The following is a 144179-nucleotide window of genomic DNA, read 5'->3' as shown; positions in this document are numbered from 1 at the left end:
ACATAATATCTAATATCCTACGTTGTTATATTGTTGTTGGTGTTGTGTCGGAACAATGGCGACCGCGGTGTCTCGCGAAAACGTATAATTATCATTGTTGTACTTATGTATAATATGCAAATGGTCAAATCGTTATCCGGGAAATCACAAGACCGGAAGGTAAGGAGGAGCGTACGTTGTTATTATAAAACATAAAATATATATAAAAAAATACATAAATTAAAGAAAATAATACATGTTTTTTGAGGACACAGGCTAATTAGCAAACCGTTCTGAAACAACAAACGCATTAAAAATGTATAATACACATAACATACAGGGTGGACGGTCTGATGTGAGAGACGCTCATAATATGAATATCTTTTTGGAAATGTATTTTTCCCCTATACTTGTTTCTAACGATACTTTGTGGACCTAGTTTTTAGGAACATGTGTTTTTAATTTTCATCAATCGGTTCGTTTGCAGTAACAATACTCGTTGGAGTTTTTCACAACAGTAGCACAGCAATTCCTCGTTAAATGTTGATAAATGTTGGTAAACTGCGACATTTTATTTTATACAACTACTTTGTAATATATTATACATATTACATACCGAATACCGATACAAATGTTATCTTATAACATGTATTATTATAGGTTTATGGTGTGCACATAGTCAATAAAAGTAAAGGTGTAAAAATTAAAATTAAAAAATAATTTTAATATATGAATTTGAAAAATATTATTATTCAACTAACGTTAATAAATTATTGTACGTCCGATAGGATCATAATGTCTAAGAAAATTAAAAACTGCAATAATAATACAATTATTGCTTACATTTAATCTAAGTTACTTAATTTTTTGTTGTTTATTCTTAAAACATACTTTTTTCAAAAAGTATCCTGTATAGCATCCATATATTATGATTTCTGTACCTATATGAGTATATGTTATCGTACCGGTATGTATTATTGTACATAAGTATAGTATATTATATAGTAGGTATATAAAATAAAATGTCACAATTTGTAGACTGTTTAAAATATGTTTGCCGCAGTTTACATACAGCCATAGCAAACTAAGAGATCAATAATTTAAACTTTAACATATTGTTTGTCCACATAATAATTATGGAAATAAAAACACTTGTTCCAATTGGAACAAAAAAAAACAAGGCCCATATTCGTTTAACGCATAATGGACGAAAGTAAAAATGTTCAAAGAAATGTATTGGGGAAAAATGATTTTGAAAATATGATTGTCTAGCAACAGATGGATCACACTGTACACCGCACACGTCTTTCTTGTAACAATACGCGTTTTTTGTTGTTGTTTTTTTTTTTTTATACATTATTTATAATATACGTTATATATTTTCTATAGCTGCTGTCTGTGACGGTTCCCGGCGGACTTTGGATGCATACACACGAGAGGCTTATCGCTCTCTCAAAGGTCACACTCGGTAGACGTAACCTTCGGACGGGAGAGTGGAGGGGGAGGGGACGTTATCGTGATGAGTATTATCGGTGGCTTTTTTTTTTTTTTGTATCCCAGAATCAAAATTCAACGGTGTTGGCTTTGCCTTTGTTGAAAATGCCAGGTCCACCGAGTGTGCGTTGTTCGAGTTGAAAGGAAATAAAATATATACGTGCAAACTTTTTAACGATAAACCGACCGGACATGCAAATCCGACAACTCGTCCAACATATATACATATATATATATATATATGTTTTGCAGAGGTCCGCCAACACTGCCACACTGCCGTGTTTGTGTACTCGGGGCCGGGGCAAAAGAAACTTAACGGTCCCTTAAGCTCTTAGTCTCGTCGGCCGACCGAAAAACCGCTGTCGGATCGCATTTACATAATACCGTGTGTTCGTTCGACACGTGCCCGGTTCTCTGATCCCCGGCTAGAAGAGCTGATGCCTAATAATAATAATAATAATAATAGGTAGTAAAAAAGATTTTGGGGGGAAGCCGTTTACCCCCGGTGCACCCCCTCCCGCCTTCTCGACTGCGGAGAGTTAGCCGAATAGCTGTTAACGTGAGACATTGGTTTTCTTTGAATATGATTTCAATTTCGCAGTACTTCTTTTTGAAAACATTTTTGTTTATTTGCCGATAACTTTGGTCTACAACCGGTTTTGGATAATCACTTAAAATGTTTAAAATTTCAAGACAGGGGCAAGGTTGGATTGTGGTATTGTTATTATCTGCGCTTAGTAGATTTACAAGTTGCTTTTATCCAAAACTGGTCATCGACCAAAATTATTAGTGAATTATTCTCAATCTAAAAAGTTATTTAAATATATGTATAATACGGTACAATTTAAGTTCTAGAAAATAAAAATAAGAAACACATTTGAATGTTATCCAATATTGTAAAATAACGTAGACTAAAATGTCTCCAAAAAGAAAACCCAACAAAATGATTGTCTTACGTCAAAAAAAAAAAAAACACCATCAAACTGAAAATGTAATACTCCTTCCTAAAGAAAAACGTACCTAATTACTTATTAATTTTTTAATTACTTGGTAATTCAATTTTGTAATTTGTTTTTTGTAATTATTCATTTTAAATCTTGTTCTTTAACTACTTGAAACTAAATGTGTGATTACAAGTAGCTTACCCACAGCTGAAAGCATTGATACATGATAATAGTATTTATTTGATTGTCTATAAATAACGTGAAAGAGTTTGAACTAACAGTTTGATTTTAACATTTGAACTTTTTCTACTGAAAAATGAAAAACTAACAATACATATGAGTTCGAGGGGGGGGGGCACTATTTAGTATTTTTTGAAATTCTTATTGGCATACCAATATGAAACTAGGGTTCGCTAAACGGAGTGACACATTTTCAACTTTTCTTTTGCCATATGTACGTTACACCGGATCTGTCTGATACTCTATTAACACGTGTATCGACAACAGTTGGACAGTTTTGGTGTTAAGTGGTCAACAGTGGGTACACCGTTATCCGGGAAAGGGCATGCGGTTTGTGTTGTCCAACCCATTTCTATTCTATGTACAACATGTGAACTACCGATGTGAACTTTGATAAGAATGTGGGTTATTGTGTGTTATAATAAATAATACTAATTGTACGTGAAAGACACGCAACCGGCTTGTTTAAGGTTTATTGGGAAATCGAGAACTCCAAATGATTTATAGCCGTGGTCTTCGATCGGTGAACCCATTCTGTGTATGATCTTTTCGGCTTTACAATCACACTGTTGCTAACCTAGCCGCGGATAAGATGATTATTTTTTATTATACCTAAGTCGTCCGTTCGAATGTCGTACACCCGCCCGGTACATAATATTATTATTTTGTACTGTTGTGTTGCGGTTTGCCCGTTAATTTATTGTAGTGACCGACACAAAATGATTACACGCTTCTGGATTCATAGCCGGTGTACACAAAATAATAATAATAATAATAATAATAGCATTAATGTTGATATCAATATAATACCCAATATGTCTACAGTTCAAATCAGTGTCGGTCGCGCCGTGAATACAACAATAACGCAAATAACAAACACCGATGGCTAAACATTTTTAAAGGATGTGTGATTTTGTTTTATAACCGCTGGACAGCTTTCTTTGCTTTGTATGTACGAATTTGACTTGATAGATTGTCTCAGCTAAAAATTGGTTTCAATTGAAATCCTTGTGCGCTCACTCTAAAACCGATATTATCCCTAATATGCTTTTTTTTTAATAAAGTTTTGTACATATTGTCATTTGACTTTTCAAAAATTTAAACCCCTCTTTAAAAAAAAAAGACTATTTTTTGGTAGTTTTAATAATATAATAATTTGTTTATTTGAAACTTGTTTGGTCAATGTAATTATTTCATGAGAAAAATGATTGTGTATATTATATCCGAATCTGGCATTAGATTTTCTCTAGCCCGGCTAGTAATTTTTGAAGTCATCCCCAAAGTGGTAAAAACAACATTTTTTTGGCATTATCAGTGTCTGATTATCATTAAATTTGTTTACAAATAACTACTTAAGAGGACGTCTGACCGATGATTTTCAATGGTGAAAACATGTTTACACAAAACAGACAATAGTACTTTTTAAAGTGAATTTAGAAATAAAACACAAAAAAAAAAAAAAAGAAGGCAAGTATTCATAGGGAACCTCATAGTGGTATCTCGTATTAAAAGAAGACAAGCAACTCCAATGAATGCAAAAGGAGAGAATTATTCACTTTAAAAGCTCGAACGACACATTTACTGCGCGCCGGTCGTGCAAAACGGTGTACTTGACAGACAATGTACGACGTGAAACAAAAAGTAAGTATAATGAAAAAAATTAATTTCTCATCCGACTCCGCCTTATGGCTATATGTCCCGGGTCCGGTCAATATGTTATTATAATATACTTACAGCACGAGTCCTGGCACACCGATCGAATCTCTGTCACGTATACTATGATCGTCAGAAGACGGTTTTCGTCCTTGATTGGTTTCAGTTTTTTATTATAATTATTATTATTATTCAAGTTTATATCCTAACTCGTGTGTGTGTGTATTATACATCTATCTATTTCGTTATTCTTGGCCGCTGAACGCGCAAAAGAACAGATACATTTTCGATATAGATAATAATTATAGGTTTCCGTTTGGTATTACCGTCTTGACTCTCCTATACAAATGTCGTGACTGCCGAGATGAACGTTTTTCTCTCTATCTCTCTCCGTATAATGTAGGTACATATAATATATATATATATAATAATAGTAGTAACTATTATCACGAGACGACTCCGGGACAGGCTGATGTCGAACAAGTCCCATACCAAAGTGGTTGAAAACGTGATTTCTCGTCAACTCTATTTTTTTTTCTTTTCTAATTTAGTCATGTATATAGCTGATAACCGCGTGCTCGCCCACAAAAGAGTAATAGATATAATTCACACAAGTCCTCTGTAGGAAGTAAAAAAAAAAAAATTAAAAAAACGGAAGGCCAAGGGCAAATGTCGCCTGCAGGCGTTGCACCGCGAAACATATTATATTATATATAAATATATATAGTGGCCACGCCTAAGTACCAGTATATATGTATATGTGTAATGTACCTCTGACAGTTGAGAAAAAAAAATCGACTGTCCAAGGCGTAGCCGCGTCGAGAAACGAAACGAAAAATAATAATTAAAAAAACAAAAACTGAATAGAATGCAATATTATTGACAAATTTTTTTTTCTCTCCGCACTGACTAATGATGACTTGTATATACCTACGTATACGATACGCGTTGTACATTAATTTGGAAATTTATGTTGGACGATTAAATTTAATATCCTGTCAGGTATGGGAATAAAAAAAAAAAATCAACTACTTGGTCCGGTCCGGGTTGGACTGCGATAAATCAAATCGTCCGGTGCCGACGGTTTTGTTTTTTTAATTTGTTTTTTTAGCGATTTAACTGCTAGACAAACGGAAAATACATACATCGCATCTGATTGATATTTTTTGTGAGTCTTATACAATAATTATAACTATTCATTGTGGTAATATATATTTTCGTAGCTGTACAATTTGTTTTTAGGCGCTGCAAGGCTATTGAACACGCGTTTGAAGGGCCGAAAACTAGTGTTGAGATATTAGGGGATAGAATAAGAAGTGAATACAATATAAGAGGATGTTTGGGACCGGGGTAAATATAAGAAAACAATTTGTATTTCAGTTGGTTGGAAAGTGAAACATTAAAACAAGGTAAAGAGATCAATTCGGTAGAGGAGTTTAAGGTGCCCTGACCTTGTATAGGTATGGACGATAGTGAATTTCCTTGTCTGATGAATTTCAAACTTGTCAACATGATTGACATCCTAGTCTGCCAGTCAAAAAGTGGAAGCAACAGTATGTAATGTTATGCTATGCGGAAACGGAAAAGTGGTGGTAATGATAACTGAAAGTTCTTGATTGGCCGTAAAAGGAAATCATCAAACATATCAATCCGACTGTCAATCTATAAAGACTGTATAGTTGAAGATTGAACGGCCGGCTCAAGAGGCAGAAGTACCTATACCGAAGAACTAAGAAGAAGTGGGTAAATGTGTAACAAACAAAGAAATATAGCAATGGATAGAGTACCGTGGTAGAATAATAGGAAGATTGTAAAACAGTTCAAATGTGATTTAGGTGCAACCATATTATCATAGCCTAATATCTGTCAGACAACTTACAATAGCAAACGTTCTGTGTATGTCCTCCAGCATTGTCTATAGGATCAGAGTAATAAGTAAATCTTGCTCTTCAACCTAAACGCCCGTTTTCCAATATCGAAGAAACCGATTACAATAACAATCAGTATGGTATGATTGCACGTTAAATGAATGCAAACAAGTCGCGGTGTTGCAGTTATGTTTCTGCCATTGGAGCACGACGTCTCAAGAAGCTCCCCATAGTGTTTCTTTTCTGGACGAGCGTTATTTATTATTTTTAATCGCCGGTTTAATTATTATACCAGGCCGAGCAAGACGGTCAATTACAGATTTCCGAGTCGAGCATCTGCTGTGTATGTGTGCATAACGTTTATACTTATATTGTACATATATTATCATGTTGCCGGGGCGGTGGGGTGGTCCTTTAATTACCGTGCGCGGTCCTGTCACGGGCGCTTTTCCCCTCTGTAAATCTCTCTAGCACGCTATTAGTCACCCGGGCTCGCCGGTTTCGCGGACAAGGGCATTTGTCCCCGGGAAAATGCGTTTTTCCTCTTTAATTTTATCGCTTCTCGTTTAACGATAATTCAAACTCTACACGGCCGCGTCAGGTAAAATATAAATTCAACCGCTCGCCCGGCTTGCTTGCAAGCCAGCCAATGCAGTTTAAAACGACTACCTATAGCTATTGGATCCCTATGGCGTAGATGGAGCTAGAAAGCATTCTCCCCCCCCCCAACCGCCTCTTTAGATACTTCTCTAGCTCGAGTTCAGACTCAACTTGGTTCTTAGTCTGTCGAGATAAACCAAGATATTTATTTAAAACCCAAATCCATCTTTTACACTATTTGTACAACTTTTGGTATTTTGGTACCTATGACTTATAAAAGGTAGTTTGTACTGTATATAAACATGTTGTCCGTTCCTTTGGGCACTTGGCGACTATAATAATATATTTTCATTTCGCGAAAAACGGTTTTGAAACTTTAAGAAAACGAAAAATGTTGTGTTTTGTTTTACTCATTCATATCCTGTACAGGGTTTTGTCTAGTTCAAACATTTTCTAGGTTCACTGTGCGCATGCAAAATCACACAGCACACTCGGACGAGATGAATGATAGAAGAGGCTAATAAAAGTGAAGTGTTAAACAAATTATTGTTATTATATTTTTTATTAATTAAAAAAAACAAGACGATTTGTATTACTCTCGTATGGTGTCTTAGTGCTTGAACCTAGCGACAATTTGTGTTTTCCATTCCGGCGGCCCTTTTAAAATATTTGCCTGTAACAAAACCGAAAAAAATCCCCTCCCATCCGCCTCCTCGTGTACCTTTAACATTATTGTTTCAACATATTGGTATACCCATTTAGCGTTATTATATTATTATACTAGCGCACAATGTGCGTAGGCGTACGGTGGAGACCTGTTGATTTTCAACCCCTTTAGCGCGTGTCGTTAACGAAACGTATTTAAAACGACAAACGGTTGACGGCCGCGGTGATATCGTTTGTGTGTGTGTGTGTGTGGTACACTTACAAAACGAAATAACGCCTGCCCTCGTGGGGGGGGTTAAGGGATGACGGGGTAAAGGTTGTCGGCGGTGACAACGGAGCAACAACAACAACAACAACAATAACGGTTGTAGTATTATTGCTGCTGTCCGGACGTCAGCGGCTGAAGGATGAATGATCGACCGGCCGATTGCTGTAGAACCGACGACGACAGAGCTTAATGAGAAACAACCCTTTTTCGGAAAGCCCCCGCCTGAGCGGCGGGTGGGGGGGGGAGGGAGGTTAAGCGAGTGGAAAGACTGGCGACGGCCGAGTATAGGGTGGGGGGGAGGGCGGCGTAAGGGAAGCAACGGAAGGGGAGGTAGTCGTGTGCGTGTGTGTATAAGAAGAAAACAGTGATGTATTTTTTCTTCCCCCCCCTTCTAAAACCGATCGTTTTTGAACCGGGTGTCGCCGACGTCACTAAGCTTAATGACCCGGCCGCCGTCGACGGCCGACGCCCGCCTGCACTTGTACTATACTATCATTGTTATTACTGTAATATATCCTCGCCTATGCACTGTAATACATCCGTAAAAGACTCTGCCGGTGTACAAATACGGTTGTGAACAAAAAAGGGAAATCTGTTTCGACTCGTTTGTCACACGCCGCCACAACACTGTCAAAAATAAGAGGGGGGGGGGGTTGGTTAAAGAGACCCCGCAAACACAACGATAGCATAAGCACAAACGCCGGCTCAACTGCCGTTGTGCTGATTGAGCTTAGGCCTAACTTTTCAAGTTCACAGCGTGATCAACCACACGGGATAACAACACATTAGAGAGAAATGGGGCGAGTGTGGAAAGGTCAACGGTGGTCAAACTATGTCTTGTTGTTACACGCAGCTCTTGAATTATGTACATTTTGGAAAAAGTAAGTAGAACATATTTTGTGCATGAAATATTTTTAAGACACCTGATTTTTTTTTTTTACTGATTACACACAGCCAAGAATATATTTTTAACTAAGTACTAACAAAACAAATTATTTTAGTTCAATAAATATGTAAATACGTTCTATAACGAAATAGGTATATTCGGAAAATGTATTGTTTATATTTAAAACTGGTATACAATAACCAGTTTAAAACAGTTAGTAAAAATTGTACAGTAACTAACTGTAACAATTATTATACTCTGCAATAACCTTGGTATGGAATAAGAACCCAAATACATGCGTACATTGTTTTTCGCTAAATCCCTACCTGGTTTCAGACTTTCTCGAGCAAGCCTAGTTGTTTTTCAAATAGTTGCCTTAAAAATTATGAAAAACACAACAACCGTCGGGTGTCGTCGGCTAATAATCTTTGTAATTGAAGCCTTTCTTAATAAAAATAAAAATAAATTGTTTTTTTTTTTGGTTTTCAACCAACGTTTATACCGCACCAGCCAGGTATATAACTGCGGAATAACTCTGACCGGGCTACGCCGGAAAAACTTTTTAACGTACCTACACTCCCTCGGCGGCGAACCGGCAAAGTCCAATAAATTACCATGGCCGATCGTCCGGGATAAGTCTGGACGGTCCGGGATAGCGTTGAACCGCATTTGTCTATAAAAACGACGCCGGTGAATTTATCTGTTTCGGACTCGGGTAGGTTGGTGGGAGGAAAAATCTACTCGAGTCCCGACCGTATTCCGCCTTCGGTTTCTGTACCTATATATGTGTGTGTATGTACACCGGCTATTATACTACTACTACTAGGTCCGAGTTTAATTCGGGACCAGACAAATGTTGTGGTTAACGGGACCGGACAAGGGATCCGACCGCCGGGCAACACCGACCGCTCTTAACTCATCAATTTCCTACTACAGTAACCTACCTATATAATATACCGTACACCGTCTTGGTCGCACACCGGTAGGTATATATATATTATACATACTATTCTTGCACTCCTCCCCGGCAATTAATCCAATAATTGGGCACCCCCCCCCCTTACTTTCCCAGTGCTGAATGTCCCACGAGGACCGCCGAAACGGTTTCGGGGCTCTCGCGAAATACACATATAATAATTGCTCTCTCTCTCTCTGCCACCGCACCCCGTCGAGACTCCTTCTCCTCTATCCGGGTCTTGGCGGTGTTGTTATTATTAGATATGTCTTGCCGGTCGTATATTTATTAGCCCTACAAGTCCGACCAGCCAGCCAGCCTTTGCCCTTTTAGTCGATCCCTTGCCGAATTCATCCCATACGCGCACGAAGAGGATACAAATTACACAAAACCCGTAGCCGGTACTGCACACCTTCACGGGTTTTCCCCAAAGGGTTGTGTTATATTTCCAAATTATTTTCCTCCTTTTTTTTGGGCAGGGGTTTTATTTCGGTACCGAAAAATAGCCCGGATATTAACGCCGTACATACCAGCTGGCCGATATCCGGATTTTCAACTTTAAATATCAAAAGTGTAAGGCACTCAATATCTAATTGTGTAGTTTTCGATTTGTAGACACGGAAATGGGTAACGCATACATATTTCAATCAACAATATAATTTGCTAAAAATGTCGACTGGTCGATAACCAATTTTGGATAATCGCTTTTTAAGTTATTGGAGGTTACAATTCAGGAAGGGTGGTGGAATTCGGTAGAGCGATGCGCGCAGATATACGCCACAACACTACACCCCACCTTACCCCTCGTCTTAAATTTTAAACTCTACACTGACTTTAAAAGTAGTTATTCAAAACTGATTATCGACCGGTCAAAATGCCGGGCAAATTATTCCTTTCGCACGGCTACAGCTGCCGCTATTGTGCCATCCCTAGTATGGTAGCTTGTAGCTTTGAATATATTATTGTAAAATAACACATTAAACTTATGCGTCGCCAAAACGATAAAATAGCGTCTTTACGTCGTTGTACTTTTGTACAGACAAAATTGTCGAAAAAAAAAAAAAAGACCAGTGTAGCGCTTTTCGACGGACACTAAAAAAATCCGAGACACGCGAATTGTATAACGGCCGAGTACTTGTGTGTGTGTTTTTTTTTTTTTTTGAAAAAACCGCATGACTTGTCGGCGCCGGCGAATTTAAATAAACGTTATTAATGTGCTTCCGGGCCCCGTCTCCTTAATGGTCACAGACACACAGTGCATCGTCACTCCGACGTCAGAAGTCGTCGCCACAACCCTATAACACAAGGAGTAGTCGGTCCGCTGTGTCACTATACGAACGCCGGCGAAAAAGGGTCTGCTCGCCCGCCGTTTGTTTTCCTTTGGTATGGGGGCGCTTTACGCAACATTAGTCATTGTCCGATTGAAGTGGAATAAATAAAAAAAAAAAAAAAGGAAAAAAGCCCATCACTATCAAATCCCAGATATCGACAACGAACTTGCTTGTATATGTATATATACACATTCGCTTCTATCCGAGACGTCACCGACCGAGTCCGTCCAAGAGGAATCGAATCGAACCGGCCCGATAGCATTGTGGTCGGACCCTATTACTATTTGATTTCACACACACACACACACACACACACATAAAAAACATAGAACTAATAGAAATAAAAAGTCACACGAATCGTTTTATCACAAAGCGCCAGTGACAAGCTGCAGCTACACGACAACGGCGAGGAAAAAACGCCTTCGCTAGACTGTAAAAAATCCAACACCTAATCGAATAGCGTTTGTAAAATTAATAAAAAAAAAAAAATATGTGTTATCACTTTTCGACCGGGAAATATTATTTAATTTTTTTTTTTTAAACATTTTATCCGTTCGGACGAAAAAGAACTTGCTTGTTTACCGAATTAAAATTGTCTAAAATATAAATTGAATAATACAAATTTAATTTAACCAAATAATCAACTTGGCAAACGCCAACAACACTTTCATATTGTCATTCAAATCTTGTGATTGAATCGTGTTGATATTTAAATAACTATATGATATATAAATACTATTATTGTTTGTTAATTAATAAGACGTTCACATTGTTAAATAAACACCACAATTTTGTAATTTCATTAATCCTCGAATTATTATTTTAGTACAGTCTTGTAACAAACAAAAATCATTATACATTGGTTACACAGACATTATTTTATTTCTAAATCAATAAAACATGGTTTATTTTGTGTACACTGATAATAGAGCACTAAATTAAAGTACCACCAAAGTGAAGCCAGTTTACTGTAAATTAAAATTGCTATAAACAATATTTCACTAGCGTCATATTTTTTAGTTTTACCAATCTTATATCTTTGGATCTTATTCTGAATAAAACCCTCACGGCAAGTGCTACTGGAAAAAATAAAAACTTCAAACCTGACTACAATATTCTCCTGTCTCGACGGCATGAATTTAAAAACAATAATTTTCAACTGTTGGGCTTAAAACCGCTCCTAAAAAAAATATATATATATATATAAACCTCCCCCAATAGGGAAAGTGTGGTGAGCGGTATAAAGTTGTTGACTTGATTGATTATTTTCGGTGAAGTTGTAAACTTTAAAATTTGCTAGATGACGTTCGGCGTCAAGTGTTTGATCGAGAATGAAGAAAATTACCAATTGCATACAAATTGTATGTTCTATATACACAAACTTGACGTTAACTTATATTACTTATTCGACTAAGTGCAATGTTCTGTTATGATGTATTTGTGTATACATAACGTGCTGGCGGTGTTCAACAAGTTTTGTTCGACCTAACCTTGTGTACAGCTTACAAAAGGAAGAGTTTTTTCTAAACGGCAACAACAGTGAATAAACACACTCTGCGTGTTATACATATAATTATTATATTAGATCGTTGAACTTGCTACAATACTGTGTTTGTACTGGAGTGGGTGTGTGAAACGTTTTGTGTACCCTTGTTAGAACAGCCAAATAGGGTGTTACACACCCCACGAAATCAGCCCCTCTGCAGTACATGTTTACAACAAAAAAAAAAAAAGCCGAAGGTCGTTTGATTTCGATTTTTAGAGTTCACTGTGTTTTTAGGACACTTCCATATAATATAGTCTATATTGTCGGACCGAGCTGGCATTGAGGGCAATTTATTTATATATATATATATGTTGTTGTCCAGACTTGGAAGGTAGGTTAGGCATTTGGCAGTGTCACGAAATGTGTATTACAGCTACTAACGGTCTGACTTCGGTCTAGATAATTTGAATTCGTTTTTCCACGATTACATCCGAGAAGATGGCACGAAACCCCCAGAACGATTCAACCCAGAGGCAGTAACGATTTTTGGCGCGCACGATAATCCATATAATTGTTGTTCCAAAAAAAAAGTATTAGCCGTTTGTAAAATTACTTTTGGAAATCACACTGCGAGTACCGACTTACCTAACCTGAACTGTTTGATCGAATTTGTCGGTAAAGGTCAGAGCGTATATGATTTCAGTAATCCTAAAGTTACAAAACTATATTAAAATAGTAACATTTTTTTGGAATTAAAGAGCAGCTCTGTGCAGCCCATATTTTCCATAAATAATGTTTCACGACAAAAACAAAAACTGATAAAATTGGACTTGTCTGGTTACTTTTGGAATTTTGCGTTGACTATTAGACATCAAATATATTATACAAATAATTTTAGAAATTATTTGGTTTCATCATTGTACATTTTATACATAGATATATATATTATATTAATATATATAAATAACTATAATAATATATTGTATTTCTGTAAAACAAAATGTTAAATTAAGTTTAATACAATTTTGAATTATGTACAAAAAAAAATCAAACAAGCATATTTTTATAACTACCGATAAAATTCCATTACTTTTAAGTAGGTAGTTTATTTTTTCACTTGGCTTTTTTAAACGCAATTTAAGACTTAAAATAGTAAAACGATTAAAATACGCGCGATTATTTTAATGATTGCATAAATAAAATATGCGTTCAGAGGGTATGTTTTAAAAACAGAGCTACATAGTTTATTACATTCACATTGAATATTATTTGTATTTCGTTTGTATTAATTTATTTATTTTTGAAGCATATAGCGATTATTAATTAATCGTGTTCATCTGATTCAAATAAGTTATACTACACAATGTAATAATTTAAAAGAATCCGTGTTTTGAGACTAGACGATGAAAAATGAATAAAAACACCCTTCCCAACTGCGTGCACATAAAACATTGACGGAATTTCAGCCGCTTTGATAATTTAATTAAGAAAAGCGACCAAAGACTTTTTGACGGGCACGTCGACTGTCGTCCTCTGCGAGGGTTTTCTGAGGAGAAACAAAACCAAAGTCTTCCCCAAGGCGAGGCATTGTATATTTAACCGTTTAGCAGAGGCCAGGAAATCTGTGCGGCACAAACTATGTAGGCGAGGAATCTGCATGTACATATGTTTACTCGTGGACGTCTTAGGTCTGACTCGTCTCGGGTCACGATCATGATGTTGTTATGCCCGTCAGACACACAGTAACGGTCCCAAACACACCTTGTATATTGTTATACATATTAAATAATATTCGGTCAAAGTTTGACGACGAAGGGATGGTCGGTTTCACTAGTTTGCAAATCTGACAACAGCAAGGGAAGGGCAGGAAGGAGCCGCATGCCGGTGTGCTCGTCGCGGTCTGTCACAAAATAGCTTAAGGCAGCCAATAACAACGTCTTAGAAATATGTCAGTCGCATGCCATTGCGTGTGTTTGCTTAAGTATAGGTTAGGTATAACATTACACGAACGCGGTGTATGAACAGAACTTATTTGATACGATCAGGTCAGCCGACGTTGGCCAACAATCATTGGATCGTTATTATTTCCGCTAAGGGATAAATGCCTAAGCTGAGCTATGTATAGGTTCAGGACACAGAGCTAAGAAGGAGTCGCAACACTTTGGGTAAGGAAAAAGTATGATTTTCTTTCTGGAGGAGACGGGAAATGTTAAAACTAACCTAACCCTATAGTCGTATACACCCTTATACTAAAAATATATGTTTTATTTTGGTAGTTTTGGCCAAACGTCAACCATCAATATCTTGCCACTATGCCACTGTACTAGCTTTTTCTAAAGTTGTTTTTGTAAAACCTTTTTGAGACCGTTCAACCGACGTGGCGGACATACATAATATTATGTCAAAATATGACCATAACGAGGCGTGGGCTCCTGGCAGCTCCTACTACAACTATATTGCACTATATCTATACAGTGTATTATTGTAGGTCGTGGTTCACACCGGTGACCGTTTTTGCGACAAAACCTGCGCCGTTTCCAAAGGTGCGGGTTGTATAAAACACAGCAATAACAATAATATTATGCTATTCGACTTGGGCCCAGGAGGAGAGGACAGTGCAAACGACGCCATTCGCGGCACGTTTGTTTGGGCAAGCAAGCGGTTGTACTTAAACGGCTTAAGAATCGTTTTGGATCCCTCGTAAATAATTTAAAGAAAGAAAAACGTCGGTCGTTACCGGCAAATGGCAGCACTAAAAAACCGTCATTAAGCCCCCGTCCAAAGACACCGTCAATAAGTGGTCCCTGTCCGCTAATCGCAGGGGTGTGGTGGTTGGCTATAGTGTAGGCAGAAACAACCGCACAGGGAATGTAGCACAAGGGGAAATGTAGGAGAAAAAAAGTTTTTAAGACGACACACATACACACAGGAGCGGTTAAGTGATCGCCTCGGGAAACGGTTATGTGCTATGTAAGACTATAATAATATCGCGGACCTACCGCGGCGGGGAGGCGACACTAAAAAGCATCTCTGCTTCCAATAACGTATACACAAAATGTGTTACATATGTGAGTACACGATGATAATAATAATATACACCACCGTCGGAATGACCTGTTGAATTAGATATGATATCGTTCGGTGCGCGCGTTTGACGGGTCAAAGAGGTCGGCCGCCGCCCATGATTGTTATTATCTACATTAATATTTAGATACTGTAATAGTATACTAAGTAGTCCTACCGAATGACGCCGTTGCAATTGTAATAATCAATAACAATATGATTCTTTACAAGCACACTTAAGGACCTGACCGAGGGGGGGGGGGGTGAGGTTCAAGGTTGACCGTCAGGGCCGGCTCGAAACCAAGAGTGAAGCTGTTTGTTATAACAGGTTGCAACTTATAAGTCAAAAGTTTTTCTTCTTAGTTTGTGAAGAACAAGTCAAATGGCGCCCCTGAACTGTGTGTGTCCGAGGGGGCCAAATGTGTTTGAATATTTGACACTAACGCTCAACGTTAACTTCATTGTTTTATTTTCACTATTGTTACTTGGTGTCTAGCTTTTAGGTCTCACGAAGAACTTCTGACCAACGGTCCCTTCACAGGAATACAAAGTTATCTGTAAATAATACAATCAGTTTACTTCATTTAATAGAGCGTATCATTACTAAAGAAAAACTAGATAATATTAGAACACACTGCAACATACAACTTATATTACGTATACAAAGTTGTTAACAACAAATATTTTAACCTAAAATTTATTTAGTTGTTTGTTTAATTAAACTAAATAATTTTTACAGTTTTTTAGTAGAAAAAATAATTATAGTACAGCTTTAATAAAAAGTAGTAATTCGAAAATACCTTTACACGTCACATATTATTAACAATGTCTTGAGGTTTATGTGTGTTAATAAAAAAATACAGAGTACCTGCTGATGATAACAGCTGATGGTGTGAATGGTTTTACAGTAGTTCATCATTTATTACAGTGAGCGCGTGATACACCCATAAATACATTAAAATGTCAAAATATGGTTTCGGGATAAGATAATATAATAATATTATAGCGTAGACAACAAAATGTAAAAAAATTGTTTAACCTTTGCCATACGCTTGATATGGCATAATATATTTTTTTATTATCTCAACTATACGATGACGTCTGTGCCCTGGACCTCGCTAACCCCGACTACCTAACGTCCTCCTATAATCTCTACAGTAAAATATATAGTATAGACCTTGGCGTTATTTTTTTTTTAAATTTATTGCCATGAATTCGAGACATGACGTTATATGATGATAATATTATAAGTAAACAAACGAGTACTGACAGCTGTGTTAATCTATAATATGACAATATTCTTGTACGGTAGCAACAATCTGAATATATTATACATATTTGTTTTTTTTTTTTTTTTGGAATCGGCCTAACTACACTTGTTTTCAAAATGAAACGATAACAACTGTAAAATTAAAAAACATTTTGAACTCAAAGTTAGTTCACTTTTTGAAATACATTTTTCTAAAAATCAGTGATTTCTGTAAAATCCCAATGACTTTTCCAGACCCGCGTTGTGCCTAAAATTTTACATGCCCAAACTGGGAGTGCAGACATGTTATATGACTTGTATAATAACATGTCAAATTTAAGATTTATTTTTTTTACAAAATATTCTTATTTCGCGTTAATAATACAAAACGTTTGCGGTCAAAGTTTTCGGCCGACAGAAACTCGAGAAGAAGAAAACAAGAAACATAAATATTAGGGTTGCAAAAGTGTTTGGCTCCTCCGGGGCACGTGCATTCCGGGTCTTAGTGACCGTGAATGCTTAACGATATCCGTGCAGTGGTCACAAATCACAGACCGGATATAAATATAGGTATATACATCCGGTATAAATCCTACAGCGGTATTATATGAAATACGGTATGCGTGGTCGCGTGGGACACATTTGTCGACTATGACCGTTCGGCGGGGCGGCGGAAGTGTCATCTACCCCTTGAAACTACACCCCCTCGACCCTTTTTTTTCATATATTTCCATGTTTTTCCAATAGTATCCGAGGCAATAACACGTCTCGGACACATCAGTAACACTCATGTGGATTATAACACATGTACATAAATTACAGTGCCAACCGCCATTATTATATTACATCATAAGTCAATGTTTTTGAATTACACAATAAATATATTATTATAGAAAATATTTGATTGACGGAACACACCTATGAAACGCACTTTGGAGGGGGGAGGGGGAAGAGTTAAGATTAAGGGTTGCTCTTTAAAAGTATACCAAATATACTTACATACCGAAGTTGACCTACACGAAATGTGTATTGCTTTTAGATTCCCATTAAAATCAAAAGACCTGTTGATAAAAAAAAAATCCAGGGGACTTACCAGCTAAATGTGTAAATATATAAAAATCAATACTACTGGTGGAGCTATTATAATAATTTATATTACATGATTTTTTACTGGTACTCGCTTGTTTTTAAACATATAATTATTGAAATATAAACATATACAACATACTCGTAGTACCAAACTATTGATAGTCAGTATACCTTATTCGATTATTTTATTAATTGCCGTAGAATAGTGCAGACCCTCCACTATTATTAAAAAAAAAATTGAGAGTCTCATAACAGACGAACGATTCATTTATGAGTCCCATCAATTAGTTAAATTAACTAATTTAGAAGTTGCATACTTTAGAACAGCGGTTAAGTAAGTAGGAAAGTCGTTACAGAAACTCCAGGACTCTTCAAAACCAGGTCAGTTCAGTAAACATTGAAAAGTCTTATTGGAGAGCTCGGTTGTTAGAGATTCGTGTTGACTATGTAACAAACAATTTTTTTTAAAAAAACCTTACAATTTCTTGACAAAATTCTAGTTTGTTTTTTTCCAAGCCAAAATAGTCACTGATCTTAGATAGACATGATTAGGTCACAAACATGTTTTAAAAAACAATGATTTCTCAGCATTTGCATAGGAGTTGAAATTTTACATTTTGTTTTTTTTTCAAATTTCTAGCATATATAAACAAACTACACTTTACTGTATGATTTTGGAAGTTTAGCCCCTCCCCCCCCCTCTCGAATTTAGCGTTTAACAGATTAATTGTTAATTTTTTTTTATGTCTTTTTAACGTTCCTGCAAACCGTACCTATATATATATACTGAGTAAGTGTAATAAGTATATAGGTGTGTGCGTATAGTGCACGTGCGTCGCCTTTGTTTGTACACAATAATTCTACTATTACTTTTGCTTTAGGGACCTTTTTTTTTTCTCTATAAAAATACACCGTCGCCCTAATCACTGTATATGTATGTGTGTGTGTGTTGTATTGCGTTAAATTGACCGTTGCCGCCTTTTTGGAAAGCCGTCGGTTCGGCCGAACGTTTTATAAAGGTTCATTAAAAGTCCGGGAGAGCCTTTTATATATATTATTTATATATATGTGTGTGTGTGTGTGTATGAAGACAGTTAATTACGACCTTTTGCCCCCGAGATTTTCGACGGTTCTTTCATTTACGGTTTGTCCACTTCTGCGGATGGAAAACGTGATCGCCATACCGCGATGACCGGCTACCCGAGTGCACATATACACAAACGGCATTTGTATACATATATAAGAGTACTTTACTTAGCTCTGGAGATCCGGAAAGCAGAGGGTCGGCGTGTAAGTGCGAGAGCTGTACACGTATAAGAAATATATAGGGGAAATCTTGTCGCTCTTACGTGACGTGGTTCGGTGACTCGGCCACGCGAACTTTGTCATTTCCGGCCGTTTGCCATTTGCCCCTTCTTTTAACGCCTTTTGTTGTGCAGACGGCCAAGGCAAAGGTCCGCAATACCGAGTTAACGATTCCTCATAGAGCTGCGGCGTTCACTGATTAACACACCTGCTACCAGTTTGCAAAAATAGTAGGGGAAAAAAAAACACAAAAATCATCGCACGTATACGCTTTGGACACTCCTCGAAGCAAAAAAAAAAAAATGAATCCCCTCCCCCCTCTCCCAACAGGACCCGCCAAATGGCATACTCGACCAATTCGCGGTGAATTATTTATATTATGTATAACATCTTCTTGTGAGCATAATATATAAAACCAGAGTCGGACGTTATTTGGCTAATTTTTTATCTAAATAATTGCGTTATTTTTTCTATACTATTGAATAGCAAATTAATTAATATTACATTAATCGAAATTATGATGATCCGGATTGATCTCAAGATACAAACCAATTATGAACAAAATAGTTTTTTGTTATTCTCCCGAAAAGTTTACTAATTGTAAAACCATATTTATATTTAAATATTTATAAATAAATGTTTTAATAGTAAACTGCTCGTTATATGATGTGTGTACGCTCATTAAAAAACACACATAGTATTATAATTTATGAATAACATGGTATTATAGTTGATAAAATATAATATTGTGTTATCAATGTGTTTTTAATTGCTATTGTTACAAAAGGTTACACAACAATACATGTAAGTAGCAAATCTTGAAAAATACTACAAACGTCGTGAGTGGTATTTTTTTAGTAGTCATCTATAGTAATACATCTATGGTTTATCTTATGATATGCCTATCTATTACCCGCTCTAAACAAATTCCATTATTTGATTAAATCAGTTCTATTCGGCACCATATATTACTTACTGGTACCAAGTGTGTAGTTAATAATGGCAACGTGTTTTAATTAACTTTTAGCCATTTGAATAGTTGTACACAATATTTTTTATATGTTTATATAAATTACCTGTAAACGAAACGTGACGGTCGTGTCGTTAAAGGATTAACAAAAAGGAAAGCAGCAACCCGTTTTGTAATAAATTGGCAATGAAGTATTATAATGTATTTCAATAAGTACAGAAGCGTTTGCCGAAGCCCGTGGGAGTTCAAATCTAATAAACACCGTCGGCAATAGCTTGAAAAATGTTATCACCAATGATCAAAAAACCAATTATCTTGTTTGTATTTTATACTTAATTACTACTATGAAATATTAACTAAACACACCGTTTTTCGTTAATTATTATTGACCGTATTTTGGTTAGTCCTGTTTGTCGAATGACACAATAAACGCATTGATTTCATCTGTTCGTATCAATATTATAATAGTACGTATATCGAATGCTTGCTTTCAAATAAACGCTTCGTTGCACGTGAGTCACAATAAAGACAATAGGATGTGTTTATTGCGAGCATGGCATTAACACTGTTAAGGTTAGGTTAGAGGTTAGGTTAGGGTTAGGTTGTTGTTGTTTTTTTTTCTAATACCAAGAAAAAAACGTTTGATTAGATATTTTTGAAAATGCCTAGGAATAGTTTTCACAGGAAATCAATTATCAGTTCAACTTTAATATCTTAACTTCAAAAACTAAATATCTATCTAATTTCTTGATTTTCAAAGGGTAGTGATGATCCTTTGGCTTTTTCTAACCGTTTGAGATCTATAGACTTACCCAGCATTCGAATTACATATTTTTTTACCTATTATTATATTATAATCTATGGAATTCTGAGTACATTACAATAGTAATAATAACCGAGTTCCACTAAAACGTTAATGTTACATTTATAGACAACAACTCTCTTCATGTATAATATTTTTTTATTATTTATCAAATTTAAGGGGTAATTTGTTTGTATTATGGTATGAAATATATATTAGGTATAATTTTAGGTATTATTTTTTACGAATTTGATATTTTGTCGTTTCATCGACTATTGTATTGAACGGTGAAGTTAATAATTATTCTAACGATTTATTGTCTAATGATTTTCTCTTGCTATAAAACGAGCCAATCAAAAACAAAATATTTGTTTGCTTAGACACAATTATATAAGCGTATATAAGAAAATATCCTTGTAAAAATAGTAACGCTATAAACAAATATAAATATTAATCTCGACCCAATTGTACAAGCAAAATGTATACCATTGGACTTAGGTGTATGGTACTATTTTCCGTTTCTCTCGACTGAAACAATGAAATTTGTTTTTAAACAAAACCGTATACTTTGCAAAATAACGGACAGTACTGTAACATTGACTTTTAGACTTTCAATTTGATTGAAAACATAAAAAAAAAATAAAAACTACTCATTTGGGGCACAGTGCGCGCGTTGCAGACACGATATTATAACGCTATGCGTATGTCACGTCGTTCACATACTATATATATATATATATTACATAGATAGGTAAGTTTTTATGCTAAACAACAATGCCATGAGGTGTATCCATATTTTATGCGGATCGTTTCACGGCACGACGTACTGTCGCGTTCCACGAGCGGTCATAATAAATTCATAAGCTCTGCCCGCCACCGCTGCCGATGGGATCACAAACAAATTGCCTTTTACCCGTATGCGTGTACAATATAGAAACGTACAACATAGATATACACATATCTAACATATGTGTATACGTCTTGTTCGGCGTTCTTTTTATCTCGTTCGACTGGCGTTTGCACACGTCTCTCCCTCGCTCTGTCACTGTCTCTCTACACAACCCCTTCCCGCTTCCGCCCTCTGTCTCTTGTGAGGGTCTCTCTCTCTCTCTCTCTCTCTAACACCATATAGTTGTTTAAAAGTCGTACAATACAGGTACATGCGTGTATTGTACCTACCTATAGGTACCTGTTGTACGTATATTAAAAGTACGGTACGGCCAAGTCGGTCGTACGCGATCCGGATCAGATGCAAAAATGTCCAAACTAATAAATGCTTAATACTACATATATTAATTACCAGACGGACACGTCAGATGATGTGGTGCAAAAATCGACCAAAACCATAATTATGTCAAGAGTAAAAACAATTGTCCACATTACAAAAATTGCGGATTGAGAAATACCTAGAAAACAAATGTGCTATTTAAATAATTATTTTACAATTTCAAGTACCAATAAAAAAAAAAAAAGTAACAAACTGGTCGTTTGGCTTACTATGATTAAATATCACATACATTTATATTAGTTTAAAAATTATAAACAGTATAGGTTTATTTCTATAGAAACTTTTCGATTAGAATGTATCTTTCTGAAATTGTTTTTTTTTTTTTTTAGACATTTTTGGGTTTAAACTTTTCTTAGCTAGATATTTTTACTATGTCGTGATCGTTTTAACCATCTTCTTAGACCAACAAATTTGTATGTAAGAAATTGCCACACTGACGAAATGTACGATTTAATTGTTTTTATGTTTTATAATTTTGAATTAGAATTTAAAATTTAAATACAAAAATACTTTACGAAAAACATCATTAGTCACAAACATCGTTAGTAAAAAAATTAAAAAAGGAACGGGGGATAATTAATTTAAGGGCTAAAAGATAAGGGCTATTAATTTAGAGGCATAAGGTAGGCAATATTTGACAGTAATTGATCAAAAACCATTTTAACTGTGTGCAAGTTATAAATATTAAAGGAAAACATTTTTTCCAAAGTTGAATCGAATGTTTTATAAAAAATTCAATTTGTTGTACTAACATTCAGAGCTCTTTGTAGTGTAATGTATAAAATGTATTATTTCAAATTAATATGTCAAAGTAGTTATTGTTAGTAATGCCCAAAGGTGAACGTTGGTACAATATAGGAAAACCGTGATACATAATAATATTATACCTTTATTGCAACAATACAAAATATACATAATTTTAATAGTTAGATACCTAATAATATTGTAACACCACTCTAAAAGCTAAGCTTGTACTACTTGGTACACATGGACGTCATTAATAGTTATATTTGATAAATCTGATTGATTGATACTCGTATCAGTTATTACTTTGATATTTTTTTCCAGATACTTGTTGACTACACACTTGGAAATTAGAAAACAAATTTAAAAAAATCTAAACGGAGCGCGTCGTTGCAGCAAAAACAATACCTTGTCAGCTCCGCGTGGAAGTTGAGAACTGTACACCGATTGTGTTGTATCAAAGTAATGAGAGATAAAAAAAAACTCCTACCAAATGCACACATCTTTCAAGAGGATAATAACACGTTAATTGTGTTGGAAATTATTTTAATTTAAACTTTACGTTGTTGTTTCCTTTTGAGAAAAACGTTTCACAGAGTGGAAAAAAATGTCTTCAACGGCAGTTGTCGGCAACGTTGGTCCAAAGTTTTGCCAAGTTTGTATTTCCGGAATGCTTTTGTCGGGCAGCACCATTCGGAGTGAAAAGAGATGGAAAAGGAGAAAAAAAAACAAGGAGGGTAAAATATATACAAGCAAGATTGACGGCAGTCCCCAATTCCAGCGTGTCATTGTTTCCGCATTACTTTGCTCGAATTCCTCTGCTCGAATCTGGCGCAAAAATGGAAATGAAAAACCACCGTCGGTGTTGTACAATATATATATATATATATATATGTAACCAATGTAAAAGAAAACCCGGCTAACAAACCGTGTGGGCCCAATGCGGCTAGTCATCCGTCGTCAAAGGCGCATTAACGACCGTTTTGTGCCGACAAACCGCGGAGAACATTTTTTTTTTTCATTCCCCCACACACACACACACACACACACACAGTGTTTTGATTTCCTTCGAAGGGTCCACCACTAATGTCCAAACTGAAAATAATCCTCCGTCCTATATTCTTTTGTCTCGGTTCATTTTGGCGACTGATTTTGATGATTTCCGCTATGTATGGTGAAAACGCGTTTACACAAAACAGATGCGAATTTAATGAAAAGATAAGACAAATCAATAAAAAAAAAAAAACAGAAGACAAGATTTCCCAAGGAATCCCGTTTGGGTTTTTCAAAATATCAAAGTTACAGAAATTGAGAAAAGTAAAAATAAAAAAAGGAATTTTTGTATTCATCACAATATTGACCTATGCGTTGTAGATAACGCAAACGCACACGAGGAACCCTTTGGAAATCTTGTCCTCTGTCTTTTTTATCATATGTGTTTGTATCTAAAATCACATTGATAGGTCCTTTAATCTGTTTGGATGAAAAAAATGTTTTAAATCGTTGTCAAGGATGCTGTAGGACAGTGCGAAAAATAAATTAAATACCAAAGAAAAGAGTTTAAATTACTGAACTAATAGTTGCACATTACAGATGAACCTTAGAGTTAGGATTTTGTAAAAAAGTTGCCTATACTCAACTCCTTAATAAATGAGCATAATTATGAAATTCTGCCGTTCTACCGTAGATAATATATTAGATTATATTGATTATACATACATTGAGACATCCCTCCGGCCCCCCCATCGAACAACTGACCAAAGAAGATTTGTGTTTGCCTACATGACAGCATACTATGATCAGTGCGATCGATGACGTACTACGCAGATCGTTAGAATACCGGCCGTTTTCTTGGTATAATCTTGTATTAGGTATACTATTTCAGTAAGAACGTGACCGGAGAGCACTCGGATTTCGGCCTGACCGACGGTGGTGTAATTCATTAATTATTATCATATAACCACCGAGTTTATTACAATACCAGCAGATACAGTTTGTTTACCATCGAACAGCATTTCACTTCCAAAACGCGCATCATTCGTCTTGTCCTCTAGTTGTATTTCTGACAGCCGCCTATGGATAGGTATACAAGACGTCTTGGCCAATCGAATCGCACGTTTTGCCAATCGTTCGAATGCGCACATGCCAGACATTATAGATTAAATAAAGTCGTATGAATAAAATATGTACATTAACAAATAAATAAGAGAGAATAGGTCCTATCTATAGGAACTTCCTAACGCACTAATGTTTTAAAATAATAATATGCAATCAATATACATAGTTTACCTACACATAAGTCATAAACGTAATGTCTAACGTACGTCTCAAAACTGCGAGTTTCTATTGTAAATGGACCGTGTAATTTTAGTAAAATATCTATTTGTGCCCGAGAAATGGTTTTTAGAAAATATACTTAACTCTCTTGATGCCAATTTGGACTTACGGCATCCAACTCTGGGGAGCGGCCAAACAATCAAATACGAACAAAATACAAGCTTTCCAATCTATAACACTCCGTATTATCACGAACGCCCCTGCCTACGTCTCTAACCATACTTTACACACTGACTTAAAAATACACACAGTTGACGAAACGGCCAAAATCCTCAATAAACGATTCCGTTCTCGTCTGACAAATCATAAAAATCCTTTAATATCCGCCCTCAGTTCCGATACCATCCCAGGCAACCCACCTCGTAGGCTACAGAGGAAATGGTGTAGAGATTTAAATGTAAATTAAAATCCCAAGTCAATCCAATTAAATACCTAAACCACTCAAGTTAAAGAGTGCCGCCATTGGGCGGCTGCTTTTATTCATGTGTATCCAAGTCATTGTGTTATTTCCGCTCTGAAATTTTAGTTATTTCAAAAATAAAAAGGCGTCATGTTTTTCAACCAAATTTTTATAGAACATATTTTATCAGGCCCTATACGTGTAAGTACCTACACGAATCACTATTCAAACCCAAAATTACACAATATTATTATTATTGTCAACGCTATTTAATGTGTATATTCTATCACTCTCATCATCTGTGTAGACCATTACCACCCCTACCCGCTCCCCTCCTCACCGTACTGGCGTTTTCCCGTCTTAAACGGATGGTTTTTTTTTTTGCCCATCGCTCGACGACGACGACGACGACGACGCATATGTCGGTTTTCCCAAAAGTTTCTGCGCGCACACGGTTTTCCCCGCGCAATTTCTGCACGGCGGCGAAAGATGGCAACGGTGGGGGGTCGGAGGGGGGGGGTGGAAAAAAAACCCTTATAAGGCAACGCGGGATTGAAGCACGCACCCGGCGACGGAGTTTATTTATGGGGCTGCTAAGAATTACGCGCGACAGCAGCCCATTTCGGACCGAAACGACGACAACCTCTACCGCGCCCCGGTCGTAATTAGGTGGACATACACACTGCACACATAAGACCCTTCGGAAGAACGACCGTTAACGAGTTTCGTCATTGTGCGTGCGCGATAAAGACACAATCGTCAAAAACTCACAACAACACACGGCCAAGGCGAGGGCTGTTCCCGCGGGAGATCTGTACACACTGGCCGGCGTACAAAAGAATCACAACGTCTTGGCCGCCTCCTCCTCGGCACAACTTTGAGGCATATTCGTGTGGCGTGTGTGTACAATGGCCACGGCGCTGGTCTCGAGGAAATTGAATGGCAAAACAAAACAAAAGAGACAGAAGAGAAAGAAAAAAAAACGCCGCCGTTAAACGCTATAGTAATTCATCGACGACGGCGGCGGTGCCTAAGTCCGGTCGTCCTGCCCCGGGATTCGGGGGGATTTGACTTTTTCCCGTGAAATTTCAATTCAATCGCCTCCAGTCGGGCACGGACTCGAGTCAAACACTTTTGCAAGCAGGTCGGGTAGTAAAGATGTAAGAATCGACGACAATTTTGAAATATCAGAATAGGCCCTTCTACATAATATGTACATACATTTGCCAAAAGCTGTTTGCCAAAAATCGAATGCGCTGCACAAGTTTGGTAGTGTAACAAAAAAAGAGAAGGTAAAGGATAATGATAAGGGCTGGAAATTAAAATCAAAGTTCTTGTGATCCAAGAGTATGACAAAACGAGTTGCAAACACCGTTTATAGGGTTTTGACGGCCAATCCAAATCTGTTTCAAAACACGCCAGAATAGACCAGATATTAGATTATAGTTTAACAGACCTCCGCCTGAAGTCACAACATTTTCTCTCATTAAAAAGTATGCAACATCCAACGTCGTCTAAAAAGAAACTGGTCACACGAAATGTATCCAAAACGGTTTATGCATAATATACAAATTGCATTAAAAATTATGAAAAGCTTTATTCTGAGGGGTCGTTTACTGAACAGCCCCTTCTTTAAGTCGTTCATGTGTGCATAATTTTTTGCAATACATTTACAATGTTTGCTTACTGTTTAACAGTCTAACAGATGAGTTGGCAATACCGTTTATAGGATATCGACGGCCAGACTAGATCAAACAGAATAGATTTGGAATGAAATTATTATTTGGCGTTTTCTCAAAGAAAACCGTGATTTTTGGATCACGCTAGTTTTGATTGAACAGCAGCAGCAGCAGCAGCAGCAGCAGCATCAGCTGCAGTTATAATCGGCTATACCTACCGAGGGGAAATTTAACAGCGCCGAACCACCCGAAGCGCAGTAAATCAAACGACGGAACGTGATCTCCTTATCTCTGTGCCGGCGGTGACAGAGCCGATGACTGTGTCGCGGTCTAAGCCGTCTTGTGGCCCCCAAAGGCGATAAATCGCGACAAGTCTTGGCCGTGGTCGAGCGATAGTTACTACAGCCGGACAACGGTGTGTCTTTATAATAATATATAAATAAATATAATATAGCTGATAATAATATTACACACACACACATAATACATCTTATATACATCTTGTTGGACGCGAAAAGATCACATCGAGCACCGCTTGTTTTACGACCGTAATTATTTATGTCCGGAGCCAATTTTTTTATTTTACTTCCAACTTCGACGCGAAGATGTTTTTTGCTTTTTTACAGCAGAAAATAATTTACAGTTATTGCTCGGACTCGGCGTACCGGACATGAGACGCGCGGTCTTAGGATAATAATAACGTTTTTTTTTTTCCCCTTTTTACAACCGAGTAGATTTGGCCGACGGTAATTTGTCGCGGGTATTTTTATTGATACGGCGCAAAACGTGCACTTGCCGCTATCGCAGACTATATTATTATGAAAACAGATAGCCACAGCTGATATACACCAACGAAAAAAACACTGATATCAAAATGATAAATGATAATACGAGTGCGAAAATGTGTTTTCTCTTCCGAGACATTTGTATTTTTTAAACCTATCGTTTTACTTATGACTTGGTTGTTTCTTAGAAGAAACTCACTACAGTTTTTTGCTATGAATACCGTTTTTAAAAATGTACTAACAATTTGTTTCACTAAGTATTTTCTAAGGAATTCTTTAGAGTAATCTATGAACTTGGCTGATATATATATATAATATAATAAACTAGATTGATAACTAGTGACAAGAACGGAAGCCGACGTCGGCCATTTTTGTGGGATTTATGTGTGTGTAAAAATAATATATTAGATATCTGTGATTCTGTGTTATCAGCTTAACTTTTAACTGTTATAAGCAGTGATAACAGTTATAAACATGTGATAAGGTTTTAATTCCCGCAAAGGTGACGGAAAATGAAATATAGTTTATTATAATACATATATATATATATATATATGTGTGCAGATAGCTCGCTTAACCTAAAACAAAGGAAATTGTTAAAAAGACCGATTAGGGACTCGCGAAGATATCAGTGTAGCCGCTTGAATTATTATAAATTATCCTACGGGTGTTTTACAATATTTTTGTACAGACTCATTATCAATCATACGATTTAAACGATAACTGATTAATTTATCATAGATTGGATAACTTCTCTTTATCTAATCTATTATATTAATATGAAATTTTATGTAAGCGTTTGAATTTGTAATTTTCATCAATTTGTTCGTTTGCTATGACTTTGCAAATATGAACTACATTTCCCCATTATAATTGTTGAGTTGTTTGTCTGCGATAAAAGGTAACACAATAATTAAGTTAACACGATTTATATATTTGACAAGTCGTTGAAAAAACAATACCTGTTTCCACTAGTGGACGTTTTCATGAACAGCCGAAACCAATATTTGTTTTATTCAAATTGGCGTGTCTATGGCATTGTATTTTAATTGTTTTTTTTTTTTTTATAAGTAATACATTAAAAGCTAATATCGTCGTTTTTATGCATCTTGTAAACTACACTCTCCGGTCGGTCGTCTGCTCGAATTGTACAGTACTAGAAATAATACTTAATGATAGTAAGGACCGCAAAATATGTGATTATAACGCACGTCCACGCGGTCCGGAAACGTTGGCGGCGGTTGCCTTAAACTAAAAACGACGTGACCGAAAACACCGTTTGTAAATAATTGGCTCAGATGGTACACACTTATATTATTCTCTTTACGGATTTACCGACCTGACCGCACTTGCTATATTTTACCGACGAAGTGTATCGAATTGGATAACTGACCGATTTCGACGGTGAATTTCCGCCTAACCGGACCGACGGTTTGGCGGCAGTTTAGCTGAGTGTCTCAAAATGAATAGAAACACTTCACAGACCGTACAGAATTACTCTGATATATTGTTACAATATTGAAAAAACTACCCCCCAAACTATGTTAAAAATATCAAGTGTCCGGTGTTGCTTACTTGTCTGGTGGTTTAACAGAAGTTCAAAAGTGTTTAAGAACTCAAGAGTAAAAAACACGAATGAAATGTCTAGATGTCAATCTGTAAATTATATTAAAGTTCATAAAAAGGAAAGAAGTGAAGAGCGATAAAAACATTATTTTGATTTTTGATTGACTATTTGGCAGTGCTCATATAAGACGTCCAAAGAGAGGTTGAATAAAATGTCTCGATGTAAATCATTTAAGTTTTTAGATCTGGACAGTTACATATAATAATATTGAGTGCATCAAATCAAATACCTATATTATTTGATACTTATCCAGAGACATATATATATATATATATATATATATATATATATATATAATAGATAAATTAATATACATTCATATTTTTTAATCCATGTATAAATAGTGTTCTTATAAATTGTCTATACAATCAAGCTAAAAGTAATATTAAGCAGGGTTCTGTTAACCGTTATTTGTTTGTTCAGTGCAAAATTATGTTCATGAACGTAAACTAGGAATAACGTTATAATTTGTTTTACCCCGGAAATTTTAAAACGAATTTTGCTAAGTTAGGTCAGGTTAGCAAAAACAGTGATAAAGAATAATGTACTAAAAATGTTGATTGGTCGATAACCAATTTTGGATCACTATTTTTGCTAACCTATTTGAGTTTATAACGTTATATTTCGTTACGTTACGAAACCCTGATTTTAAGCGATAATAATACATTTTTACATTGGGACAATTTAACAGAATAATATTATAGTAATTTAACTAACAAAATAGTTATTCGCTATAATTGTTGTAACATGAGGGTTCTACTGTGGTGCAAGAAAATAGGTCAAACAGTTGAACACACAAACGACAAAACAAAATACGTTTTAAAAAAACAGTTGTTTTCGATAAAAAAACAAACCATAAGATATGTTCGTATGGTAATGTTTGTAAATTTGAAATGATGGTAACTTCTAAAAATATTAAATGTGTTAAAATATTAAGTACCTATTCTAATAGGCACCTACAGATATATGTGTAACAAAGCCAAAAAAAAAAAACAGCTATACAAAAATTGTGAAAAAACACTTACAAGTTTATATTTTTCCTAAACCAATCGAGAAAAACCCCCAACAAAATTACATGTTTTTCAACTTTAAAATGCAGCGCGCGCTATAACTTCTTAAAAAATAGTCGTATTAGTTGCAAATTTGTATAGAATATTTTGCTACCAGTAAACTTGGACAAACCAAAAAAATATCATAAACCTTCCCCCTGAGATGGGGTTGAAATATTGTTATTATTTTGCTTCTTTTGGTGAAGTTTTAGAGTTTGAGGTCTGAAAATGAGACCAGGGCAGGTCTCAAATGGGCCTATAACATATTATACAATTTTTTAAAAAGTTTGTAAGTCAAATATTGTTTTAAAAACGAAAAAAAACAAATTTGACGGACGACCAACAGCGTGAATTTCAACTCGATCGAACAATTATCAACATTTCAATAGTAAATAAATAATAATATATTATTTTCGAAAAATTCATTTGGGTTTTTCTTGTAACGCTATTGTGGTTTATAAGAATATAGAAGTTGACAATATATTTTTTTTCTTTCGATAAAGAGGTCATAGCTGTTCAAAAAATTGTTTATCGTCACAGCAGATGTTCTTTTAGTGTTTGTTTTCAGACTGTTGTCCTGTACTAGAGCCGACGATTCTACACGTGTATTTTAAACACACATGTAGGACAAGTTCGTGTAGTTCGAATTCACGTGTAGAAGTTCGTGTAATTAATACACGTGTAGGACCCGAGATTCCACCAACTTGACCCAATGGCTACAATACTTTATCCTAGTGACAACCATTAATTAAAGAATAGTATCACGTAAAATTACTGGTCTCATTAACACTTAAAGTTGTAAGAATACGTGTAGTAGCGGGTACACGTGTACTTGTTAGTACACGAACTTCACGAACTTCTACACGTCAATTGACTTACTAAGTGCTAAAAAAATGTAGAAATTTGTGGCCACTCAGATATAAGTATAGTGGCTAGCATGATTTCAAAGTTAAAATCCCACCCGAGCTGTTAGTTTTTTTACTTTTTGGGATAGATTAACTACAGGGCAATGTATGTGTATACCTAAACTAACCTTGCCGGGGGAGGAAGTTTTTGGTTTTTTAACCGCTATTTTAGCACATTTTAGTTGAAAAATTGTCAGGAGGTAGGGCTTGTAGGTATCCATAACATATAGGACAGGCAAAAAAATAGTGACAATATTGATTCTGGCAATCTGTGTTTTTTGCAGCTTTAATATTTTTTAACAATGTTTATGTTACTATTTATATTTACTCAACTGAATTCAGGTTGAAAAATTGCGTTGTTTTTATCATGACAAAATGAGTTTGGACGAATATTGTGGTAAACGACGTTAGTTAGTAGGTAATCGACAACCGTGGTTGCTAAAATGGCTTTAATAAATTCGTTCGCGCTATTGACACTAGCATTAGCAATCGTTGTTGCATCAAACGCAGAGTTGACAGAAAATTCAGATAAAGGCCAGTCGCTGACGCGGTATGATTACCATGTTAAACTCAATAGAGGAAAATTTGCAAGACCTAAAGCCGACTCCAGCGCCTTAAGCCGGAACACTGCCGACCGACATCAAGAACTAAATGATAGCACTGATCTAGAAGTGATGTGCAGCTACATGTATAGTATGTTGTACCATTTACATTTGACCACTCCAGCGGGTTACAGCCTTCAGAGTAGTGTGGAGCTGTATAAACATATTGACACTACATGTCCTTGGTCTCTGCATATGCTAGTGCACGCGTTTAATGCTGAAATTGCACGTTCTACAGATATGTGTTGGTTGTTTCATTTGTACAGATGTAGAATATGCGCAAACATGACGCCCGTGGCAGACGGGTCGTTCTTAACAGTGTTACACGGTATGCACGACGGAATGTTTAAACTTCTTCAATATCTGTTACCAAGGAACAGGTGTATCATGGATAGGCCAGAAATAGGCGCTCAACACGGATTTGAACACTACTTCGTTGACATCCGACACGACGTTCCGAATTGGGATAACATATTTTACAATCTGGAATACAGTTGTGCTCAAGTAAAGGCAAACCTGGATTTGGGCGAGATCAAAACGGATAAAAAATCGTTCGATATGGAACTGTTGTATTTGAATTTCGTAACTGAGAATTCCGCGATCATGAACAATCTAAAAACGAAATTTGCAGTGGTCAAAATTGGCGACGACTTGGTGAGGTTTTTGAACGATACGATGAAAAACGTCATGGACCATACGATGCCGTTTGAAAGGTATGTCGAATCTCACAGTAATGTCCTTATTGGTTTTACCCAGTTGTTGAACACAATAGCGTTGCAGATACTTTTGAAACATTTAACGTACATGGAAATTGTGTGGCCGACGCAGATATCAAAGGAAAATAACGACTTTGCACTTTCTTTAACAGATTACAAGAATTTATTATGTATAAAAAAAGAAAACCTTGGTTCCGTAGCCATAGACGGGCGTTTGAGTGATCTTATTAGCGAGTTTAACACAGAAACGACGGCAGATATTATTTTAGAGAAAATCCACGGTCTAAAATCTAAGACAACCGTGTTGGTTAAAGAAATACGTTATTATTTACAAGATATGGTAAGGGTCAACTGGTCTACAACCCCGGACAAATATGACAACGATGATTCCATTGGCAAGCTTAAGGCATTTGCAAGAGAAAACTTTATCTCTTTCGACGACACTTCTATAGATAGCGTTGTATGTATTCAAGTATTCGTAGGGTACGTACGTCAGACATTACTAGGGGTCGATTTCAATGTGATTCGTTCGTTTATGAAACTTAAGGAATCTAAAGTTTTCGAATATTATAAGGACATTGTAGTCTACAAAAAATATAATTTATAATGATTAATAAAATAACAAGTCAATTTTTTTTTTTTTGGGGGATTTTTAAGCACGACAGTAGATTTTGTCTATCTAATGTTTTTAATTAATACAATAACTTATTATTCAAAATTGTCAATGACATTTTAAATAAGTTTTCTAATAGATATTCAATTTTTAATGTATATAAATAACGAATATACACTTTGTTTGTAAAGCATAAATACTTTATCAAAAGTTATATATATATAAAAGTATATTATATAATAATTTTATTTCTTTGAATTCATTAAAATTCTCAACGATAATTGCACTGTTTCAAATAATGTATTATTTTGAATTCCTAAACAGATTTTATATACATACATATTTACTTGGCCATAAAATATCATTTGTTTGTATCAAAAATATTTTGTCGCTAAAAATCGTTTGTTTTTTTATTACATATAACACATTGAATTAAATGTTTACATTTTTCGAATAAGTTATGATACCATTAAAATACTACAAACGATACATGTAATCATGTTTACTAAGTCGGTAAATAATTATATATTTATATACATATTATATATTTTATTATTTAAGTTTGTATTTAAATAATTGTATTGTTTTGATTGTTCATTTGTCTTTTACTTCAATAAAAAAAATATTATAATAAGAAATTGACTTTTTGTTTTCATCTCCAAATGTATAAATATATATGTATATATTTCAACATATAAATAATTATTTTTATGAAAATAAATCAATTTAAAATTATTATAAAAACAAAAATTATTTTGCTGTAATTGGTTTTAGGACACCTACAAATTACTACACCCGGTCATGGGTAATTTTACTATTTTATTTTTATATTCATTTAAAACCTACGGCTCATATGTACTTGAGTTTAATCTATGTTTCAAATTTCAAAAGCTTACCTTAAGAAGAAATCGGAGATATGTGGTTTAGAAAAACTGGGTGAGTTGGTTTGTGTAAAGATACCTGTTGTACATCAGAAAACTCTGTCTCTTTCAACGATACTTATCCAGATAGTGTTGTTTGCATTCAAATGCTATATTTTGTATGCATGTTCAAACAGTTGCCTATTACACTATTGCACTAAATAAGAAATGTATCCAAAAACATCATCATTAACATTTTCACCTACTTATATAAAGTCTCCAAAGTTAAAAAACGATTTTGATTAATAAAGTGTTTTTTATTTTGTTATACTAAAATACTCTTTTTTTTGTTCTCGAAACAGATTTAAATGTTACTAAAATTATAAAATTGAAGCAAACATACTTAAAAATAACACATATAAATTCAGGTATAACAAAATCCAGTACAAGTGCAGTGTCACCAAAATGAACGATTTACTGAAAATGTGTATTATGTGTCAAATAACAAAATACTTACTGTTATGAATTTTAGCTATTATATTCTATTTACAATTTATTTAATTTATATGTGTTTAGTAAGCTATCCCGATAAGCTTTTCACTTAGATACCATAAATGTTCAGAATTGTATTTGCTCCTCATCTGCCGTTAAAGAATTATTGAATTGTGTCATTAAAGCAACTCTCTTTCGGCTGGATCATACAATACAATTTTTATATTCAGGCCAATTACTGGGATTCAGCAGTTCAATTTGCTTATTCCAAAAGTTTATATTAAATATTGGTTTACTAGTTCATGTGCTAATAAAGCACCTAATAATCTAAATATATTAATACAATTAAGACAATACAGTGATATTAATAAGGGCCGAGGTGGTTAAAGCGTTTTCTGGACATCTATGGTAGCTTATCGTGCTAACTTATTAAAAATATATAAACCAAATAAATTGTAATAGAATATAACAGCTAAAATTCATAACGATAAGTATTTATTATTTGACACATAATGTATATTTTTCAGTAAAACGTTCTTTTTGGTTCACGAAAAAATGACAAAAAAAAGTATACATTTTTAACATTAGTGAAAAAAATTGTTTTCACTAGAAACATACATAACGTTCAACAAAATAACGTATTAAAAAATTTTTAAAAAATTGTTTTAGTTACTTTAAGCTTAATTGAGCATTGACCATGATTATTTGTCGTTAAAACAAATTGTAACTGCCAAGAAAACCAAAATAAACGATTTGCTCAACCCAGCCAGTAAAAAGAAGGTAAAAACTAAAAACGGCCCTTCCACAGGAGAAGTAAAAGATATCGATGATGAGTTGGAAAGTGATGTCGACGATGAGTTAGATGATGGAATTGAATATCATATTATTTAAAAATATTTCCAAACCATTTTCATTAATATTTAATTAATTAAATTTTACATCTTTCATTTGATCAAGATTATTTTTATAATAAATAATTGTTTGAATAAAACGCATGTGCATACTAGACGAGCTACTATATACACCCTTCTATCAACCACAATTACTCTGTCAATTAAGTAAATCTGTGCTAAATTAATATTAATAATGTAAAGCAAAATTTGTGTTCAAAGAGATCCTTCATTATATATATATATAATATAATATAGGATCTCCTTGAAGACAAAATTTGCAAACCTTTGCTGACTCTATGTGAGTTTTTAACTGCTGAAAACAATTCGTTTCTATGTTAACTTCTGCTTGTTATTTAAATAACAAGACGTAGCAATTGTATATTGATAGTATATTAAAAGTCAATACTAAGATTTTAATATTTTCAGCGAACAATATGCATTGTGTCGGAGCGTTCTGCAGATATATTTTACGTTAAAATAATTACTTTTTCGAACGACTTAAACATTAATGTCATGTTCTACCATAAGTTTGGACGTAACTTCAAGCTATTTCGAAAAAAAAATCCGAAGGCGACCAAAAACTCAAAAGGGGTTTCGTCTGGAGACTTGATGGTAGGTATTTCGAACACATACAGTTATTATATTATGTAACATAATACAGCAATATGTTCTTCTCTCTCATTGTTATTTATAATAACTGTTTAAAAAAAAAGGAAAACTTTTATAAGAACACTTGGAATTTTAAAAGTTGGTGAAATAATTTAAGCATTTGAGAGTCTAACAGGGCGATTTCACATTTGGGATTCAGAGTAGGTAATGCAAAAACCCAGCATGCTGTGTAGAAATCTCTTAATATATAATAATTTAGATACCAAATCTAAAGTCCAAATTACTAAATACTATTTACTAATATTATGTTAATTGTTTTTTTTTTTTTAGATTCAAGTGCAATTATTTACACGTGGCGGTCTATCATACATTTCCTGATAAGTATAAATAATACGAAGTAACCCGTAAGCAAAACATGTAGTAATTTATTTTAAATATTAATAATAATTTAATTGTATACAGCTGTAAGGGTCCGGAATTAACTACAGACGAAATAATTGTACTTAAATTTCTCTGCTCAGTAAAATTCTTACTATTTAAATTCAAAAAAAAATGATTGAAAAAACATTTTTATTATATGACTGGTTTGTTAATTCTAGACCTTTTTCTAGTGTTTGATTTAGTATAAGTAATGTATTCCTCAGACGAATTTATAAAAAGGGAGTGTAATTATTGGACATTTTTTTTTTCAACTAAATCAATACATTTCTGAGTAATATATTCTGGTCTCACTTGAAAATAAAATAAATATACCTAGTAGGTACCTACGCTAAAATGTCTAAACAATTGAGTTACCTCCCCTCCCATCTACTAAGTCAAGTACTGTGTGGATTAGGTCTATGTACGATGACGCCATTTTACTCTCGATTCTCCCTTTATAAATCATTTTGGACAACCGCCCAATTATAATTTATTTATTTACACATTTTAGCACTATTGTCATTTCAGATAATTGAACTAAACTACTTTAACAATTTTTTCGTTTGTAACTTCTCACTTTCGCGTTGTGGTCGTTCTCGTTATAGTTCATAAACTTCTCACATTTTCTGCTCAGTAAAAATTAATTACTTACTTTAAAATTTGCGTCCAGTTAATCAAGTCACAACATTTTGTACACCAACAAGATTTTTTTGTAAATCAAATTACCCATATCTATCCCCGTGATCCTACTGGATAACCTCCTTCGTACTCTCTTATACGCAAAGTCTGTCGATACCGGGATATTTTAGTCATTAAGTTAGTCTTAAGTCATGCCCGGATCGACTTCGATGCGTAAGTCCACCATTGTCTATTGCGTGGCCGCCCAGTCTGTCGATACCGGGATATTTTAGTCTTAAGTTAGTCATTAAGTTAGTCTTAAGTTATGCCCGGATCGACTTCGATGCGTAAGTCCACCATTGTCTGTTGCGTGGCCGCCCAGTCTGTCGATACCGGATATTTTAGTCTTAAGTTAGTCATTAAGTTAGTCTTAAGTTAGTCTTAAGTTAGTCTTAAGTTAGTCTTAAGTTAGTCTTAAGTTATGCCCGGATCGACATCTATGCGTAAGTCCACAATTGCTTGAAATGTCCCTACCACACATTTCTGGTGGTTGTACAGTAAATACAATTTGAGCATCATCGTAGATGGAGATACCACATTAAAAAAAACGAGCCAAATACTCTACCTCATAGGTGGTTTGGAAACGAGTATACAATCCCTAATACGAAGTAACCGGTAAGCAAAACCGTGTAGTAATTTATTTTAAATATTAATAATAATTTAATTGTATACAGCCGTAAGGGTCCGGTATTAACTACAGGCGAAATAATTGTACTTAAGTTTCTCTGCTCAGTAAAATTCTTACTATTTAAATTCAAAATAAAATATTTGAAAAAACATTTGTATTATATGTCTGGTTTGTCAATTCTAGACATTTTTTCTAGTGCTTGATTTGGTACAAGTAATGTATTCCTCCTTATTGATGTCTTCCAATAAGGTACACCAACGAAATTCGAAAAAAAAAAACTAAAATTCATTGGCGTGTCCATAAGCCTAAGCAGGCGATAACGATAATATCACGTATTTATTATTATTTAATTCTATTTTAGGCTTTAAAGTTAAAAGAAAACTTACATCAAAATATTTTTCTTTTTTTCACATCATTTTCAGGAGTACTTAAAAAAAAAGTGGAACAAAAGACATAAAGGAAAGGTAATACAAATATTTTTCGATGAAATTTCGGGGGGGGGGGGGTTGAACCCGGATATGAAATACGGCCATGCCTCTTTCTTTTGGATATGAAACATCGATGATTTCTTTTGGTAATTTTCCAGTTCTACCGTCTGATCAATGTGGTGCTCTATAGAAATGTTGGAACACAATTATCATTACAGTGTTTGCAGCGCACCGACAGTTTCCAATAATATAACATCATCATCATCGTCCGGCCATCTCTCTGTCCGCGGTTGTGCGTGGATGGACCGTCGGCGGCGGTGCCCAAGTGATAATCAAAATGTTTTTTATTTTGTTTACACCATGTAAGACCCTAAAAATAGGACAATATATAAGGATGGGTGGTCTACCGAAGACGGTTCGGGTAATAATAATTATTATGCGTGTGCGACTTTGTTTATTCGAGGGGATTCTTGGTGTGTCAGTCGTTGCCCGTTCTGGCGATCGTCCTCCGCCGTCTAGATCATCCTTTCATATTTTTTTCCTCTATTTCTTCCATTCCAATTTTTTATGTTCTAAACAAAATGTCAACCGTTTCGGTGGGGTTTTTTTTTTTATGTGTACGTTGAACGTCTTCGTCGCACGACTCCTCCGGCCGCCGCCACCGCGGTGTTTACTAGTGTTGTAAACAAAACCGTCTATTAACGCATCGGGCACACCCAGAAATAGATCAATACCAGAGATTCCGACGGGTAAAAAAAAAAAGTCATTCGATCCGATGTGTTTATCTTAAAACGCGAATCCGATATATATATATGGATATCATCATAAAACGAAGGAAAAAAATACATACATTATCTTCGTTATTTGTCGTTATAACGCGTTATGTGATATTAATAAAACGGATTGGACAAAACCAGATGGTGCACTTTAGTCTTTACTGAGATTACTTTAAATGAAACCCTCCTCGATATTTCGGTTTGACACGTCATTCTAGAAATGTCGGCGATAACAATCTATAAATTCAGTGATGCTCAGTTCTCAACACTATAATTTCGCATAGAGAATTTTGTTTTCTACCTGTGGTTACTCTGAGTTGGGGAAAGCATAGGTTTGTTTACATTTTCAGCATTACATTGCTTCATTAGGGAGTACACTATTTGGTTTTATTCAATCTGCGTTAACAACGGCTATTATTATCACAGTATAAACAGAAGTGAAACTTAGAGTTTATCAAATATCAAACAGACATAATATTGAGAAATAGGCAGTGAGAACGCGGATATTTCCTTTTATTATTTTTTTCCTGGGATTCATGGCTGTATATACATATATATATTATTTTATAAATCCATAAATCTCACAAAAATGGCAGACATCGACTTCCATTCTTATCACTAGTTATCAATCTAGTTTATTATATATGTATATATCTGTGGCATAGATATATACTACTAGATAGCCGACTTCTATTTTGTCATACAAAATTGAAATTGTCAAATAATAATATACCTTATACTAAGTAAACCTTATATCTCATTACCACAATGAAATATTGGTAATAAAATGTAAACATTAACCATAATACTAAAATGGCCGACAAGCTTCAGTTATGATGGCAAAAACACATTGTTTGCTATACATTTGAGCGCTATGTAGCCACAAAACGCTCGAAACCGGGATGAATTGAATTCGATTTATTGTTGTAACTATTTATTTATTTAGACGAGTTATTGACAAGGGCTTAGCCCTTAGGTACCTACACTCCTCTGACAAGGAAGGTTTGCACTGTTGGAAGACGTTAATTTGTTGTACGTTCTGATCATAATACCGGATTCTACACGTTGACGTCCACTCGTGTTATAGACTCTATAATCCTAGCCGTTCGCCAACGAAATAATTATTATTTATACATAAAATATTATGTGTATACTTACAGCGAGAACTAGTGTATTTTGTTCTCTTATTCTTTGGGCAACCAAGGACCCAGTGTATAATAATATATCGTCACGTCGTATATAACGTGCGCTTTAATTGTAGCAAGTTGTTTTATGACCCTTGAACTTAACGGCAATAAGGTGTCGGGCGATTTATACCGCGAGGCATTGTTTTCTCCTTATTCCTCTCTCGTTACCGGCGGATATCTGTCTTTTGCCGGAAAAACGCACCCTTACTGCTGTAGGTCGTAAGTATAGTCTTACTACCGGTCCATACATATACTATATATATATATATATATATATATATATATATATATATATGTTAAGAGTGTGTCCGATGGGGCGGCGGGCACTTAATAAAAAGCGTGTACACACAACAGGCCATTAAGTTTACGGTCAAAAGCAGCCGGCAACCATTAGACAAACGCCGGTCCGGCCGAATTGATTGCCATTTTTCTCTAGCACGACACATTGACATCGTAATGGTCGCATTGATGTGCGGTTATCGTCTCGGCAGGGTTGTAAAACCGGTTGCCCAAAATGTGCAAGCATTTTTGCAAATAGGCCTCGGGGGTGTCGTCCAAGACAAATCATCATCGTTACCGAATAATCCGTACAAACGCAACGTACTTATCGCTGTGTAAAAATGTATGTACAGTTAAATTTGATTATCAATGTTTTACGTTAAAGTGGCGATAATGGGAATGTGCGTTATCAGTTTATCATTGATAAGACCCTGTATGACAATAGCAAGGTTTATAGATAATATTATCGATAAACCTTGTGATAATGGTATTACATCCATAGATATACAACTGTACATGCCACCAATAGAGAAGATTGAAGCAGCCACTATCTGCCATCTTGGTGGGAATTAGAAGCTTATCATGCGAGAATAATATATGTTTATAACAAATAACAATCATATATATATATATATATATATTATTATATATAATATATACAGATATATATTATATGCATTGATAATACACATAAATCCCACCAGAATGGCGGACCGTCAGTTTCAATTCTTATCGCTAGTTAGCAATCTAGTTTATTATATATATCTGTGATTACATCCTACTGCTGATGCCATTTATTCGATAACCAGTATAATGGTAATAACCTGAATATAAAACAACGTTTTAGCAACACTCGTAAATTTAACACGTGTTAATTTTAAAAGAGTTAGTTTATTACGGTGGTAAATAATTTACCAATAGACAACGACAAGTTTGGTGTAACCGGGCACTAGTGAATGGTAATGAAATCTGATTAAGTGCAAGAATCTCGGCAGTGGAGGTCACACACTGTGTAAAATTATAAAATAATACAACACACTCGTTGCTAGCAGAATATTTGTTTTTAAATTATAACGTTATCACTTCTTAATTTTTTCTTAACAATACTGTTGGTTTGTTCATTTATTTGGTAAATAACATAAAATGAAAACCATCAAATCAAACCGCGATTAAAAAAAACCCTAAAATAATACATGTCTCATAAAAATCACAGAAATGCTGAAAGTGCTAAATAAGAAAAATTAAAATACAATGGTTAAAAAATGATAACCTTTGAGGTTAATTTGACCTCTGGGTTAGAACATTTTTAATAGATTTGGGCTATTTTGCTGTTCCTCGTGGAAAAATGAATCACCCAGTATAATCAACAATAAAGGTATCCTTGAGTACCTACTAAACATGAATTAATAATATAAACAGATGCACTAATATATTGATGTATTAGCTTTTATGCAATAGTGAAGTAAACACTAAGGACTGAGACCAGTGTGACCACACAAAAGAAAAATCAGTCTTAATTGTTGAGCGGTTGGTACTCTACATGATAAAATACATTTTTACCCCTTTAATATTATTGTTTTTTTCAAGATACTGTTATCATCGATATCTTATCACCACGATAATACACTAAACGGCATTTGTTTTCTTCTAAAAAAGCAGACTGACTTTAGTCCTTCTGTTTGCGTCACATTAACACTACTATAGCCACCGCCTGATGCAACGTTTTAAGATAAGTTCCATATTTTATTAATCAGTCTGTGAAAATTGAATTAAACCCGTCTACTAACACGTGCATTTTTTTTTTTCAATTAAAGATGAATACATAAAAAACAAACCAAGTGTCTCAACCCTACTACTGCAAAGCTCGAGAATGTAATTGGAATGACCCTTAATCCCCGGAGGCTCATTATTGTCGCGATACGGCCCTCCTGAAGTGACGGTGTGTGTTGATTAAAATCTTTATTATGCTAAACAACAATGACCCTTGCCGTATGGTAACGACAATTATTATCGTGTATTCAATTATTCATGCGCCTGCAGTGGGCACCTTATATAGTAGTATAAATCATAACTCCTTTAATTTTTGCATTTCCATCACAGCCGTCCCTAACGAAATGTTATAAATAACTACAACAAGCTTTCTTGTGGGTCACATCGTTGTCCTCGCATTAATCAAACGCGGTTTATTTCATGCATTTCTTTTGAGGGGGGCGAATCGTACCTATCCAATGCATGTATTAAAGGGACAAACATCAGCTACAACAATACATTTCTTTTTACTGACAACAGTGTTACAATATTAGTAAAGAAAGATCAATGTTTTTCAGTAATAGTCAGTGCTTTTAATGAAATCGTACTAAAAACACAACATAAAAATACGCACCTTCACTTAATAGCTGCAGTGCGGTTTGCTGCACATCGGCTTAAGCTTATGTCTATCTTTGACACATCAACACACAATATATAATATGCTCATGATAATAAGCTACAGTATAAGTACACGACAAAGATAATGTATTGAAACTTTATTTATTTTGCTTAATATGAATTATGTATAGTATAACTATAATAACAAAATCATATCACTAAAGATTTAAACTTGTTATAAAACTCAAACAAAAACACCAACGACTTTTTTGAATAATTATTAGGAGCAATTTAATTAATAATATAGCCAATTAAATCATAGTAATAAAATATAGCGAGTACTTATTTGTCGACGGTTTTTTAATGGAAATGTTTCTTAAAAATCAATTATTTTTAATAAGATGTCAGGCTTTTCGTACAAATATTTTTTTTCTCCTCTTAAGGTGGTTAATTGGAATCGGTTTTGAACGAAAAATGTAAAAAAAAAAAACCACCCCCGAACCTTTATAATAGGTGCCCATTTATATAACAGAGTGTATTAATAACCAAACTCTCTCCCTTATCAGGTTGTCGTAGTGCCGTCATCTGTTGTTCTTGAAAGCGACTCGAACCTAATGGCGAACAATTCATCACTGGTAATATCTTTAAGATTTTTTTCCCTAACAAAAAATGTAATATTTTTCTCATACCATTTTTTTACAAAGCGTTTACTCTCTTATTTTACCGGTCTTCGTGTCGAGCGACTGGCAATAGTTTTCCATCTACCGTGCACAACAGCTAAATAATCTAGTTCAGGATTTTGATACATATTAATACTTGGTATATATGTTTGTTATTTAATCTTTATACACAATTAAAGAATTCAAAACTATGAACTTTTTAAACGATCAGTATAATAAATATTCACCTCAAGTTAACATTAAGGTCGTATTAAAACCGTGTCGCCAGTTTAGCTTGACAATAAAGTGCAGTTACCCACACACTGAGGTTGAACTAATTTTAAGTAAAGTTGGCGCAAACTGCAACAAGTGGTATTTACAGGATCATTTCAAAATGTTGTTACATTGATGGTTTCCATATAAGTTCCATGAACAATTTGCCTATACCAAATGCTATTATAATTGGAGAAGTACTAGTTGATATTTTCTTTACATCATTCTGCGCTTTAGGTAATTTTAACACATTAAATTGTAGTTTGACTGGAGCTACCTTCTGAAACTTGATGTAATACAATTTATAAATGACCGTGTACGTTTGACTATTGTATAAAACAAAATTGGTGTGTATACCAATTGTTATAATAGCATTTCAGAACATAACCAAATGCATACATGTATAATTTTCAAATATATAAGGGCAGAATTTAGCGACCATGGCAGTTTTGAATTGTCCAAAACAAGGTGATTGTTTAAATAATTATACACGCTATTTGGTATAGTGCACTGTACAGTTCATCAACTACACACACACATAGGACTGTGCCGGATAATTTGTCTCGTTGTAAATAATTGCAATCCAAAAAAAGGGATGCGCTCCGTGGCACTGTCATTTTTTACACTCAAGACACGGGTATAGACGCGACACGGGCCAAGGGTTAATAAAGCTGGCGGTAATTGAATCTGCAGCACAAGAAGATTGCGCTACCAGTGTGGCGTAGAGGACACGGGCAAGGGGTCGACGCGGATGATATTGCTGCGCACCGGGGATCGAAATGAAAGCGTGATTAAATTTAAATAATTTATACTTGTCTCAAGGAATAAAAAGGGTTTTTAAAGGACAGCAGAGAGGGAGCACACGCGCATTCCGTACGCTGTCAGCGAGAAAATCGGTCCTTTCATGTCGCCCATCCTACTCGCGATTAATTTCGAAATTGTCTACACGTTGCCGCCGACCCGTCACCTTTAATTTTGTAACATGTTAATATGTTTTTTGTACGCAAAAATGTGTGTAAGGTAAACAAAAACAAAAATCCCAAGTGATGAAAAAAATATATAACTTTGATAAACAGAAAAAAAATCATTAAAACTTTTACTCTAATCCGCGTTTGGTCGCACTTGAAAAACGTAAGCGTCCTAAATTAATTGAAAACATAATATAACATCAAAAGGTGTGCAAAAAACCTACATTATTATATCGTCTAAACAAATGTATGTACGGTGTAATATGTAGGAAGTTGTGTGGTAAACAAATTTATTATAACATTTTTTGTAAATATTTTAACGTTTAGGAAATGTTAAAAACTGAACAATTAAATTTTGCGAATATTTTTTATAAGTAAAAAGTTTAAAATATAATGTTTCAAAATGATTATCAATATCTTCAAACATTCTGTGAAAAATATTGATACTTAAACGCCAAAAAAAAAATATCTTCATCTATTATTTTACATTTTACATTTCAGTACATACAATTGTATAAACATCTTATCTTACAAACATCATTATATATACATCACTATTCACTAATATTAACATTTACTAATTACACACTAACCTCAAATATTTGAATTGTTTTTACATAATTTGAACAAAATAATAATTATTTAATGCGAGAAATCAACGTTTATATAGTATTGTTGATTTAAATACAAAATGTTTAAAAAAAATATCTACAAACTAAAACTCAAGTGTTACGATAACAGTTTTTTTCAAATTTTTATTTGTAAATAATTAATTATATTTTTTAATTATTTAATTTGATTTTACATAAACTAACGAGCACGAGTAATGTGTAACGTGTCAAGCTTTATATTATTATTATTATTATCATGTTTAAGGATAAGACGCAGATTGTATAAGTTTTTATAACGGTTAATAAAATACTCCAATGGCTTTACAACAAAGTAATATGATAAGTTTAAACTACCTACTTAATCTACGTATGGATGATGTGTGGTGAAACTTTAAGCAAACGGTTACTTTGAAGACATGATTAATAATTAAAAAGTATTTATTGCTACTTGAAACAGTATCCTCGCGAATATCATAAATATGAACCTTTGCGTTGGTGTAACTTTGCAAGACATATTATATTTGAATAACAGTAAAATATTAAACTGGAGTTAAACTTATTTTACTATGTGCAGAGTACCAACCGCTCAACGACGAAGACATTATTTTTCTTTTGTATGGTCATACTGGTGTTAGTCATTCTGTTTAAAAATGGTTTTGCGGGGGACAAGAATGTGAGGGCGGCAATTATTACATTGACCGTACAAAATGTTTACAATGGATAGAGAAGAAGAACTTTATATACGGGTAGCTTTTTTAGTTTTTTCGATAACATAAAACACAACCAAAGTTGTTCATTCGTGAAGATTCATTTTTATATTTGTTTTATTTGTGCGGTCATAAAAAACGTTTAAACGCCAACGGGATAAACATAATATTGTGATACCGGAAATCAATATAGCACCTACCTATACACACTGCGTGCATGTACATAAGGCGGATCGTAAATTTTACTTAAGAGCCATTAGGGTTGTCGTCGTCGGCGGCGGAACGACGTTATAGGTGCGTATAATCTTAAATTAGTTTTCCGGAAGGAAACGGCGGAATTGTAAATAATAAAACAAACAAAAAAAAAAAAACAAAATTTGTAAAAAAAAACTCCAAAAGCTAAAAAAAAAAAAACACGGTACCTACAACGCGGTGCCGGCCTCGTTATTATGTAATCCGCGGCGGCCCTGCACGTATACCGGGTGTAGGCAATATTTCAATCGGTTCGCCCTGAGCGCGCGACAGGATAGCGTCTTTTTAATGGGTTCCTAAAAACGAGGTTTAATTAATGTCAAGACGGCTGCTGCTGTTGCTTCACCGCCACACCGCCACGGCCGAAATTAATATCGGACGGGGCCCCGTTCGCTCGCGTACACGGTTATAGTGCCGTTTTCTTTTTGCTTTTTTTTTTTATTACTATTATTATTATTATTATTTCGGCCCCGTTTTTACCAAAGGCGGCGTGTTTTCCCCGTCACTAATAACACGTATAAATCGGCCGCAACAGAGTGGCCCCGTAATGGGCACTGTTTTACATGATAAATCCATTTGGCCGTCTCGGGTAACGCCGGTAAAATGAGAAAAAACTGCCGATTAGCGGGATCTTAAAAAGAAAATCCGGCACGACGACAAGTGATGCTCCCGTGCGTCCGACGGTTGGGAAAACCCAGTAAAACATAAAGTACATATTATACTTACCGTGTCCTATACCTATAACGTGTGCCGACTTCAGCCGCTCTCGTTAACCTCTCGAATTGAGATTTTGCAAAAATACAATTGCCAATGCTTAAGTCCTTAATAAATTGGGGTATGACGTCCTCTAACCTAATCTACCTGCCTTCTTTTCAGTGCTAAAATATATAGTACTATGATCTATGAAAGACTCTCGGTGTGTTAAAAAACAAACCAAGAATACTTCCTCTGATAATTATTACTCTAAATAATTTGTATAGATATTGTTTACCTATAGTAAAGAGTGCTACAGCGAGAGGTGATATGAAGATGAATGTAGAGGGAAAGAAAGGAAGAGCAAGGCCGAAAAAAAGACGGATAGACGGAATAGAGAGTGATATGAGGATGATTGAACGAGATGTAGAAGATCGAACCCTATGGAGGTGTAGGACGAGGGTTGCTGACACCATGTAGTTGGAAGTGTAAGTCGAAGATAAAGAAGAAAATTCTTTAGCTATAGTAAAATTAATATAAATTGAAAAGACAAAAAAAAATATTATAAGCCCTTTCCGCCAGAAGGGGTTGTACACATATTTTTCTCTATTTCGGTTTTTTAGGTGTAGTTTTGAGATTTAAGGTCTGAAAATAATACTATAGGTAGATCTAGAATAGGACAGTAACATATTATCAAACTTTTTTTCATAAAAGAAAAAACAAAAGGAAATAGTCACACTTGTGTCATATACAATTCTCAGGTTGTCATGTGTCAACAGTCAGAAGGTATCTGAAATAAAAATAGTCTTTAAATTGTCTATTACTATATGTATGGGTAACAGCGGCAACAAATGATTAGTATACTCTACAGAACAGACGATCAACCCCAAATCATGCACACCCTTAAACTAAAATTACAATTTTTGGCACATTATTTCCTTTACAATGAGTTTTATCGGTATTGAATTTTCTATCCGTCTAAAGATTCGCATCGAAGCGTGTTTTTTTTCCCTTAAAGTGATTTCATCACGCTGAACTGTTGTAATAATTGCTACAGTCCTGTGACTACACCCCCACTGTACTAGGGTTTTTTAGTCTAATTTAGTTTATGATCATTCGAGCTTAGGCCTTTGACCGACAGATAAACGGTTGTCAATCCTGATTGGACCGAGTGGTTTAGAATGTTAGACTGGAAACGGGGGGGGGGGGGTTGGTTGGAAATTACCAGATAGGCTCCCCTATGATGCGATGCTATTGTTTTGGCCCGGTGGCGGCGAAACACAATATTATAAAGTCTCTGGTCTCCGGCCACGTCGACGAGTTGGGTCCCCGGGGAGAAGGAGATGTATAGCGGGTAGGTACATAACAACATGCCAACAGCGGAATGTCACAAGATGACAACAGGGACGCAGTAGGCGATGACGGTGAAATCGGCGACGTATATCGTTTATGCAGTCACAGTCTTGGCCATTATCGTCTTGGCCGTCGGGAAAGGAAAGAGATAGGTCGAGGGACAGACGTGGAGGGGGGGGGGGTGGTGTGTGAGAGGGCACGGGGCGAGGGGAGGGCCGCCGCAACAACAGTAATCAACCGGACCGGCTAAATGAACCTCGTGTGTCACGTCGTTTCGACGCGCCGGCTCGCCCCATCAATCCCTTTCGATCTCCCTTTTCATTTTCGCAACTGTACTGTGTGCCTACCCCCCAAAAACATTACATCACCGCCGGCAACTTCACTGTATATATATATATATATATACATACATACACACACATAGACCACGTGTATGTCCCACGGGATTCAATTTGCGGCAGAACCGACCGGACAAAACTTTTAACGTTTAAGGTTTTCCTACTGCGCATACCACACACACACACACACATATACCTATCTGTATATATATATATATAATAATATAGTGTCCGATGAAATAGTTTTCAACATAAAAACTCATTAGTCTGCGAGATTTATAACTAGATCTATTATTGTAGGGTAACACCGCACAGACAGTCGGACACGTAGAGTAAAAACACACAACACACAAGTAAAAATCCTTCAACATCTGCTAAAAATCATTGTCTTTACTAAAGCTTCCGTGTCTTAACATGATAATGTGTTAATATTATAACTGATAAGCAATAATGTTTGTATCGCAACGTGGTTGCTGTAGTGAAATAAAGACATCTCGACCAATATTAGACATTTTTAACGGTTTCTTATTAACCGCTTTGAAGTTGATTGTTTTTATTTAGTTTATTGATTAAATGTCTAGTTGATGTTTCGAGACTTCAATAGCACAAATTTGGCCCCGTGTGTGCAATTCTCAAAGTTGATAATTAGTTTTAAATTAATTTATAAATTAGCCGTTATCTCAATTCCTTCTCCTTTGTTACTCGAATTCTGCCATTCAAGCTATCCTCTATCTATAAATAATTATTAATTTTCTTGTCCTATATCCGCAATTATAATAAATAGTTCAAATTTGCAGCTTTTTATTTTATTGTTAAATAGGTTCACGGATGAGAGGGAAAATGGGTCGAGATCCGACAGCTTGGTATTACATTTGTTTTTAACAAATTAAAATCTGAAATACAATACTGCAGTGTGCATCTATACTGCAATGGAATTCATTTAGGATTTTTTTTTTTTGGGGGGGGGGGGGTTGTTAAGCTGCTGTTGCCACAACAGTACAACTGTCCAGTGCACAACTGCATATTTTGATGCGTGCGTTTTGGTTTTCAAATGAAGAATTTATTTTTGGGGTGAAAAAATGTCACACTTTCCCATAAACAGGAAATAGCTTCGGTCAATAAAACCGTCGTTTATGACGCATAAATCGTAAACCGAGGAATGGACAATGTAAACACATATTGGAACCATCTTAATATACGTGTTACGCGGCCAGTGCTCACATACCTGAAGGCTGTAAGTATCAACTACATTATATTATATTATATTTAAGAGAGACAAAAAATGTACACCACAACAGCTGTTGTTAGGCATATCGTGTGCGTCACGGAAAACGTCTTCAAGTAAGTACCATAACCTGCGTGTCGGTTGATGATTGGCCGAGAATTAAGTGAGTGTTAATTATTATCATATGAGATTACAGTGCAGAACGGCACTGTAAAAATCAGACTGAAAGCATAATATTATTATACCTAAGACCACCAATCACAGTACACGGTGACCGAGGGATGGATGAAATACACACATTCGACCGGTCTGACAATATAACAACAGTGTAATTATTTCAGCAATTACCCCACTAGATTGTGGCGATAATATATGGCGACTTATACATAATGTATGACTTGGGTGTTATTACTAATTGTAATTCGTTCGACCATAATAATAATATCGTACAAAACCACCGACGGATCCGGCTTTTACAGGGCCTCGGCCTTGACTATAATCATTAAGGAGAGAAGTATAAACAACATAAAACGAAAAACTGAATTTCAGGTTAATTGTTATTGGCTTTAACGTATAATTGTCCAACGTATAATATGCTTTGTTTGAGTTATAGCCATTTCGGTGGTAAACAATTGTGTATATATATATATATATATATATGTACAGAGTAATTCATTAAGGATAAGACACTCAAATCTCTTGAAATAATTGCAAAAGTTCTGTAGTGTTTCTTTTCGAAAAAATTGTTATGTTATTTAATACTATTATACATCTACAAAAAAAAAATGAATTAAATAAAATATATTAGTATATTATACGTTGCCATTTAAATTTTGAAAATTGACAGAGCTCTGGAAGAAAATAAATAAGATAAAAATTTGAATATTGTCTAATATTGAAAAACAATATAAAGTCACACTTTAGTCTCCAAAAAAAAAGGAAAACTACAAAATTTCAATAATTTTAAGAGAAAACGAGTGTAAATTAAGTATATTTAGTAAAAAAAAAGGGTTTGTTTGAATTTTAACATTTCTTTTTTTGCTTTTAATAACTATAATATGGATTTTTCTTTGCTACGCTTGTGTAAAAATCCAATAATCAATGATAAGACTTTACAAAATATGTTTGCTTGGTATCAAGTTCCATTAGAAACTCGCCTATATTTTAGTTCTTATTAAATATAGGGTACCAAGATGTGACGCACTCTTGAGTAGTTTAAAACTATCAAATTTTTGGATTGCATAGTCTATTCAGGTGCACCGGTCGTGTTTAGAGTTAATTCAAGAATTACCTAATAAATATACATGGACCGTACTTACCGTTCTGAGTAAATATTTATCGACAGTGCTGTAGTTTTTTTTTCTTTATTCTAGTGCTAGTGCGGTCAAAGGACACATATAGGTACCACACGTTTACCGGTCTCAAAGGGGATGGAAAAAACATTCAAAGGTTTTCATATATAATATACTAGTCGACCCTAGGGGATTCCGGTCGTTATTTTGTTGACTTAATACATGATTTTTTCGTCTCCGGTAGTCGTAAAATGCCCAACGCCGGGCAAAAAGAAATATGTTTTAAATCAAACTAACAATCTTTGAAAATCATTTACGACCCCGGAGGCAATATTATTACCATTGCCTATACCTATGGGCGGACCATGTTAAAGTAAAACCCTTGTCGGTCAAAATCAAATATTAAACAACGCAAAATACGTGTCCCGGAAAAAGATCCAATAAAACGAGAAGGGAACCACAAAATGATGAAATAGGGGGGAGGGTGAGGGGATGGTTATACTATTTTACAAGAGAGCTAGAGATGACTTATTAGCGTTTCCATTAATTAAAAGCCTTTCCCCGCTCAAACTTATGCTTGCCGCAAGACTCGAAATTCCAACCCGAAAAACGGCTGGAAGTTTTTGATTGTTTAATCTCGCATAGTTTTCTAATAATAATAATAAGGGCAAATACTATTACTTAATTCCAGACATTTTTTTTTTCTTTAAATATCAAATAACAATATTGTACATTTTAACTTCGGCGCGGTGCTGAAAATGACGTATTTATTTAGTGCATCGAGTAGGGTTTTTATTTGATCTTGGGCCTATAAAAAAAAAAATGATTTACGGTTAAAATTTAAAATTGTTTTAAAAATAATATTTTTATTCGTTATTTAATACGTTATTGAATTCGTTCAAAACGAAATAATGTATTTTAATTTTGAAACAATCTTCCTTGAGTACCTACTAAACATGGATTAATAATATAAAGAGATGAACTAACATACTAATACACTATAATAGCTGTTATTATGCAATAGTGAAGTAAACAAAAAGGACTAAAACCAGTATGACCACACAAAAGAAAAATAAGTATTTATCGTTGAGCGGTTGGTACTCTACATGATAAAATACGTTTTTAAAACCCTTATCCTTTTTACTGTTATCATCTGATATCTTATCACCGCGATAATATATTAAACGGGTTTTTTTTCTTCTAAATAAGCATAGGCTGATATTATAGCGATTAATAATTATTGCTTTATTATTCTACCGTGTATCCGAATCGTTTATCATTGTACTACCCACTAGTTAAAAAAAAAAAAAAATAATAATAACTAATCATTTAACAGCGATTTGTTATCGGAAACCACGGCCATGGCACGTAACAACAACCTAACGCGTGCTGGCTTTATTAGTGTTTATTAAATAGCCGGTCACTATACGCAATAACGATAATTAAAAATTACATATTTCATTTGTAACGTGTCGCGAGGGACAGGGGTTGTTGTTTTTTTTTTTTTTTTTGTTATTATTATTTTAACTCCCCGTGCACAAGCTTAACGGCCGGCACACTCACCCCAACCATATACCTACAAAACATTAATAACATACACAACCTTGTTGGGATTATTTTTTTTACATTAAAACAATATTATCAAAACGTATTGTTATGCAGGCCGAGTGACGTTTGCAACGAGAAGCTTCAAATCGGTCGTGTGTTCAATTATGTGTTCGTCTCTGTCCTAGTACAAAATAATGTTATTACGTTTTGGACAGTTTAAATATTTGTATTCAATTCAAACCAATATCGTTTCACAACACTGTCGCGCAGACCACAAATTATAAACCCAATGAAATTGTATACATTGTTACTAAAAGTCAGCACAGTGGTGTCAGGGGCTGAGAATTGCATAATATGTTAAAACTCCACTCTTGATCTAACTCAGTCTAATTTACAGACTTGCAGTGTCAAGTCTACACAAAAAATAAAAGGGGAATTAAAGAAAAATTGCCAACCCCTGTAAAGGTTTTTTATTGGTCTGTTGGTTTGTCAACGTATACCGTTTGCAATGTATTATTATCTAAAAAATATTCCATACAAATTGAAAATTATTTCGACCAATTTCAATATCTGTAAAAATGTTCATTTTTTGGATGGTTTACTAAATATTGGAGGGGAAGAATTACACTGTTTAATTTTTGGCCAGACACAAGATTTAGCATTTTTTGCAATTGACTCGTCTGATTTTCTCTCCTCTTCTTTTTAATCTAATTTTTAAATAGATATTGATTTATGTTTATGGTGTATAACGAGTATAGGTATACTACTAGGTATACCCACCTAACAAAATAACGTCATATGTAAAAAATATTTAAAAAAATCAAAGACACATTAATGATTTACATAATATGTTACATAAAAAACAAATTCGTGTGCTAAGATAATTGATAAATGAAGCATGGACGATAAATGTATGTTTTTTTATTATTATTTTTTTTTTAGAAAATCTCATTAGGCGCCACTGCGCTTAAGCACATTACCCCCTGCGGTGGCACCTGGTAATGTACATTATACAGGGTGATCATTTTATTGCTAACCACTTAATATTTAATAAGGTTTAATAAGAAATTACATGTTTTTTTTTCCATTATGTTTTTATATAGGTAATGTGATCTTAATTTTGCACATTTTTTTCTATTTTTTTTTTATAGAAACTTTTAAAACTTAAATGGTAAAACGCATACGTTTCATTAACTTATTTAATTGAGAATAATGTACTAAAAATGTTGACCGGTCGATAACTAGTTTTGGACAATTATTCTTGAAGTTTTTGAAGTTTCAAGTTTAGGACAGGAGGGGAAAGGTGAAGTGTAGGTAGTATTATTTTTATCTGCACGCGCTTCCCCTCCCGTTCTAACTTTTTATCTCTTATACATTTTGAAAATAGTTGTTTAAAATGTTAAGTACATTTAAAATTAATTACTTTTTAAAATAAATTTGAAAAAAAATGTAATTTTTCTTATTAAACCATATTGTCCATATTAACCATATTATTAAAAAGATCACCCTGTATTGTCTAATTCACGGTAATATTATACTTGAGCGATTAATTATTAACGAGCATGGATCGTCGCTCGCATAACCTTATTATTTGTGTTATTGGTCGAATGATTTATGATCTGAAGTATCTGAAGTTTTACATAATGCATTATTCATGCCTAATCGTCGAATGATTTACCTTATACTTTACACACACACACCGTATTATGCCATTTTATTGTCCACACTAAACGACATACAGGCGTGTAAAATTAAATTAAATTTTAATTTTAATTTTGCGGGCTAAGGCCAAAGGGAAAATAACTACGTTTATTTTTCTGTGTTCTCAATAATTTTTTCTCTCCATAAAACATGCTCAATTAATATTGTTTGCTATAGATTAAAATTCATATTAAAGTTACTCTACCGTGCAATGAAAATAAACTTTAGAAATGCCTGTTAACACCATTTAAAAACGCCAATATTCACTTGTCGTTTACCCTCCCCTCTTTTTAACTGACAAACTCCCCTATTTTGAGTTCCTCTATCTTTATTGCTTACATTTTTTTTTTCTGGGAAATTGGCCGTTCAATTCTACTTGTCAGACAGCGTGCGCTGCGAAGATCATCACAATCACTTTAAACCTACCTTTACTACCTTTAATCTTCTTCTTTTTGAGAGGCTATTAAAGTTTAAGAGTGGATTAAACCTACCCAAGTCTACCCATATTTGTATGTTATATCAACAATACATTCATACCAACTTAATTTTGAAGTTGTATAGAAATGTGATGTTCTCATCAACCAGTTTTTTTTCAATGTGGACTATTTTTTTTTTTTTTTTAAACCTGATAAGACAATATTAAATTAATCCAAGTTGTTATCAATTCTTATTAGTTATATTTATTGTAACAATGATGTCAAAACTACAGATCCTTAAAGTACATGGGTACTTTATACCTTATAATATGTATTTAAGAGTTAAAATCTGTAATCTTTTCGACCTCATCATATTCCATCTTATTGTGTAGGTACCTAAGAATAACACCAAATACCGTAACAAGTCGTTGGAGAGGTTTAAGTTAAGAAATTCGACTTTTAAACGTACTTGATTAAAAAACTCAAAATGACTTTAACGTTTATGCTACAATGATCCTTGTCAATGATCTATTAAACTATTGACAACAAAATATGTCATCGAGTTAAGTATATTTTAGGAAATTATGTAGCCTATTTGGAAGTTTATGCATTTGCATGTTTTTACAGAACGGTTAAAAATAAGAAGCTATACCTACAAATTTTAATTGCATTTTAAAGAATCAAAACTTAATGGTTTGTTTTTGCATATTTTGGTTTTTTTTTTCATACTCACGGAAATGTTTAATATTTTCAGCATATTTTATTCTTTATTTTTTTTATCTTAAGATACTAATGAATTAATGAAAACATAAGATTTTTTTTTTTGAAGAATAGAGAATTATAAATAGTATACAAAATAAATTAATATTACCAGATGAAAATTAAAAATGTTTTATAACTATTTTATTTTAATTGTGTTTTTTTTTTTAAAGAAAATTTTAATTTAATTGTTCATAATTTATTAATAAAAATAAATATTGTATATTACATTTTTTTTTTTACATTGAATTTTTGGTTACAACTAGTCTTTAACGTTACACAAAAACTTAAAACTTCAAAATAATTTTTAAAAAAATAACCAAAAAAATGTTTTAAGTACATTATGTACAGGGTATACACTTCTGAGACTTGGTTTTAGTTTTACAAACAACAATAATAATAATATAATTCAACGATTTCAATAAAATTAATAATATTATAAAATTTGTTTCCAGTCAGGTCAATATAACTTATAAACTTTCAAATTAATAATACAGGTAACAAAAAAAAAACGCAGAGTTTACAAAACCATTAAAAATGATTATATTACACAAAAATGATATAATTTAATATAATAAATTTATCCCTAATTAATTTATCAGATAATGTTTTATATTGTAAGTTCTTTTGTAATTTAAATTTAGTTTAATATTTGTGTGTGACACATACATTTCATATTACTTAACTCAATTAATTTGGTCTTTGTTGAATTGGGCCCACGCTTTTCTTTTTAGTCAAAAATTAAAGATGTTCAACATTATTTAAAATTGTAGTTAATTTTCAAAGTAATTGCCATTTTAAATAAAATATGCTACAATCGATTGGTAAATTGTTCTCGTAATAAAATTATTTTTTACTTTTTAGTTCCCTTTTTACTATTTTTTTTTTTTTTTTAGAAAAGCATGTTTTTAAAAAAAGTTTTTTTTTTATTTTTATTCTTTTACTTTTTAGTCCTGTTAAAGGTATTTAATAATCGCCGAATAGATTATTAAATTAATTTTGGAATCTTTGGAAAAACATGAAATTTTAAGTGAAACGACCCCCACAGTTGACCCTGTGTAGGGCGACCTGGATGCCCGAGTCCCAATACGATTACAGGATATTGTATTGTCGTCCAAGACGAGTGTCCGTGCCGAGGTTTCAGCCCTCTGCGACATCGGGAAGTGGGGTTATATTGATATTGCAAGATTTGAAAAATACCCGCACAAACGTGTACCACCGTGTTAGCGAGCTAAAGAAAAGCATGTAAAAAAAAAAAAAAACGATATCAATTTCACGCTTGTCGATAATCGAACGGGTAACGTACGGAATAGCTCACAGTCACCTCTAACACTATACAATCATATCCGGACAAAGTTCAGATTTTGACGGATTTTTTTCCTCGTTTAACGCTAAATTAAAGATTTTTAAAATTCTTGTTTCGCGTGGGGGGGGGGCGAGTCCGGCCTTAATTCGGAAAAACCCACTTTGGGCGGCGGTAGGCGAGGGGGTGCCGGTTGTATAATTAATTTTGTTCGCGCCAGAAACGGCGGGAGCGCATCCCCCGGCGAAACGCGGCGCGCAAAAACTGGCCCCCGGAGACCGTTAAAAAACACCCCCGTCACTCTGGGGGGGTGAGGGGGTGACTTCGAGACTTGTGTGTGTGTGTGTTGTAAGCGAGCCGGCTAAAAAATTAAGACGAGGTATTCTTGTATGCTAGTGCACAAGGCCGGGTTTTATGATTAAGCAAAGACGGCGGATATTATATACATACATATTATATTATAACAACCGTCGCCGCCGCCGCCGCCAACGAGGGAAATCGCGCATATCATAATGAAAACTCCGCTCGCCTTTTTTAACCCCTTGCGAGCAATTTTGAATTTTTACGCGCCTTTTTCTTGTACTTAAGCTACCTCCCCCCCCCCCCCCTCCGTCGTCGTTTCTTTACGGTGCCGTTACACAGAGGCGCCTCTACCACCTACCTTGTACGATATTATGTACAGACCGGCGAAAGCCGACTAATATAACGCGTGTGTCTCATTCGCGAGAGTGTTAAAATCCAAATGGGTTTCGTTATTTTTTTTTTTTTAATTTGATTTTGTTTTCTATTGTAACAAACGGCGACGTCGGTGAGAAACGGCATCGCGAATCCCCGTAAAGTCGGTGGTTTTTTCTGGAGACAAAACGATATATATATTTTTTTTTTTTATGAGGACTTTACACATAGACAGTGTACCTACTATCTGCTGTTAACGAGCTGTACCTACCTGCGGATTATCAATATTGTATACATTTAGTAACAAAATTACAACTCTCCCAAAGTTACACCTTCGTACGGTTTTTAAGCTAATTGTTTAATTAGCTTAAAAATTAAATTACCCCCCAAACTTTTTGAGGCCTTTCGCACAAATCGAGTTATGCCATTTCGGTCGAAATAGTAAAAATTATCGACCAAACGGCAACTCGTGAGAATATTTATTATTTATACATAAAATATATTTTGTTATTCAAATAATTGTATTTTCGCAATACTACACACCTAGGTATCTGCAGACTTTTGAATAGGTGGTAGGTGTTAATTTATGTCGTAAGGTCAAACTAGATTTTATTTTCAGTCTAATGATGTTCAAATATTTGCCCTATAAAAAATCTACATCGTTTTACCGAATAAGGATATGTGTCTACCCATTTTAATGGCAATCCGAAAAGGTCAATAATATTTCACTGGGTTTTTCCTGCACAGGGTGATTATTTTTAAGTGATCCCCCAGTAGATCAGTAGTGCCTACTAGAAAACTATAATTATATTTACTGTTTGATTTTTTGTATAAATACATTTTTATTTTTTAATAACTATTTAAACACTAGTATTTTTTTTTTTAAAAACAAAAACCGCTTTTAAGTTTTTAGAAAAAAGTTCAACTAGAATGGATTGAAAACAAACCATGTTTTCGCCAACCCTTTAAATTTATAGATCTTAAATTTTTAACATAAAAATCATAAAGAAGAAATTTTTGACAAAAAATCGTGTTATATTTTGTAAACTATTTAAAGATTTGTAAATAATAACAATTAAAGTCAGTTTATGTGTTTATTATTATAACATTTTTATGAACTCACAATCTTGTTTTTTTTACTACTGTTTACACGGTACACATAATATTACATGTTAGTGTTAATATAAGGCACTACGTTAAAGCTGTGTAAATTGTAACGATCGTCCCTTAAGTTTTTTATAATATATTAACAATACTAGCTAACAAAAATCAAGCGTTCATAAAACTGCTTGCATTCAGAATGTTAAACGTGTAAAAAAAAAAATAAACAGAAAAAAATAAATAAAAAACTATACATTTAAGTATTTGGGCGTGAGAAAGATCATTAAAATTATTAATTATTGATAAATAGTAAATAAAATGTATATGTATATTTATATATATATATATTATATTATAAGTCTTTATTTAATTAGCGTACAACATGTTCATAAAAAATATTACAGGAGATCTGTCTACCGTTATTTACAAGCGTTCAAAACAATCGTACAAATTAAAAATCATAACAATTTTGTTTAATTTTTAGTTCACTCCAATCTAAGTAATAACAAAATATAAATGAAAAAAACAACTACTCAAATTAGTTAAACAAATAATTGTAACCAACATTTATCGGTCCTTATGAGAAAATTCATCAAAAAAAAAAAAAAAATGTTCCGACATAAACATTTCATTTGTTGTTGTATTTTAACGCAGCTTTATCAATTACTTTTATTGTAAGTTATTTATAGTGTTATGGAAAATAGTAAAAAATAGTATACAAAGTATATAAACTTTAATAAATAATTAAGATAATTAATTTCCGTAAAATACTCTAATAAATATCGTGTTGAAATGTTTAATCTCATATATTAACAATAATTGTTGTACGTATTATATACCGTTTTATACTTACTAAAAGCTATGAAGCTCAAATATATTTCTAGTTATTGTTATTGTTGAAATTACAACTTAATTTATATATAATTAATTATATTATAATCATACATATACTAGTCATAGTTATTATTGTATACAAACATTATTAGTCATGATAACCTTTTCTTTTTTTTTTTTTGTTCGTTAAATTTATCATCGAATACAATACGATTCATTAAATGCCAAAGGAATGGGGATTTGGTTCCGAATCTCTTCGGCTCACTATCATGCGTAACTGATCGTTTGTCTTGTTGGTGGCCACTTCTTTAATGGACGTCAACGTTTTTTGCAGCCACGGCGCTAGCGTATTTTTGGACGCTTGAAGTTCGGAAAACGTCACACCTAGTTTATGACCTAAATCCTGTTAAATGGCACCCTTAATAATAAATGTATGTTTTTCTTTATGAACATTTTGCCGCCACCACCCGAATAAAATCACACGTCTGTCACATACCTGATTTCGACATTCCGACTCTACCAACGCCAGTTTGGTTTGAGCTAGTTCGTTTTCAAGCTCGGCAACGCGTTTGGTAAGTATACTTTCTTCGGCTACCGCGTTACTGGTGGCGACTTCACTCTGGGAGCACGCGTCGTTGCCGATTAAAGGCGTGTCGAGGAACGACCGGCATCTACTGCATTCGCCCAACGTATTCTGCACAACAAATAAACACGAAATTATATTATACTAGCCAAATAAACCCACAACCTCAACATATAAATATATATTTATATGTCAAAGGTGGTCGGTCTCATAAGACAAAAATTTGGCTAATTACAGCAGTTGATGTCCAAGTGAGAAAAGGTATTGGTTTTAATTATAGTCCTCAGATCTCAATCAATGCCTTCTCTCATCAGATTGTGCTAACGCTAATAAGTTATCTATAATATATATTTTTAAGTACATACTTTTAGTAATTTTATCACAGCCTTCATAGAGGCCTGTTCTGCATCTAGTCTTTGACAAATCTAACAAAAAAAAATTGTTTTAATAAGAACAAATATAAAGAATTTTTTTTTGCAGATAACATTACTTGTTTATATTCTTTGATAATAGTCTGGTCTCGGGTAATTTCTGTGTCAGCTTTTTTAATTTCTTTCTTTAATATATTTTTTACCTAAACGTAAAAAAAAATATTAATCAAGTACATAATTTAAGCAATATAAAATGTTTAAAATTTCATTTAAGCATAATTATAATAATGCGTGGACATTTTTTATTTAAATAATTAATAACAAAAGATAATATAAAAATAATGAGTTATTTTAAATACAATTGTATTTTGACAGTCCCAAAAACCTATTGTAAAATATTAAACAAACTTTTTATTTTTGTAATTGAATTTCTTATTATTTTTTTTTTAGGTTTTAGTGCTCTGCGCCATATCTTACCCGTACAAGCTCTTCTTCCAGACGGTTTTTTTCTTCCTCGGTTTGCTTCAATGTCATTTTCACTTGGTCCAACTCACTAGTAAAACTTTCAGCACTTTCTTGGGCCTCTGTAAACGTAAAAATATATTTGTAACTTATCACAAACAACTGTGGCAAAACACCGTTCACCTTTCAGGGCCAAAAACTGCTGTTCATATTTTTTCAGTTTTTTTAGTTTTATAGCGCAAGCGTTTTTTATTAACCGTTTGGCTACTTCTTCGTTTCGAACTTTTTTCGGCATCGTCACCCGAAAGTATTTCAGGATGTTTTCAAAATCCAGCTGCAGTAAATCTTTTTTACAAAACTAAAAACAATATATTTTCAAAATAATTTTTTTTTTTTGAAATGAGTAAGTAGTCATATTTTTCGGAAAATACACACCTGTAACAAGGCAATCGCCACTTGGAACAAGGTATCCAACCCTTGAAGGAGTACGACGTCCATGATGCGGAACACGAAGAAAAGCGGAAACCTGGCTGTGAACAGCGTAAGAAACCATTGAGACGCATACATGTGTGCTTCAATTCCGTTGGCGTTGAAATGGTTGTACAATTGCGGTATTTGTTCCTATAAGACAATTTGATGATCGGTTTTGAAACTGATTTATCCGATGATTAACAAATACTAATATTTTAAACAATCCTTTTTTTTTCAAAATAACATACTTCCATGATTTTATTCAACTGGTACAATTTCAAGTAGACCGTTTCGAATCCGTCTTTGTAGAACTCACGAAGACCATAGTCGTACATCAGTTTTAACAAGACACAAAACGCTTGTTCTTCGGGCATCTGGAACAAAAAAAAAAACAGTTAAGATAATAACACGTTATTTAAACATCTGTTCATAAATATTACAACGTGAAATAATAGCAAACCGTTACATATTTCAGTCGACGCTCTGTTAAAATCTTAGAAACAACATACGTACGTGTAATAACAACGTCGCCACGAGAAACGTCAGACCTTGACAGTATCCGACTTCAGTGTCGTACACAGCGTAGGCTTTGGTCAAATGAAACAAATTGTCTTGGCCAATGCCGCCGGTTTCTTTGAAAAAGTCGTGAGCCGGAAACGTCCTGTGAATGTCTCGTTGAATTGTTCCGCCACAATCACATTCCTATGAAATCAAATTGGGAAAAATTACAATTTATTGAACAAACATACAAAAAACAACAGTGTTATGCAAATTTGTTAACAAACAAAAATGTTCATCAGAGCAAAGCAAGTTTTAGTAAACAAGTATAGGCTATTTTTTTAACAGTCCAAGTTCTTTTGTCAAAAATAAACAGATTAAGTTTATGAACATTAAAATAATAATACAAAAAACAGTTTATAAATACATTTTCAATCTTTATCGACATTTTATATCATAATAATAATTTATAAGTTAAACAAGTAGAATATTTGTTGTTAAAGTATGTATTCTGTTCCTAATCCTTGCTTACGACTACACTACCGAATATATGTCAATGTTCTACACAAAAAACTCGGAAAGGGTAAATAATTACTTTGGTGAGTAGTATTCTGTAAGTGTCCATGAGCTTAGGATCCAAATCGCCTTTGGCTAAACGCAACCATACTTCGCCGCGTAGAGCTTCGGGTATACCTTCTTTGACTAGTTCGGCTAGTTGGCGAGCAGGAGGAGATTTACACGTAACCCATTTCAACAAGACGTCTTTCCACGATTCCAATTCTACCTCGTTGCACTCTTTCGAAACGTCTCCGGTACCGCTAACCAGCGGCTCATCGTTATCTATTTTCGTTCAAATCGATTACACACAGTTGGCATAGTAAAAAAGTATTTAAGTTTTATACTCAAAATACCCGATAAATCTTCGTCTTTGGGGGGCGAAAGCTCCAAGGTATTTATACTTTGAGATCGCATGAAGTTGGCCAAATTGTTTAATGTTAGATTTAGACGACTTTTCTCCATTTCGCCGGAAGTATCGATGTTTAAGAGTTTGTATTCAATATCGGAACTGCCTACGTTGATCTTGGAAATGAAAAAAAATCAAGTTAAAACGTTCATAACATAATATTAACACTCGATTTGCGGCGATATTAACGACATAAGTACTCACTTGCTGTAAATTTAAGTAAAACTGATGGGTAACTTGTTTACGGCCAAAAACCCAAAACCTTTCATTGGATGCGTACACTTTGATAGGAGTTTCGATGGCCAGGCGAACGGGTTCTTTTATTTTACGCATGACCAAATCTACAGCCACCGTAATATAAGAACATTGAGTTTCGCTATTGAGAGGTTCAAAAACTTTGTCCGAAGGATCCCAGTGTCCGGTGATCAAATAAATAGTGTTGTTTCCGTCAGTGTCCGATAAATCAGTTCCCATGGACACCTAAGTGGTAAAAACAATGTGTTCATTGCGATTACGGTATAACATCACAATATACATACCATGTCCAAAAGTTGCATGTCGCTTTGTTTGACGTTACGGCCCGGACAAACGAGAACGCCAAAACATCGTTCTAGTTGCAGTATTCGCTGCTGTGTTCCAGACACCACTTGATTGATGGTTAAACAGACTTGTTTTTCTACGTTTGCTCGTAGTTTGAGAAAATTCCGATCCCTCGGCACTGATATGAATCCTCCCTAATCAGTTTATACATAATTAAAATAAGCTTGAGAAAGCCTCGATTACGCTATAGGCCAATTTGCTAACAACTCAACGGCAAGTAAAAACTTGTAAAACTCACTCAAGTAAATTTGCCCAGCGTAATCAAGACTTTAAACCAATTATTTTTGCTATAGAATTATAAAAACTATACCTTTCCATCGTCTTCTTTGATTTCCAAACTCACTTCAAAGATATATATTTCATTTGAACCATTTTTGTTTTGCATGTCTAAAGTTATATTCGAACCCAACTCTGGCGACGTAGAACTCGTTACGGACTTGGAGTCTTTTTGAAAGGCTTTTACAAAACAATTTGAAACGCGATTCACCTGTCAAAACAGAATATATCATGGTTAGTCTGTTTGAACAACTGTTACGACAGAAAAATATTATTTTTGAACACGACCTAGTGGCTCAATAACAAGTGAAAAAAAATAGTATAATAAAATCTTTATACCTGTATTGTGCGTGTGTATTAACGTATTTAATGTAGTAGCATTAATACATAATTAATAATTGTAATTAGTAAAGAGAGAAAAAAAAAAGATTTAATTTTACTATAATTATAAGTTATCTACATTATAATATGGCTTTTATACAATACGAAATGGTAAGATTATAACTACACATTATTAATATTTTATCTAACTAATTGTTAATTAAGTATTTAAATAGAAAAAAATAATACATACTGCTTCCGGAATAGAGCAACGAAAAACGTGGCATTGGTATAGAGCATTTTCTTTGTTTTCTCCATGCGCCCAGCTAAACGCAAAACACGATGCTTCTTTTGTACCGTTTACGCCATTGGCATAGAACATTATGCTTTCGATCTCATAACGGGCTATTATAGTGTTGGTCGTTGCGTCAAACAAGCTAATAAAATATTTAATCATTTATTAAAATTGAAACTTAAATTAACTATTCAATTATTTTACTACACATTAACCACTGAACACTTACATTACAGCTCCTTCGGACGACACTGGTATTGATACGGAAATTTTCATATCTTGTCCGGAAACACGTTCCCTGTTTAATATGGCCATAATTCTCAATATTTCTGTTTTTTCTTTGGGTTGTGTTATACTAGCCGATCCCAGATAGCAAATCCCATCAAACATTGTGCCTTTTTGTATAATGTCTAAGAACAATTTAATGATAACAATAATGAAGTATTTAATGTTATAACTTAAGTTATTATTTTTATAATACAAGTCTACTAATTTCCTGCTAAAAGGTATTAATGACAATTAAAGGGCACAGGGGAAAAACGGTAGTTGTCACATTATGAACATTTTTTTTTTCAAATAGTTTTTTTTATTTATGCCATTATTTTTTTTATTTTTGTCAATAGATTGTTTAAATAAATACATTTTTTATTAGTATAGCATTTAATACGATTTTTTTTGTTCTTATGTAAGAGGAAGAGGAATTCACGAATTTTGTTTTTGCTATACTCTAATATTTTCATAGTGTGCCTACTACCGTTTTTCCCCTGTGTCCTTCAATTACATAAGATAATTTCAGTACATACGATAAAAAAAACCATTATAAACTAACGAGTCTAATCACAGATAATTATTAATTAATTACTTTGGTCGTCATTACATTTAATAATTATTGGTTTAGTAATTTACCGAGATTATCGGAAACAAAATCTGTATTCTTCGGCAACTGTTGTGTATTGCAACAGCTCGTGTCTTTATCGTCCATGATGTTATTTGTGAAGTTATTGTAGTTGGCCTCTTCGTCTAATATCTCGTTGAGACACTTTTTCAAATGTTCCAAATCCCCATTGCCGCCTATATTTAACTCGGGTCGGCTATTAGATATCTAAAAATTATAACAAAATAGGTAGTAGAAATTTTCATATAATTATTCAAAATGTACATCCATTAGGAAAAAATAGCAAATTTACATTTAATGCGTTCTCGGGAATAATTTCATATTCGTCGCTGGTACTGACGGACTCGTTGGAATTTACACTTGTTCGATCTTCCATCAGTTAATATCAATCGTCATTATTATTGGCTAAGCAAAATTACCAATCAATTACAAATCTAGGAAAGTCTAAATTATAGAAAACGATTGACTTACTGTCAAATAAACCCCATACATCAGTCAACGCCGGCAGAAATGTAGATCAAAATAAAATTATTATTATTAAGACCAAAAATAAATAACATGAATTAAACGAAAGTTCCTTTTCATGAGCAATTAAAACAAAAATGTTTTTACGGTATACTTTTTTTTACGATTGGAAATGTTTGTTTTTAATGATTTTTTTTTAATAATTTGTCGTTTAGTGTAATTATTAAAATTAAAAAAAACTATTTTACGATTTGATTTCAATAGTCCTGATCTGCGATCGCTTTTATTGTTCGGAGAAATTTACCATGATCGAATGAAAATTTAACGGGGCAAACAATTTTATTGTAATAATATAGTTTATATAGGTGGTAGGAAAAAAGGCAAAGACGACATATTATTATTGTTATCAACAATGACAATAATTGATAACAGTATTTTCCATCCCCTCCGCCAGGTAAACATTCCAGGTTATTGCCTTGTTTTCGAACCCTAGTCCGGACGCCGCGTCGCGGCCACAGACATAGATAAGAAGGTTCTTATCAATATCGGGGGCCGCCGCGACCCAAGGTGTGATAACGATAACTCTTGATTAAATCGTCATCTAACGGATATAAATCCCAAATCCTACTTGTATCGTTTATCCTCTTTTAGCTGTTGTTGTTTTTGTTGCGCGTTCAATCGATTCGAACATAATATTACTAATTGTAATAATTCATAAAGTTATTATTTACAATTGAAAATTATATCCGGCCAAAAGTATTACGGTACAATTATGAACCGATTTCAGGCCGATTGTGAATTATGTTTTTTCTAACCAAATTTTGAATCCGAAAATAACAACAAGACTACACCGTTTTGGCGAACTACAATATTATTATACTTTGTAAGCATGACGTTTTTAAAATTGTACCAACTACCAAACACATTTTTTTGAGCTGGTTCGACGTCTTGGAACAAATGTGGATTAGCTCTCGAGCGATTTTTTTCTATTGTGAAACTTTTGTTGCTGAAAACGACAATGAAGTCTGAATTTGTCGTCAGACTTGCTAATGAGGTTTTTTTTTTTATATCGCTTGTTTTTTTAACTGAGAAGTTCTCGGAGAAGTCGGAAATTGTTTATCTCTGTTACTTTTTAGTCATTAAGCATGGAGGGAGGGGGTGGGTGAAATATAGTTAAAATAGATGAACAAAAACTTAGAAGTGATTTAGCTAGTCCAGCTCTTTAAAGTTCAATTAATAAATAAAAACAAAATTTACTGAAAAATAATTATTTATTACAATAAGCGTAAGTGATATGTTTAAGTGAACATAAATGAGGGGTCTCATAGAAGAAACCAGCCATTGATAATACTTCATATAATGAGACAATTCTCAAAAACTATACTTTATAATTTAATAAATAAAATAATACAAAAATTTCAAAAAAAATTTCATGTGCGACTAGTTTAAGTACCAATATCTTTAATTAACGATACCTAATTATTATGTTAAAAAAAAACGGGTAGGTATTCAAATCATTTAATTTAAATTAATTAGACTCATACAATTATTCCCACTCGTAATGTTTTTAATTAGGATTTTCAAACCAACAACCTAAACATAGACCACAATTAAATGTAATCATTTGTAATTAAAATATTTTAGTACATATTAATTATAGATTTATATATAGATTTAATTTATCCACAAACGAAGTTGTTATCAATTCTAATTTTTATACGTCATACAGTACATCCCATATGATCCGTGACATTAAAAATATTAAAAACTTTATTTAACACTTTATTTTGTCTTTGGTTCAGACATGCCTAGACAACATTTATCTATCAACAAAATAACTTTCTTTTATCTAAAATGATTTCTGTACTAAGTACAAAAGTGCAAGTCTTAACTGTTTATTTTAGTTATTTTACACTACCTTGAATTCGTCATAAAGTCTCTCAAGATGAACTTTCCTATATTTTTCAAATCACTAGATTTATACCTAGATAGAATCGTGTTATTTAAATATTTATTTGTACTTATAGGAAATTTCCTCATCATCACAAACCAGTAAAAATGAGTGGCAAACAAAAGAAAATGGGAGATTATGTGTCCTCGACAAAAGACAATTCGAAAAAACGTAATCGTGATAACGAAGGCGATGACTCTGCGGCCAAAAAATTGAAATCGAGTCAAGTCGATTTGGATAGTTTAAATTTCAAATGTGACAAGAAATCTTTGAGCAACAAAGTTTGGAATACAAAAATCGTATCATGGAATGTTGCCGGATTGAGAGCGTGGCTTAAGGTATAAAAATTTTATATTATATATCTAGAAAAAAAATGCATCCTCTAAATGCTTAGCTTAATTTTTTTAACCTTAAAATTCAAACTCGAGTTACTTCATTCAAAATGTGCCAACTGTTGCCTTTTTATTTAGAAAACATTACTACCTGCCTATTGTTTATTTTTATTTTTAGAAAGATGTATTGGGTTATCTAAATAAAGAAAACCCAGACATTTTGTGCTTACAAGAAACGAAATGTACGGAAAAACAAATGCCCGAAGATGCAAAACTACCGGGATACAAATTTTATCTCAACACTGGTAAATAATGTTTAGTATTTTTATATTGTGCAGAATACTTTGTTTTATTTTAAACCTTTAAAAAAATAAACTTTTCAGTCACGTAAATTATGTTTACAATTTTCTTCAATCTCGTATCAACATTATTTTTCCTAATATACCGTTTAGTAGTTTTAGGTAAGTTGTTTGCGTTTGTTTTTTTAAGTTGTTGACAAAATTGACCAATAACGAGTATAATTTTCCATACTACGATTCTTTATAGATTCAGTAATCTTTTTTTACATTTAAGTGTAAATATAATTGCTAGCTTCAATTATCTAAATAATACAAGGTACAGTAAATCAGTCTATATTTCAATGTCCATAATATATGTTTCTTTTGCCATTACGAAAAACAGTATGTTTCATTTGAATTTTTCACAAAAAGTAATACGTTTGACTTTGTACGGGTTATGTTTAGGTGAAATAGTAATAGTTGTCGCAAGAAAAAATAAAATTTCTGTTGGAAAAAAACCAAAACATATTCCTTTACAAAACAGTCAGCTTAATTGTCTTTCATTAATTATGTGTTTATTTGTTTACAGCCAGTAAAGCTGGATACTCTGGAGTGGCTTTGTACTCAAAAAAGAAACCCCTAAATGTACGCATGGGCAAGGAAATCAAAGAACTGAATGACGACGAAGGCCGTGTTATAGAAGCCGAATACGATGACTTTATTCTAGTGGCCACTTGTAATTTAAATAAAACATTTTGTGTAATGGAATAATTTTTTACTAAAATTAAAACACCTCATACGGCGTATAGATATTCCAAACTCCGGACAAGGGTTGAAAACATTGCCGAAACGAATGAAATGGGACGAAGAATTTAGAAACTATTTGAAAGGATTGGACGCAAAAAAACCAGTCATACTGACAGGAGATTTAAATGTCGCGCACAAAGAAATAGGTAAATTATTATTCAATTTTGTGTGTTATTAAATTGTGCTTGATATTATTTTTAATTATTGTGTAGATCTTAAAAATCCTTCCACAAACACTAAGACTGCCGGATTCACCCAAGAAGAAAGAGATAACATGTCGTTATTGCTCAAGCAAGGATTTGTGGACACGTTTAGACAGTTATATCCCGATCTGGAAGGGGCGTACACATTTTGGACCTACTTTAGTAACGCCCGAGCTAGAAATTGTGGATGGTGCGTTACATTAACTTGCATATTCTATTTAATGAGATAATGATTTAAAAAAAAAAGTTAGCACAGTGAGGCAGAACATACTTTGTAGTTGACCAACTTTAAAGTCTTTGTGAATAATTATAACGGAAAGTGTTAAAACTCCCAATTTAATGTCAAACTATTGAAAAACTTTTCAAAATATGATAGAAAATAAAATGTTATTTAAAATTATTAATCTACAAATTTGTTAAATAATTTTAATATTTTTTTAAATATATAAATATATATAATTTTTATATTTTAATAATTTGTTTAGCTTGAACACGTATTTATATCAGTTTTTTTTTTCAGGAGAATTGATTACTTTATTGTGTCCGATAGGCTTAAGGAAAGCATTTGCGATAACGTCATAAGACATGAAGTTTTGGGCAGTGATCATTGTCCTATTGTGCTGTATGTTAGCGTATAATAAATAAAACGTAGCTAAGTCGAGCTGTATTATTTCCGTAGAATGAATTTTTAATTATTCTCTATCATTTTTTTAAATTTTTTTCTTAATTATATATTATTTTTACATAACCGAATCTGGAGTACAAATAATAAAACGTTGGACGTATAATAGACATGAAAATGTTTTCTGAATTGTTTATTTTGTACCCAATGTTTTTGTTACTAAAATAGTATTTACGTTTTGTATTGTAAGTTACTATTAACGACTTTTTGATTTTTCAATATAAAACCGGTATATTTATTTCACTTATATTTAGATTGTTAAAATTAAGAATTACATTTATGTACACTAACAGAGTTCCTTAGAAATCATATTAATAATTACTGTATTTTTTTATTGTAATATTACAAAAATATTTTCTCAAGAAAACGGATAAACCTGTTATTTGCAACAAAGCTTAAAAAAAACTAAACAATGCAGTTTCTTTTTTTTTAACATCAAATCTCTATAAAAAGTTTTAATTTCTTGTAACCCACATTTCAATAATAATGAACTATTTATCAGTGATTGTCGGCTACCAGCCTAAAGACTATCAATCGGGTAAGGTAATATATTTTTTAAAATTTGTTATTTACACTTTGTAAGTACAACTATTAATCGTAAGTTTGACCGTGTTAAAAATTGTATTTATTATTATTCAGACAAAAAAACTGTTTAAATAATCCCCAACTCTGCTGCAAATAGAAATAACTTAATTTTACTCTCTAATATTTTCAACTATCTTAATAGTAGCCCTAGAATTTACTGTACTGTAAAGTTTCTTAAAACAAACTCTTTGACTAAGTTAATCACGTGTTGCTTTTTTAGAAGTTGAGTTTTGATGAAATTCATGGTGTATACTTAAAAAATGTATAGAATCATAATTTTATATTGTTGTTATAACGCTTTGATTAAACAGAATAAAATTGGTAAACAGCTTAACTCACACACATTACCTAGTATAGCCTCGTCTAAACCTATGAACTGCAATAACGTTGGCTAATGTTAGCTGTGTGTCGGTTAAAACACCTGTTTAAATAATTTGTTTTTGTACATTTAGTGAAAAATTATTAACTTTAGAATCATACTAAAATTTAATACATCAAATAATCGATAATATACCTACTAAAATGGTGTGTGCAGTGTAATAACAAATTCTATATATATACTTTATTTACTTTATGATGTGAAGTGTATGATGTACGGTAAGTGGTGTTATAACTTCAATGATAATTTATAAAAATGAAATTTAATATAATGCGAAATCGGACAAATTAATTTTCACTCATATTTGGAATAATACAAAAACTGGCTTTTTCAGAATATAAAACAAATTATATTTTCTTAATTTTCCTAACTAGGAAAGTGCATTTTTTACGTACTACACACAATTTACTACTTAACATAATATTGATAAATTACAGCAAAACTTGTTAGTAAAGTTATCAAATGGTTAATTAATTTTAATAAATAATCGCTTTTCCACCTAAAATATCACCAAAAAAAAAATATACAAATTATTATTAATAAATTAGTTTAACTGATGACACTTATAACGAGAACAATTTGGAAATAAAATTTAAAACTACTTAACTCGAAAAACTATGAAAACTGACTCCTGTTAAAAAAAAAAAACTTATTTTATTATTATGTAGACTTGTTACATGAAAGATTCAGTTCAACGGTTAAACAAAATTAATAAATTGATCACTACAACTGGCAAATGGTTATAATATTATTATATTTGTATAAAAAAAAAACCTAATAGTCTGTCGATTTACGAGACGACTTCCTTCAAAAACACAGTGTAAATTATTTACAATGTACAAAGATATTTCAAAGTTTGAATATTTTAAAGTGTATTTCATTATTCATAAATACTATTAAAAAAAATGTGGGGGGCCTGAAAACACTTGTACTGACTTGTAAGTAATATTGCCCTTGGCGAAACTTCCCCTGTAGTATAATATTTTTGTTAGGCTTAGAACTGGTAAAATTATTCCAAAAAAAAAAAAAACAATAACAACATGAATAGTTAGTATTAAAGGTTTCCCTTTGAAGGTTGCCGCCTCTTTTAAAAACTGTCATCAACCTCGGTATAGGCCTGTCAACAGACGAAGTTCGTTATCAATGCATTTATCTCGTTATTGACCTTGATGTTTACATTTTGATTTTGACATATTATTGTTACCTATAACGTGCATACAATATTACCTAAGTAGGTAGGTACACGTTATGTTTAGTGTAAACAACCAGTATAATATACAAAATAAAATCACACATATATGTTCTGATGAAATTGTCGAAAAAAAAAATCAAATAATATATACGGTGACGTGTATACTGTATATAATATAATAAGTAGGTCCGGTAATAATATACAGTTTTAAGAAGTCAATTTTTGAATAGAAAAATTAAATTACAAAACTACACCTAGGTATGGCCTAACTCTCTATAGGACAATGGAGATAAAATAGTTTTCAAAAATCCTCTAAACCTAACTAGGTAGAAGTACTAAAATATTATAACGCTCCTTAACACTCTATAGAATAATATGCCATTTAACATGATAAAAATATATATTATCACAAGTGTCTGAAGTAACGAAAAACAAAAATTTCGTTTTACAATCCGGTCTTTGTTAATTTAAACCTAACCCAACCGTAAGATTGAATAAATTATTTGTTAAAAAAAAATTCAATACTTACAACATTTTAGGTAAAATGGTACCTATATATATATTCAGACATCCTTAAAAAATAATAATAATTTATAAACGATTATGAAAATAAAATCCATAATAATAAATAACAAATATTGCTGTGAATAATCAAGTAATAAATATTAGGTATTTTAAAAAGGATAATATTTTTTTTCGCTTTGTCTAGATAACAAATTATTCGAATAATGTCCAACTCTGAGTGTATATCTAGTTTAACGTACCTATAATTTATTTCTTTTGGTATTGTTAAGCCAAACTAGTAAGAACGGCCATTAACACTGTTATGCCTAACCTTGCTCTCATATATTAATATAAGTATTAATTTGTTTTAATAACTATTATTCGGCAGTTTGACAGGCAAGTTTGAATAAATGGGCAAAATCGTTTGGCAATATTGTCACCTGACACCACCTACGGACTTAGAGCATTGCTTATGATAAATTGCAGCCTGTACATAGGTGCGATAACTAGAAGGTGTGCTGAATGTTTATGGTTTACAGGTATGTAATTAATTATATGTTCGACATCATTTTGGTTTTGAAGGCGACGGATTTTAATTTGAAAATATTTTCGGCGGTCTAAAAAAATATAATCCGAGTGGTGTAATTGCAAATAAATAGGGTAAATTCAAATTATATTTTTTAAATAAAGTAATCATTGACAATTTTTCAATTTAAGATATACTGCATGGTTAAATAAAATGCGAACTTTGTTGGTTCTTCTTATAAAGAAATTTGCATTTACATTTGACCGTTTAACTTTTACAATAATTACTTCACTTGACCTTATGTTAATATCACGACAAATCTGATATCCACGATCGAACCGAAATTTTACTTCCGACTTTTAAACAAAAGTGGACGTTATTCGATAAAAAAAAAAAATTAAACTAATCAAATATAGGTAATTATTAAAATGTATTCAAATAATATTGTTTGAAAATTATCGAATAAAATGTTATCTTTTTATTTTAACTAAGACGTTTTATGATTTTTTTTTTTTTATTTTTGTTTGTCTGCTTATTTGTTATTTAAAGAAATTTTTCCCAACTCTGTCTTCTATGAAGAAACTAGGCTATGCATGGAGATTTTTAGATAGCAATAAAGCACTTTCAAGCAAACTTCTTATAATATATTAAGCTGTAATTGCATGTACTCCATTTTGAATTGACATCAAAACGTTTGACAGTGTTGAAATGACTTTCAGTTGCATTAACTGGCTTGACCTCACATTGCTAACTTCTTACTCTGTTATCATCAACATTACTAGGTATTGTATTGCCTTTAAATAACCTATTGCCGTTTGCAACCACTTTAACAGAACACACATATCATACGGTAAACACAGTGCAGTAATTCGAAAAATAATATAGCTCTATGAAATACAGTTTTAAAAATTATTCAAACGTACAAGACAAGCTGAAAATACCACAAACTTTTTTTTTACAACTTTGTAGGCGATTTAATAATACTAAACGTGCTTGAGAAAATCTGAAGCCAGATTTGGATTCAGCCGAAAAATACTTATACTTGGGTTCGTGTTGCCCAAGAAAAAAATGTATTTTACAGTGTTATCTTCGAAAGTAATAAAACCTTAATCTTTTCTTACTTAATTCTTCTAACTGTATACCTACTATTGATATACTATATTATAAATTTAATCTAACATAATAAATGGTAAATATGTATACGTTTTATTTAGGCTTAAATTTAAGATCGGTTAAAAGTCGGTCACTTTCTGTAAATATTTTGATTGTTCAAAGAATCTGCAAAATGCTATTTGTAGAAAAATAATTGTACGCAATAAATATATTAAGGATTCAACTTTGAAAGTCTTGCCGTTTGCTGGATTTGTGTTTATATATATTATATACATACCTACATTTCTTATTACTCTGTTATTACATAAATGGCAATAACATTATTATTTAGTAAGCATTCCCGTCGAGCATACATATATATATATTATAAAATAAGCGAGTGGTTTATGTTATGTTGTGTATTTTGGCTCAACTCCAAACAGATTGGTTGAAAACCGGATTATTTCAGTAATCGCCTAGTGACCACTCGAAGGGTTCAAGCATTTGTTGATATACTTTATAGCTTGTTCTTATTATATAAGCATGTTCTTAGCTGAATACGCGGATAATTAAACTAAAACCAATTATATGATATGATATTATTCCTGAAATTTACAAAGAAAAGCTCATTGTGAAATTGTGAATTTTATTTGGATGACAGTTAAAAACTCCACACTGCTTGAACACTATTCCACGGACAGAGCAGGAATAAAACAACGAATTAAAAATCGTTTAAAAAGTGTTATTAATTTAAGATTAATATTAATTAAAATTGTGTAAAATTTATATACTTAAATATAAACTGTAAAATTATAAATTATTTAGTAGAATAATTTAACTATTTGTATACTATTTGGAGAGAATATTTACACAGTATATGATAATACTTTTTAGTTTGTACTAAAATTAAATTGTTTGATTAGTTAAAGAAATAAATTAAACTCGAACACCCAAAGGGTATATATAAGTGTACCTAATTGAAAAAAAAAACAAATTGGCACAATCTGTTATGTAATTTTCATATTCTTTTACAAACAGTCCTCCAATTATCAGTGTTAGCTGTCCATTGAAGTAACTGATTGTCAATTGCAATGAAATATAATTATTTATTGCATAACAGATTATGGACCTTAATTGCACCTATTTTCTTTGGCTTATGCGGGGATTTTATTTAAATTAAAACAATACTGTTTTAATAGAGTTGAAAAGGTTAAACAGCTCACAGCTTTATAAAAAAACTTTGTACTAATTACTAACCTTTAAAAAAATGTTTTAAAAAAGGATTTTATAAATAACATAAAATATATAATTTCCTCAAGTTCAAGTTTATCGGATTTTAGTTTTTGCTTGCCTAATGATATTATACATCATAAATCACAGGCCAATCATAATTTTTTTACTTTTAATTCATTTTACTTTTTACTTCATAAGATCTACTTTTATTTCAGAGTATTTAAATATAACCATTACTAGAACAACTATTCGTTCCATGTGGCATAGTATAGTTCCATAGCACTTTAATATTTATTAAAAAAAAAAAAAAACTACTGATCACTGTTGGTATTTGAAACTTTCATTCAAAATCGGTCGGCCTACGTAGTTTGGTTCCAAAGTAGTTTCAAATGGTCCAATACAAATCACATAAATATTAAAACATATACCAGTTAACAACAATAAAAAAACAAAAATTGTACTTACTCTTTTAAATTTCGAGAAAAATGTACCTAATAGTGTTTACTGTGTTTTTTTACTTGAGTTTACGACACCGGCATAAGAAAATATAGTTTTTTTTTTAGTATTTGAAAATAAAAAGATTAAAACTAAAATTTTTTTAGTTGAACTTATTGAGTTGTGTGACAAATTAATATACAAATTTGATACTGATAATATTGATATGAAACTTTGTGTTTACATTTTTCAATGGCAAGCATACTTGGACAAACCTGTTAATGAAAAGCAGTTACCACATTATATTTTTTAAAATAATTTTTCTCTATTACGACTTAATCGTAACTCGCCTTGTTACTTTTAGGCTCAACGTATTTATTGTATTACATATACAAAAAGACAATTTTGTACACTCGTCACTAGTCACTTAGTTACACTCGTCTGTGGACTACAATACTTATATATTAATTTTGCATAAACTCAAACAAAAGTCAAAATTAAAAGAAAAATCTTGTTTTTTTTTTCGACTTATATTGCAAGGTTTTTTTCTTTGGAGATTATTTTTCTCGTGTGGCTCGCGCTTAATAGGTTGAATTTTCGGTGCAGTGTGCACCATAATAATATAATATATTATAGGTTTTAATAGTAGGTAACATGCTATGGTGGACGAGGTAGTGTCTCTTTTAATAATTATTAGAATTTTCGAATGATTTTTTAAATAAATAAACAAAACGTTTCAAAAACAGTTTAAAAACCGTTTTTATTTCCGTTGGCCTCGGAAGACCGTCGTTAATTATGTAAATAATAATAAATGTTATTTACACGCGACCCGAATGACATAATGTATATAGGTACAACCTACCTTAATTATTATTTTTATTTAATGATTCACTCGGTTGACGGTAGATCGAGTCAAATTGAACAGAATAATTATTATTATTGAAATATTATGGTATACCTATAATAATGGTGCGATTAGGTCGGATGGACGCAGTGGCTTATGCAAAGGAGGGAGGGGGGGGCAATTATTGGCGGAGATTTGGAGGGGGGCTTGGGAAAACAAATAAATCTCAAAACTTAAAATTGGTGCTTTTCGAAGTACCTCCATTTATTTTTAAGTGAGAGGTTTGTTGAAATAAAAATAAACGTAGCGCTAATTTTAAGTTTTAAGGGTTTCTGATGTTTATGTTCTCCTTTTCTATACACAATTATTGATCCATCAGTTTTATAAATAGTTCAAATTTGCAGCTTTTTATTATACTGATAAGTGTTGTGCTAAAAAAAAAATCCGAGAACGAAAATGAGTTAATATCCCTTAACCGGGTTAGCTTATTTGCTAGACATTCATCGTACAGTAAATGTTATGTACAGTAATAGGTATAATCGGTTGATGATGAAAAAATATGATTTTTTAATACAACATAATTAATTAACATATCATAATATATATAATAGTACATAATATATTAACATATAATTGACATGATTAACATAATTAATGTTTGTTGTTTTTAAATTTTACATTTAAGTATAATACATTATTATTTAAACCGATATAGATATTCAGTGTATTAAAATACATTTCTTATCTAACTATTGTATACATTTTTTATATGCTCATATGCATACACACACACACACACATATATATGCCATCGCCATTCGCTCCCGAGCCTGTTGGCCAATAATTGACGGTGAACGCTCCAAAAGTTTCCCACTATATAATATTATAACTTGTAGGTAGCAGTTTGTACGAATAATGTTATTATTATTATTATTATTATACACGGTATGATAATATTTTACACGTCTTGTACTAGCTACCGGCTATAAGGTCACCACCATGCCATGCGTGCAGTCGTTACAGTAAAGACGGATCTTGTCAATTTCTCCGGCGAACACATTGTGCTTGTGCCCGCGCGAGCGACCACACCGTCACCGCTGCACGCTCTACACCATCAGTTGAACTGTCGCCGTCGGACATGCCGAGCTGAGAGTCTCCGGCAACCGCAATCCAACATACCTATTTGCCGTTTCGCTCTCTACCAGTGAGTTGATAATACATTTTTATTATTTTTTCTTTAACGTTAAGTCTCTCATTTTGATTGACCCGAGAAGCAAAGGACCACTAATGTAAAAAATATAAAAGCGTAAAAGTAAAAGTAAAAAAAAAAAAAATGTAATAATATACCTAACTTCCATGGTTAAGCGCACACTTGTTACAAGTCCAAAATACACTTGTTGATATCAATTATAGATAGAAAATTGAATGCGCTTCATTTCCGTATAAAAGTTCTTTAAATCTCAAATTTATATTTGTTGTGATATTTATATAATATTTACAATGAAAATTCGCTCTCTTGAATATTGTCACTTATAACTAGCGTGCCCTAAGCCATCAATTTATAATAATATATAAGTCGCGTTATAGGATTTGTTTCGCCCGTTGGCAGGACTAGAGGGCAACTAGTAAAGTTTAAATCAAGTGAAATTAAATTAATAATTTAAGTGTACGATTAGTTAGTCAGTACTAGTTAATAAACATTATTAAAAAACGTTTAATAAAAAAAGTTGGCTGAATTTTGTACCTAACGATGATCGAACCAATAACCATAACTTGGGTATGGTTAGATTCAATAACAGATTTTATAATTGAGGTGACCAAAATAACTACTAGATAACTGATAATATTAGAGTTTAAGGGTTTAAAAAAAATTGTACAATTTTGAATTTGTATTTTAATATTGGCCTAGGTGTCTATTAGGTATTTATAATATCCCGCCAATTTATAATAACATTCATAATAATATTATTTTCAGAATAAAACGTAGGAACGGGGAAATTAAAAATGTATACATATTATTATGTAGTTGTGATTACTTATTATCATTATTAAGTATCATATTTAAAACTTGGTACCATTTTTCTTTCAAGTATTGGTTTTGTGTTGAAAAAATTGGTAAACGTACTTTCAAATTTCAAGAATGGATACAAAAAATGAATCTTAAAAAAATGTTTTATTTTATAATGAGGGGATGGTGGTCAAGGGAAAAATTGTCCACACTTTATAGTGTAATAATTGATTATATTTCCATAAAAAAGATAAACGTATAATTAATTAATCAAAATTTAAATTTAAATTTTTCTTCAGGATTAGGTCTTTATGGCCAGATAAGCTAAAACTAAATACTGATATTTATTGGACAGTTATTATACTTAGCAATATAGCCTAGTTAATTTTTGCTATTTTCCAATTTTTTTTTCCATTGTATTCACCCCCAATTTTCTCATCTGTAAAAATGTAGAAGAAAATTAATATTATAATAAATTATATATAAATTTAATATTAAATGTAGGTACTCGCATAATTCACAATAATAATTTTTGCATAAAAAAATTAATTAATTTCACTGTTCATTAAATAATTTTACTGTGATCATCACTGTTGTGTAGCACTTGATTAAACTACAATGGTGTGGAATGGATTAAAAAAAAGCTTAATGTCTTAGAACTTTAATTGGCTCCAAATGAGACATATAAAAAATATTCTGCTAATTTCAAAAAGATAGCGACCCTATTTAAAAAAAAAAGATCTATACTACAAAGGCCAGTTGTCCAATTTGTCTCTGTAAAGAACCACTATGTGACATTAAGTATTTAATGAATGTTTATGTAATCAGCATGAGTTAGTCAAATATTAATTATCACATAAACTAAACAAGAGATTGTAATATTTATTGACTAATTTTTAGTTAACGAATTCGAAATGTTTATTTACTCTCTTCCTAGTGCTTGAGCAATTATGCGTTCTTGGTCCAATTCCTTTGCAATTATGTGAACATTTTAAATTACTTTATTATAAATTTTTTTTAAACTTTAATTGGGCTCTCCACTCTTTGAAATTGCGTACTTAACATCATATATGCATACTTAATTGCATCACTTAACATTATTATTCTTGCAACTCTCCAAATTCTAATGCTTTCAACCGAGTATATCCTTAAGAAATTGACATGAAGAGTAATTTGTTCATCATAAAAGGTATACAATAAATTATTTTATTTTTAATTGGCATAGCAAATACAGGTCAAATTTCAAAAGGTAAATTAAAATCAAAAGTATATATGAGTACTAAGTTAAACATAAGACGTTTAAAAATGTCCCAAAACGATTTATGAACGCGTTAATTAATTTTTGCATTTGATTAACGTGGGAAATTTTAATTTTTTATTTTAAAAGTTCTAATTTTAAATCCAATTTAAAATTTTGTCAATTTAAGATAAGATATTGTGTAGCTGAAATTTGATACTTAAAAATTATTCTCTTCATATTTCAATGATAAAATTTGTTTTCATTGAGTTACTGTCTAAAAAATTTGAATTTAAATTGGCTGATAGACTTGGCGTGTCAGAAACTCAACCAAAATCGATAAATGAGGTACCATTTTAAATATTAAGTTTTCCCCTTCTCGACAGAATCATCAACTCGCAAATGCACATTGTATTATTCGTTTTAAACAACACATTGTCTTTTAAAAAATTAAAGCTAAAAATTAAAAAATTGGCATGCGCACAGATGATTGAATAATATTGTTCGCTGTCGACCGCATGCAAACGTCGTTTGATAGGCAGCGGCATCGGGTGCTTTATTGTCGTTTAATGTATGATAATATCGTTTCAATGATCTTCTTGAACGGTGTTCCGGTCACAATACATCTCAAAATAAAACTTAAGTGCGCTCAAGGCCGTACGAATTAATACGGACAGTCCGGAGATGTCACCTGATGAACGTTGATGGAAATTTCAATGGTGTCGAATGTGTAGCAAGGTCTGTTTAAGTGCGTTTTATCCGTACGTCGTTTTTGTCGTATTGTGCCCCTTTGATGAATGATGGTCGCTATTCTTCTTCCGCCGAAACTATACATAGCTATATCCATATTTGTCCAGTGTCCACAGTATAAACGACCATCTATTGTTGGAAGAATTTTTTTTTTTATAAGAAAAAAAAAATACTTTTATACGGAAACCTTGGAAAAACTTTTGAAATTTGTCAATTAAAATATATTCTGCGACGGTCGAAATAATAATTATAATTATTATTAAGGTTTCTTTTTTTTTTTTTTATATATGCTCTTTGTATTTCAATCAAAATAATCTTACGCGCGCCAGACGATTCGTTGTTATAAGTCTTCGAAAATAATATACTTGTCGGAAACCTGCTAAACAACACATACAGCCCATTGGAAAATATTCAAGCAATTCGATATTTTATACACGTTAGTTTTTCATATAAATAAGATAATTCTACTATACATTATACAAAAAAAAAAAATATCATTTACATAACAGGATAATGTCTTGACAACATTTTGTAAATATGTTTTAGAAATATTAAATTTCTGAACAAAAACTATTTTTTTTAGCTTTGATGAGATAATTAAGAAGGTATTGTATGTATTTACAATAATGTGTTTTTATTTATTTATTTTTTTGTGTCTATACTGTAGTATAATTCATGATATCTTTTAAGCCACTGAACCGATGTCTTCGCGTATCAGCTCTTAAGATCAGAAATCGTACCTGTAAGGTACTTTAATAGACTAAAAATTTAAAAAGTTCATCCCTTTCCCTTTAAAATCGAGAAACCCCCCAGAAAATGTACATTTTTTTCAACTTAAAATTACTTAAAAATCTTTTTTCGAAATGTTCCAATTAGTTCCAAATTTGTATAGAATATTCTTAAACCATAGTACTACCACCGACAAACGTTGACAACCTGAACAATAATCGTACAACCCTTTCTCCTAGAAGGGGTGGAATTTTTTCTTTCTTTCGCTTTTTCATGTAAAGTTCTAGGGATTTATTTATGAAAATTAGACCAAAGGTAGTTCTAAAATGGGGCTGTAGCATAAACAATTTCCTCGAAAATCTGTAGTGAAAAACATTTTTTTATCAAGGAAAACCCAAAAAGTAGGGGAAAATTAAACTTTGACCGTGGTTAGTTTTTAGGTTGCTATGTGTGGTTTATACATACTACCTACAGATTAGCATCGGAGGGTTTATTTAAAAGTGATTTTATCACTTCCAGTTATAATAATTTCTATAGACCTCACAGGTTCACAGCTCTCCATTCCCACTATGCCCCGACCTCACTGTATTAGCTTTTTTATATTGTGAAAAAAATGTTTTTCCTGTAGTGGAATTATGACGTGTTAGCTGACGTGTTTCAAATATTTACTATGTGAATTTTATTTTTAAAAAAATCATTTAAAAAGTGACCTTTATTAAAATAGCAATAAGTTATGATTTAATTGCAATAATAATTTACTATTTTTGTACCGTGGATATTGCACAACACCAAACTTCAATTTTGGTGTGACACCACGCTGTACATACAAAATCAATATTATTATTTTGAAACAATAATTATTATTTTCTGCAGTGAATTCATAATAGGTCGGTGTACAGTAATATATTTTTCACCTGAAATATATTATACAAAGTAAAATTACATGATTTTTTTTAGTACATGAACGGTATCTTGATATATCAACGGATTTGAAGTACCTATGACGCAGACAATATGAGTGAACAATAATAAATTTGATTCTTCTATAAAATTTCTTAACGATATTAACAAAACGGCAGGTCATACCCACTAGGCATTAGACAGGTATTATAATATGTATTTTATAAGGTGTAAAAAAAAGTGCAAGTGAATGCTACAACAAGACTATTCAAAGTATTGGCACGTACCATTGTCTTATGCTGTAGATAGCGTACTCTTACTTTTCTAACAATGCAATAATGGATTGATACATCGATACTCACGGCTGAAAAGCTCTTTGTGGTCTTCAGAAACAACAAAGTCTAGTCCTCGTACGTAGTGCCTATATAGCTCTACAAAAATTATATTCTTAAAGTGTAAACAAATGAGAAAAAAAATAATTTAGCAAAAATATACAAAATTTTAGCTTCTTCTAATAGTTGTATGTCACTTACTAGTTTTAAATAGAAATATATGATATAAAATAATTATGTGCTTATTTATTAGGTCTCAGAAAGTACAAAAAATATCGTACGAACAATTATTTACTAATTGTCATTTATTTTTTTTCATCTTAGTTATCAGTTGGTACTATTATTTAGATCTAATGAGGATTTGAGAGAGTGTATTTTGTTTTTTGTCTGATTGTGTATACACTATGACTTAACAATTATGTTGAAACTTGAACTATTTATGATTTCCCGAAAATCAGTCGGATGAATCTGACATTTCTTTGGGCCACTCGGTGGAGTCTATGCTGGTGGAATAGGTGATGTACGTTTCTAAGTATAAAACCCTTGACCCTAGACTTACCAGATCGACACTTTCATGGCGCTGGCTAGAGTATATTGATGCACAATATTAATGACTTGCCTTTTTTCTTGTGGCTTAGTTGTGGAATCTTGGCCAAGATCGTTTGTCTTTCGTCTTTTGGTCGAATCCATCAATAACGTTCACTCATAGTTGTGAGAACCTGAAGTCCAAATGTTTGTAAAATTGATAGTTAAAATCCAATAAGATCGTGCCCAACTGTGTTAATGTGTTGTTTTTTTTTTTTTGTTTCTGCCACTACGATAATCGATTAATCACTTAATCGATTTCTTCATTTGTAAAGCAAACCATGAGCCGAATGTATTTTCTATGACAAATAGTTGAAAAAGTTCACACCTTCCTCTAATGTTGTGGAATTGACGAAAGTAAATGTATTTTATACTTGGGCGAGAATCGTTTTCACCAAACATTCTTTTCCAAAATAGTTTTGTAAACACGGCATTAAGGTCAGTTTTGGGAGTACGACCTTAATAAGCCAAGGTCTTTGGACTTGTATGTATAACGCGTACGTAGGTATATTATTATTATAATACAATAAAAATAAATAAATGCTTTATAACACTATCCCACAAAATTGCACTCTACTGTTTTGCCGAGTATGATTTTATCACTTATAAAACAAACCAGACGAGCATCGGTCAGCCTCGACCCCGAAAATATAATACGTTGAAAAAGTCATATTAATTCTTACCACTTCGAAACCACCATGCTAATTTTAATAATATATATCAAATAAAATAATATGTTTAACATCTAGCTCAAAAAAAAAACTATAAATGTGTATTGGATAAAAACTGTACGCTAAAATTAGTATAAGCATTGAGTCAATGGTGTATAAGATACATAAATGTTCATTGTAGTTTATTAAAGAATTCTCTAGGAATATCATAGTTATTAAAGTCCAGAGATATTCGAAATTGTATTGGTGCAAATAAACCTTTTGAAAAGGTTTGGTAACCTAACGAATAATGAAATCAGTTCAAATGATAAGATGTCCCGTTTACCATGAAAATATATAATGATTTGATCATATCCTAATAAACATATTTGTTTATCAAACAATAACAATTATAATGTAATAAGTCATAACTAATTTCTAAGCAAATGTGAACTTGTTCTAAAGAATGAAGCTGTATATAGTATTCCATTTTTCCAGAGTGATAAGTAAAGCCCAGATGATCGTGCATGTTCTTTCCGAATGGTCCAATAAATAGTTAGGTACTAAAAAATTGAAAAAACACTCTTGAGAAATCAAAATTGTATTTAGATTTTAGAATATTTTAGGTTTCTTAATTTTTTAACATATTATTCAATATTTACAGAACATTATACAATTTTTGAAATTGTAAAAAGGAACATCGCTATTAAATTTCGGAGATAACAAAATACACTTTAGAGATAACACTTAATAACAAAATCACTCCTGCTTCGTATTAACACTGAAAAAAATTTATACATAATATATAATTCTCCCATACGATTATACGAATTCTTTTAGACTGTCCGTTTTCAATTTTGGAATTTGTTCTAATGTCATATACTATTAGTGGATTCTATATACTACCATATTGCACATATTCAACATTGTGAAATTTGATTTTAAAATGTAAAATTATAGCGATGAACATTTATAAACAACAAATATATATTTTTAAAAAGATTAAATTTAGCATACCCAAACAATTAAGTATTAATTTCAAATCTAAAGCGAACAACACATAACCATCACGCAACACAGCGCTGAAGATGGAAGATGAAAGGCTTAAATATAAGTGTAACTGTAAACCATGTAGTTATTTCAAAAATATCGTTATTTTATTTTTTTTAAATTCCTTTTTTTTAAACATTTTACGATGACATACCGAACCGAAATGAAGCTTAAATACTAAAACAAGACATTTGAGTAGTGTGACCCAAATAAATATATTATTAATTTGATAATCGAATGCAATAATTTACAGTCTTTCAAGTTTTAACAAAATCCGGACCACAGGTCTCTTAATAGAACCACACTAACACTTAAATCATTTTTCATCTAAAATATCTATCCTTGAACACTATACAAAAATTAACAAATTTCAAGTCCAAAATCGAGAGCAAAACAATTAAAATGTACATATTTTTCAGTTTTCAAGATTGCACTTTATAAGTTAAAAAAATTGTTTACACACTACAAATCTTTTTTAAAAATATAGGTACCCTTTCCCTAAGAAATAGGGTAATAATTTTCCCTCACTTGTTTGGTGTAATTATCTGATTGATGGTCTGAAAATTAGGTCAGTGCGAAAATATAACGTACCTACTTAGGAAAAATAAAATATAATATAAAATATCACAATTATAAAAACTCCCAATATTATGTTATTATATAGTGGCTTTTAGAATTGTTAATTTTGATTTGCCATCTACTGTGATAGTCTGCAATTCACATTTAAATGTTTTCTTGAAAGCACTACATAAGTTTATTCACTGTGTACTTATAAATGTTTAGTAATGTTGAAAGAACTTTTATTTATAACAATTATGTACAATATTTCAAGTCGTTTAAAGTTACATAATGAAATATGCTTTATCGAAAAATTATTTCAATGAGTTAATTACAGATAAGAGTTACCTATTGAAGCTAAACCGTTTAATGAATACACAAGAATACATAGTGTAGATACAATAAACTAAACACAGAGCCAGTCTCCCCGCATTATACAGAGTAAGTAAAAAAAAGGGAGCACTTCAAATTGGAAAACTAGTACTTGTTATAACAAGTTAGGAAGTTACCCTACGCTGCATAAATATTTTTGTAATTTATTTTATCACATTTCACTGTAGGATACCTACTACAAATAGAATAGGTAGGGTTAAGCTACCTAGGTATGATATTTTTTAATCATTTTTACTTTGTCTCTTCGCTGTACAAACGGATTGAATGGGAATTAAGAATTTTGAAGAGAACTTTATTTTTTTCCAGTGACAGACGACAAAGAAAAGCAAGCCAAAGCTGTTGAAGCACAGGAGGCGGCCGCAAACAAAGAGGTCGACCCCGTACAACGGGCCTTAGGCGATTTTGGTTGGTGGCAGTTTTGGATCGCTTTCTCGTTGTCCTTGCTCAAGTTCCCCATAGCTTGGCATCAGCTAGCCATTATATTTTTGGCGGCCAAAACGCCATTCAAATGCGAGGACGGCTTCGTCCACGCCAACAACACCATCGGCGACAGGTGTAGTACCCGCGACCCTTTGACGCATCAGATAGTGCCGTGCCAACGATTCGTCTACGATAGGTCCGTGTTCCAGGAGACCATAAACACCGAGGTAACCTGACCCGGAGAACACTATCTTATCTTTTTACCGAACTTGAATCTTGTTTTTTTTTTTTTTTACAGTGGAATTTAGTGTGCGGTAGATACCAATTGTCCAACGTCGCCCAATCGGTATTCATGCTGGGCGTGTTAATCGGCAATGTCTTATTCGGTGTGTTCGCTGACAAGTAAGTTAAAGCAGTTTATATACACATGGTTATCATTAACCGTAGCTGTAGCCTACAGAGAGAAGCCCTGAGAAACTATTGCTTTGGTCCTCCGATTGGTATTTTGGGTAGTTAACGAGTAACAAATGTCAAACGTATAAAGCTTGAAATTGTTTTTACCGAATTCGAGCAACTCGACAATGTCTTTTTTATTAATTTCAAATCAATAATAAGCTACTACAATTAAAAATAACAAAAAAGGAATACCAGATACCTACCATAATATAGTGGGGAAGAAACATATTGAGTTTCGCAGATGTTCGGAAATTAATATTATAACTGAAAGTGATAAAACCACTTTCAAAAGAACACACTTCAATGCGAACCTGTTAATGGTGGAAAAATAAAAATTCGATAAAACATTGAAAATGTCAAACATGTGCTTAAAATTGTAATTTTTTAGTATTAGAGTGGATAAAATTAGGGTTGATCGCCTGTCTAAATAAATAACTTGTTGTCTATTGATTCATTCACTCAGTAGTAACCTGGAAATTTAATACGAGTATCACCCCCACTTTTTTGGGGGGAGGGTTTCCTTAAAAACAAAAACAAAAGCAATTTCCTCCTGTTCAAGGAAAACATGTGAATCATATGAAGTTTTCCAACCACATAAGATCAACTAAACACTTTACAAGATTCAAATGTTTCTTCTTGTTCAAGAACGAGAAAATAGAAAATTAACTAACGCTAATCGTGTACACCCTATTACTAAAAATACAATTTCTAGCACAGTAATGCCGTTACAATGATTTTTAGTATTCGCACTATCTATAGGTTCGCATCGAAGCGTTTACTTTTTGCTCTGTCATTTTGGCCTTTTGCAGAGTGCTTTCAGAAGTTTTCAATGTTTTGTGCTCGCTATTCTTACCGATTTCCTTAGAATCCTTTGGAATAATTATTATTTGGAATAATTTATGTTTGTCAATGAATGCGAACGCATTAGTTTACAATTTTCCGGACTATTGTGAACACATCAGATTTTCAAAAGGAATGTGCCAAACACGTGTGAATTTCCTCACGGTGACAACGTGTAGCTAATTGTATATTTAAATGTATTTGTTTTGTGATTATGTGCTCGTTGAATTTTGCTGGTCCTGTTTATAGGTACGGCAGAAAGGTACCGATGATTTTCTCCATTGTCTTGTTGCTGGTCGCCGGCGTTGGCACGTCGTTAGCTCCTTGGTACGAGTTGTTCCTTCCGCTCAGATTCGCCACCGCAATGGCCATCGGAGGACTGATGATTACCAGCTTCGTACTGAGTAAGTGTCATTGCGACCACTGTAGGTATAAGTACAGGCTATAGCTGTTATTAGGACACAATAATGACGGGTTTAGTTAGCTTGGGCACATTACAACACAACAGCTCTATTACACCGACGTAGGTGGGTAGGTACAGCTAGTTTGTGTGTATATTTTTCGTTTATAGTGCAGTTGTACAGTGTATGCTACACGCGAACCAATTACACGGCGTTTTATTTAGTTTTTTTACACGGGCTATAAACTGCGGTACAGTGTTTATAATAATAATAATAATAATTGTATTTAAATACACCCGTGTATTAATATTATGTCGTATTATACGGTCTGTTTTGCTTCGACACCGCTCGATTTGAATGTATGGAGCAACCTTGGAAAAAAATAAAACAATAATATTATTAAATTTGCTCGTGTAATTGACCGTGAACATCGTGTGCAAGGAAGGAAGGAAGGATGTTATAAACCGCATGATAACATGTTTTTAGACTTTGGGACTTTTCTAGTCGAAAATTGTTTTTGTTCATATTAGGTATGTATAAATATCTTGCCGTGGTTACCTATGTGGTCGTCGGTTTCCATCGAATGCGAATAAATATTGTTTATTTAGAATTGTTCAAAACACTATGTTTTGTAAAAAACAACAATCATGACCACTCGGTGTCGGTGGATTGTTTTACACCATAATATTAGCTAGTGCTATTCAATCAATATCCATTATGTGTTGCGTTTGTCTTCTAGTGACATTATCAGTCACGTACGGTCTCGTCAATCAAACCTCTTACAGGAGAGTCACGACCGTCCAAAACAACCATGAACCTTAAAAATCAATTCAGTTTTGTCATCGTTTACGTCCAAGGAATTCCATAGCGTTCCTTAGTTATTGTTAATGATTATAATCTGTAGTGCAGGTTAAAGTCCAGCCACAATAAAAATGATAATACGTACAAGCTTCCTTCTGGGTTACAACGCTTCCTATTTTGTATTATACAGGTGTATGTTTTAATGAAAATTGAAACTTGCTGCAACTGATATGCAATTTTATAATAGTACCTATCTATACCAAGCTTAACACTCGTGTAATACGTTTTAATATTAAAATGTTATTAAAAGTTGTTGTTAAAGTATTAAAAGTACTTGTTACAACGTGTGTATCCAGTATTATAAATGACAATTGGTGGGTGAGGTACTATGTAATTCTCATGCAAGACAACATTGGTTTGTGCCTTTAGTCAAGAAAAGTTCACAGGCATTTGCAGTTTACACTATACGTCTTTAGTTCGGTTTTCAATATCAATCCATATAGTAAAATATTTGATGTAGGGGTCTACACCAGCCAATGATTCGTTTATGACTAGATAGAGGAAAGATCCTACTCAAAATCGGGAAAGGATTATTCCCGAAAGCATATATTATACCGTGTTCCACGAGGAAGTAAACGAAATGGTACGTCTAAAACGATATTTACTTTATATTTCAGCTATGGAAGTTTTGGGTGGCAAATGGCGGACGATAGTGAGCACCTTACATCACATTCCGTTCAATTTAGGACACACGAGCCTGGGCCTCATAGCGTACTTCATCAGGGACTGGAGGCAGTTCCAGTTAGCCATAACGTTGCCGGCTCTGTTTTTCTTCTCGTATTGGTGGTCAGTGAACAAAACTAAATCAGTGGCACAACCAGTGGAGACGTTATGGAATTATCGGTTCTCCCGGAATTCAACTATATTACTAGTATTTTGACGGTCTTAAAACAGTCTTCTTGAACGTAATATCTGGTTGCGTCACTGAAACTTGGTGGAATGCAGGAAGAAACACTTCCGGTAGAGTCACGTGGTAACTTGTGTTTGCTAATGTTGTAGGGTGGTTCCGGAAAGTCCACGGTGGCTATTGGCGATGGGCAGGAAAAAGGAAGCGTGCAAAATACTGACCGCCGGCGCTGAACACAACAAGCGGAAATTGGACAGCGATTTCGAGAAGTCGATGAACGTGCCGGCCGAGAAATCCAACGACAACAAAGCCAACGTGTTCGACTTGTTCAGGACTCCCAACCTGAGGAAAAAAACGCTGGCCGTGTTCTTCAACTGGACGGTGTGCGGCTTGTGTTTCTACGGTCTGGCGCAGTACATGGGCGAAATAGGCGGCAACATATTCGTCAACGTGGCGTCGTCGGGCCTGATCGAGCTGCCCGGCGCGTTTTTGTGCATTTACCTGATGGAGCATTTCGGCCGCAGAAACACCCTGCTGTCGGCCAACCTGATCACGGCCATGGCGTGCATACTCATCACTTTCTTGCCGCAGAGTGAGTGCTCAAACCGGAACGCCTAAACATGCATAGCCTTAAATTTACCTAACGCTCTTTATTTCTGCCTCCTAATGATCGTCTAGACTCCGACGTAGAACACATCAAGTTTATACTGGCGTCGTTGGGCATAGTCGGATCGTCAATAGCTTTCCCGACAATATACCTTTTCAGCGGCGAGTTGTTCCCGACAGTGGTGCGCAACGTCGGTGTCGGGACGGCGTCCATGTGTGCCCGAATAGGCTCCGTCATCGCACCCTTCGTCTCTTCGCTGGCAAGACTTATAATTAATTAAACGTTTTTACTAGGGACGAGCACTTTCCCTAGGGATTTTTTTTTCAACACGGATAACATCCATTGGATGTGTTTTATAGGGCTGGGGAATTAGGCGTCACCGGTTTGAAATTTTACCGACAGTGATGAGGAACAGCTGATAAAAGATTAGTGACAGAGGCTAGGCAAGGAGATTGTATAAATATGTATATGGAGGAGAGGAAAGGAACACCAGCCGGTGGCGAGGATGGCCCAAAAATATACCTATGATTCGTTGTTTTTCCGTGGAGTGGAGAAAATTTCAATTATTTTCCCGAATAAGGATAGGTAAGAAATATGCGAGGAAAGTGCCCGTCCCTTACTTTGACTATTCCGGATTCCTAATCGGAAATCCTGAACGGGTGCACTACTGCTTCAGTATTTATAGACAGTACTGCGTCTTTATACCGGCATATGGTATGTCTGAGATGATAACGGAATTCTGTACCGAATTGCCATTATCTAGCTATTGCACCAGCTCGGTAACGGGACAACGTTTATTGTCATTATTCGTGTACAAGAACAGAGTCAGTAAATTAAGAAGAATTATTGTAGCCAGTACTATGGTCCGAGTCAAGTATGGTGGTAACCGTTATTGGCGCAGTACTGCACCTGTTGTCAGTGTTGGCGTAAAGCAAATATTTCTGTTTGAGTTCATAAGTACTCTATTATTGTTAACTTCGTGCTTGTAAGTAAAGCCAATACAATTTGGACGTTATCGTTTTACAGGGTATATTCAACGTATACTTACCGCCGTTGGTTTTCGGTACGTTCCCTTTGATTGGCGCCGTTTTGTGTTTGTTGTTACCCGAGACCCAAGGAAGTCAATTGCCGGTAACCATCGAAGACGGAGAAAATTTTGGCCTCAAAAAGTACGTTGCACAATACGCCATTTGCTAAATCGAACAAGGTGGATTTTTAACAAAAGCCATTTTTAACATTTTGTTTAAAAACCACAAAATGATTTTAAAAAATCCCCACCCTTTCTCCCGGATTCAAGTCGAATTTGTATTCAAGTTGGTAACGAAGGGTTTGTGGTTGATAAAAAACAGACTTATTAAATAATACCAAATGGAGAGATATAAGTAGGTCTTTTTTTTTTTGAAGTGTACAAAAAAACAGCAATAATAACGATGATGTACATGACAAGTAGTTTAACTCGATGGTTCTTTTAGGCTCAAGACACGGTATAATATTATGTACAATGATAGATACAATACATATAGCTTTTGTTTCAGAAGTCAACAACCGCCAAAAGCAGCAAATGGTACGTCCAATACCGGATTTGTAGCCGACGAACAGCTGTAATACGTTCCCATCATGTGCAACATGTCCATGTATTACATTATTATTATTATTATTATTTTATAGGCTCCCTGTATTATTAGTAATAAATTGAAAAATATGTATAAATTACTTTAAGATAATACGGTGAAGTATACATTATTTAAATGATAAGCGGTAAGACGAAGATATATTTTTCCATCTGTGATCATTTAACTTTAGGGGAAAAACAAAAGAAAGAAATACAACCGAAAACAGTTTTGTATCACAGCTAAAGACATCCGAATGAGATGTAATAATAATATGTATACCTACTTTATAGTTTTCTAATCGGTTGATAGTTGTGCCCGTTGAAGGATTTTAGGGGACTTAAGATTGTCCAAAATTTAGCTGTCTGGTTGACAAAGCTTTTTTTTTTACATTTTTCCTTTTCTCCAATTTTTAGCATACCTATAATTATATTTTACAAAATAGTAAAACATTCGAGTCACGTTAAAAAATGCGCACAAAGTTCAAATGGTGTCTAATCGAAATTCCCAAAACAGTTTTAGGAATTTCGATTAGATTTTAGTAAAAATGTTTACATAATCATAAGTTTTTGATTAAAAAATGTTAACAGGTATCAATATAATGACAATTCATTATATTGACTTGGCTTACTAACAAATAACGATCCGTCTTAGGATTGCATTTCTTTCATTGTCTTTATTTTAACAAAACCGGCTTCGTCAGCGCTGGTTAGAGAGGGCTTTACCCTTTTGATTTGGTTTTTTTTTGTTTTTTTACCTCACACCATTAAATAATAGTATTGTATTATAAATTAAAATAAAACACTTTATTAATATTTTTATTACTATTCTAATATTATACATTTTACAACACCTTTTTGCCCTCGTGAATGTATTGTTTGCCCCGACTTATGACAGGTTAAGTTTTATTTTATACAAACAAACTTTTTAAAATATGACCTTCATTATGATAGCCTATAGGTATGAATTATTATTTTGTACGTTCATTTTTAAATCTTTACCGATTTTCGGTAAAATCCACCATGTAAGTATATGAAACCTATTTGGTATTTCTAGTATATTATATTGTTCAACAGTATCTAGTTGTTATTTATTAAAATAATTATAAATTGTATTTTATTAAAAACAATTTGAATAAAAGATAAAATAAAAATAGGTACGTTTGTTTGAGAGTACCTACATCAACAGTTAACAACACCAAGATAACATAGTCCTTCTAAAACTATGTATGTATATATATATATATATAAATCATTTAAATAACATTTAAAATTGATAATTAATAAAAAAAAATATTCTCCGAGTACCTACAAGCTTTGCTTTTTGGAAAAGTATAATAGTCTTAGCGAAAATGTATTCTATATTATTACTGTAACCGTAAAAATGGTAAACGGGTTCACCCTTTATGACTATGAACATGGTAAATAATCGACAACAATAGTATTATAGTTCTACTAAATAATATACACTACAAGAAATTGATTAGATAGAAAAGTACAAACCAGCAATCACGGAGCAATAATTATTGTTGGCGATATTACATCAGCTGTAGGCTCTTGAAAGGGAAAGTAATTATAAAATTAAAAGAGAGAGTATCTATTTATATTGTATTAAAACATTATCGTAGTTCACTCTGGAAATGCAAATGGAAAAAAAAATAAAGAAAAATTATTAAACACAAACGCGTTGACGCGATATGGGTGTGGTTATATAGTAGGTATTCTAATTTCTAGTTGCACAATAAGTCTACTTAATGTATTATATTATATTGTTAACGCTTAACGTATCAACTTGTTAAAACGGCGGAAAATATCGCGTTTGAATATTTGAATAACCAATGTGTACGTTATGCGCTTTGTATGTTCCAGCAAAAACAACAATAGAATAGTTTACTCGGTTAGGTTCCATTATCTTTGTCTATATTAACCTACCTTGGTTTTAGCTTCAATGCAAAGCTAAGAACAGGCACCTATTGTGATTTGTTTTTACTAGTTGTGTCCAGCTTTTTTTTTCTGTGCATTAAAACAGTGATGCAAAAAGGAGCCACTTAAAATTTAAACCAACCTACAAAATCAGGAACTAAATTTAAAACGATTAAATTGTTTTTTTTTTTGTGGATATTTTGGAGGAGATACCTCTTTCCCTGGTCTGTATTCCACTAGTCACACACAGCATAATTTAACATTATGTTCTCAATTACTGATCTTGGTAACAACTTTTTGTCACTAGTTAGTCTACAACAACAAATGTAAAGTACTAAGTGCTTTGGAACCTTTATTTTTTTTTTTTTATCAAAATATAAACTATGCGTTCTAGAGTTATAGCTGAAAATGTAAAAATAAGTACTTTGCCAAATACGATAATAATTAAAATATTAAATGTGCGACACACTCAAAAATACATTTAAAGAAACAAAAATGCATACATATATTATTAGAGTGGTCGTTAAAACTGGGTTGAGGACATTTTAGACGGTACCATTAGACAATGTATATCAATCGTAGAAAGATGATGTTAGATAAATAAAAATGATTGTGTGAAAAAAAGCGGACCGACAAATTTTGTTTATAAGGATCGCTATAATCTAATCGTTAAAGCTATACTACATTAGTTATATTTTCGTTTTATTGCAGTTTTTAATGCAATGGAGCTATTATGAATATAACTTTATCAAGTATATAATATTGCTTGTAGATGTAATATAATAATGTAGGTTGTATAATATGCATTTTTATTTGAGACATCACAGCGTTCTCGTTATTTCAACAGTTATTACTCCTCTCAGCATTAATAGAGCTATATCAGCAGTTGTTTTTGATAAATTGTAGAGTTAATCAATCAGGTGGAGGAATAGATGGAAATAGTTTAAAAAAATGTTAAAAGTTAAATGCTTTTAAAAAAATACATCTATTATTAGCTATTTTAAGTATACAACTTTATTATAGTTTTTTAGCGTATTATTTATAAATTACTTTATACAAAGTTATAACATTATGCTATTAACTCTTTTTTTCACCCGATAGAATAGCATGAGTTTTAGACAAAATAAAGGGCATTAATTTTGTTCATTTACAAAAATTGTATAATATATATTACTAATTTATTATTATAATTATTATAATAGATCTCAACAATTTAACATCTTCTATGTAAAGACAATATAACATTATAAAGCTATATAAAATAAAAAATTAATAAGTTATATCATATTTTGGCAAACAATGAATATTGGAAACCACATCAATTTTTTTTCAACGCTTGAACTTAATCAATCCTTAACAAACTTAATCCTAATTTTGTCAACAATAGCGTAAGCAGTAAAATAAAACTGAACAAGTACAAATTGAATGTGGAAATCAGAGATTCAAAATAATACTTTTGAGCTTACAAATACAGATGTTTTTTGTTTAAAACGAGAGCTCCTCTGGATATTCTCCAGTGAGACAAGCCGTGCAATGGCCGATTTCTTTTGAATTTTTATTCGGCATCTTATCTATTACCGCCGCCCTAAGACCTTCAACCGATAAATACGCCAGACTATCAGCACCTGTAAAATATATATTAGCTATTAATAAGATAATTTCTAAACAAAGAACATATTTATTGATAGTAATAAATGTATTTTGTTATGTACTCACCTATATGTTTTGCCAACTGATCATTGGTCATTCGATTTGCGATTAGTTCATCTCTGGTCGGTATATTAATGCCCATGTTGCAGGTAAATTTTAATGGAGGTGATGCAACGCGGATATGTACTTCTGTGGCTCCGGCATCTCTTAACAGTTTTATGATTGGCCCCATAGTATTTCCCCTGACGATAGAATCGTCGATAAGAATCATTCTTTTGCCAGCCACATTTTCAGCAATAGCCCCAAATTTTTTCGCGACTCCCAACTTCCTTAGACGAGCACTCGGTTGTATGAACGTTCGTCCTATGTATCGATTTTTGTATAATACTTCCACAAACGGAATATTAGTCTGAAAAATTTGTTTGGATATAATAGAATATAACTACACAAAATTGGTATATATATTGGAAAACAAATTTTACTTCAGTTGAAAAACCGTGAGCAGCAGCAGTTCCAGATTCTGGGACGGAGCTCACAATATCGGCTTCGACTAAACTCTCTCTAGCTAACATTATTCCGCATCGTAAACGTACGGAATAAACCATTTGTCCTAAAGGGTAAAATATTTCAGTTAGACATGATAAAAGACTTAAAATTCAGTAATACTAAAATAATTATGTTGTTTTCAAATTTTATCACTTTAAAACAGGGAATCAAAACTGGTCGAAATTTTTTGGGTTTCTGGACTAAAAATGGTTATTTTATCAAGATACTGGGTTTTTGGACCAGATTTCTAACCCGTTTAGATTCCCTGCTATAAAATATAAAGGTAACTTGTGAAATGACATAAATAAACATTTTATTATGTCATATCCTTTATTGTCTTCACAATACCCGAGTGTCATGCCAATAGTACGATTGCTTTATTGTAATAACGAAGAAGAATATTCTCTTAACACATAATACATACCTTCATATATACTGTCGGGTCTTGCAAAATACACGTACTCGAAAATACAAAACGCTTGAGGTCTGTTGTGAGGTCTGCCCATTATGGATATCGTTTGAAATCCGTCCCTAGTTAGTTCGACAATTTCTCCAGGATACACGTCTCTTATGTACCGAGCACCGATTGATAAAAAGCCACAAGACTCCGACGACACGACCCAGCCTTCCTCTATAAGTAATACAGATTTCATAAGTACTGTTAATTATCAAAGAATATTTTTAATTTTTTTTTAAAATACATCTGAGGGCGGAAAAAATAATTACCTTTATCGGTGTCAGTCAATGACATCATTCTACCAATACAAAGCGGCCTATTGCCGTACGGGTCTCTTACACCGAAAATTCTATCTTTCTCCATTATGACGAGGGAATACGACAATTTGGTAAGTTCCATAAAATGTCTGATACGAGCCGGCCAGTCTGGCCCATCGATTTCTATGTCGGGTGGATTCAAACAAAGCGCTTGTGTAATCAATTCACTGTCAGAATGAGTGGATAAACCCACACCTCTGGCCAACACCTGAATTATATTGAATGATTTTTGTAGTACATAACACAATTTGTTTTCCAAGATAATAAAATAAAATAAACTCACCATACGTCTCAACCTCCCAGCGTTAAATAGTTCCCCATTGTGAGCCACGGCTAAGGCACCATGAGCAGAATGCACAACAAATGGCTGACAATTTACTTCTTCGGAACCAGCGCTTGTAGAATATCGGGTATGTCCAATACCGAGGTTACCTGTGCAATTTATAATACATCAAAGTTAGTTTTGATCAAGTAGATTTTTTTTTATTGTGATTTAAAAGAAGTACTTTTAAATCACAATAAAAAAAAAAAAATAGAAACCTTTTAAATTTTTAACAGCGTCATCAGAAAAAAGATTGGTAACCAAGCCCATGCCTTTTTTCACTTTAAACTGAGTATGGTTGTCTCCTTCACTCATAGCAATACCAGCACTTTCTTGTCCCCTAGAATAAGTATTACAGATAAAAGAACAAGACTTTAAGAAATTCATTCCTTAAAAATAAAAATAGTACAGTAGATTCGACAAAATGTCACACTTTTCCAAAAATTAAAGAAAAAAAATTGTTTGCTATCCAAACTCATTGATTGAAATTACAAAACTTAGGTTTGATATGTGATTAATACCAAATAAAATAAAAAGTACCGATGTTGTAATGCTAGTAGTCCGAGACAAATAACCTGAGAGACATCTGTGTTGGTTGGCCACGGCCCAGAAGCCACACATCCGAATACTCCGCACTCATGCCGTAACTGCCTGTCGTATTCTTCAACAGACATACTAGACTGGAAACAAAAAAATAATCAGTTATTTATCGTTATAGGAGTAAAACGAAACATGTGTAATTAATCAATGAAATATTTTTAATAATGTAATGTGCAAAATTATTTTTTAAAACACGAATAAATAAATTATTGACAAAAAATACCTTTAAGTATATTCAACGTATAACAGAATAACCAAAAAGAAGACAGAAATGAAGATGTGAAATATGGGAATTATTGGACAGTTTTTATTTTTTTAACGAATACATAGGTAACTACCGGTGATCTGCACCGGCAGATGGTTTACAGTATAATATTATAGCACATATTGTATTGTGTTAAGGTGTTATACACGTTTTGTATTAATGACCTTTGCAGATTATACATACAACAATACATTGTAATATTAAACGAGACCATTTTCACATGACCATGAACCAATATTGAGTTTATCGATACAGTGAATATGACGTCCAGCAAAAAGCCTTATCTTCACATAATAATGTGATGTAAACTTTTTTTTATGAATAGGTATGCAAACAGACGAAAATATCTATTAATTACGGTTTATAATTACCACTTTCTCTATCGGCAACGGTTATAAATTGATTAAGACACGTCAACAATAATATATCTAAAAATATATATATATATATAAATATATGGTATATTATATATATATAATATATATATATATAAATATATATATGTACGTTTGTGATAATTATTAAATTAAACGATGATTCACATTATTAACCGTTTATCTGGATTTTTAAATGGCTACAATCTACATTACCAGAAGAAGTTAGGTAGGTACTAAAGTCCAAAAAAGTCTGATAAATATTTTCTGCAGACTGAAATGCTGAACAGTGAGCACGTTTTTTTTTTTGTCTCTTTCAGTAAATTGCCGGCAATTGCCAAATATTATCTGTTCCATAATTGATTTCGATTGCAATGAAACGATTTGAGGTTAATTCTTTATCTTAGATTTATCTTTAACGCGAATAATTGGCGGGAGAAAATTTAGCGGTGCCATTCGATATTGTGCCGGTGTTCAACTTTTGAGTTAGCTAATATATTACAGCAGTTTGGTTCTACATTGAATGCCCAACAGTGTGTTCACAGCGTAAATATTTTTGAAAGTCTGATCATTTGTGATATTTGTCACGTTGTTGTTCATATAAAACTACAATTCAGTTGATATAATATTTCTTCAACAAGTTTTAAATAAAATTTATTTCAAAAACAAAAGGAAAACACACACTATAATGGCTCAGTCATACGGTAATTTAAATTAACGTTACTCGAAACAGATTTTATAACTGTTTGTTTTCCACGTGATTAATAATAATTATAATAACTGTCCTCTGCCTTACACAGGACTAAATTTGGGCGATGCGATCATTGAAGGAAAAACGAAAATAGTTTACGAAATACTCAACACCGATAACGTGTTGATGGTGAGCAAAGACAGAATAACTGCGTGGAACGGAGTTAAGGGTGACGATATGCAAGGCAAAGCAGCTATATCGACGGAAACAACGACGGCTATTTTTGAAATTTTAAACGATATAGGTATTGAATACTGTTGATGATTTTTGGTTTTGGTTTAGCCTCGATGCAACGAAACCGCAAATGGACCTGTTTAATCACTCGACGGATTTCTTCTTAAAAGTAGCCAATGAATTAAAAAGCCAAATGTTGATATACCTAGGTCACTGTTTGTGTTTTTTATCAATTAAAATTAAATATCATCAAACCTTTCCCTTATAATGCTAGACCATTTTATCTTTCACAAATTTAGACTTGGTTTGAAAATTAGATATGATAGTACTTAATTTTTTCAAAAAGGCAGTATTTGTTATATTATTATTAAAAAAAAATCTCCAAAAAAACTAATATCACCATTATATAATTAATTGGTTACGTTCTATTGATACGGAGTAAAACGTATTTGTGAAGTAATTCCCATTTAATAATTCCAGTCTTATTAATTCGTAAAAAATTGCAGTTTCCATGCTAAATTTCTGAAGAAAAAAAATTATTTTTACATTGTTTAGGTATACCTACGGCTTTTGTTTCCAAGAATATCGGCCACGATAACACTTTTATTAGCAAAAATTGCGATATGGTTCCCATTGAATGGGTAACGCGACGTATCGCTACTGGATCTTTTTTGAAACGTAACCCGGGCGTTGAAGAAGGTTATCGTTTCTCTCCTCCGTTGTTAGAAACATTCTTCAAAGTACATAATGATTTAAATAAATTAATATTTAACTCGCGATTCAACATAATATATTATGCTAATAATGACAGGATGATAAAAACGACGATCCCCAATGGTCCGAGCAACAATTGTTGTCAGCCAAGTTGAACATTGCCAATGTGCTAATAGGAAAAGCCGAGTATGAAATAATGAGAAAAACTACCATCTGCGTATTTGAAGTATTGGAAAAACTGTGGGCTGCCAAGAACGTTGCCCTAGTCGATATGAAAATCGAGTTTGGAATAAACTCTGAAGGTTGGTATTTAGATTCAACTCATTTGAGTATTTACATGTTTAACAATTTACCTATACAATTATTTTATTAATTATTAGTTGTAAAACAATTTAGGAAAAATATTAGTAGCTGATGTTATTGACAACGATTCATGGAGATTGTGGCCAAGCGGCGACAAAAGACTTATGGTCGATAAACAAGTTTACCGCAATTTAAGTACAGTAACTGCTGCCGACATGGAAACAATAAAAACAAATTTTAAATGGGTAGCCGATCAAGTTCAAAGTCTCGCTCAGTCTTGCAAAGGCTTGGTATGAAAAACATGTAACTAAATACTATCTGTTGACAATTAAAACTCATATAAATTAAACCATAACTTATAGGCGTAAAACGTAAATAAACAGAACATTAATTTGTTTTAGGTTGTTATTGTTATGGGATCGAGTAGTGATGAAAGTTATGGTAAGAAAATAGCTCAGTATACGACCAGTTTTGGTATTAATACCGAAATAAGAATAGGATCGGCTCATAAAAGTACACAATTCGTTTTGAGCATTATAGATCAATATGAAGGTAGATAAAAAGTTTAAAGTTAGTATAAAATAATTGCACGATTACAAGTTTGTTGTTGTTATTATTTAGGTTTAAACGTTCCAGTCGTCATAATAGCCGTAGCCGGACGCAGTAACGGGCTAGGCCCAGTTATTGCGGGATACACCAGTTTGCCCGTTATAAACTGTCCACCTTTAAATTCATCCAACGTTAATCAAGATATTTGGTCTTCGCTGAACGTACCTTCTGGTAATTTGTTGTCAATTTAAATACATACTGTATACCTACTTGTAGTGTCATTTTACTATTATACACACATGTTTAGGGTTGGGCTGTGTGACGGTGCGAGAAGAACTAGGAGCTGCGTTAGCTGCATCGCGCATTATAGGGCTAAACGATCCTTTGGTGTGGTGCAAGCTTAAAGCTCTACAACTAGAAAAATATGCTGATTTGATATTAAATGATAAAGAAATTTCAGGTACATTTGTGTTACAATAATATTGTATGGCAAAAAAAATTTATCTCATTATTCTTCAAACCGCTGTTTAATTGTCGTTAATTTTTGTCGTTTTAATTTTTGTACCTTTAGATAGTTAGAATAATTCGGTCAAAAATAATAAGTTTAAGTTGAATAATTTATTTATATTATTTTTAATATTTATAAATATAAAGTTTGAATAAACGATAACTATTTAACCACTAGACCGATTTCTCAATGTAGTTATATATTCTTGGCCAAAATTTATATTTATGATAATATCCTGGTAAAGTTTTATTATTTTTTAACAGGTTATTATAAACAGTTAAACTTTGTATAATATTTTGTAACGTATATTTAATGAATAAAAAATCAATAACCATTAATAATATATATACATTATTAAAACAGTTTCTATTTGAAAATATTGGGAATGACAATGTTTGTTCAATTAGTTAATAATAGAAGTGATACAGTGTAGTTAAGACTTACAGATATGTTGTAGAAATACGTTTTTACTCTTGTCTTAGCTACTCGTAGACGGTTCGGTAGGAATTTCTATTTTCGTCATTTCCAAGCACTTGCAAGTGGAACCGATGTATTTTAACTGAACACCACATCTGTTGTCGTACAACGGGTCGATAATTTGTTTCTCTTTGAGTTGTTCAAAAAACAAAGCCGTGCCATGTACGCATTTCCATTCCTTGAAATGATAAATCTAAAGTGAGAAAAAAATTGAAAATTTATACATTAAGTTCTATTGGTAATCAGTAAAGCGCTAGTTTTTTATCATTTTTAACTGTAATACTATGTAATTTTGTAACACTCTTTGAATATAAACAAAATTATAAGTAAATATGTTTGCAGTTATTAAAAAAGTTGTTTTTACTTAAGCCTGAGCAAGTAATGCTAAAGGGTTATTTTGGTTTGCATAGGCTGCTGCTGCTAAATGCCTTGCAAGATAAAGCAGGAACAGATGAAGCTTGACTTTTAGCACAGCGTATCACCTGATGAAACTACTATGCCGCATTGTGGCCAAAAACTTCTATTATTATTAATATTTTAAGTATTAATTTTATAGCATAAATTTACTTTGTTTTGAACTTGTAGAACTGGAGACTCTGTATCTATTCCGACGACACGTACGTTACTGTTGATGTTTAACATGTTGAGCTCTTGGGGGTTGTCCATCGTGACTTGAATGTAGCTTTCTTCTACTATTTCTTCTGTATCAGACGAGTCTATGTCCATCGTTGATTCACTAGCTCACTTCAAGTTTTACGTATACACATAGATCCTTTTAGAAACTGTGTGTAAAAAACTAATAGATTATCAATAGTGATAAGACATAGCTCACGAGCAAGCAAACAGTTGTTGTTTAAAACTTGAAGAGCAAACAAATATTAAAAAGTTTTTGATTAACTGGTTTTGAATTTGAACATTTTGGTTTGTAAGCATGACGCAAGTTCTAAAATCCAAATACCTTCAAAGAATAAATTAAAGAACATGTCTGATAACTGATAAGGTTAATAGATAAAAAATATAGGTTGCCTACCTAATAAAAAACAAAGGGACAAAAATATAATTTATATTTTATAATATATCTGTCTTAAACAGACCCTAATTAATAATACATTTTTTTAATTTTATAATTTTGTATAATATTGTACATTACATGAAATATTCAGTATTAATTATGAAGTACACAATTTGGAACAAACCAGGGAATTTATTAACTAAAAATGGAAATAATAATGCAAATAAAACTGTTTATTATTTTTTATTAAAATAACAAAAATCAAATTATTTTTATTTTTTCACATCAAATATACAAATTATTTAGGTCTGTTCTATAGAAAAAAAAGAACTTTTAACTGTTCAAGAAATTTTATATCGTTCACAAGCTAGCTGCGGCAGCTTCTCTTTTCCAGTATGTGAAGAATTAATTTTGTTTCGGAAAAAAAATACATACACCATGAAGACAATTTGTAGATAATTGTAATTTTTTAAATTGCAAAATCACTAAGCATTGGTTCATAAATATACACTTTTTTTTACGGCTAGAACATAAAAACTAAATAGTTACATTTAATTTATATTAAAAAACTGTTTTATTCATATAAACATTTTGCAAAAAAAAAAAAATACAATACAATACTACAATTATCTAAATTTAATTAATTTGAAATGACAAAACTTCAATCGCACATTTCAAGCATAGATTGTACAGACATTGGTAAGAATTTTGTGCCGTCCTGACTGACGAACAGAACTCCGCGATCAATGTAAGCTTGTAGTCTGCCGCCACATCTGTAGACTTGTTTTGCTTCTCTGTAGCGACCCGGCATAGGCATCCATAAAATACCCTGTTCCTCGCACCGTTTTTGCACGAGTTCCTTGAAACCGTGTGGCATTTGTGACGCAGTTCGTACAGCTTCGGCTAGACCACCCTAAAAGTTGATAATTGTACCTCATTAGTTAGGTGACACAGAATTCATATGGGGTAGTTTCAAGAACTTACGTGAATCGTAGGGGGTGGTGGCGGTGCCGGCATCGAAGGTCCTCCGACCGCTCGGCTCATTATATCTAAAGCCGCATGGAACTGTCCCTTGATTGTTGGGTGTTCAACAATAGAAGCGGGCATTAACGATTTCCAGCCGGTATACCAGTTACTAATCTGTTCGTGGTTCGGGTTCATATTTATCCACATAGTAAGTGTCTTGAGCCATTTAGGGAAGAAATGCTGTTCGAGCAGTGACACCAAAGTGGGTAAAGGCAGTAAATCTACCCACGTGTTCACCCAATTCCAATTGTCTGTTCAACGAGACATAATTATTATTGCACTACTTTGTTAGGTTTGATTAAATTTAATTTGAATAAGGCATATTTGGTATCTTTTTTTTTTGTACCTAATTGTTGGTGATGTGGATTGATTACGAATGCTTGGAGGGCTGCTTGTAATTTTGGAACTATGTTGTTGATTAAGAACGCTTCCATATGACCTTGTTGGAATACGTTTACCCAAGGTTGGAGCATAAGTTTAGCTGAATTATCCGATGGATGCCAAGCGTTTAACGCTACACTTAATTTTTGTCTCAAAGTAGGATAAACAACGGTTTCAAAGTGTTTGCCTTTAACAACAAACAAAAAATATTAAAAAAAAAAAATTATAATTTAAAAAAAAAGTTTGGTTTATAAATATGCGATTAGGTGGTCCTTATTTTGGGTTAAGTGGAAATTTTAATGGGGTAAAGTTTGTTCAACATAGATAAAAAAAAATAGGCCAACAAAAATTTCAGATCTTAATTTTGATGTTAATACGTGTTCCACAAGTCACTTATTTAAAAACGAAAAATAAATTATTAGCTACATTGATGTTACTCAACTTATTTTCTGTAGGCATCTGGAATTAATACCAAAATTTAAGTATACTTGACTGCTTTTAGTATTCATTTTAGATTAAGTTAAATCAATTTGTTTCTTCTGTTATTTATTTTGGACAAAAAAATGTATTCTTTCCATAGCAAAATAACCTATTCATTCCTTAAATTATTCAGTTTTATTATTTCAACTTCTATTTTAATAATACTTTTATTAAAGTATGATTTTCATTTTTTTTTTTTTTCAAATTATTGATAGTTAAAATTGAATATTTTTTTTAATTTGTTCAAATAAAAACAGTTTTATTTACTATTTAAATTTTTTATTTAAATAAAATTCCCAGGCTTGTTCTACATGGCTGGCAGCACATGTTACCTCTATAAGCAAAATAAGGACCACACTGGTAATCAGTTACATCGGCTGCTCACTTAAATACGGCAGCCATGGATGAATCCATACATGAATTGGCACGAGGTCAGTTAAGGGATCCCACTGTTCTACTTCGGTTTGTATTTTGGGTAATATCATGCTCTCTAAAACTTGGATAACTATCCAACTGGGTATTACTTCAACTGACTGCTCGATAAGTCTCAGCATACAATTAAAGTCCCTACACTTCCATTGCCTGTGCATATTTAAAATATATGAGTACATGTCAAATTATATACTTGCATACTTTTAAGGTCAATATTCGATCAACTTACCCGCAAGCTTTTTGAACTTGAGGAACCCACGCTTGCCAAATCAGAGTTTGAAACTCATCACTTGACTGTGTTCCGACGGCACACGGTTCATCTAAAATTAACAGTTCTTTCCATTTGTTGAGTTCGTCAAAAGGCATTGTCGGATCTTGTAACGGATCCCAAGCGGACAGTTTTTCTTTTATTAATATTTGAGCAATAGACGAAGCTAAAACTGAACCCCCATTTAGACGATAATCAGGATAATAGTTTTCCTAAAATAATTTTTAACAAAATGTGGGTGATTAAATAGACACACATCAATTACTAAGTTGGAGCTGGTCAAAGCTGAACTAGTAGATTCCAAAGAGTTTATTAGGTTAAAGGTAAATATGTTTTAAAAACTCACTTTCATGTAAGTTAATTTTTTAATAGCCTCTTGACTATTTAATACATTGTTGTCTAAAGCCTCGGCAAGTTCCTGCATAATAATTAACATTTTCTCGAGCGACTGGATACATTTGGTTTTATCATGTATATTTTCTTCCAACTTTTTTGTTTCTCGTTCGATGACAATAAGCCGATCTTCACTGTTGCACAGTTCTTGATTGTTTGTTATGATATTCTAAAAAAAAACAATCAGATAATGTTCTAAACTATGCATTTATTATTTAATTCAAAATAGTGTTCCCATACTTGTTCTGCCATTTCGACTAGAAGATTGAGATTGTGTAACAATTCGGGCATATCGAAATTGGAAAATTTTTTATCTTTTCGTATTTCCCATTGGTCGGTTGGTTTTCTCACACCCGATATGGCGTGGTATCCTGAAAGCACTCTTTGTTCCGGTCCGGTCATGTCAATTACTTTCACTTTGCTCAGTTCACTAAAGTTATCACATCAAAAGTTCACATATTGACATTTCAAACCAATAGTTTATATCCACTTACTTGAATTCTCTTTTTCTCTGTCCTGGATGTTTACTTTCTTCGATAACTTCTTCAACTGTTTTGTAAATATACTGCGTTTTTTCTGCCTTGAGTTTTTTTCTCCATTTGGACACTGTGGCCTTTGGTTTATCGTCTTTGGACTTGTCTGACATTTGTTCACCATCTAGTTTCATCGGCCTGGATTTTGTTTCTGGCCCGTAAGCACCTGAAATTGAGGCGTATGCAATCAAGAGCTCATATTATACAATATTGTACTTACCGATTGCTCCTCTTCCTTTTCTTAAATTTGCTTCAATGGGAGCCGTGATTCCTTGAAGTTTTTTACCTAAACCGTGTCCTGGTTGATAACCCATCTTGAAAGTAAACAAAAATAAATTATTAATGAAAATAATTATCAATTGTTAAATTCAAACAAAAAATCATTTACCCCTAATAATAGTTTTGCGCCGATTCCTTTAGTGTGTTTTTCCCAGTCACCCAAACCTTTGTTCATAAGCGACGGGTTAACATTAGCACGTTTTTTTCGTAAACCGGCTAATTCTTGATCAATGTCAAAACTAAATGATGGTTTATCTTCTTCATCGCTGTACAACAATAAAAACGTGTATTTGTTAATAATAAAAAAATATTTATTTTTATTCTGCGCTTTAATGCATTTTTGGTACATTATTTTCGAATATATCACCAATTGGACTTGTTACAAAACAGTAACAAATGAACTTCTGCGATTGGTTATAAACATCGGCATAAGACTGAACTCGTCACGGATATATTCAAAAGTAATGCAGTAAAATATATTTTAATTATAATATTCAAACCTTGAAGATATATTAACGTTTAGGTTTTCAAATTCTTCTTTCTTTTCCTCGGTTTTTATTTCTTTTTTTTTTTTATCTTTACCGGATTGTTGAACACCTCCGGCCACAAAAGACACTGGTGCAGTATAGTTTTGTTTATATTTTTTATCTTTTCTTCCTCGGCCGCCAAAACCCGATGGCACATCGTCATTGTCATCGCGCTCTTCTTCGTCAGCCCAAATTCCTATAAACCAAATAATATTATTTAAAATTAGCTGTTTACCAAATTTGTCAATTACTTTAAATAAATATTAAGGTAAAGTCCAAAAAGTCTAGAAACTAATAACACTTTTGAACTTTTTTCGGGTGATGCTTTGGACTAATACAATTCTTGTAGGAGGTTTAGTATAAATGTTTTATTTAATAGAATGTATGAGACATAATTAAATGTGTAAGAGGTAGTTAGATAAAAGAATAGGTTGTGAAATTGATCAACTTTTAACTACTGTATTGACGACAGTAAACAAATGTAAAAAAAAATACAGAGAAGTGTCTTGAATTCAAATTAAGCAAACCTAATATTATAAAAAACGTTTTTATACTACCATAAATGGCTTGATTTTTAGTCAATCGTCTTTGAGGTCTGTTCATGTTAAATTCGTTGTCCAAGTCGAAATCGGTGATTTCGAATTTTTCCATTTCGTCATCGGACATCTTGATGGTTTGCGTCGACTGTCTAGTTAAATTCGAAAACACGATGTAGCGTAACACTTAGAAGACTTTCAATTAATTTGTAATAATAATAGTATTAAGTAAGTACTGGATTGAGATTTGATTTAAATAGTTTATTTTTTCATCTTTCGGTTACTTTACTGATCCCTCACGTCTCACCGTCCTCGGTAGTTTCACAAATTTTGTTATCAATTCCGGTCACTCTTGATAACACTTGTCATTAAAACGATAGTGATAACAACAACAACAATAACAAGCAAAACCGAGATCGATAAGTCTATAATAGTAAAACATATAGGTATGTCGGCCACGGGTGTTGTCAAATTGGCAAAAATATGGCCGCCGGTATTGTCCCGTAAAAATTACACGGCCGCCCGGCAGCCATTTTGCGGTCATCACGATTTATCGGCATACCTGTATTTTTTCTGGTAGCTCGATTTCACTTTACCTGAAACCTAATGTTCTTCGTAATCGTGTTATTTACTGACACGATAATTGATAAAATTTACTGACGTGCGCTTGAAAATGTTGATGTTAACAATTAAATTTTAATATATATTTTGCTATTTTTGTTGTGCGTTTTATGAGGTCGTGTAATGCTAATGTTTAAATAATATATTATTTTGTTGTCCGAGTTTTTGGTCGAAACCATATTTCGAAGTAAGTACAGCTCAGTTTTAAACTGTTGCAGCAAAATTACGATATTTCCATATTTTTAATTCAGTTTTATGTCATTGCTAATTTCTGTGTTCAGATCATGAGTTTAACAACAGCAGCTGCTGCTGCTAAAATAAAGAGCATTACGGCTGTAGCGGTCAGCGTCGGCGTAACATCTGGCGTGATCGTGCACGCCTTTCGTCAAAAAAAGCAATTTTATCCATCCGTTGTATACATATGCAAATCCAATCCGAGCATGGCGGTACGCATTCAGCTTAAAATATATTTAGTATGCTATATTGACATTAATTACGTGACTTTTGGTTTTTAGGTAATATACGTGCAAGCATTGGTAATGGTCTATTTGTTAGGCAAATTAGCTGGCAAGTTATTTTTTGGTACATTACGTGCAGCAGAAACTGAAGTAAAAATAATTATCTACTATCTTGACAACTTAATACGACTCAATGATAATAATTAAAATATTTTATGATTTAAATGTGACCTATTCGTAGGTTTTTTTTTCAAGTCGTATTATGTTATATTGGATATTCTACATTCGTAGAACATCATATAAATAAATGTTATAAATATGTTTGATTGTATATATGCAGCGGTTAATCGAAAAAGCTTGGTACGCCATCACAGAAACCTGTCTAGCGTTTACGATATTCAAAGACGATTTGAGCCCAAAATTTGTGGCGTTGTTTACTTTGCTGCTCTTCTTGAAATGTTTTCATTGGCTTGCCGAAGATCGAGTAGATTACGTAAGTGTACAATAATTAATGGAGTATCTATTTTATACTATTGTCTTATGTTCTGGTTTTTCACAGATGGAACGCACTCCCGTTATATCATACCTGTTTCATATCCGCATTTGGTGTAAGTAATCATAAAAATATTTGTAAAAAAAAAAATATATTTTTTATTGTTATTAATGTTGTTTTTATATTATAGTCTTGCTATCACTTTTGACAATAGCTGATATATATTTTGTACATGACGCGTACACTACAACTATTACTAAAGGACCATCCGTACAGTTAGTTTTCGGCTTTGAGTATGCATTACTTATTACTTTAGCCATGAATGCTGCAGTCAAATATATTTTGCACGCATTAGATGTGCACAGTGATACGTTTTGGGAAAACAAAGCTGTGCTCTTATTGTACTTGGAATTTTTCATTGGCAAGTATCTTTTTGTCTTGATTTTTATAACCCGAGGCTTTGATCCGAAATTATTTTATTCAGACTTAAGACAAGTTTTTGACCAAAATATAACATATCAAGTATCAGGTTTTTCAGAAGTTTTTTTCTATGTAGATCTTATTATTTGAACAAATATCCAAATAATTAATTCAATTTAATTTTTATTTGGACCAATTTGTTTAAATAAATGTATTATTTCAACTCTAAATAATTTTTATATTTAAATAATAGTTGAAATGCTATAGGTAATCAAATACATTTTTATTTAAAATAATGAGTTATGGGAAACATTCAAATAAAAGTATATTTCAAATGAAAAATTATTTTATGTGCTAAATAAATATCTATAAGAATTAATAATATAATAAATACTTTTAAAAAAAAAATGTTAAATAATATTTTTAAATAGTTAAATTGAAAATTACAAATTTTGTTTGAAATAGTTTAAATAATAATCAAATTTGTTAATCAAGTTTAGTCAAAAAAATTAACATCAAACTGACCAACTTGTGTAGCCTCACATTAACTCTTTGTTAACAATTTATATTGTTTTTTTTTCCTAGGGTTTTGTAAAGCTGTCATGTACGTAATATTCCTTGCCATCATGGTACGCACTTATACTATTCCGTTGTTTGCATTCAGACCGATGTATCACACATTAAGGTGACTATGATTTTTTACTATTTTGAAACCAACTGCAATATTTTTTACAAATATTCGTCAATGTTTTAAATAATATTTTCCCATTTTGATATTATTTTATGAAGGAATTTCAAAAAAGTGTTCCAAGACTTAGTGTTGTCTCGCAAAGCTATACATAACATGAACACACTGTATCCAGACGCTACCGCCGAGGATTTCCAAACGACAGAAAACGTTTGCATCATATGTCGTGAGGACATGACCGACACTGGTACATTAGATATTGCATTAACTTATCCAGAAAATAGTAGAATTTATCTAATTAGATAATTAAATTAAAGTTTTGTTTTGTAAAATATTTCGCTCCTCATTTTAGCGGCGAAAAAATTGCCTTGCAACCACATCTTTCATACGTCGTGTCTACGCAGCTGGTTCCAGAGACATCAAACTTGTCCTACATGTCGATTGGATATATTGCGCTCCACTCCTGCGCCTTCAGCAAATAACCCAGCGACTCCTCCGCCTAGACCCACGACGACAACGGACCCATCGGCCACTGCTGCATCTGGATCGACTGCTACAGCTAATGCAGACGATCATAACAATGCGGCATCATCATCATCTCAGTCTGCTAACACAGTGCCCGAATCTAGCACACAAAACTATGAACATTTACTTAGATCATTCCTAACAAATTCTGGCGCTAATAATAGTAATGGAGATACTGGAAGGCAACTACCAAACGAATTTTGGACTTCATTTACAAACCACACTCCGGCTGTTGCATTTAACTCAAGTAAAATTTTAATTTATCGTAATGTTTGATTCAATCATCTGTGACTTTTCGTAATTAACTACATTTTTTTTTTTTTTTATATATATAAAGACAGGTGCGTGGCTGAGTGAGATAAGGCGGCAGTGTAATAACACACTGTCGCTGGTTCGAATCTCGGCCACTGTTGGTTTGTTCCTCTGGACAGACGTCTGTCTAGGGGAAAAATAGTCACCTGTCTCTTGTAGTAAGCATTAGGTCAGACTTTCCCTTCCCCCAAATTAGTCAATATTCAAAAAAATTGTCAGTAGTAGACGTTGAAAACAGTTTATTAGTTAAAAATAGTCAGTTCTCTCTATTTATAGTACTTAAACTTACTTAAAAAAATTATTTACAGACAACCAGTCGTCCTCTGGAGCTGTACCGCCCTTCAATCCTCTACACATGCCGTTTATTGGTGGTAAGTATCAATGTTTTAATAATTTAAATTTGAACAGAATTAGTACTTGGCCATTACTTATACTTAACACATTGTGGACATTCGATCTAAGGAACTGAACAGCAATTTTAAAGGTATATGTGGTGTATCCAAGACAAAATAGAATTGTACAAGTTATCTCACAAACTCACCTACTACTTTTAACAGCATAATTTCTTTATCAATCATTTAAAAGGTCTAGAAATTGGTTTTAAAGATAAATATTCTGATTAATTATATGATAAAAATTATCAATATTTCATTCAAACAAATGACAAGTAGACCTAAGTAAGTGTCTAGAAGGAGGCAAAATTCTAAGGTCAGTTTTATTTTATTTTTTTAATTTTCAACAGTTGTTAAGATTTTACAATTAATTGAAATTGTTTTCCGACCAAAAAAAAAAGGTCTTTTGTGATAGCCGCTTTAGTTGAATGCTTCCTGTGTATGTACGCAACTGTAAAAATTTAAACGTAATAGTGTTTTCTCAGTGTATTGTTGTTAACTGTACAATCTTAGTTGTACCATCATAATAATTAGTAATAGTTGTATTTTAGTCTTCTAATTTTGGTCGAAACTTTCTTTTAGCTGCCGCCATTCAACCGCCGCCCGTGCCTGACAACCTCAGTGCCCTTTCTGATAAAGAATTACGAATTATGGAAGGAAACACTAGGGAAGCGTGTCTGGCCCGCCTCAAATACGTGACAGACATAAAAACCATGTTGGACGCGGCTATGGTTATGATGAACCATTATTCTTCAGCCTGTCTAATAGCCGGGTAAAGCTTATAAATAGCTGACAGATTATTATTTTTATGTTGAAGTTTGCTTGTGCACGTTTCTCATTTTACAACATTGAGTCGTAATTACACACTACGTAGAAAATCAATTAGGAATTGACAAAACGCTTGGTTTTTTTTGACAAATTTGCTTTTGTTACAATGGTACATTAATAATAGTTTAAATGTAAACCATATTTTAAAAACTATAGATTAAGTTTGGGTCGGGAAGGAAAGATTTAACCGTCAATAATAATAGTTTTCGGGCAGCTCGACAACTGCCGTCTGCCTGTAACATGTTCTGCCATCTAATGAAAGTTTTTTTTACTTGAGAAATGATATAGTTATTTTATTAATCAAAGTGGCAGTATGGCATTTTTTAATCATGTTAAAAACTGACGTGGTAATTATGTTGTAAATTTTGTAGAGTAAATAATGTACCTAGTACCAGTAGTAACGCTCAGAATCGAGAACAGCAAGCGTCAAAGCAAGACAGTCCGACAGAATGCAGTGCATCTACTAGCAGTAGTGATGGGTATGATCTATTACAGAAATTTATAAAATTTTTAAATTTTAAATGTTTATTATAGAGCAGTGATCTCCCCGGCTCTATTATGTCCCGACCTCACTGTACCGGTTTTTTTTTAAATTAACTTTACAATTATTCAAATTTATAGAGCTAAAACAAGTAGCGGTAGGGCTGTTGATTCTAAAAACGACGAAACCCAAGAAGAACCACCTGAAGAAACCGAACAGCAACGAATCATTCGACTAAAAAGACTCGAAAAATTCACCAATCCCACTTCGTAATTACCATGTTTTTACACAAGCCGAAATATGTATTTATTTTACTTTGGTATATTATATTCTAATGACAAATAATTCTATCTTCATCTTTTACTGTTTTTTTTTTCATGAGATATATATTTTTTTTTTGTCATAAGTTGTACAGGTGGTTCACAAAATATGTGGCTTAATTAAACTATTACATTATGCTGTGATTAAGGTTATTTTATTTTATGTTTTTTTTGTAAATATATTATTTATTAATTTTATTATTTACTTACATTTTCAATCGTTGTTTGAGATCATTATGATGCAAGTCATTTTATAATAATGAAAATATCATTTAAATAATAGTATTTTGTAACGAGAAATAGTAGTATTGTGGTAAAACAAGAACGGTGTTATTAATTATTATTGTTGTTTAAACAAAATATAAAAGCAAGCTGTTCATTATTTTTTTTTTTTTTAATTTGAGTTTCGGCTAAATTATATTATGTATAAAAAGCTTTTTTTGTTTTTCTTAAGGTTTATGTGTGAAATTATAAAAACATAAAATACATGTATAAATGTCTAATATTATTGTGTTATCGGCCTCCAGTGGTTGTGATTTTGACAAAGACGGGTAAAGTAACTTTCTATTTTTAAACTATTATTCGCAAGTCCATATAACTAGTTAAACACTAACTCAAGTTCAGATTTTGTTGTCAATAATTTAATAGTTACAAAAGTCTTAGAAGTGTAAAAAGAAACAATTGTGGTGTAGTTATCTATACAAATTAAAAAAAAAATACATTGTTTTTTTACTATTCTTTATATAAAATATTACAAAGAATAAAATAAAAGTTAATGGTATTGAAAAAAAGAAGGATTTGTTTATCAAAACGGATTAAAACATAATATTTTATTTTAATTCCGTTTTTAGGTTATTATACCAATCTAATTACTAATTAATAATATATTAAATAAAGATCGTTTTCGACAGTAACAAATAGTGATTTTCATCAATACCATTAAGAATCTTGATTTTAAAAATTCCTTATTTAATGGTTCAATATAAACAGTTTTTCACTGAATTTACATTCTTTTAAAATTTCATATGTTTCAATCGATCTTTTTTAAATACATCTATTTGTTGGATTTTCTTCGCTGAATCCAGATTAAAAAAACTATTCAAACAATAGAAATATAACTAATAATTTTATCCATTTTTATGTGGTTCCTGTTCACTGTGGAAGGCATACCTACTACAAAATTGTTATTAAATAATATATTCCTCGCTTAATAGTGGAAGAAAAAAGACATTTCTAACTTAATAATTTATGTAAAAATAAATAAAAAAAACGATAAATAAATTTGATGCACATAAACTGAATAATTGTCCGAATACGACACGTCAGAGTAAATTTTGTATGAGTCTTCCATTGAAAGAAATTAACAAGCAATATATACTTTATGATGGATAAGTATGGTGACCAGACGTACTCTTTTTAGTAGGACAGTTCTTTTTTTTGATGCATTGTCCTTTATAGTGTCATTTATCCTTATCAATAGTGTTAATGCATATAAATACAATATAAATATAATATAATGCTGGTTTTTACAAACTCCGATGAAAATTGCAATAAAATGTTTAAAACTTTAAAATCGGATACTAAGTTACTCTTTATTATGTTATTTTTATTGTACCTCTTTTATTGTGTTAAAATTAAATCTACATTTTGATCACGAAGGAAGCATATTAATAAAGTTTTGTACTTATAATTTTAATTTTATACTTGGTATTTTTACCTTTAAAAATTAATTTAAATATATATATATAAATACTTTCAATAATCATATACATTAGAATATTTCTTATAATTTCCAATGCATTAAGTTTCAAATTATTATAATGCAATTGTAATTTCAAATCATTTGAGTTTTTATAGCTGGTAATGGAAATATATATACCTAATAGAGTAATCAGATAACAAAAAAAAAATATATACAGATGGAGATGACCTATGGGATATGGCATAGGCTACTAAATGGGTAGAAAAGTATACACATTCGCCAATTATGATAGAGGAGAGGCTAGGTTTAAAAATGTACCTTTTTTTAGATTTTTATACCTGGTCATCATAAGTATAGGTAATATACCTACTACAAACTGATAACAAGCGGAAGTCACTGTGCAAGTGGAAGTATGACATAGATTTTTTGTCATTAGGAAAACAAAGTCACTTCAAAAGGAATATTTAACCCTTGATTGATCGTACATCAAAGAGGCCTATTAAGGACCCATTCAAAGGGTTCTGTTAGACCCCACGCGACCGAGTAAGGGTTAAGTGTGTGGTAATATTTGAGGGCGTTACTTCGCCAATCGCCTTTAGTATTTTTGAATTTTTTTTATTTATTCGGACCATCTTATTATATTTTAAGTGCCTATAATCGCCTGCTATGTCCTTTAGCATTAGCCATTTGGAGCTATAACAAGGAAAATACACTGTTGTAATTACGCGATGGAGTAAAGTGAAACAGAGTGCCGCACTTTGTGTCCAATAGCCGGTTGAACAGCTCACTTAAATACAAAATAAACTGTATGTATTTAAATTTATTAATAATTCGCAATTATTTTTGTAGACATTCTTGTCTCTCCATTCGAATTTGTACTGGAAATAATTTATAGTTTAAAATTATTTTTGATTTTTTTTGTCAATTTTCGGTTAGGATTAGGTTGTATATATTATTGTTTTTAACATCAATTTATTTATTATTATTATTTACTTGAGCAACGACCAATTCTTAAAACAAATTCAATGTGGAATTCGTGTACTTTATATTTTCTGGTTTTTCGAAAATGGGATTTTTTTTTTATAAGAAATAATGAAAAAATAGGCCATGATAGTCCTCGTCTTCACTTTCGCTGTAATGATTTTTTAAGAACGCCTTATATTTTAAACATTTATACTTTTTTTTTTTAACAATATAACAGTAAAATGTAAAATTGATTCTAGTAATTTCACAAAAAAATTAAATTACTAAATTATATGATAATCACTTATTACACACAAGTATAAGTTTAACTATTTAAACTATTACTAAATACAATAATACAAGGTGATCAACTTATCGTGAATCACTCAATATCTCTCCGAGTTTAATAAGAAATTACATTTTTTCTTCACATAGTGTTTTTATGCAATGTGATTTTCACCATTTTTTTTACCCCCCTCCCCCCAACACAGCAAACTTTGAAACTTAAATGGTAACAACGCATACATTTCAATAACTTTTTAAAATGAGATTAATATACTTAAAATTTTGACTGGTCGAAAACCAGTTTTGGATAACTATTTTTGAAGTATCAAGGCAGGAGGAAGGGAGTGAAATATTATTTTTATCTGTGCGTATTTCCCAACCACACTTCCCCTAACTTAAACTCGTTTAACTTTAAAAATAGTTTTCCAAAACTGGTTATCGACCAGTCAAAGTTTTTAGTATGTTATTCTCTATTAAAAAAATTAATGAAGTGTATGCGTTACCATTTAAGTTTCAAAAGTTACTACCAAAAAAACTAAGTTGGGAAGGGAATAAAAACAAAAAAAAATTGTGAGAAATTGAGATCGCACTGTATAAAAACACAATGAAAAAAAAATTTTAAATTATTTATTAAACCCAGTGAGATATTGAGTTGTTCACATTTTATAATTGTAATTGTGCTATTTTTCTTTAATATAATATATTTTTATTGTTAAGTATTATTTGGTTCGAATCAATAAAGTTTAAACGCTAACGTCAAATAATTCGTTTAAAAATCGTTTTTGTAACATAATAATACAGTAAAATAATGGTATACACAATAATTAATAACACTGATATGTAAAACTGTTTCCAGTAATTTCATAAAAAAATTTATTAAATATAATGGGTTCGGTTTTAGTATGAAATTACTTATTACTAAATTATACAATAATGATACAATGGTTTTATTTCAGGCACAAAAGAAACCATGGTGGATTTATCGAATGGTAGAAAGGAAGCAGTGATTGACAACGGACTCATAAAACGGTTATGTTTATTCGTGTGGTTTATTAAACAATGGCCAAAAATTAGTTTCATTTTAGTCATATACTCAATCATAATACTTTTGTTCAGCTTTGTTGGTCTCTCATACAAATATAAAAAAAATCATAATACCGACAGTTACAGGTTAAGTCAAATAGTAACGATTTATATTTTAGGTTTTGTAGCTATACAAAAAAGTGTTGCAGTAATATCAGAAAGGCTAATAACATTTTGAACATATTAGATATCTCATGTACTGATTCTTTGTTGGTTCAGCAAGATCGATTGGATAATGAAACTATATTGAGGTTCAAAAAACTAATTGCAACGTTTTTTTATTATTGGATACTGATTTTTTCCACCGTACTTTCATGGATTGTTTTTCCAATTCTTTATAATTATTATACAATTTCTAAAAACGATTCGAATAGCTCAACAGCTATAAATGCCATTAATTTTTACTATCCGGTTTCTGACATCCTACAACAGATATTTTTATTTAATATATATAATTGAGGTCTCGTTTTTAATTTTCATTACATTCTACACTTTTATTTATGATATATTTTATTGCTCACTTTGTTTGGCGATAACCATCCAATATAAAATTATAGTATCCGATATTATGAAATTTGGTCGTGGCAGTAACAAAACGAGTAAGTGGTATAATTATTTACATATCAAATATCAATAGTTAACTTTGTATGCTAATGTCAAATGTTTTACTACTCTCTATTTACAATATTTTTTAAAATACAATGGTTCGGTGCTGTTCTCTGTACCACATTTCGAAGTCTATTAACAAACAGCTAACCTATGATTTATATTCTATTTTCGTTTTAAATTAAATTTACCTTTTTAATATTGTTTGTATAGATGGCGAAGTTTATGAGGATTTGATAACTACAATTTCATATTGCCAAAAAGTGTATTTGTAAGCTTATATTTATTACGTCTTGTCTAAAAATAGTGTTAATACCTAATATATTATATTTTATAAGTATCTTGTTTAATATGTTTTTAGACACATGAGAGAATTTTGTTCCGCATTTCGTTTCAGTACATTTGTAAATATTGGTTCTTATTCTGGTGCACTCATACCATGTGCATGTAACATCGCATTGGTATTATATCATTTCATTTTTATCCTATATTAGTTTCAGATTTTTAATTTATGTCCTTTTAGTTTTTTTGTTTTTTTTTATGTAGAAAATGTAGAATCACCCATAATGAACCCTTAAAACGTGTCCTAATCGGACTTACCTGAACTTGGCCCACGCCCCACCACCATTGTTTGATCTTATCGAAAATACTATACTAAAAGTTTGCAAGTAGTTGATTTATAACCATGGTAACCATTGCCATAAGCTTAATAACTTTGGTAACCATGGTAATGGTTATAATTATCATGGTTACTATGGTTATGGTTACCCTGGTTTCTATGGTCATAAATTAACTTGATTCACTAACTTAATTAATTTAAAACTATTATATTAGCATATTGTGTTAGGTATTTAGTTTGCAAGTCTAACAAATGTAATCAAAACTATATTAAAATATAATACTCTTACTATTTAATTTGCACATTTTATGGACATACAGATTCTAAAATACAACTTGCAAATTAAATAATTAGGTGTATTATATTTTTTACAATATAATATTCTTTTAAAATTACTTTGAATATATTTAGTTGCTTTTCAAATTATAATACTAAAATTGTTTTTTTTTTCAATTTACTAAACTAAAAGTATAGCTTTTTATGTTATAGGAAGATTTCAAACACATTTTGTGGACTTGCTACTTTTGAAACTCGACTTGTAATAATAGGATTGAGTTTGATGCTTTTTAAAGCATTCTAAGTCCCAGCTCGTTAAGGGCCAGTTTTTTTGCTTGCACCGTGGCCGCTTCTACATTGAACAATACACATTATCGTTTATCTATTCTATATAAAATCAATGATACTGCTACCGAAAAATCTGGAATGATTTATATGACAATAATACGAATTTGCTAATTTTTTTCAGGTACCTACTTGTAACTCATCCTGTTAATTTTTTTGGACTGCTGCAATTCGTTGCCACTTACATCAGCCTCGTTGGGCAGTTATTTATTTATCTGTATTTTTCGGATCTTATGAACGATGCGGTAATACAGGTTATATTATATAAACGTCCTATAATGAATAAACAATTTTCATTGGGTTTAGAGAGATGGTTTAAACTTTGGATTATACAGTTGTAACTGGACAGCACTGGAGATTCGATGTAAAAAATTACTGCTGCTCGCGATGGCGATGAATAATGCGAATCAGTTGAAAATTAGAGCTACACCTACAAAAGTAATCGATTTGAAATTATTTTTGTGTGTAAGTTTTCCGAGCATGTTGTATTATTCATAAGCATAGATTGGTGAAGTTTTTCCAAATTTATTGCAAAAGAAAAAGAGTACCAATCTCGTTGATTGGCGAATAAATTAACTGATTACATAAGCCAGTATAAATATGTTCTCTGCTAATTTGTTTTATATGGATACATAAATACAGATTATTGTTACGGATTTATTATAGTTATAATAAAATATGTTTTCTAGGTTTTACATACATCATATTCAGTAGCAAATATTATGGTGGACATGAAGTTATTGAATACGGATTAACAAACGTGCGTTTTTGAAATTGAAGATTGGCTGATAGAGAAAAATCACTATTCACAATCTAGGTGTTTGGAAATCACTTAATTTTAGTTATTAAATAAAAATCACGCAAAAAAAGTTATTAAACAATTAAAATAGGAAATATAAGATTGTAACATTATGTTAATATAACTATGTGTTTGCTGTATGCCGTCATAATCAATGAAATGTACATGATAATATTGAGATTTTGAAAGCAAATTTGGAATTTATAAAATTGTCAACTATATAAGTGGAATATTTTCATGGCATACATACATTTAAGTTTTAACATTGAATATCATTCTGTTTGAAGTTTTGCATTGTCTGGTTTAAAATCGGGTTGGTCCGTGACGTGGTCGAAGCAAAAACCAAATTCGGTCAATTGAACGGTCACGTATTCGATGTAAGAATCCATTCTTCCTAAATAATACTCGTAGCTGTATGTTGTGGGTTCTCGTGCCTCGCGCTCGTTCTCGACTTCTTGTAAAACGATCCGTTCGTATTCTGGTATGCATTTATCGATCAAAAAGTCGTGCGACGAACGGATAAGATCGTTTAACGACTCGATGTAGGTCGATTCCTTGGCACAAACTTCCACTACACTTCGCCGCGTGAGAAAATCATAGATCTTCGAAACGGTGCCGTAAAACAGTTCTAAATCGGTAGGGTCTTTGACATGATGTCGGACGTACGTCAATGCTCGCATCAGCTCCAACATTGTGTACGAACCTTTGCGGAGACAATCAGCGAGTCGATTCCAACAGGTGCTAGTGGTACCATGTCCGTGGACCGACAAAGCGTTACACTCCTCGATTACAGCAAACGCCAACGAGAGAAACCAATTTATTAGTAGCCCGTAGTTGCATCCCATCATCACGGGTATCATTTGCACCTTCTTAGGAACTCCCGGTCTAGCACGTCGGTTCAGTAAACGGTCTCGTACATCCTCCCAATGTTTTCCATCGGCGACTTTAGCAAACCACAAATTTTCCCAAAGTTCTTCTCTGTAAAAACTTTTCGACAGGTCGTTTTGTTGTGGTGTCGCCTTTGGCGGTTCACCTGCGCCGCTTACCTTCGATCCATTTGGTATGTGTGTAACGACGAACCCAATTAAAATCGAAACTATCAAATGGCTGTACATTGTTAGTCGTTTTGGATTTAAGATTTAAAACTGTATCGAAGAGTACTGTGCGACTTGTGCGATGTACACTAAAAACTAGAATGCCTTCGAATATTTTATACCTGTACAATTTTTACTGTGTAGCTGACAACTGAACAATGCAAAACACAAAATCGTTTACCTCGAACATATGCTCAACGTCGTACATGATAAATTATTGAAAATGTTTAGACATTTAAATCCAACGTTTTCTTAGTCGAATTTATTAGTTTTGATTAATGAGTCTTAATTTGAAGATTTAAATATAGATTTAAATATACGTCAGTGACACGTGTATTTGAAAACATATTAATTGCAAACCAACAATTGATTTTGGTAAATTTTAAACTTTCGAAGGTGTTGTAAGGCATTGCTTTTTTTAATTATTTGTTTTCATTGTTTGATTGTGATAAAAATACACAATATAGATATTAGACACACATGTTTTTTGTACTATATGGAAAAGTGAACGGATTAAATTTTGTATTTTAAACACGTTTTCGTACTTAAAAATAAATATGTATTGAAACACGAGTAACACAATATAAATAGTACATTTTCAATAAAATCTTAAACCTAAACGGTCCAGATTGTACAACAATTTAATCATTTTAATTGCGTTTGCCTTTACAAAAGTAGAAAATGTAACAGGAGAATGTGTGGTTTAAATATATCGCCCACGAAGGAGGTTTTATAGACATTAGATTATAAACGACTGTAAGTCATTTATTTAATCCACAGACTGGAATCGGGCAAATGAAAAAGATGCAATTGGTTCCCATGATGATGGGATGGAACTACGGGGTAAGATTTAATTGGATTCTATGGTCGCAGGTTTGTGTTATTGACAAGTGTAATTATTTGTCACAACAGCAAGATGCAACTACACTAACTATTATGTCAACAGAGTTCGGTAAAATTCATCTGGGTCCAGTACTGTCAATCCGACAATAGAATGGATGTGCGACAATTTGCCCATTACCTTTAACATAGTACGATACCTCTGTAACATATAGATAAAAACATAATAACATAAATCGAAAACGATTAAAACCGATTAAATATCTCACCCCGTAAATCGTAATTGCATTCCATTATCATATGGACATTTGCAATTTGTTCTTAGCCCCGGTTCTGGACTTGAGCTGGTGTTTGGTTTGCCTATACCTTTCTTCGTTGTATGAGTGCAAGGACGAACGAAATTTTAAAATTGTTGTACATTCTAAATTGTTTAGATTTAAGATATATAATTTGAAAAGTGTAATCTATAACAAATACTAGAAACTATTTTTGTCGTGATACGAATAAGATTAATAAATTTATCGACCGACAACTTAGACAAACATAAAAATTATCAAAATATAGGTATTGTTCAGTAAGTTGCTGAACTGTTGATGTACAATAATTAAGTCGCTTACGAAAGTAAAAAATATAAAAAAAACATTGTACATTAATAATTCTAGTATAAATGTAAAAATTATTTATCTAAATATTACGTCTTACGTTAAATTAATCACCCTGTACTTTGCTATAGTTGAACTACATATTTCATACCCATTATCTCAAAACACTGCCGTTTCTCCACAATTTGACCGGCTAAGGTAGTAGACTAATTAAAAGGTACTGTAATGGGAAAAAGTAACTGAAATGGAGTTTGTAAAATATTCGAAGCTGTAAAATATTCGCTTATGAGCGCTTTCATTCAAAAAACAACCGCTAGATCGCGCCACACGCACATAATTTCTATGGTAACGTTCAGCATGATGCACGCACAGCTTTTCTTAATGACCCCCGCCAAAAGACATATCCATTTCAAAAAATCACATAATTTTTTGTGTTCCGTATAAAAATGTTAATTATTATCAAATTATTGTTGAATCACAATAATTCGGCATGTTCCGTATTGGACAATAAATTAATTAATTTAAAAAAAGTGGCCAACATTTTTGCTTTTATAAATGTACATTTTTTTAAATAAAAAAGTGGGCATGACCTCCGCTGCACTGAAGTACATGAGTATATGTATTTTTCTTAATATACATGTATAGGACTGGTACTTTTGGTATTTATCTAATCTCTTATCTTTTATCTAGTATCTCTATTATCTTATCTCTTGTCTCTAGTACCTTATCTCTAATATTATATAATTATATACTCGGTAACGTTCAGCCACCCTCGCTGCAGCCGCCCCCGCCACCGTTGACGGCGGACGGCCTAGGCGTAAACGCTGCCGCCACCGACGCCGCCCGACGAGTCACGATGCTGGCCGAAGACCGTAACGCCGGCGAGTGTGACATCCAGCGTTACGTTTCGGGCAAATTTTTAGAATGACCCCCAACCATTTTTGACACATACATGTCAAAAAAATAATATTTTTAATAACTTATTTTCATTTAGTATTTTGTTATTTTAATACTTAAATCATGTTTTTTTATAATGTACACGATATTTAAATTCTTCAAATTGTTTATGTAAAGCATACTATTAACCATTTATAACGCTTACAACATATATTTATCATGGGTAAATAATTAATAATTCATTTGTTCATAACTTGTAGTTTAAACAAGTATTGGTTTGTCGCAAGGGTATTTAGATTATTTAGAACAGCTCTATAGAACTAAAACTAACTCTTAAGTATACGCTCTATAGAAAATAAAAACCCACGGACAAACAATGGCAACGATGAATTATTTTACCAAAATTAAAACATAATTTTTATATTAAAATACAGTTTTGGCTATTATTAAATGATGTTTTATTAAATCATTGAAATATTTTTTAATAAAAAAACAAAGAAAAATGTGTTTTATAAATGACCTTATAATTTTAAATATAGTTAACATGGTATAATGAAATAAGCATAGTAAAATTTATAAATCCGGTAGCTAATTGTATGTATAAACAAAAAAAAAAACATTAAAACATTACCCGATCTGACACCTTGACTATTCTAATATTATGTATTATTGGTGCAATAGCTTTGTTTCAGTAGAAATTAACGGTTAAACAAAAATACAATGTTTTGATAGCCACAGCGCAGTTTATGATAATAGATTCGGTTCAATGGAGAGTTCTAATTGAAACCCAGGCTGGTCAAATGATTGCTTACGAACTGGACGTGGAACCTCATTTTTTCTAGATAATATTCATAGTCCAAACTGTTGGGAGCTCGTACACACCGTTCGCTCATTATTTGCTCTAAAAGGACCGGTTGGAAATCCGGATGACAATTGGCGAACAAATATCTGAACAAGGCAATTGTGTGGCTGTTTAACTGTTCGCCGTATGTTAATCCATATTGTGTTCCGGCAAAATTGTCCACTGTGCTACACTGTCTGAGGTAATTGTTGATAGCCGACATTATTGGGTACAACGCACCCGAACCAACGTTGACGTTTGCAATAGTTTGGACGGACGCCAACGAGGTCATCACCTTTAACGCGGTAACCGAACCTGTTTGGAGAACGTTTCTTAGTTGGTCCCAACAGTCGCTGGTGTGGTCGTGTAGCTGTTGCGACAATACATTACACTCGCCGATAACAGTAACGGCCAACGAGAGAAACCAATTGAATCTTACCCCGTAATGGCATCCCATCATCGTAGGAATCAGTCGTATCTTCTTCCTTACATCGACGCCAGCCCGTGGTACCATCAAACTACGCACGACCATTAGCACGCGGTCTTGTTCATCGACGATGCTTGTAAACCACGTGTTCTGCCATAAGTTGTCATTGTAAACGCCGGCGGCTAAGGCGATCTGTCCTTGTTGCGGCGACGGCGGCCGAGACGGGGGCGAAGACGGTGGCGTAGACGACGAGTCGACTTCCGATACATTTTCTACGTTTGAGATGACAAACGCCAATAAAAATGAAATTATTACACGTGCTTTGCAATAGTTGTGCATTTTAACCGGTTAGAGGGATACAAGATATTTTGCAAATTCCGTTGAAAATGTCTCTACTACTTGTGTGTGTAATCTACACCGCCGAAACGTAGAGCGCTTTGGTTGTGTGCATATAGCAAAACAAACAAAATTGTGTGTCTGCCTGCATGTAACACACGCTAAATGTCAACGTGGACGTTATTAACATCCATGTCGTTTGAGTCATAACAGTTAAACGGTCTTTTGTTATTGAATTTTATTTTTTTTTAATAACTAGTTCGCATCCAAAAAATTCGATTGCACGATGTTTTCGACATTTTATAACGGATTCTCAAAGCTCGGCACGTGTCAATGCAAAATTTAGACGCCGTACGGTGTTTTATTCGCGCAACACTTCGTGTGTATTGAAAACATACTATTATTTATAAACGAAATATTGGTTAAAAAATAATAATAATAATATTGAAATTAAAGCCGGCACGAGAGAGGGGACGGAAAATGTCGGACTCGGAAAGCTCTGAATAATGGTAGAAATATTCAAAAAGCTTAAAGTTGTATTTTTAGTTTTATGGCGATAAGCATAGGATATGAACTGTTATTGAACAATTACCTACTTAAGTTTCCTATTTTTATTTATGCATTTATTTGGTATTTCAATACTGTGTTATACAATATCTTAGACAACAAAATCCCGTCATTAATTTTACTTTTATGTTTACTCAATAGTTCCTTATAAACAACATTACGGTATAATTTAACAAAAAAATGTAACGTGTGATAACGTCATTTTGATAACATCCCACCAAACTATTTGGCAGCTGTATTATTATATTAGTAGGTGGAGTTATCCGAGTGGGTAAGGCTCGTTCGTCAAGAAACCATCTCGTGATGTCAGCGTTGAGCTTTAAGAGGCTAAAACTCAATTCAACAAAAAATTGTTGTTAAATCGCTGTCAATGATGCTGTGATAGTCCGAAAAATAATTTAACTACTAAAAAAGAGTCCTAACTACTGAACTCATGGTTACACATCACAGTTTAACCTTTAAGTTAAAATTTTGTAAAAAATTGCCTATACTTTACTCCTTAAAAATGGGCGGTGTGGCGTGGCCGATTAAGCTACATGATGATAATATTTATAATTATTGATAGTGATTGCAGACAAATGACGCATTGGTTTGCGGTTGTCGGTCATTATTACCTGTACAAATAGTGTAGAATAAGTTTGGAACCGTTCTTTACCACAAGTAGGTTATGTGTGTTGTATAACGGCAGTCGCCGATCATTATTATTTATTACATGTACAAAAATCCTATAAGTAAAGTTTGAAACCGTATAATATCTTCCCTATACACGTTATGATACACACTAGCAATGTGATGCTTCGTTATAATTTATAGCGTCTCTAAAAAAAAATACAATTAGTATTTTTTCTAACAAATTGTTAAATAATAATTTAGGCAATTAATTCATTTTTATAGTATATTTTTTTCTTTAAAATAATAGTTCAGGTAATATATTATACTTTTTTCAAAACGACACCAAACTATTTCTCTCTAATATAGCTATAAATGATTCTTAATAGTGCACTAATTTGAACTTTAAAAAGGTATAACTTTTGAACAGGTGAGTATAAAAAATATTAACAGAATATCTCTGATTCCTATTTGAATTTTAAAAGTTGATAGTGCGCATGTGCAAACTACACAAGGTTAAACTTTAGATTTTGGCTTAAAATGTTCGTTAAGTTTCAACTAATAACAATTAAAAGTCAAAATTTAAGAAAAATCAAAAGCGGCTCTGTAAATCAAGGCGTTCCAAACTTTTTGAACAAAAACACTGTGCAGCTTCTCCACAATTTGACCGACGAAGGTAGTAGGTAGTATAATAAAAAGTTACTGTAATGGAGTTACCAAAATATTAGAAGCTGTGTTATATGACTTTTATAATAACAAATTCATCTAATCCATTGCGTTCTTTTCGGAGATATCTGCCGTAAAATTGTAAAACCAAAATAACAATAATTGAGCGTGTCTGGTATTGTATAATAAATAAATAAAAAAAAGAGTGAAATATTTGCTTATACAAGTGTACATTTTTTTAAATTAAAAAAAATTATATTTTTAATAATTTATTTTCATTTAGTATTTTTTTATTTTAAAACTTAAATCATGTTTTTTCATAACGTACACGATATTTAATTTCTTTAAATTTTTTATGCTATTAATCATTTAACGCTTACAACACATGTTCATTCGTGGGTAAATATTTTACAATATATTTGTTCATAACTTGTAGTTTATACAAGTAATTTTTTTTAGCATGTGTATAGATTAATTAGGACAAATGTTTTTACCTATATGCGTACGGTCAATAGATAACAAATCTATTACTACTGTCAAAACTCAAAACCCAAGGAAAAACAATAATTCGTCAATGGCGACGAGCACAGTTCAACACAGTTGTGGCTATTATTAGAGGATGTTTTATTAAATCATTGAGATCATATTTAATTAAAAAACAAACGAAAATGCGTTTTATAAATCACCTTAATTTTTAACATAGTTTACGTGGCATAATGAAATAAGCATTATTAAATTTTTTTAAATCCGGTAACTAATTCTATGTAAATAATCAACGTGCAATATCTTTGCTTTTGTATGATTGAACTGCTAGAGAAAACATACTGCTTTGATAGCTAACCGTGGAGCTTACTTAGACACTATAGGTAGTTTGCCACATTACCAAGTCAAAACGGAAACCCAGGTTGGTCAAATGATCACTTATATATTGGACTTGGAACTGCATTTTTTTTTTACATAAAACTGGTAGTCGTAACTGGCAGGATCTAGCGCATCTCGTTCGTTCATCATTTGCTCCAAAATTACCGGTTCGAAATCCGGTTGACAATTGGACATCAAAAAGCTGAACAAGTCGAGGGTGTGCCGGTTTAATTCATCGCCATAGTTTAAGCCAGGTTGCCACCACACCTTCGTCGTGGGTGATGTATTTGAACCACGCGTTCTTCCATAAGTGTTCTCTGTAAACACCTTGGACCAACATGTCCTGTAGCGCTGTCGGCGGCGGAGGCGACGGGTTGACCCGCATTACAAACGCCGGTAAAATTGTAACTATCAAATGTACGGTTGCAATTGTCGCGCATTGCAACATTGGGTTTGGATTTCAAATTTCAAATTTGAACACAGTTTTGGCACAGTTTCGGCGAGTCTTGGCCTATGGATCGGGCAAACGGCAGAAGAAGAAGAAAAATATTTGAAATTCCGCTGAAAACGTCTACTACTCGAATGTAGTCTGTACCGAAACATAGAAGGGTTGAGTACATTATATAACAAAACACACAAAATTGTTTGCCCATATGTAACATATGCGCTGAATGTCAACGTGAACATCATTAATTATGGAAACGTCGAGTTATCAGTATATATTTTTATATATACTGATAACTCGACGTTTCGCAAACGGTTTTTTTGTTATTGATTTTTTTTCTTTGACGACTAGTCGGGATTTGAAGATTCTATAGGACGATATTTTAGGCATTAAACAACGGATTCTCAAAGCTCGGCAAGTGTATGTAAAATGTAGACGCCATGCTGCGGTGTACACACACAACACAAGTGTATTGAAAACAGAATATTATTTGTAAAGTGTAAACCGCTAATATTGATTAACCAAAATAACAGTCTACTTAAAGTCTAACGGCTAAAATTATAAAACATGGAACATATGCTTATCTATAATTGAAATAAAACTTGGTACCGTGAGTTTTTGAGAATGCCATATTTTACTTTTTCGTGTCTCAACAAAAAAAACATTGGGTTTGATTATAAATACAACCGATGAACGTCAAAGGTAATAAAATAAACATGCGTTCTATACAAAAAATGAACCGCCCAGTTTTGTATTTTATGAATTATGAACAAAAATAATAAATTAGAATGTAACGTTTTGATAAATTACATTAATATTAATAATTTAAACCAAATAAGTATTATACTACTGGAGCAAAAAATGAACCGCCCAGTTTTGTATTTCATGAATTATGAACAAAAATAAAAAAATTAGAATGTAATGTTTTGATAAATTACATTAATATTAATATTATAAACCAAATAAGTATTATACTACTGGAGCAGTTACTAACCCAGAAGTTATTAAAAACCAACTAGCGTTAAAAAGAGAAAAATTAACGGCACCTGTCAAAGGCCGATCGGTATTGATCACTTTACCTGCCATCAGTTAAGTTCTCTGAAAAAGTTCTTCGTGTCCTTCCAAGTTGCAGTGCCTTGTTTGTTTTACGCTCCGAAACGGTAATTAAAAGTTCTTTTAGGGGAAGTTTGTTTTATGTATATAAATATCGAAAATATTGTCCAATACCGGTAGAACAGCCTTCACCTGTCAAAGTGTAAACATGTTTTTTTATCACGCTCGTAGTTTTTAAAACTTAATTTCTAAGAAATACAACTGTATAATTTGAATTTTATATCAATTATTAAAAGACAACACTTCAATCTACCAACACCGAGTAAAATACATTTTACACCGTAAAGCTGTAACCCCTCATAGGTAAGCGTATTCATAAATTTTAATTAATACACAACACACTCACAATGCATCGCACCATGTGCAATCAGCTAACAACAGGCCATAAATCAGATAATATCAAACCGATAACTCCAATCTAACCTGCATTTGATAATTTCGTCATTTGTTTTGGATATTTATTTATTTTGTTAAATGGTTACAAACCGTTCGTCTGAGCGCTGATTCATGTCAGCTCACTAGTATTAGCTTCAAACATAGAAGATGTATTTACCGTAGATGGCGTCTCCACCCTATATTTATGAAATGCGAGAAGAAAACAAACACAAGTCAACCAGAAATTATAATTTTTTTGAAATATATGTTCCGAAGTTACTTAACAAATTATACAACTACTCTTATGAGTTGAATATCGTGTAGAAAAAAACAATACAAAATTTCCTTAGATTTACTGTTGAATCAAGTCCATATATATATATATATTATTTAGTGTAGGTCTTTAAAATGTTTATAAAATGTTAATAATAAAATTGAAAAATGGGCAATTCCAATCTATTCATAATAGATTTTATAGCGCAGTTGTATTTTAATATTTTTTTACTTCAATATTTTTTAAATAGAGTACATTTTACTCAAAACAAATGCATATCAATGTTTACTTTTATTAATAAAATATAATTTTTTTTTATTGAAAAAAAAAATAACACTAAAATGTAAAACTGGTTGCAGTAATTTTATACTAATAATTAAATATTATGTGTTCGGTTAAAATATGAAATTTCTTATTACTAAATTGTACAATAATGATACTATATGGTTTTTTTCAGACACAAAAAACATGGTTGATTTGTTGAGTGGTAAAAAGGAAGCTTTGATTGACAATGGGTTCTTAAAACGGTTTTGTTCAGTTGTGTGGATTGTTAAACAATGGCCAAAGATGAATTTTATTTTAGTCTTATACTCGGTCATAATACTTTTGTTCAGTATTGTTGGTATCTCTTACAATTATGAAAATAATCCAATCTCTGACAGTTACAGATTGAGTCAAATAGTAACGGTTTATATTATCAGTGTTGTATGTATAGAAAAATATGTTACAATAGTCAGAAAGGCTAATAATATTTTAACAATATTAAATATCTCGAGTACTGATTCTTTGTTGATTCAGCAAGATCAATTGGACAATGAAAATATTTTAAGATTCAAAAAACTAAGTGCTGTTTTTTTTTGTTATTGGATTCTGATTTGTTTTACCGTATTTTTATGGATAGTTTTCCCAATTCTTTATAAGTATACAATGTCTTACAACGATTTGAACAGCTTGAAAATCATAAACGTAATCAATTTTTACTATCCAATTTCTGACCAATCCTATAGCAGATATTTTTATTTTATTCATATAATTGAAGCCTCGTTAGTCGTTTTGTTGACATTCTACACTTTCATTTTTGATGTATTTGTTTTCTCACTCTGTTTGGCGATAACTACGCACTATAAAATTATAACGTCAGGTTTAATGAAAATTGGACAAGACAGTAACGAGACAAGTAAGTGATAGAAATGTATAAATATCAAAAGTATTATACGGTAAAGAATTATGCAAATATATTGCTACCTTTTATTTATAATTGCTACAGCGATTTATCACTATAACAAAATAACAAATAACACATTATCAAGCTATATAGTTTATGAACTAACAACTAAACTATAATTTGTGTACTTTTGTGGCTTAAAATTTAATTTAAATTTTATATTTTATTGTTGGTATAGGTGACGGAATTTATGAGGAATTGAATACTACAATTTCTCGCTGCCAAAAAGTGCATTTGTAAGCTTAAATCTATATGGGGTTTTGTTTAACAATAGTGTTAATATATATTTTTAATACAATATTTCAGTCTATATAAATTTATTTTGTATAATATTTTTTGTAGGCATATGAGAGAATTCTGTTCCATAGTTCGTTTCAGTGCATTATTACATGTTGGTTGTTATTCTGGCTCACTCATAACAATTGTTTATAACATCGCCATGGTATTTTATTATAACTAATTTCAGAATTTTCACCAATATCTATATTGCCTTTCGTGTAGCTTTTTAATGTAATAAAAAAGTCCCAATCCGTAGTACTAACCGCAATAAAATATGTTTTAAATGTCAATAAAAAACAATGAATAGACACAATTGATTCTTGTTCATAAATAGTATTGACTTTATCGATCATGTCAATTTCATTCCCCACAACGATTGATAGGAAAAAACAAGTTTTTTTTTTGAAAATATTATTTTTTGTGCAGTTCACATTGTTTATTATAATTCATTTTATAGGTTAAAATTGTAAATGATATTTTTGGAATAATTTAACTTTTAAGAAAATAACTCGTTAAAATTGTTATTAATAAAAATGTTCTTATTTCAAAAATTTGTACTTTATCCTGGTAAATCTATTAGTTTTTATGAAGAAATCCTCGTTAAGTTAGACATTTTTAAGAAAAGTTCTATATCGTTGGGCTTAGTTTGGTTAATGCAAGTTAGCTGTTTAATTTTACACAAATTTTCTTATTTCTTCAGATATTTGTAACTTATCCTCTTAATTATATTGGCCTATTGCAATTCATTGTATCATACATCTGCGTCGCTGGACAGCTATTCAATTACCTATATTTTTCGGACCTTATGAACGAGGCGGTAATTCAGGTTAAATGATATAAAGGTGTCTATTGTGAATACAAATATTTCTCTGGTTTTAGAGAGATGGTTTAAACTTTGGATTATACAGTTGTAACTGGACGGCAATGGATATGCGATTTAGAAAATTACTGCTGTTAGCGATGGCGATGAACAATGCGAATCAGTTGAAAATTAGAGCTACACCTACAAAAGTAATCGATTTAAAGTTATTTTTGAGTGTAAGTTTTACGAGAATATTGTATTATTCAAAAGCATACATCGGTGACGTTTTTCTAAATTGGTTTTTAAAAAACCACTTTTAATCTCGTTAATAGGCGAATAAATTAACAGTTGACACAAGACATTATACTTACGTTGAAGTATTTTTTCTGCTAACTCTTTTTATATGGATACATACAAAAACATTATTTTGAAGCATTAATTTCATTTTTAATAAAATATGTTGTCCAGGTTTTACAAACATCATATTCAGTAGCAAATATTATGGTGAACATGAAGTTATCGAATACGGATTAACAAACGTGCGTTTTTGAAATCGAAGATCGGCTGATAAAAACAAATCACAAATACACAGCTAGGTGTTTGGAAATCACATAATTTTAGTTATAAAACAAAAATCACGTTATAAATGTTTTAATCAGTTAATATATTTAAGGAAATATGATTGAAACATAGTTGTTACTTTCTATTAATATATGTATTTGCTGTATGGCGTTATAACCAATAAAATGTGCAATAATATTGAGATTTTGAAAGCATATTTTGGTGTGCAAATTTGGAATTTATGTTATAGTATGTCAACTGTATGAGTGGAATATTTTCTTATACATACATTTAATTTAACACTAACTCATTCTGTTATAAGATTCGATACAGAACTCGAAAGGTATTTGTCGAGACTAATTTTTTTTTGATAATGTATAAATTTAATATAGAGTTAAAAATAATGTTATTTTGAATTGCATAATTAGGTTTGACCCGTATTTGAAATACTTTTTATTATTTTAGAAAAATGTATACATTTTTTGTAAATACTTTAATTTTTCCGTTCAAACACAATACCAACAATAGAGTGACACAACTTGGTAATACGACAAATTATTTCGACTAGAGTAGTAGTTATGTAATAATATTGTTTGCCGATGTTGGCCAATCCGTACATTTAATACATTATACATACTACGGCAGTTATTTTAGTAAAAAATAACAATTTTCCCTTTTTCGTTAATTATTAAACTTTAAACTACAATGTTATTAGATACATACAAAATCTACTATATTAAAGATAAAACAAAGACCATGTAGAATGTTTGATTTATTCGTTTAACGTGGTTTCTCTGAATTTCTTTCACTTAATATTGTATTACAGAACATTTATTACTATCCACGAAATGTCAAAACTGCTTTAATTTTATATAAAGCTATTGCAAAGTTAAGGTGCTCCAAATTTAGGAAGGAATCGCGAAGGAGCAATAAAAAATTGCCTCAGAATTTCCCAAATTAATTCATAATATATTAGTGTAGGTCATTTAAAATATTTAAACGACAGTTCAGATTATACTTGTGTAATAATTGACCTTGGTTATCTTAGCTTCGATGCGGAACTTAGGTGTATTGTTCAATTAAGGCATTAAGCAATAAATAATTTATATTGCATTCTTCTTAAAATTTTAAGTACCTATTATTATTTGTTTAAAGGAGAAAACATGTTATCATAATAAGTACTTTTATAATAAAGGCACTTGTAACTTGAATACCTAGTAACATATATATTTATATGGATTTTTAAATTAAGAATAGTTTACTGACAATTTAGACTGGTCGATAACCAATTAAATTTATTTAATTAAGAATAAAAGTAAGGATATGAGGTGGAATGTGATTCGCTGGGTAACTTCACATATAACTTTAAACCGAATTAGGAATTAGATTTAGTCATTATTAAGCCCTAGGCCATTGAGAACAACGTGACCAACAATTTTCAGAAAGTTTAATTTAAGACGAATCTCTAACTCTTACATTTCTTGTAATAAACTATTAGTTTCTAATAATTCCTATTTATAAAATCATAGTTCTGTGGCAAAATAAAGCTTATAAATAAAAAGCTTAAACAATAACTCTAAAATTCTTGAAATTGATACATACCTAATTTATCAGTGTTATCAACAGTTTCTGAATATTCATTTAAATAGAGGGTCCCTTGTATTCACGTCAGTTAACTAGTATTATTAACTTAGTACGGTAAATTATATAATAAGTTGATGAGAATGGGGTTTAGAGTTATACTTTTATGAGTTCTATTCATTTTTAGTGTGGTTTCTGCTCACTGCAGACGATATTCTACAAAATCATAATACCATGTATTCCGTGCACCTTAGCCAAATAAGTAGGTAAAAAATACAATAAACCTAAAAATTCGTGCAGAAAGAACACTTAAAAATTCCATTTATATTTCCCAAAAGAATATATAATATATTAGTGTAGGTCATGTAAAAAGTTTAAAAGACACGTTGGAGTATACTTGTGTGAGTTGTCCTTCGAAAGAAATTAGCAGGCGATACACTTTATAATCGATATGTAAACTCTTTTACTATTAATTTTTAACAGACTACAACTGATAATAATTATAGAAGTCACCGTGCGCGTAAATTATATAGGTCATTTTCCTAGAAACAATGACATTTCAAAGAGAATGCATTAAATGCATTCTCTTTAGGTGTATTTATTTCAAGGCTTTACTTTGATTATTTTTAAATTATTTAAACGTATTTCAATGCATTTGTAGTCGGGTTTGTATATATAAATAAAATACTAGTTATGTAATATACATCATGATCAATATTAAGGAAATAGGACTAAGTCACTAGGATTGGCGCATTGTAAGAACTCAACCAGGCGAAGGTGAACGAGCGTTCCGCACTTTCAGTTGTCAGTTGAACATCACATTTAATATAAAAACTGTAGGTATCAATTAATTGTAATGTATTTATTAGCAATTATTTATGTTGAGATTATTGCTTGGTCGTTTGATATTTGTACTGGGAAAGATTTATAAATCAAAAAAGTTAGCTGTTTATTTATTATATTTTTACTGTCTCAATTTTCAAGAATAGTATGTGATTAGGTTGTAATTAATATTATTACGATTATAATAAACTAGTCCTTTTTATAATTTTTATAAGCCCGCCCACCGTATAAATTTTAAGAATTATTATTTAAACATTTATACAACAAAATATAACATGGAATCATACTAAATCATATTCACAAGAATATAATTGGTATGCACGCATTTTAGTATTTCAAAATTATAACACAAATAATATTTTGTTAAAAAAGAAATTAAAAAATAAGCCATGTAAGTCACTGTTTCTCTCTTTAACTATAATGGGTTTTATAGTGCACTCACTTATTAATTTTAAACTTCAGTGTTATTGAAAAAAGGAATACATTTTACTCTTTTAAAACCATATTTTCTTAATAAATCAAATATTACTTTTTATTATTGAATAACAAAAAATAACACTAATGTATAACTGAATCCAGTTAATTAAAAAAAAAAATTTTATTTAATGGGTTCGGTTTAAGCATGAAATTACTCATCACTAAATTCACTAAATTATACAATAATGTTGCAATGTTTTTATTTCAGGCAAAAAAAAACATGATTGATTTGTTAAATGATGGGTTCCTAAAACGGTTTTCTTCAGTTGTGTGGACTATTAAACAATGGCCAAAAATAAATTTCATATTAGTCATATACTCAGTTATAATACTTTTGTTCAGTATTGTTGGTCTCTTTTACAAATATACAAATAATCATAATATCGACAATTACAGGTTAAGTCAAATAGTAACGATTTATATTGCAAGTGTTATATGTATACAAAAAAGTGTTACAGTATTTAGAAAGGCTAACAACATTTTGAACTTATTTGATACCACATGTACTGTTTTTTTGTTGATTCAGCAAGATCGATTGGATAAAGAAAATATTATAAGATTTAAAAAACAAAAAACATTTATATTTGATTATTGGATTCTGATTTGCTTTACCGGATGTTCATGGATTGTTTTTCCACTTCTTTATAATTATACGATAGCTAACAACGATTTGAGTAGTTCAACAGCCATAAATGTCATTAATTTTTATTATCCGATAACTGACCAATCCTACAACAGATATTTTTATTTAATTTATATAATTGAAGCCTCTTTCATAGTTTTTCTTACATTCTACTGCTTTATTTTTGATGGATTCTATTTCTTACTATGTTTGTCAACAACTACCTATTATAAAATTATAATATCAGATTTGTTGAAATTTGGACACGGTGGTAACGAAACAAGTAAGTAATGAAAATGATAAATATTTATAATATTATATACGGTAATGAATTCTCTTTGTTACGGTTTGTAACTTTTTTTTAGAGAGTTTAATGTCTATTAACAAAAACTAAACTATAATTAGGGTTCTATTGTCGCTTTAAATTTAATATACCTTGTATGTCATATTGTTTGTGAAGGTGACGAAATGTTTAAGGAATTGAAAACAACGATTTCATGTAGCCAAAAAGTGCATTTGTAAGCTTAATTTTACTATCTACCACTTGCCTAAAAATAATGTTAATATATATTTTAAATATATTCCAGTCTATATGTATTTTGTTTACTATGTTTTTAGGCACATGAGAGAATTCTGTTCCGTTGTTCGTTTCAGTGCATTATTACATGTTAGTTGTTATTCTGGCTCACTCATAACATGTGCTTACAACATCGGATTGGTATTTTATCATTTTATTATCAATTAATTTTAGATTTTTGACCAATATCTATATTAGTTTGTTTGCCTTATTAATACAATAAAAAAGTCCTGATCCGTAGTACTAACCAAAGGCGTAATCAGGGGGGGGGGGGCTAAGGGGGCTTCAGACCCCCATTGGCTGTGTGCTAGTATAAATAAATTATAAACTACTAAGCCGGGTTCCAATACAACGGTCCCGTGTACCGTAAAAAATTTTACTTTGCCATGAATTTATTGGTTAATATATTTCATTACTATACTAGTAGGCTAGTAAAGTAAATTGCTACTTGTATGATAGGTGGCGTTAGATGATTTTTGCACTAATTGACTAAATAGATTGGCTTTGGCCAATATCAACAAAAATATAGTTTAAAAAAACTAAAAAACACGCTTAAATAGTAAAATAAACTAAAAAGTAGAAAATAGTTTTCAATATAGAAATCAATTGTGAAAAAAGTGTGGGGCGCTTTTCAAGAATTGATATATGTAGCACCCCACGCTTTTTTCATAATAATACTACTTATTTTTTATTAATTAATTTCTATATTGAAAATTATTTTCTACTTTTTAGTTTATTTTACTATTTAAGCGTGTTTTTTAGTTTTTTTAAAACTATATTTATTTTCCACTTTTTAGTTCGATGTGCTTTAAAATCGTGTTTTTTTAATTCTAGTACATACGTGTCTCTATTACTTGAAAACTTCAGGTAAACAACAATGAATACACGCATGTACGTTCGGTTGCCTATCTCTTTTGGTTACATAGTTACATACAAACATACAAACAAATTACATAGTTACATACAAACAAACATATATACATATTAAATACATACAAGTGAAGCTAATATAAGCGTGTTAAAAATGAACTACTAAATGAGGATAATATAATCAAATAATTTTCCAAAAAGACACCGACAAGAATGAAACTAGATGACTGGACCAAGTAATAATATACCCAAAAGAATTGTACTGTTATGTAACAAAGAAAAATTTGAAAACTAATATGATGTAAAAGTATAGAATCATAATAATATTATATTATATTCCTATAAGAATTTTTAATGACAGCTTATTTATTAAGGTAGCCCCCTTCCATTGAAAAATCCTGGGTACGCCACTGGTACTAACCGCAATAAAACATGTTTTCAATGTCAATTTTATTCCCTACAACATATGGTGGGAAAAAACAAGTTTTTGTTTTTGAAAATATTATTTTTTGTGCAGTTCACATTGTTTATTATAATTCATTTTATAGGTTAAAATTGTAAATGATATTTTTGGAATAATTTAACTTTTAAGAAAATAACTCGTTAAAATTGTTATTAATAAAAATGTTCTTATTTCAAAAATTTGTACTTTATCCTGGTAAATCTATTAGTTTTTATGAAGAAATCCTCGTTAAGTTAGACATTTTTAAGAAAAGTTCTATATCGTTGGGCTTAGTTTGGTTAATGCAAGTTAGCTGTTTAATTTTAAACAAATTTTCTTATTTCTTCAGATATTTGTAACTTATCCTCTTAATTATATTGGCCTATTGCAATTCATTGTATCATACATCTGCGCCGCTGGACAGTTATTCAATTACCTATACTTTTCGGACCTTATGAACGAGGCGGTAATTCAGGTTAAATGATATAAAGGTGTCTATTGTGAATAAAAATATTTCTCTGGTTTTAGAGAGATGGTTTAAACTTTGGATTATACAGTTGTAACTGGACGGCAATGGATATGCGATTTAGAAAATTACTGCTGTTAGCGATGGCGATGAACAATGCGAATCAGTTGAAAATTAGAGCTACACCTACAAAAGTAATCGATTTAAAGTTATTTTTGAGTGTAAGTTTTACGAGAATATTGTATTATTCAAAAGCATACATCGGTGACGTTTTTCTAAATTGGTTTTTAAAAAACCACTTTTAATCTCGTTAATAGGCGAATAAATTAACAGTTGACACAAGACATTATACTTACGTTGAAGTATGTTTTCTGCTAACTCTTTTTATATGGATACATACAAAAACATTATTTTGAAGCATTAATTTCATTTTTAATAAAATATGTTGTCCAGGTTTTACAAACATCATATTCAGTAGCAAATATTATGGTGAACATGAAGTTATCGAATACGGATTAACAAACGTGCGTTTTTGAAATCGAAGATCGGCTGATAAAAACAAATCACAAATACACAGCTAGGTGTTTGGAAATCACATAATTTTAGTTATAAAACAAAAATCACGTTATAAATGTTTTAATCAGTTAATATATTTAAGGAAATATGATTGAAACATAGTTGTTACTTTCTACTAATATATTTATTTGCTGTATGGCGTTATAACCAATAAAATGTGCAATAATATTGAGATTTTAAAAGCATATTTTGGTGTGCAAATTTGGAATTTATGTTATAGTATGTCAACTGTATGAGTGGAATATTTTCTTACACATACATTTAATTTAACACTAACTCATTCTGTTATAAGATTCGATACAGAACTCGAAAGGTATTTGTCGAGACTAATTTTTTTTGATAATGTATAAATTTAATATAGAGTTAAAAATAATGTTATTTTATTTTTATTTTTGTAAACGGGTGAACACCCTTTGTTAAGTAATAGTACAGTAAAATCTTAATTTAACAAAAAATCAGAAAAATAGCTTAAAACTAAAAGGAAAACAATAATAAGAATAAGTAATAATTAATTAATAGTAGTTTTAAACATTGACAATAACAATTATAAAATAAATGGTATCAATAAATAAAAAATTAGTAACATATTTTAAACCTCAATGAAACTTTAATTAAATAATAATATACAATTTAAATAACAACCAAACTCAATGCTGTATATACATTTTGTTTAAACGTACTTCGTGGCATGAAAAAAAATCTATATGATCAGCAATAAGGTTAGCTAATGACAAAACTCTAGGAAAAAACAATGTGGAACTATAGTTGTTTTTATAAAATGGAACAAAGAATAATTTAGATTTTCGTAAAGTGCGATTGGGTATATTAAAATGAATCATAGATAACAATTCAGGAGAATAAGTATGACCATTTAATAAATCGTATAAAAACATAATGTCAGCAACATTTCTCCTTAATTCACAATTTGTGAAACCTAGTTGAGGGATTTGGACATTATAAACTTCTCTTGCAATGTGCATATTTAATTTATAACATAATAATTTAAAAAATGTATATTGAACATTTTCGATAATATTTTTGTATGAAGAATAACTAGGTGACCAGACGATTGAGCCAAACTCGAGATGAAATCTCACTAGAGAAAAATATAATGTTTTAAAAGAATTAATATTTTTAAAATTACTCGTATTCCTATTTATGAATCCCAACATTTTAAACATTTTAATTACAGTGTTAATGTTATGTTGAAACGCTTAATTAGTTTTGACCCGTATTTGAAATACTTTTCTGTATTTTTCCGGCGTTTTATACCTCAGCTTTTAGCTTCAATGCAGAGCAGCAGAGAGAATGGTTTTACCTTGATGTGTGTTTTTTTTGTGTCGGTATACACTGTAACTTTGTGAATACTGGACTAATTCTTTCGAGTAGCAACTCTATAAAACACAAATTTCATTTAGTTGGTACTTTAGGGGCGTAAAAGTATAAAAAGTTTACTTCTTCACAGTCGAAATTTGAAGAAACATAAAAAAACCGTACGAGTTTTTAAGTTTTACTGGCTATAATTTCGAGAAAAAGAGTCGGATCAAGTTGAAATTTATAAGGAATATTTATTTGGTATGCTCGCACACGTCAGTTGTATCAAATTTAAATTAAACCCATTTTCCATCCCCCTAGAGGGGGTTCAAGTTTTTTTAGTTTTTTAGCCGTAATTTTAGGACCTATAAGTTGAAAATTTGTCAGTAGTTAGAACTCATATGTATTCATAACATATTAAACGGAAAACAAATTCGGCACTACAGTTTTTTTTATTTGCCGGAAAACTGTGTTTTGAATCTGCGAAGATTGCGTATATATGGTATATTTTAACAAAAACGCCTAAAATCTTAAAAATGTTTTTATCAAATCATTAAAACAATTTTATGTAGATCTATGTAGAATGATACTATTAACTTTTGTGCTCAAGTAGCACTGTTGACTTTTAGTTTACACAAATTTAATTTTTTTTTTTTTTGATAAGCATCAAAGCGTTTATTTGAAAGTGATTTTATCCGAGAGGAACTAGTACAGTCAATCATAATGGAATCAAAGCAACGAAGGGACGGAGAGGTCACAGGTCTACAAGAATTATTATAAATAAAAATGATAAAGTTGAATAAAATCACTTTCAAATAAACGCTTTGATGCTTATTTGTAAATACAACACCTCAATTTAATACTTTCTAACTTTGCTGGTTTATACTGTGCTTGGTTTGGACTGTACTGGCTTGAAAATACTAACTACCGATTTGCATCGAAGAGTTATTTCGAAAGTGATTTTATCACTTTCAAATTTCAAATTTCCTGTAAACCTGTGACCTCCCCGTCCCCACTGTGCCTCGACCCAACTATGCTCCGTCCCCACTATACCCCGAACCCACTGTACTGGTTTTTTTTTGTGTCTGTATACACTGTAACTTTGTGACTACTGGACCAATTCCTTCGAGTAGCGACTCTATTAATCACAAATTTCATCTAGTTGGTACTACACTAAATCATGTATCTGATTACAGTAGATACACGATTTATTGGGAAAAGAGCCGAACCGTCTACTTATTAAGACACTTAATCGTTCTGACACGACAAAACCACAGTCGTCTTTTGTTATCACGTTGTTTTACCGCCCGCGGCCGACCGTACCCAAGGTCAACTATGAGTACATGTCCAACTACTTGTAAATTATGAAGAGGACTGTTATTTATTAGAGCCAGATTAAGTGTTGGTTTTTATATAGTCTACCGTCCCAAAATTCATTTCCTATTACACAATTTTTTTAAAGGAACACTAATGTTTTGCACATTGTTATTCATTTAAAGAGATTCACGCTTGATTGTTTAAATTATCCAATATTAGATAATCTGCTTCGTGCTAATTTAAAATTTTTAGTTTATCAACTTGTAGCTCTAATTTTGTATAAAATATTTATACAAAATATTACAATACTCGTATTGTAATATAATATCATGATTAATAATATTAAGGAAAACTGATATTAATGAGAAGTTGTCAAAAAAGGATTAACACATACGTGCGTTTTTAAATTTGAAGATCGACTGATAAAAACAAATCTTTAATTATAATCTAGGTGTTTCAAAATCCTGGAATTTTAGTTACATGTTAAAATGAATGTTACAAAATCTGTAAATCACTTTAAATATTTAAGAAAATATGTTTGACATATTATAGTTGTAACATTATAATAATATGTGTTTTCTGTATTGAGTTATAATCAATAAAATCTACAATAATATTGACATTTTAAAGGCACTTCTGGGTGTATAAATTTGAAATGTATAAAAATCTCTATCTTTATGTCGTTGACGCGAAATCGTAACACGAATTTTCCACGCAAATTTCGGAATGACCCCTAGCCCAATAATATATTCATGTTAAAATATTTGCTTTATCAACGTTTGATAGCTCATACTTATGTTGGTGAATTAATTTTTTTTATGGCATTGCTAGTTATTAAACATGTGTTTGTCAGAAGATATTAATGATCTTTGCTACTGGAGGGTGCTCTCGGTTTTTTGATACTTAAAGCCTTGTTCTGACTTATTTTGTTTTAGGATGTTAGTACACCTATTGTATGATTATAAGAGATTTAATATTTAATTGAATATTTATCATCATTTAAGATTAATTTTTTCATTACAGTCGTGAGTAGTTACATTAAGGGATTTATTAATTGTTTGAACTCTGTTTCCACAGATAATTAGTTAGTATTGTTATTATGGCGGTGGAACATTTTGAAGTTGGGGGCTAGTTTTGTTTGTTCGAGTTTGTCTATTTAAAGGCTTTACTTCGAGTATTTTTAAATTATTTAAATTAATTTCTACCTATGTAATTGTTGCCGGGTTTGTATATCATCATCGACTTAATGAATCGATTGCTCGTACATGAAATGGAGGGCTCGTGACCGAGTTAACGCTAACACACTGCTGCCTTACACACTTGGCCCTTACTCTTCCTAGAGACTGTGTACATAATACATGTATATATACTATACTATGTAGTTATATATATATAACTCATACTTCGCTATATAATGTTCGTGTACCTAATACCTGTGTCCCATAGTCTTTATAACAAGGAAAGAACTACGTCGCCAGGATTGCCGCATTGTGAAAACACAACAGAGCGAAGTCAAACGAGCGTTCCGCACTTATGTCCATCGCCAATTGAACATCGAAATTAACATAAAAAAAATTGTATGTATTATTTATGTGGACATTCTGATAGGTTTTTTGATATTAGTAGTAGAAAATACTTATATTTCAAAAGTAATAATTGTTTATTTAGTTTGTTTCAATTTTCAAGACTTATATGCGATTAGATACTATTTAATATTATTACTTTTATTATTAATTGGTTTATTAGTTGAGTTATGTCTAATTTCCAATGCGTACGAGTTACTTATATTATTTTAAAAATCAAACCCTAAATTTTAAGGATTATCATTAAAACAATCACTTAAAGAAAAAATAATATGGAATAAAAATACGA

At 32.2% G+C, this 144179-nt stretch overlaps 9 protein-coding genes across 18 annotated transcripts; 5 read left to right on the top strand and 4 right to left on the bottom strand.

The window, feature by feature from the left end:
- Nucleotides 1-60081: 60081 nt before the first annotated feature.
- LOC126846857 (rab GTPase-activating protein 1-like) lies at nucleotides 60082-66493 on the bottom strand. Of its 3 annotated transcripts, none has more exons than XM_050586677.1 (19): nucleotides 66126-66493; nucleotides 65947-66059; nucleotides 65666-65861; nucleotides 64989-65169; nucleotides 64718-64901; nucleotides 64178-64354; nucleotides 63807-64001; nucleotides 63472-63747; nucleotides 63215-63383; nucleotides 62899-63143; nucleotides 62319-62507; nucleotides 62054-62179; nucleotides 61770-61955; nucleotides 61518-61692; nucleotides 61350-61456; nucleotides 60992-61075; nucleotides 60867-60926; nucleotides 60415-60612; nucleotides 60082-60321 (listed from the first exon to the last, which is right to left on the bottom strand). In XM_050586677.1, the coding sequence occupies exons 2-19, from the start codon at nucleotides 66028-66030 to the stop codon at nucleotides 60136-60138; spliced, it is 3018 nt and encodes a 1005-aa protein (XP_050442634.1). In that variant the 5' UTR covers nucleotides 66031-66059; nucleotides 66126-66493; the 3' UTR covers nucleotides 60082-60135. The 3 variants fall into 3 exon arrangements, with proteins under 3 accessions (XP_050442634.1, XP_050442636.1, XP_050442635.1); XM_050586679.1 differs by having other exon boundaries at nucleotides 60179-60302; XM_050586678.1 differs by having other exon boundaries at nucleotides 60218-60336.
- Nucleotides 66494-66706: 213 nt separating this feature from the next.
- Nucleotides 66707-70664, top strand: LOC126846432 (exodeoxyribonuclease). The gene is made up of 7 exons (XM_050585817.1): nucleotides 66707-67002; nucleotides 68147-68408; nucleotides 68581-68707; nucleotides 69270-69416; nucleotides 69490-69633; nucleotides 69700-69880; nucleotides 70211-70664. The coding sequence occupies exons 2-7, from the start codon at nucleotides 68178-68180 to the stop codon at nucleotides 70326-70328; spliced, it is 948 nt and encodes a 315-aa protein (XP_050441774.1). The 5' UTR covers nucleotides 66707-67002; nucleotides 68147-68177; the 3' UTR covers nucleotides 70329-70664.
- A 2892-nt stretch (nucleotides 70665-73556) lies between these two features.
- LOC126846431 (organic cation transporter protein-like) lies at nucleotides 73557-92496 on the top strand. Of its 2 annotated transcripts, XM_050585815.1 has the most exons (10): nucleotides 73557-73571; nucleotides 78139-78366; nucleotides 86661-87001; nucleotides 87073-87176; nucleotides 88320-88474; nucleotides 89950-90118; nucleotides 90332-90771; nucleotides 90858-91045; nucleotides 91813-91955; nucleotides 92322-92496. In XM_050585815.1, coding segments are annotated over exons 2-10 (1611 nt in total). In that variant the 5' UTR covers nucleotides 73557-73571; nucleotides 78139-78365; the 3' UTR covers nucleotides 92392-92496. The 2 variants fall into 2 exon arrangements, with proteins under 2 accessions (XP_050441772.1, XP_050441773.1); XM_050585816.1 differs by lacking the exon at nucleotides 73557-73571 and having other exon boundaries at nucleotides 78129-78366.
- Nucleotides 92497-95451: 2955 nt separating this feature from the next.
- Nucleotides 95452-101829, bottom strand: LOC126847074 (amidophosphoribosyltransferase-like). Of its 5 annotated transcripts, none has more exons than XM_050587100.1 (9): nucleotides 101611-101829; nucleotides 98151-98290; nucleotides 97829-97950; nucleotides 97572-97720; nucleotides 97241-97496; nucleotides 96939-97145; nucleotides 96451-96578; nucleotides 96035-96377; nucleotides 95452-95943 (listed from the first exon to the last, which is right to left on the bottom strand). In XM_050587100.1, exons 1-9 carry the CDS (start codon nucleotides 101620-101622, stop codon nucleotides 95804-95806), a joined length of 1497 nt encoding a protein of 498 aa, XP_050443057.1. In that variant the 5' UTR covers nucleotides 101623-101829; the 3' UTR covers nucleotides 95452-95803. The 5 variants fall into 5 exon arrangements, with proteins under 5 accessions (XP_050443057.1, XP_050443060.1, XP_050443059.1 ...); XM_050587103.1 differs by lacking the exon at nucleotides 101611-101829 and adding an exon at nucleotides 99066-100094 and having other exon boundaries at nucleotides 95454-95943; XM_050587102.1 differs by lacking the exon at nucleotides 101611-101829 and adding an exon at nucleotides 98847-98903 and having other exon boundaries at nucleotides 95454-95943.
- LOC126847076 (bifunctional phosphoribosylaminoimidazole carboxylase/phosphoribosylaminoimidazole succinocarboxamide synthetase) lies at nucleotides 99168-102027 on the top strand. The gene is made up of 8 exons (XM_050587105.1): nucleotides 99168-99553; nucleotides 99650-99844; nucleotides 100330-100514; nucleotides 100586-100790; nucleotides 100885-101081; nucleotides 101193-101343; nucleotides 101413-101571; nucleotides 101648-102027. The coding sequence occupies exons 1-8, from the start codon at nucleotides 99538-99540 to the stop codon at nucleotides 101818-101820; spliced, it is 1281 nt and encodes a 426-aa protein (XP_050443062.1). The 5' UTR covers nucleotides 99168-99537; the 3' UTR covers nucleotides 101821-102027.
- A 107-nt stretch (nucleotides 102028-102134) lies between these two features.
- LOC126847077 (uncharacterized) lies at nucleotides 102135-103297 on the bottom strand. Of its 2 annotated transcripts, none has more exons than XM_050587108.1 (2): nucleotides 102893-103297; nucleotides 102135-102503 (listed from the first exon to the last, which is right to left on the bottom strand). In XM_050587108.1, exons 1-2 carry the CDS (start codon nucleotides 103049-103051, stop codon nucleotides 102327-102329), a joined length of 336 nt encoding a protein of 111 aa, XP_050443065.1. In that variant the 5' UTR covers nucleotides 103052-103297; the 3' UTR covers nucleotides 102135-102326. The 2 variants fall into 2 exon arrangements, with proteins under 2 accessions (XP_050443065.1, XP_050443064.1); XM_050587107.1 differs by having other exon boundaries at nucleotides 102145-102518; nucleotides 102893-103291.
- A 330-nt stretch (nucleotides 103298-103627) lies between these two features.
- LOC126847072 (tuftelin-interacting protein 11) lies at nucleotides 103628-108536 on the bottom strand. The gene is made up of 12 exons (XM_050587097.1): nucleotides 108214-108536; nucleotides 107630-107852; nucleotides 107239-107395; nucleotides 107071-107164; nucleotides 106812-107016; nucleotides 106558-106747; nucleotides 106271-106486; nucleotides 105886-106136; nucleotides 105610-105806; nucleotides 104710-104931; nucleotides 104322-104614; nucleotides 103628-104250 (listed from the first exon to the last, which is right to left on the bottom strand). Exons 1-12 carry the CDS (start codon nucleotides 108320-108322, stop codon nucleotides 103999-104001), a joined length of 2409 nt encoding a protein of 802 aa, XP_050443054.1. The 5' UTR covers nucleotides 108323-108536; the 3' UTR covers nucleotides 103628-103998.
- Nucleotides 108537-108843: 307 nt separating this feature from the next.
- Nucleotides 108844-114070, top strand: LOC126847073 (E3 ubiquitin-protein ligase synoviolin B). 2 transcript variants are annotated; one of them, XM_050587098.1, is made up of 13 exons: nucleotides 108844-109000; nucleotides 109095-109259; nucleotides 109329-109421; nucleotides 109612-109764; nucleotides 109831-109879; nucleotides 109955-110185; nucleotides 110770-110869; nucleotides 110974-111119; nucleotides 111225-111644; nucleotides 112018-112080; nucleotides 112684-112873; nucleotides 113301-113408; nucleotides 113551-114070. In XM_050587098.1, the coding sequence occupies exons 2-13, from the start codon at nucleotides 109098-109100 to the stop codon at nucleotides 113681-113683; spliced, it is 1848 nt and encodes a 615-aa protein (XP_050443055.1). In that variant the 5' UTR covers nucleotides 108844-109000; nucleotides 109095-109097; the 3' UTR covers nucleotides 113684-114070. The 2 variants fall into 2 exon arrangements, with proteins under 2 accessions (XP_050443055.1, XP_050443056.1); XM_050587099.1 differs by having other exon boundaries at nucleotides 109065-109259.
- A 17431-nt stretch (nucleotides 114071-131501) lies between these two features.
- Nucleotides 131502-139749, top strand: LOC126846202 (uncharacterized). The gene is made up of 6 exons (XM_050585450.1): nucleotides 131502-131532; nucleotides 131759-131816; nucleotides 131923-132022; nucleotides 138984-139100; nucleotides 139163-139321; nucleotides 139554-139749. Exons 1-6 carry the CDS (start codon nucleotides 131502-131504, stop codon nucleotides 139617-139619), a joined length of 531 nt encoding a protein of 176 aa, XP_050441407.1. The 3' UTR covers nucleotides 139620-139749.
- The last annotated feature ends 4430 nt before the right edge of the window (nucleotides 139750-144179 follow it).

This window comes from Adelges cooleyi, unplaced genomic scaffold (genome assembly GCF_023614345.1).
Source record: "Adelges cooleyi isolate 19-005CV unplaced genomic scaffold, UGA_ACOO_1.1 ACOO_flye_CR_arks_rails_tigmint_CR_PRNA_9, whole genome shotgun sequence".
Lineage (NCBI taxonomy): Eukaryota > Metazoa > Arthropoda > Insecta > Hemiptera > Adelgidae > Adelges > Adelges cooleyi.
Note: the sequence above shows the minus strand (reverse complement) of the source record. Positions and strands in the feature narration are given on the sequence as shown.

Bases quoted from the DNA above. Each gene is read 5' to 3' on its own strand.
- LOC126847074 (XM_050587100.1), bottom strand. The intron at 97,721-97,828 runs GTTTCTATTTTT...TAAATTGCACAG, and splicing joins CGCTGTTAAAAATTTAAAAG to GTAACCTCGGTATTGGACAT. The intron at 96,378-96,450 runs GTAAAATTTGTT...CAAATTTTTCAG, and splicing joins CTCACGGTTTTTCAACTGAA to ACTAATATTCCGTTTGTGGA.
- LOC126846857 (XM_050586677.1), bottom strand. From the start codon at position 66,030: ATGGAAGATCGAACAAGTGTAAATTCCAACGAGTCCGTCAGTACCAGC. The intron at 64,002-64,177 runs GTATAGTTTTTA...TAAACTGATTAG, and splicing joins TCAAAGAAGACGATGGAAAG to GGAGGATTCATATCAGTGCC. The intron at 61,956-62,053 runs GTATGTTATTTT...ATTGTCTTATAG, and splicing joins AGTTGAATAAAATCATGGAA to GAACAAATACCGCAATTGTA.
- LOC126847072 (XM_050587097.1), bottom strand. From the start codon at position 108,322: ATGTCCGATGACGAAATGGAAAAATTCGAAATCACCGATTTCGACTTG. The intron at 105,807-105,885 runs GTAAGTTGATCG...AAATATGCACAG, and splicing joins CAAGTTCAAAAAGCTTGCGG to GCAATGGAAGTGTAGGGACT. The intron at 104,251-104,321 runs GTAAGTTCTTGA...ATCAACTTTTAG, and splicing joins CACCACCCCCTACGATTCAC to GGTGGTCTAGCCGAAGCTGT.
- LOC126847077 (XM_050587107.1), bottom strand. From the start codon at position 103,051: ATGGACATAGACTCGTCTGATACAGAAGAAATAGTAGAAGAAAGCTAC. The intron at 102,519-102,892 runs GTAAATTTATGC...TTCTCACTTTAG, and splicing joins TTCTACAAGTTCAAAACAAA to ATTTATCATTTCAAGGAATG.
- LOC126846431 (XM_050585815.1), top strand. The intron at 88,475-89,949 runs GTAAGTGTCATT...TTTATATTTCAG, and splicing joins GATTACCAGCTTCGTACTGA to CTATGGAAGTTTTGGGTGGC. The intron at 90,772-90,857 runs GTGAGTGCTCAA...ATGATCGTCTAG, and splicing joins CATCACTTTCTTGCCGCAGA to ACTCCGACGTAGAACACATC.
- LOC126846202 (XM_050585450.1), top strand. From the start codon at position 131,502: ATGAAAATTGGACAAGACAGTAACGAGACAA. The intron at 132,023-138,983 runs GTATTTTATTAT...TTATTTCTTCAG, and splicing joins TTGTTTATAACATCGCCATG to ATATTTGTAACTTATCCTCT. The intron at 139,101-139,162 runs GTAATTCAGGTT...CTCTGGTTTTAG, and splicing joins CGGACCTTATGAACGAGGCG to AGAGATGGTTTAAACTTTGG.
- LOC126847076 (XM_050587105.1), top strand. The intron at 100,515-100,585 runs GTACATAATGAT...TAATAATGACAG, and splicing joins TGTTAGAAACATTCTTCAAA to GATGATAAAAACGACGATCC. The intron at 100,791-100,884 runs GTTGGTATTTAG...AAAACAATTTAG, and splicing joins GTTTGGAATAAACTCTGAAG to GAAAAATATTAGTAGCTGAT.
- LOC126846432 (XM_050585817.1), top strand. From the start codon at position 68,178: ATGAGTGGCAAACAAAAGAAAATGGGAGATTATGTGTCCTCGACAAAA. The intron at 69,634-69,699 runs GTAAATTATTAT...ATTATTGTGTAG, and splicing joins TGTCGCGCACAAAGAAATAG to ATCTTAAAAATCCTTCCACA. The intron at 69,881-70,210 runs GTGCGTTACATT...TTTTTTTTTCAG, and splicing joins CGAGCTAGAAATTGTGGATG to GAGAATTGATTACTTTATTG.
- LOC126847073 (XM_050587098.1), top strand. From the start codon at position 109,098: ATGAGTTTAACAACAGCAGCTGCTGCTGCTAAAATAAAGAGCATTACG. The intron at 111,645-112,017 runs GTAAAATTTTAA...AATTATTTACAG, and splicing joins GGCTGTTGCATTTAACTCAA to ACAACCAGTCGTCCTCTGGA. The intron at 112,874-113,300 runs GTAAAGCTTATA...TAAATTTTGTAG, and splicing joins TCAGCCTGTCTAATAGCCGG to AGTAAATAATGTACCTAGTA.